The 143,194-nt window shown below is 40.6% G+C and overlaps 8 protein-coding genes across 16 annotated transcripts in view; 4 read left to right on the top strand and 4 right to left on the bottom strand.

Annotated features, from left to right (window-relative positions):
• Window positions 1-8,440, top strand: part of prkar1ab (protein kinase, cAMP-dependent, regulatory, type I, alpha (tissue specific extinguisher 1) b) — a 10,422-nt gene extending 1,982 nt beyond the window's left edge. Inside the window, exons 3-11 of one of the 2 annotated variants that reach the window (XM_034214413.1) lie at window positions 1,590-1,760; window positions 1,864-1,955; window positions 2,038-2,099; window positions 2,330-2,376; window positions 2,471-2,629; window positions 4,644-4,704; window positions 4,909-5,030; window positions 5,640-5,721; window positions 5,913-8,440. In XM_034214413.1, the coding sequence (XP_034070304.1) occupies window positions 1,590-1,760; window positions 1,864-1,955; window positions 2,038-2,099; window positions 2,330-2,376; window positions 2,471-2,629; window positions 4,644-4,704; window positions 4,909-5,030; window positions 5,640-5,721; window positions 5,913-6,085 (969 nt within the window). In that variant the 3' untranslated portion in view covers window positions 6,086-8,440. Of the gene's footprint in view, window positions 1-1,589; window positions 1,761-1,863; window positions 1,956-2,037; window positions 2,100-2,329; window positions 2,377-2,470; window positions 2,630-4,643; window positions 4,705-4,908; window positions 5,031-5,621; window positions 5,722-5,912 lie in introns of both variants that reach the window. The other variant, XM_034214411.1, reaches the window with a different exon arrangement.
• A 1,299-nt stretch (window positions 8,441-9,739) lies between these two features.
• On the bottom strand, window positions 9,740-27,665 carry fam20a (FAM20A golgi associated secretory pathway pseudokinase). The gene is made up of 11 exons (XM_034214407.1): window positions 27,112-27,665; window positions 21,696-21,889; window positions 21,364-21,414; window positions 19,577-19,655; window positions 19,110-19,202; window positions 16,239-16,354; window positions 15,304-15,484; window positions 12,817-12,926; window positions 12,650-12,731; window positions 12,506-12,565; window positions 9,740-11,807 (listed from the first exon to the last, which is right to left on the bottom strand). Exons 1-11 carry the CDS (start codon window positions 27,471-27,473, stop codon window positions 11,537-11,539), a joined length of 1,599 nt encoding a protein of 532 aa, XP_034070298.1. The 5' UTR covers window positions 27,474-27,665; the 3' UTR covers window positions 9,740-11,536.
• Window positions 27,666-33,252: 5,587 nt separating this feature from the next.
• LOC117544829 (WD repeat-containing protein 49) lies at window positions 33,253-55,164 on the bottom strand. Of its 4 annotated transcripts, XM_034214289.1 has the most exons (17): window positions 54,782-55,158; window positions 52,838-53,084; window positions 52,605-52,751; window positions 51,360-51,482; window positions 51,104-51,275; window positions 49,797-49,843; window positions 49,578-49,715; window positions 48,449-48,637; window positions 46,904-47,095; window positions 45,568-46,035; window positions 40,574-40,723; window positions 38,455-38,639; window positions 37,809-37,948; window positions 36,707-36,861; window positions 36,415-36,626; window positions 34,346-34,473; window positions 33,253-33,683 (listed from the first exon to the last, which is right to left on the bottom strand). In XM_034214289.1, the coding sequence occupies exons 1-17, from the start codon at window positions 54,850-54,852 to the stop codon at window positions 33,598-33,600; spliced, it is 2,850 nt and encodes a 949-aa protein (XP_034070180.1). In that variant the 5' UTR covers window positions 54,853-55,158; the 3' UTR covers window positions 33,253-33,597. The 4 variants fall into 4 exon arrangements, 2 of the variants coding, with proteins under 2 accessions (XP_034070180.1, XP_034070181.1); XR_004568727.1 differs by lacking the exon at window positions 33,253-33,683 and having other exon boundaries at window positions 36,415-36,622; window positions 54,782-55,163; XM_034214290.1 differs by lacking the exons at window positions 33,253-33,683; window positions 34,346-34,473 and having other exon boundaries at window positions 36,411-36,626; window positions 54,782-55,162.
• Window positions 55,165-58,517: 3,353 nt separating this feature from the next.
• Window positions 58,518-97,389, top strand: LOC117544868 (myoferlin-like). 5 transcript variants are annotated; one of them, XM_034214351.1, is made up of 55 exons: window positions 58,518-58,888; window positions 59,724-59,779; window positions 60,032-60,123; window positions 75,781-75,889; window positions 75,982-76,075; window positions 76,149-76,300; window positions 76,854-76,982; window positions 77,115-77,177; window positions 77,260-77,310; window positions 77,400-77,430; window positions 78,184-78,299; window positions 78,421-78,547; window positions 78,876-78,979; window positions 79,058-79,126; window positions 79,220-79,263; window positions 80,138-80,220; window positions 80,359-80,397; window positions 80,721-80,845; window positions 81,285-81,398; window positions 81,503-81,680; window positions 81,780-81,904; window positions 82,052-82,161; window positions 82,616-82,808; window positions 82,903-83,058; window positions 83,422-83,553; window positions 83,640-83,803; window positions 84,631-84,745; window positions 85,492-85,594; window positions 87,571-87,713; window positions 88,351-88,521; window positions 88,720-88,807; window positions 88,894-88,971; window positions 89,125-89,306; window positions 89,551-89,709; window positions 89,947-90,048; window positions 90,138-90,299; window positions 90,670-90,835; window positions 90,912-90,982; window positions 91,122-91,178; window positions 92,437-92,448; window positions 92,547-92,645; window positions 92,726-92,854; window positions 93,201-93,356; window positions 93,453-93,544; window positions 93,643-93,813; window positions 93,903-94,051; window positions 94,308-94,447; window positions 94,530-94,618; window positions 94,710-94,805; window positions 95,281-95,422; window positions 95,512-95,611; window positions 95,728-95,921; window positions 96,223-96,332; window positions 96,542-96,689; window positions 96,775-97,389. In XM_034214351.1, the coding sequence occupies exons 1-55, from the start codon at window positions 58,801-58,803 to the stop codon at window positions 96,811-96,813; spliced, it is 6,207 nt and encodes a 2,068-aa protein (XP_034070242.1). In that variant the 5' UTR covers window positions 58,518-58,800; the 3' UTR covers window positions 96,814-97,389. The 5 variants fall into 5 exon arrangements, with proteins under 5 accessions (XP_034070242.1, XP_034070243.1, XP_034070244.1 ...); XM_034214355.1 differs by lacking the exon at window positions 58,518-58,888 and adding an exon at window positions 59,546-59,623; XM_034214352.1 differs by lacking the exon at window positions 80,359-80,397.
• On the bottom strand, window positions 97,389-101,209 carry aarsd1 (alanyl-tRNA synthetase domain containing 1). Its single transcript, XM_034214356.1, has 12 exons — window positions 101,091-101,209; window positions 100,535-100,663; window positions 100,222-100,381; window positions 99,800-99,857; window positions 99,560-99,716; window positions 99,297-99,413; window positions 99,087-99,217; window positions 98,935-99,001; window positions 98,718-98,809; window positions 98,140-98,194; window positions 97,966-98,060; window positions 97,389-97,882 (listed from the first exon to the last, which is right to left on the bottom strand). Exons 1-12 carry the CDS (start codon window positions 101,127-101,129, stop codon window positions 97,756-97,758), a joined length of 1,227 nt encoding a protein of 408 aa, XP_034070247.1. The 5' UTR covers window positions 101,130-101,209; the 3' UTR covers window positions 97,389-97,755.
• Window positions 101,210-102,048: 839 nt separating this feature from the next.
• On the bottom strand, window positions 102,049-103,936 carry ptges3l (prostaglandin E synthase 3 like). Its single transcript, XM_034214357.1, has 7 exons — window positions 103,771-103,936; window positions 103,546-103,659; window positions 103,343-103,409; window positions 103,148-103,246; window positions 102,535-102,624; window positions 102,358-102,417; window positions 102,049-102,264 (listed from the first exon to the last, which is right to left on the bottom strand). The coding sequence occupies exons 1-7, from the start codon at window positions 103,803-103,805 to the stop codon at window positions 102,256-102,258; spliced, it is 474 nt and encodes a 157-aa protein (XP_034070248.1). The 5' UTR covers window positions 103,806-103,936; the 3' UTR covers window positions 102,049-102,255.
• An 18,883-nt stretch (window positions 103,937-122,819) lies between these two features.
• LOC117544863 (oocyte zinc finger protein XlCOF6-like) lies at window positions 122,820-125,839 on the top strand. The gene is made up of 3 exons (XM_034214342.1): window positions 122,820-122,837; window positions 124,259-125,648; window positions 125,715-125,839. Exons 1-3 carry the CDS (start codon window positions 122,820-122,822, stop codon window positions 125,837-125,839), a joined length of 1,533 nt encoding a protein of 510 aa, XP_034070233.1.
• Window positions 125,840-130,646: 4,807 nt separating this feature from the next.
• kat7b (K(lysine) acetyltransferase 7b) lies at window positions 130,647-138,565 on the top strand. Its single transcript, XM_034214845.1, has 14 exons — window positions 130,647-130,868; window positions 132,230-132,380; window positions 132,478-132,726; window positions 132,839-132,921; window positions 133,250-133,333; window positions 133,501-133,599; window positions 133,735-133,845; window positions 134,266-134,457; window positions 135,191-135,280; window positions 135,405-135,545; window positions 135,637-135,730; window positions 136,775-136,921; window positions 137,071-137,177; window positions 137,614-138,565. Exons 1-14 carry the CDS (start codon window positions 130,851-130,853, stop codon window positions 137,713-137,715), a joined length of 1,668 nt encoding a protein of 555 aa, XP_034070736.1. The 5' UTR covers window positions 130,647-130,850; the 3' UTR covers window positions 137,716-138,565.
• Window positions 138,566-143,194: the final 4,629 nt, after the last annotated feature.

Raw genomic sequence — 143,194 nt, 5'->3', positions numbered from 1 at the left:
GTACTTGTGTATATACATTTTTGCTACCCTTCTACTTTTACCCCACTACAGTTCACAGGTAAAGAGTGTACTTTTACTTACATTTATTTAATATCTAGTTACTTTGCAGATTTGGATTAATGAAATATAATCAACACTTAAATAAGAGTTATGTTACACCAGGAATAACACTCACAAGCTACCCTGCAGTAAACAAAGTCATTCAAACTAGCTGCACCTCTACCAGCTTTCATAACACTTTAATGCATCAATAATTATAATCAAAACATATTATATATAATTCTGAAATGTGCCAATGTTCCTAATTAGTATTTTTACTTTTGGTACTTTAAGTATATTTAAATGCTAATACTTTTACTTGAGTAACATATTGATTGCAGGACTTTTACTTGTAACAGAGTATTCCTACACTCTGGTACTTCTACTTTACTTAAGTACAAGATCTGAGTACTTTCTCCCCCCGTCTTTTTCATCATTGGACTGTGGACTCGATGCAAATCATTGTACAGCGAAAGATGAGTATTATACAGTATGTAGGCCTTTTCAAAACAATGACCTACCGTGCAATATATGGACGGGACCATAATCAATTTAGCTGACCTTGATATGGCTCGTTGTGTTCACATGCATGTTTTGTTGATATAAGAATGTGGCCAACATGACGCGAGAATAAACAGCAGGGTTTTCCCGACCATTATAACTCTTGGGAGTTGCGCTGACATTGCACAGTTTTGTTTTCACAGCGACAGTCACTATTAATTATTAAGTTGTCTGTTTAGCTTTTTTATTTATGTATATACCGGGACATGTTTTCATACAATAACAACAATGTTTGAATATCTGTAAGCATTAAAAGCTCATTGAGAGGCTCTACTTGCATAGTTATATACATGTTTCACTTTTTATTTTCACTATGTGTCCAAGTACAGAAATGTGGCTAATAAACTTTGAAATACATGCTTTGGACAATTCTGGGATTTCCCAAAGGTACATAAACACTTGGATAAGGCTCGAAGAAGCTGTGTTCAGAACCCTCTACTAAATTAACTAATATTACAAGTTAAGAAATAACAAGTAAGTGATGCTTTATTCAACATTTTTATTAAGTACAATTAAAACTCAACTGCACATACAGTAATTGAAATTCTATATTACCACCACCATATTTTGCACAAGTGTTTCTAAAGCTACTGCTTGTGTGTTTCTGGCTTGTTTTAATTCAATGTAGGGCTCCAAGAAATGTATTTTGGAAACCTTTGATGGTTGATCATTCTTCCAATCTCTCTTAGACTGTTTCAAATCAAAGGCATTTACGATTGTTATAGTTTTCCTATTTTCCTTTTTAAATATATAATTTTTTGTCGGGTCAGCTATAATGTCTCAGATATATTTAGCTACTCGGTTGGAGAAATGCAAAGGATATTATAACTTAAGAAAATCGTTTTAGTCCGTTTTTCCATGCTATATAACTTTTGTGTATCACTGAATTCCACAAAAATAGATTTTATAAATAATATCCTCACTTAACTTGGATAAACTGTAGCAACTCTATCCTTTGTTGGCTGACCTCCTCCCCTTCTCCCTTGCAGGAGGAGGCCAAGCAGATCCAGAACCAGCAGAAGGCCAGCAGTTCCCGTTCAGACTCTCGTGACGAGGAGGTTTCTCCCCCCATGAACCCGGTGGTGAAGGGCCGCCGGCGGAGAGGAGCCTTCAGCGCGGAGGTCTACACAGAGGAGGACGCAGCCTCTTATGTCAGAAAGGTAGACGTGCAAGCAGCTCACAAAGAGTGTCGCAACACTTTAATCTGCAATCTGATATGATCTGCTCTATGAAGAGTTGCGTGACGTGTCTATTGTTTTTAAGGTCATTCCAAAAGACTACAAAACGATGGCAGCCTTGGCCAAAGCTATTGAAAAGAATGTTCTCTTCTCACACCTGGACGACAATGAGAGGAGGTACCTGTCTTAAAGTTGTTTTGATAAAGCTCTTGAAAGTTTTTGCAACAGCTGGCTTACTCACAAATCTTTTCTTTTTTAGTGACATATTTGATGCCATGTTTCCAGTCACCTACATCGCTGGGGAAACTGTTATTCTGCAGGGTAGGAGGACTTCATCTTGTTGTGATAAGTTGATCAGATCCAGATCATGATACTGTACATATTATTTTTTTCAGAGTCATCTGTCATATTGCTATTGTAGATACTTTTTGTACATTAAAATTATACTTGGCTCTAAAGCAACTTCTGTTAATGTGTTGCCAACTCGGCAATAAATCTGACTCTGATTGATGTCGTTGTGTAATGTTAACGTCCTCTTTGTATGCACACAGGTGATGAAGGAGACAATTTCTATGTAATCGACCAAGGAGAGATGGATGTGAGTGTTGGATCCTCTTCAAAATCAACAGAAAACATTATTTTTGTCACCATTGGGTTTAAATGTCTCTATTTCTATCCTGCTTGTCTGCCAGGTGTATGTGAACAATGAATGGGTGACCAGCATCGGGGAGGGGGGTAGCTTCGGAGAGCTGGCCCTGATCTACGGGACCCCGAGGGCGGCCACCGTGAGAGCCAAGACCAACGTGAAGCTGTGGGGCATCGACAGGGACAGCTACAGGAGAATACTTATGGTGAGGAGGCGCTAAACATACACACCCCACCTACACTCTAGTATGTGGGGTGTGTATGTCACCACTGTATATAGACTGTTGCATACATGTAATATATGGTAGTCCTATTTACTTTAACTTCTTATGTTTGTACAAATATTTGATCTTTTATTGGATTGTTTTTCTTAACTTTTCCTGAATTATTTGTATTGGACATTTTACCTTTGTTTATATACATATTTTTGTCTTATTTTAGCTTTTTATTGCACATCTTACTTGAACTTCTCCTATTTATATACATACTTTTTTTCTATTTTATTTTGGTACATTTCTCTTTAGATTAAACATTTTGTATTCTATTTTCTTAAATGGAGCCACTGCAATAAAGCCAATTCCCGCTAGGATAATTAAAGTATTCGTATTTTGATTCTGTTAAAGGGGAAAGGAAACACCAATTACAGCTATAATATTCCGGGAGTTTATTCATTTTACAATGGATATTGATCGTAATATTTATTGTATATGATATTACTCGCCAAAAGAAAATTAATTATCCGCCGGCCGGGTGGGGAATTCCGGGACCAGGCCGCCGCCATTAGGGGAGTCCCAAATGGTGACGTCACTGGGTGGGTCTTCGCTCCGGGTATCCATACCGGAAGTCAACACAACGTAGCAGATATGGCAGCGATGGAGGAATTTTGCAATGAGATCGACGTTTTGCACGATGAATTTGACTATTCGTCGGGAGATGACATTGATGTGGAAGCATCTACAGTTACCAGGCATCCCATGGCCTATGCTTATGAACCGATTCGGTCGAATACTAGAGTGGCATACGATCCGGAATCCGCCGAAAGTACCGACGGTTCTGAACTCGCCGAGTGGGATACCACCAGTTCCAGTACCGACTCGGTCTCAGTGGTCAGTTGACATATATGTTGTATTATTTTCCAACACCTCATACATCTTGGCAATACCATCCATTGAACACCTAGTCCAGCAATACTAGCCTTTTTAGGGCTGTTTTCGACAGATGAGCGTGTGTATGCCAGTTTAATTAGTTGAGCTATAGAACACCCCCAATTCTCAATTGTACGTCATAATAATAGCTACCATTTAGTTTGGACGCGATTGCGTTAATTAATAAGGTCACACTGTGTCAGGAAATACATGTGTGAGCTAGTAATCTGGTAGTGCTGCAATATTTACCTCTCTCTCGGCAGCTGAAGCAACTCGTTTGGTGGCTCGAACTTCACGTTTGTTGACACTGTCATCGTCTTGCGCGGCCGACGTGCTGGAACGGTCGGTGTTCCCGACTGCATACGTTGAGAAATCGAATATTGTGGGAACAGATCCTGGCTTCAAATCCGATGTTTTGTATTGAACCAGGCATCCAGACTCATCAAACCTCATTTTGTGGACATAATCGTCATTTTAAAGTGTTCACACACGTGCGTACTGATTCAGCGGCGGATCGGACCGTTTCATGGAAATAACCCATGCTTTGAGCAGCTTCTCATCCGTTAGTGGCAGCCTATGGAAATGTACTTCTTCCTTCTTCGTATAAAATCCATTTGTGCAGCCTGGGGCAATACAATAAACTCCTGACGACGACCGTTTTCTTTTAATGTAAACTACTGGTGCATTGCCCGCCATGTTGTTTGTTATTGAGCTTTGGCCCAGGAAGCCGTAGCCACTCAGTGACGTCACTGGGAAAGTCCCGGAGCAATGGAAGCGCCCATGGTCATTAGGCACGTATTTCAAAAAATAAATTTGCGTATCTCGATCGTTTACATTGGAAATAGACTAGATAAATACATTTCCTAATGGGAATATTGTCGCACGGAAAGCAGTTTGAAAAGTGTTTCCATTTCCCTTTAAAGCAAAGAAAGGCCACTGATTTTAAAGCCAGGTTGTAAAATGTTTGTCATTAATGTACTTTTGCCTAGTTGTGGGGCATCTCTCATATTTTTAAATGTGTTATCAAGTTCTTCTATTCATTTTTACACAATAACACAAATATCTTTCTCTTCAGGGAAGCACTTTGAGAAAGAGGAAGATGTACGAGGAATTCCTCAGGAAAGTGTCCATTCTAGGTGGGTTTGTTTTTCAAATCATCCCAAATATTTTAAAATGGAAGCACGTTACATGTGTATGGTGCTGAGATTAAAATAACCTAAAAGAGCATTTAAAAATACATCTCCTTAAAAGCATAACTAATAACAGGTTCAACCTTTTCAAATCTGATGTTTTACAGTGTTGTCATGTCAGCTGACTTCTCTTCTCTCCTTTGTTCACAGAGTCTCTCGACAAATGGGAGCGTCTGACAGTCGCTGATGCCTTGGAGCCCGTCCAGTTTGAGGACGGACAGAAGATTGTTGTGCAGGGAGAGCCTGGAGACGAGTTCTTCATCATCTTAGAAGTACTTACTTCATCACTGACTTACACACATGCCTTTATACATGTCACAGTTTTACCTCTAAACTCTGAGTTCTGTAATTGATTGTTGGCCTAGTTACGTCAGACAGTGTAAGGGATGTTGGATCCTCTTGGGACTCAATGCTGGTTTATATTTTCAGCTCTTTAAAGTATTACCACCTCTATTTGTTATCGACAAATACACGCCCTCTTGTGGTGATATGAAGAGTTGCCTCATCATAAACATGTTTTGATCTTTGAGCCCGAAAGGATTAGTCAATTAATTGATAAGTCAGTCAACTTAAAATGTATAGTTTGTGTAAAATTGTGTTTGTAACAATTTGACAAATGTTGGTTCCAACCACTTAAATATTATAATTTGGGGCTTTTTAAAAGTTTTCTTTGCGTCTTCCAAGTCTAGACATTTTCATTGGTGTGATGCAATATGAAGATGTCACATTTGGTGGAAATTATAACGGGTTGATGTTTTCATTTCAGTGCGAATAGATTGTTGAACTAACAAATAATTATATTTGAAATGGACTTTTCTGAAGAAGATATTCTGATAAATGTGCTCATGTAACTTAAGGTGTAGGCTATGTGTTTTTCTCAGGGTTCTGCAGCTGTGTTGCAGCGTCGCTCAGAGAACGAGGAGTTTGTGGAAGTGGGGAGGTTAGGACCCTCTGACTACTTTGGTAAGCACGAAAGCTTTCATCACAGCAGTCTGTATATGTATTACTATTTATACGTCATTGATATTGTTTTGCGGTACCGTTTTAAATAAAAAAGCAAGGAAACACTTGATTCCTGTCACTAAACACATGACCAAAGTGCACTCTCTTCATGTTATTTGACATTTTGTGTGTGTTTTCTGTGTGTTCTCCAGGTGAGATTGCCCTGCTGATGAACCGCCCCCGCGCTGCCACTGTGGTCGCCCGCGGCCCCCTGAAGTGTGTGAAGCTGGACCGACCTCGCTTCGAGCGCGTCCTGGGTCCCTGCTCGGACATTCTCAAACGAAACATCCAACAGTACAACAGCTTCGTCTCGCTGTCCGTCTGAAGGGTCTCTCCTCCTCCTCCTCCTCCTCCTCCTCCTCCTCCTCCTCCTCCCTCCTCCTCCTCCTCCTCCTCCTCCTCCCCCCTCTACCCTTTCCCCTCTTTTCTCCTTTTAGACCCAGGGTCCACCAATGCAATTTGCTTTTTGTCACTTTCTTCTTCTTCTTTCTGTTTCGGCTTTTATCCCTTTTCGTTTTACACACAGAGATCATTTTGTTTGTTAGCACCCGTCACGCTGAGGTGACTTTCAGCCATTCACCAGCGCTTGTACCAGCTGCTGTACGCTACCTTGTAGGCACAGGTTACATCACACGTTACCTATGTTATATTCGCTGGTTACGCTTTCTTTTTTTGACTTAAACACAAAGCAGGATTGTTAGGAGATCTGAAAGACATTAGGGTCTCAGACTGCTGAGACAGGACAATCAAACTTTACATGGCGCTTTTAGTGAACTTCTTACAGATTTAAGTTGTAGGTTGAACAGAGGACTTATTTTCTCCCCGTTAAAAAGTTTCCTTTTGGACATAATTTAGCCCGATTAGACACAGTGTAGAGAAAAACCTAGAAACTGTATAAAAAAAAAAAAGGCAGGACGAATATGATTGAATTTTATCAGACGTTATTTAGGTTTCAGCTATACCATGATTGGCACGATGAGAAAAGGCTGTTTTGCTTAGTAAGAGAGAGCTTGTATAAATTATAATTTGAATGTGCAGCTACCAGGCGAGTGCCAAATGTGGATTATTGTCACAACGCAACGATGCATAGCCGTGGAAACGCAGTGCGTGCCCTCAATATTTGGAGCTCCAAACAGGAAATAGTTACTGTCCTCTTTATCGGTAGAACGACCATACAAGAACTGCCTTGACTACTCTGAGGAAAAATAATATAATATATAAAAGAAAGCTAAAAAAAAAAAGAAAAAAAAGAGTATTAAGTGTATTTCAGTATTCAATTTTTTTAGTATATACCAAATAACTTGGTCACTCTTCTGCTATGGTTTGTAATCAAAATGTTATCATAGTATAGTTCAAATCGATCATAGTTATATTATTATTATTATTATTATTATTATCATGGACTAAATGATAAACTTATGGTTTGGAGTGATGGTGATCTAAAAAAAAAAACTATGTTTAACTGTCTTTTGTAAACACTTATTTTTCCATAAATTCTATTTTAGGTGTCCAGTGCCACAAAGTAAATAAATGCTTCTTCTTGTCAACCGACAAAAACAGTATGTAATCGTATCGTGTAAAACGTCATGGGTTAAAACTTAAAAAAAAGAATAGATCAAATGGGTTATTCCAGGTTTATTGAAGTGAAGTCTTGAAAAAAACAAGATGGTTTTATGGGTTTTCAGGACATCTGAAGTATTTATGTATGGAAGCGGATGGGCAGAGTGAGCAGATATTTATTTAAAACTAGTGTCATTGCTTATTGCCTATTTGAAAAGGTGGCTGTCTTTTCATCAGAGTAGCTTGTGATCTGTTCTCTATGCTTACTTGGCATGATGTTTTAGGCATCCAGTGATCCGGTATGAATGGAAAGCGTGTATTAAAAAAAAATCCTGCAGCTGCTGCGTGCAGAAGCAGGAACTTTGTCAAATATTTGGTTTGTTACTCCCTAGCTTAACTGCTTCATGACTATTTAGATGGCATATAATGTTTAAGTCTGTTTTTGTTTTTTTAAAAGATCTTTACCAAATCACACAATGTTGACTTCTGGATTATAGGCTTAACTCTTCATTCCTGCCTCACTTGTCTGTTACCAGAAATGACATAGAACCAGTCATGTGTTTCTGTTTTGTCTCATTCAGGGCACTTAAATGCGCTTAAGAATCGAGATGTATGTTGTACGTCCAAAAAAGATTTGATTTTGGTGCCGATTGCAGGGTATAGTCAAGTTAGTGAGAAGAGTTTTTTTGTTAATGGACATGAGTAATATGTAATTTTCTTTACAGTTAAATCAATCATCTGATCCCTATCCTGATCCACAGGAAATGACTCCGTTAGGGGAGCGTGGGTTTGACTCACCTTTTATCAAAATATTGTTTTCTTGTAAATAGCAGCATCATTGGTTTTAGTCCAAAAATGTTTTTAGCCACACTGCAATCGTCCCGGTTTGCCTTAGCTTACCTAACCTGGGCTTACAGTAGTAGTCAGTCACTCCTGCTAGCCCGACCTCCAGTGAGTTTGTTAGGCCTGCAGCGCAGAGAGAGCTGCAGGCGACCAGAGGACCATTCTTTTTCTATTCTACCCTGTATTCAGTTTGACCTCCTGTATGTGCAAATATGTTTATCCTTTTGGTATAGATTGTTCCAGATGGCAGTTTAAGCAATAAAAAAGTAAAAATAATTCAGCTTTGTGTTGTGTTTTCTTCTTTTATGTTTCAACTTTTGTTGTTATATTTCAGGGTTGAAAAACACAGATATGTTAAATCATCAATTTCACAGTCTACACATTACAGTTTTTCTTTTCCTAAGTAAAAGGCCAAAGTTAATTGCGTTAATATATAGGCCTACTTCAATTACTGAGAGTAGAACTACACATTTTACAGCAGCCTATATTAGTATAATGTATACAAAATAATAATAATTGTTGATGCATTTATTTGTTCATTGCTATATTATTGCAACTGGAAAAGTTAGGGCGTATTTCTTATCTGTATTTGGATTATTATTATTTTGTATATTTAACTTTTTCCGTCTGGAGATACTGTCATTGATTAAATGGTACAATAATTTGTCAAATATGATATGAATTGTAAATGTAAAAAGTGGCAAAGCTATCAAATGAATGTAGTGGAATAAAAAGTGAAATATTTGCCTCTTAGTTGTAGTAGAGTTTTAGTTTAAAGTAGAAGAACATCGAAATAAAAGTAAGTTTGTAGGCCTTCAAGTACCTCTAAAATGTTACTTTTATAACTGTGCTTAAGTAGAGACAATTCTTCAGGCTGAACTCTTTTAAAGTATGTAAAACACTGACATTATTAATGTTTTTTACACGGTTTCCCCCAAAACATAAAACACTGGAAATAGATGTATTTTTCGCCTCTGTGAAACAGGTGAGCAGGGCATCATGGTTGCACAGAGATCTGTTTAGTTTATTTCCACTAAAGAGATTCAAAAATACATGTTTAACTCAGATGGGAAGTCTGTTCTGCAACAGTATCGCCGACTACCAGACGTATTACAAAGGTAAGTGTAGTTAGCTAATTGTTTATGTTTGTTAGCTAGTTAGCTTGTAACTGGCAGATGTCCTGACTCGGTGTAACTGGTTATAAAACATACAATACTATGTAATATTTTTTTGTAGATATATAAGAAAGCACAAGGGTATAGTTTACATCCAAAAAAAGCTAACTCTACCTTGTTTGCTTTGAATAATTTACCTAAAACGGCACACTTCATGTTTGTTGTAAAAACTTTACCTATGCTAATGCTAACTCTCGCTCTCTGACAAGTTGACTAACACGTTAATATGGTTGTAGTTCAAGATGCTTCCAGTAAAGTGTTTCCATTAAATGGGTTTTAACTTCTGCTGTCTAAATAATGTATTGTAAAGTCAATCTTAATAATAAGGGTTATGTTGGGTACATTGGCTCTGAAAAGAGATGCAACATGTGATATGTCCACCGGGGGGAGACATGCCACTGCTTAATGTTTAGAAAACAGCAGGACCATTTTTTATTTATTCCTGCACCAAAACATAGTAGAAAAGGTCACTTAATACATACTTTTATAGATACAGTCTATGACTCATACCCACATGTTAAATGTTAACCTTTCTTCCGTTTTCTCATTATTTCTCAACATTCTTCGTCTCGTTAATAATCACATTTTCTTTAAAGAGGATTTTGATCACTTTAGACAACTTAGATTTTTTTCCACATAGTATATTTTCAAATAATGAGAAACATTTATAAATGTAATTATTGCCAATTGTCCTTGGCTCTTGGGAAACTACCAACATCTGCAGCTTTGACATTATTGCTATTAGTTTTTGGAGTTGGAAAAGTTTGGCTAAATTTGCCTTTTCACTTTTGAATCTGTCATTCTACATTTTCAACTGGGGTTTCAAATGTGAATTCCTGTTGCTAGATTTCAGTGAAGATACACTGTGGTTTAAAGGTATTTACCTGTGGTAGAGAGCACTTTTTACGATCTCGACTTATCAGCCTTACTGCCTGCCTTTTTAAGCTGATGTCTGACTTTATTTGGCATTTTTCCAAACGTTAAGATCTCTTAAAAATAGTTGTGGTTGTTCATCTTGTTTTACATCACACACATACCTGGATCATATCAAGTCTGTCGGATAGGAACACATAAAATAATGAAGGCTAAAGCTCAAAATTGGTTACAGATGACAACACATTCTCATATTCATAATAAGAAAATGTTGGCTTAGTTCAGGATTTTCTATCTTGATATATATATGACACATATTTCACATTTACTTAAGGTTAGTCATTACTGTGTCTCAGCCTGTTTTAGTTGACAGTGACGTGTTAAAGCTGTTTAAACCCTCTGATGAGACAGAAGGATTTACAAGTCTGGAAAATGGGGTGGAGGAAACTAAATGACTGTTTTAACGGAAGCACTTTTCTCACACACATACATCTACAGACACACTGTAACTTACAGGTGATCCTTTCTCTTCAAAATAACTTTATTTTAAAATTAGAACAACACAAAGACACCCACACATTCCTCTCTATACCAACAATATTCACCAGCATTAATTTGGCAAACAACTGATCCAGTGCATCGTAGCTCTCTTTTATTAATAGTAGCTCCACTGCTGAATTTGCTGCATGGTAGAATAATCATGCTTTAGCTTAATTTATTTAATAAATAAACTCCATTCCCTGATGCTTCTTTTTGGTTTTTAACATTGGTTTTTAAGGGTGCACTTTTGGGCTTTTTAATATTATATGTTCAATGCATTTGGCATACATGTTGGCAAGGGTGCAAGTTTTTTCTTCCTAAAGCTCAACCTCTTATAATAAGTGTTAAATAAACGGTGTAGTCAAAATACAGACACTCAAAAGCTTAAGGGCTAAACATATCTTCATTGAAACCCTTTTAAAACCGCCATGCTTGATCCCATAGCCATCAGGATTTCAATCTTGATGTACCTGATGTTGTGTTCGTGGACATAACAAAAAGTGAGTCATAAAATGCACCCTTGGGGGAATTTATGACCATTAAAGATACAAAAGGAAATAAAATGCACAACTCCCTCTGTGATAGGAATTTGAGGCCTGCAGTGATTCACGCTCTGAACCTCCTCAACGAGATCCTTCTCTGATAAGCTCAGAAGATTTGAACCCGTCTTCCATTTATGGCTTGTTCCTTAAATCGAAACCATCTGAGCCTTGTTTTGCGTACTTCGCTTCATCATGAAGTCTTCTGCACAGAAACAGCTATGAAGAGGATCATTTCGTCCTGTGCTACCTGTCCTTCTTCATCTCTGTGTTGATCTGAGGTGTCGCTGTGGATTTGACAAAGTCCTTGGTGATCACGTCCTCCTCGCCCAGCCTCCTGACGCAGCGCTGCACCGCTCGGAGGACCTTCTGTAGCCGGCGGTCCAGCGCTGAGAGGTGAGGCTCCGTTAGGACGGGCTGTAGAGAGTCTCCCTTCAGAGACTCCCTCATCACGTCGCTCAGTCTGAACTCTGGTCGGGCCAGGAGCTGCAGACGCACCAGAGTGGAGCGCTTTATCCTGAGGAGAGAAAAGCAAAACTCATTTTCCTTCCAAAACGTCTTTGAAGATAAGATAAGATAAAATGTACTTTATTGGTCCCGATTTGGGAAATGTTTGCGTTGCAGCAGCATAAAAGACAAGGCATTGCACATAAGTAGAAGTTATTAAAAGTAGAAAAATTAAAAAATTACTCTATGTAACAATTCAAATGTATTAATCGCTTTGTTTTGCAATTGGACGGATTCTAACATAAATTAACAAATGAGACCTTTCCAGACTTTCTCTGTTCTATATAACAGCCTGTAGACTTAAGGCGCTTTTGTCAGAGAAATACAAAGAATATATAGTGTATGCACTTTCCCAAGGACATCCTGTTTTTCAGATCAACATAGCAAAATACAGTCTTTAGTCGATAGGCTTATTAAGCAAACACTTTGGACTGATAAGGCTTGTATATTGGTTAGCTTGCGGTTAGGGTTATGACAAGTGGTGTTGATTTTAACCAACAACAATTGTGTAAAGGTACATGGCTAAGGTAAGCAAGCCTTGGTTGCTTTGTAACTTTACAAACTAATTTGGTAATGTTATTCTAAATATGAACCACTAGTGTAATAAAACGCCACTGTTGTGACCATTGCTCGGAGCCCAACAGGATGCAGTTCAGTTAACGGACACTGGTGCTATTAATGACCATCACTTCACATTATTTCACTTACACGCAGCACTGCGATAGTGGAGCCAGGATGGACATCTCATCTTGAGAGTGTTTCCCAAACCTGAGCACAAGATGTGATTAAGATAATGAAACCACAACGGATCATTTTACAATCATTAAATTATCTGTCAGGTTTTAGTCTCACCCTCGTGCATTGTCCAAGTGGAGAAGGAACCCATCGTCCCCAAATTTAGTAAAAATCTCATAATGGTGTCTGTCCATGTTGCCTGTAGCAAAGTTAAAACACAGTAAAGTAAGAGACAGTTAAAGCTTGAGTGCCAAAGTGAAAAGTAGATAAAGTGGATTAAATACTTGTGAGGAAGTCGAAGATGGACATGTCGATGATGTTGAGGAGCCTGTTTCCTGAGTTATATGGATACTGTTGTTTCACTGTGTCACAGTAGAAAGGATTCACTTCCCACCTAAAAAAGAACAGACAATAATATTTGTTTTCAAAAATTCTGATTCAGGAACTGTTTACTGCATTTGAATGTTTTTGTCTAGATGTTTGGAACAATTTCAGAAAACTGCGTCTGCAATTTCCCTGAGTTATTTTTAGATTTGGAGTCATTCTTATAATTATTTAATGATGAGATGTATGGCACAACACAGGATGAGTCAGCTTATTGTTAACCTCAAAGGTTAGTCAAATAGAGCAGTGGTTCCCAACCTTTTTTCCCAAGAGCCCCCCCCAAATGACTCCTGTTGGAAGGGCCGCCCCCCCCTCCCACACACACAGACTCACGGGGGGGGCGCAACAGCGGTAATTAAAGTTTAAAAGTCTCAAAAATGCTACAACTACTGTCACAAACTGGATGAATGTGAAGTATTTTGAGGAGCACTATTGGAGTGACTTTGATGCTTATTGGACTCAGGATTCATTCATTTGGATTCCCGCTGTATGAAGAAATTAAAGGACGCCGCAAGTGGAAACAATTCACAAAGGGATTAAACTGTTTAAAACACATGCTCAAAGTAAGCCGGATTTTGCCGATGTGTTTATGTGGATTCAAAAGTCGTAAATAATCTACAAAATGGAGGAGACCGATCTGATCGGAGCAACTGTGACAAATAATCCAACTGAAACCGGCATGGACAATGGCTATGTTTTAAAAATGCGCTTATCCAGAAAAGCCCGGATTGGACACTTAACGGGCAGAAGAAACATTTATATTAAAGAAAGAATTATACATTTCTGTCTTTTTATGCCTTTAATAGCTACTAACTTGAATTTGTATTCAAATGAATTAATCAATTATTTTGTATATTGTATTGTAATGAAGAGACAAGGCTTTTAGTGACAATCATGTATTGAGTTACAATTATATGTAAAAAAAAAAAAAAGTCTAAATATGATATTTGGCCTCAAATCATCTGAGGCCTGGCGCCCCCCCCCCTGCGATCTTTGGTGCCCCAAGGGGGGCGCGCCCTCCAGGTTGGGAACCATTGAAATAGAGGATGGTGTAGAAAAGAAAGAAACAGTAAAATAGACGAAGCACTCTTCTAACCCTAATTACGAAAGTCTAAAACCAAAGAGATGAACATAAAAACATTTCTGGAAAATCTAGTCTTTTGTTTTTGTACTCCCCCACTTCACAATGATTTATGTTCTGTATTTGAATCTAATTTACTTAAAGGTGGGGTAGGTAAGTTTGAGAAACCGGCTCGAGATACACTTTTTGTTATATTCCATGGAATGCTCTTAACATCCCGATAGCAATGAATATCTGAAGTGCTTTGATAAAAAATCCATACAAAAATGTCATCTGTGGAAGCCGCGGCGCTGTAAAAAGCACGACCAATGATCTGAGCCGGCCCGGCTAAAGTAACTGGATGGCCTACCTGCCTGTCAGCCTCCCACCTGTGCACAAACTTATCTCGTGCCCTGATTGGTCATGTGCGCGTTCGTGTGTGTTGGAGGAGGGGCTCTGTAAGGAAGTGGCAGATTCGTTCCGGTTGTGTATTTTCAAATTCTAGCGCACTCGAGCTGGTTTCTCCAAAATTACCTACCCCACCTTTAATCTCATCTTTGTTTGGTGTTTAAATTGTACTTTTGTAAAGCGACTTTGAGTACTTAAAAGCGCTGTATACATTTTAATGTATTATTATTGTTGTTTTATTCAAAAAATACTAGACTTTACAATGTTACTGGAGGCCACCCACTGTTCCAGCCGCAATGAAGTACTGCCAGTAAGAGACGGTAAATTCCCATCATGCTGTTTTAACTAAAACATGTGGGGAACATATTTTCAACAATAACCTTACTTCATGTATGTATATCATAGGAAGTCAAATCTCCGGTATACAGAGTTCTAGCTACGATACGATAATACTTTAATGGTCAGATCAAGTCTGACATTTTACTTGCATCACAGAAGCTCCATGTGTAACATCAACAGACAAATATCAAGACACAATACATGAAAAACAAACAACAAATTTTTAACATAACACCACAATCACTCAGAGAAAACATGCTGCTCAAAGAGCCTTTAGCGTGCATTTGATCTGGGATCAGCTCTGTTTTGACTGTGAGGATTGACTGGAGCACAAAGGATGCTTCAGTCTGACTTTATTGAATCGTGGGACCCTGTATCTCTGATCAGATGGTAGCAGTTCATATTCGCTGTTCAGAACATGGTTTGGGACCCAGATGATGTTGTTGGACAGCCTCACTAGGTTGTTAGGCTGAGTCATAACGTCTCTGACAGGGTTGACCAACAATCTTTGAGCAGATTTTTAACAGGTGGAGCAGTTTTGATTTGAAAGCTGTTGACAAAAACTTGTACTGGCTCTTACTCTTCTCGTCCGCTGAAGGTGTAGGAGCGAGTCCAGGGGTTGGGGATGGAGATGCGGGGCGCGTTGCTGAGGCTGGGCAGGTACGCCGACAGGGACCCCTCCAGCAGGTCTGGTCCTCCACACACTGCGTACTCTGTCTTACAGACGTACAGGCACTTGGCAAAGAAACACGTGTTGTTGGCTGTTTAGAGAGCAGAATGAAAGGGTGGAATACAAAATGAGCTTCATGTTCACTTAAAATTACATGCTGTTTGATCTGCTTGGCTTTCCCTCTAACTAAAGAACATTAAACCAGAACAAAGAAACAGTCTTAGGTTTATAAAATATATAGGGACACACTGTAGAAACAACATTTTTCCTAAGAAAAACACACATATTTTAGCATGATATTGAGTGTAGCAATGGTTGCTGAAAATGGTCTTAATAAAGTGTAACCCTTGCCAAAAATAAAAACACTTTACGTTTTTAATGTTTTGGCATACACATTTAAAGTGAAAGGAAAGTGGCACGAAATATTTATCAAGATAAACTTTTTGCATTGTCTCACATGTGTTTTTCGAGATCTATTATTATTATTATTAGAGAGGTTAGTAGTGTGACTGACCTTCAGTATAGCGGCCTTATCGACTTAAATTCAAACAAGAAGCAACAGAAAGCAGCTAGCGTGAATCTGTCTAAGGTCTAATCTATCACCTCTAAAGCTCACTAAGTAACATATTATATATTGTTTGTTCAAATCATGGTTAGTTGCATTTTGAATGCCCTGTAAGACTACAACTTGTTCCAGTCTGTATGCTAAGCTGTTAGCTTCATACTTGTGTACAGACATGAGAGTGGTATCAATCTTCTCATCTTATTCTTGGCAATAAAAATGAATTGGCGTATTACCCAAAATGTCAAACTATTCCTTTTAAAAAGACCTGCTGGTTCTTTACCAGGTGAAGTGAAGAACACAGCTCGCAGGTCATCGTTGTGAGTAACTAGCAGAACTTCTCCTGAGACGTTCACCAGCCTGCCAGCTACCGGCGGGACCCTCCGGAAGTCCAGGATCCTGAAAAATAATTGAATGAGAATTACTTAAAGGTCAACTATTATGCAAAATCCACTTTTTCATGTCTCTTCTACATCAACACGTGTCCCCTCTTCTTCATGTCTCTTCTACATCAACACGTGTCCCCTCTTCTTCATGTCTCTTCTACATCAACATGTGTCCCCTCTTCTTCATGTCTCTTCTACATCAACACGTGTCCCCTCTTCTTCATGTCTCTTCTACATCAACACGTGTCCCCTCTTCTTCATGTCTCTTCTACATCAACATGTGTCCCCTCTTCTTCATGTCTCTTCTACAATCAACACGTGTCCCCTCTTCTTCATGTCTCTTCTACATCAACATGTGTCCCCTCTCTTCATGTCTCTTCTACATCAAACACTGTCCCCTCTTCTTCATGTCTCTTCTACATCAACACGTGTCCCCTCTTCTTCATGTCTCTTCTACATCAACATGTGTCCCCTCTTCTTCATGTCTCTTCTACATCAACACGTGTCCCCTCTTCTTCATGTCTCTTCTACATCAACATGTGTCCCCTCTTCTACATCAACATGTGTCCCCTCTTCTTCATGTCTCTTCTACATCAACACGTGTCCCCTCTTCTTCATGTCTCTTCTACATCAACACGTGTCCCCTCTCTGTAAAGACATTCTGAAAGTTTCAGGAAAAAAGATTCTCTCACTTTTTGTCCTGATCTATTTCTATAAAAACCTGTCTGAGAATGAGCTGATTCGATTTTGGCCACTTTATGATGTCATAACGATTTTTTTGGCTTGTGTAACCATTAGCCAATCAGCAACCAAGGTACCCCCCGAAACGGTTTCTCTGCATTTGACCCATCCTAGTGTTAGGAGCAGTGGGCTGCCATTATGTACTGCAGTTTAGGGAACGGTGCCTTGGTCTTTCCAGGACTTGAACTGGTGACCTTCCAGTTGCCAAGCCAAGTCCCTATGGACTTCGCCACCTATAGTGTTCTTTCTAACCAAATGTCTCTCAGAGGGGCGTGGGGAGGGGCTCCTTATTTTCATCTAAAGTAACAGACAGAGAATCAGCACTTTTGAAACAGAGGGGATTATGGGTAATGCTACAATTATCTGTTTGGTGTTTCCAGCCAAACACTTCAGAGACATGTTTGTATATATCTGAGTTCTATAATATATTGATGACACACAGTATAGTAGGGGACCTTTAATAAGGGGGTTCCTGGTTAGTCATGTCAGGAGAATACTATCCTTATCTCTATCTCCTCACCTCGTTTCACAGCAGCCTGCGGTTTATTTTGACTGATTCTTATCAATGAATGAACTCCACTGACAGTCTCTACGCTGTATAATTTAGCTGGCTGTGTTCATACACACTATCAAGAGCTTATACCTCCCCCGAGGGCCCTATTTCAGTCATGTCGCAAACAGTAATCAAACAACAATCAGAGTAGCTCAATGGATGTTTCTCAGATCCTCAGCATTCCCCTACTGCTGATTTCTGGCGATGATTTTAAAGGTTTGGCAGCAAACGCAGACACAACAGAGAGAGACCACGCACTGCCTCGGATTAAAAACACTCCGCCTTAGATTACAAATAGGAAAGGGCAAAGAAATGTGTAGTGTTTGATGTCAGAAACTTCAAATATAATATTTAAAGACTAATAGAGCAGATATACAAGGTAATTATGAAAGTGTTGACGTGGCAACTCTTTTTTGGTTGAAGCGATGACTTATCATTGTGTGTGGCTCCTTAATGATACTGTCTGACTCAGATGACTGTGTTCAGAGTGAATCACCTCCCCTCAGCTAATGTGCAATTACAAAACGATGCGTGTGTTTTCTGGAGTTTGGAGCGTGTGGTTTAAACTGATCAGCTAGTTAGGAAACACTGGGTTGGGCAAACGTCTTGCAATCTTTACTTAAAGTGGGTGGTTTATTTCATGGCAGAAGGAGATGTTATTTTGATATATATAACTTGTTGAAGACCATAAAGGACCACTCGTTTAAGATTACACATCTAATTCCTCTAAAAATACTTAGCGGAATTACAGTGACTTATAGATATATCTCAAAGCCCTGTGAGCAGTACCGACAATAGACACAGTGTCAGCCTGCTTACATATGCTAGGGATGACAATGCTATCATGTGTATGCATGGCAGGTACAATGGTGACCATGTTCCCTATCATAGTGTATTAGCACCCTGACATTAGCTGATTGGCACTAAACACAAAGTATAGCTGGGGTTGATGTGAATGTCATCAGCGTAGTAGTTATTTGGCCACTGAAATGTAGTAGTGACCTTATGATGGCCAAATGTCATAGCAATCCATCCAATACTTAATTAAATATGTCACTAGGCATTTCCATCCTTAGAGCAATGCTGCTAGTATGAATTCACATGTTGATGTATGAATGCTGACATGTGTTTCTCCGTAATCCTAGTTTTAAACTTTGGTATGTTATACTGCTGGAAGCCATTAATAACTCATTTTGACTTGCTTGTTTCCAATCTGTTATTTGGTTTTAAATTTGCGTCACGTATCGTGCCATTAAAATGAAAAGGCCCAAACAAAAACATTTGCTGCACTTCAGCGGGCACCAGAGCCAGAACCAGGGCCAATAAAATGACAGATGTGAAACACAATCTGAAATTACCCCCAGGCGTCAATGCCACATAAATAAACTGAGAGACCAATTAAAACACAGAGATGGTAGTAAAACAGGAAAAACAATTAAGTGGTAAATGAGAGTTACGAGTGACGTCACTGCACCTGTCCAGGTGAAAGGCAGCGATCTCTGCGTTGTGTCTCTGGAGATCAACAAAGTAGAAGAAGTCTTCTGGAGTCTCCTCGTCTCTCTGCTGCCTGACACACACACACACACACACACACACACACACACACACACACACACACACACACACACACACACATACACACACACACACACACACACACACACACAATACACAGACACGCAAGATGTCAGTTAGTATAATTAACACAGGTAAAATTAATTATTAGACGTTGGCTTTATTTACACAATATTATCAAAGGTTTATTATTAACATGATGTTTCAGGTTTAAAATGTTGGCTTATCACAACTTTTCTGACTGAATTGTCCACCTTTTTATTGTGTTTCTGTATTTGGTGTTTTTATGGCTTTAAAAAAAATGAAAGTGTGAGCATGCATGCATTAGTGCACATGTGTGTATTGAGCAGTGCCTCAGGGACTCACCTCATTGGTTTGAACATGGCTTTTCCAAAGTTTTGCATCTTCAGAGCCAGTTTCAGGTGATGTCCGCTGGGCTTCACAACTACAGTAGAGCGGCAGGAAGAGAGACAACATTGACTTTATGTAGAAACTTAAATGATAGCTTGACAAAAGTAAACACTGAGCATCAGAGTCAGTGTTTGGTTTTGAACTGAATTCCCCAGAGGCCATTTTGAACTGGAACACTTTCAAGATCTGCCAGTTCCTTGTGATAAAGTAATTGGGGGTTGGTCACACAGCTTGTGCTCCCTCTCTATGTATGGCTGTATATTATGTCACAGCAGTAGGCCAGACCTACCACACACACACACACACACACACACACACACACACACACACACACACACACACACACACACACACACACATACACACACACACACACACACACACACACACACACACACACACACATACCATGTATACATCACTTCAGGGGACATTACATTGACTTACATGCATTTCCTGGAGACTTATCCTAACCTTAACCATAACCAACACACGCCTAACCCTAACCCTAACCCTTAACCTTACCAAGTCTCACCCTAAAATTAATGATTCCCCTCATGGGGACCTCCAATTTGTCCCCATAAGGGAAGCCAGTCCCCACACGTGACTATGTAAACAGATTTAGGTCCCCACAAGTATAGTAATGCTAGACCACACATACCCCACCCCCCCCCCCCCCACACAACACACACACACACACACACACACACACACACACACACACACAAAATTTAAGCAGACGGATTGTTTTGTTGAGTTTCTCTTTGGCAGTAAACAATGTTTCTGGGGTCAGCCGCTCCACTGTTGGCGAGACCCAGACAGGGCAGAAAGCAGCAAACTGTATACATAAAATATGTTATGGTCTGTATATCAAAAAGCTAGAGCAGAATTTTTACATTTCCACATAAAAAGTATAGTATAGCTTTATGGATATATCGTCCACTCCTACATATAAGCAAAACATCTATTTGTGTTGTTGTTTTGTGTCTCTTCTGGTGGTTTTGAAGTTCTTCTTTGGCCTTTTTCTGGCTCATGTTGTGTCTTTTCAAGGCACTTTTGTGTGTTCTTGGTCATTTTGTGATTCTTTTCACTCATTTTGTGTCTCCTTATGGTCCTTCTACATCTCTACTTAGTTGTTATGTGTCTCTGAGTGATATTTGTAGGTGGCCTGCGTTTTGATCCAAGGCCCACGCCCAATAGCCCCCATCCATTACACATCCATTTGTACCTGTTATCCGAAAGCCTTAATTATCACCTATACTTAGCCAACAGCTCTAGCCAGCAGTACCACTCAATCCACCATATCTGCCAGTGTTTTTGCTCACATCTATTCAAAGTGGATGTGTAAGTTAACCTTATCCATTAACCATCCATTATTCTATCTGCTGCTTTGGCTTGTCTGCTGCTGAGAGGTACAGTAGAAGAAGAAAGCGTAGGTAGCGGCTGGTGTTTAGGTTGACGCCTGGAAACATCGGCTTCCCTCTGAGCGCACCGACATCAAACATTTGCTGTAATTAAGAGCGCTGCCTTTGAACACAACCGAACGCCTGCTTTTTCGCCCCGGAGCAAGTGTCTTACACAGACCAGACAAATCTGGATTTCGATGCCAAACGAATCCTTGCTATCACAAAGCGCAGTGTGTCTGACGGTACCGCCAAGCACAGAGAGAGAAACAAAGAGACACAAACAAAGAGGCTAGTCAGAAATCGAACACAAAGAAGATACAAAAAAAAAAAACATACCTTGGGTACAATCACACGCTCCTTTTAGGGCCTTCTCATCTTGAGTGTAATCTGTAAGAAGTCAAAGTCTGTCAGCTCGTAATTGAGAAGTACAATAGTTACACTTTAACAACAATCATTTATCGCAGCATGGAATTTGACACAGAGCCAGAATATTAGCATCTCCAACAGCTTCTTTAATCTAGCATCCACTAAGTCAGAAAAGTGCAATATTAGGCTACTTTATGGCCCAACACCTAATGGTGGCTCCCAATAACTTGAAGCAATCACCATTCATTTCCCCCAGACTTACAGATGTTTTATAGTAATGTATCCGTCTATCCATCGCTCACCTGCGCTAATGACCGACATCCTCTGCATGTCTTTGAGCAGTTTGGGGATAGCGGGGTCGTTGCGGGAGTACAGAGCGTAGCTGCTTATTCCTGAGTGGAACTTCAGCCAGCTGGCTTCAGGGTCAAAGGTCACTTCATGTTCAGTCAGTGTGATGTTTGACAAAGCCGCTGCCTCGCTGTAGAGATGCATATGTCTGAGGAGTAAGAGAAGGAGCGGACGTTAACTGTAGGACATTAATTCATGTGATGTTACAGCCTTTAATGGGCAGTTTACAAAAATACATGTTTTATGTCTTAGTAAAGCATTAACAAAATCCCTCAAAACCCACCTGTTCAACACTGCATTCAAACTCTGACCACCCCCCCCCCCCCCCATATTTTCATTTTAGAAAAGCGCTATATAAGTGTCATGTATTATTATTATTATTATTATTATTATTAGTGCTATTTATATTTTTTAGATTGTCTGGGTGAGAAAGATGAGCTGTCAATATAATGGAACTACATGCACTTGATTTGTTGTGTGCCAAATACACATTTTGAAAGAGTAAAGAAGATAGTTCACAGACCTTGTGTTTAGCATTTGATGAGGGAACTATTTTACTTCAACCAAACTAGACCCATTAAGTAGGCACTAACCACTCTTGGTGCAATAGCAAGAGAATAGGTCTTGCGTGAAACTGTTCAAAACTAGATTTATTCGATCTATCTGGAATGAGATATTGCTGAGTTTTAAAAAAATATATGTTTTGTACTTTTTGTGTGCCAAGTATTTAAAGGGGATCTATTATGCAAAATGCACTTTTTGATGTCTTCTATACATATATGTGTCTCCGGTGTGTCGGGGAACTCACGCAGCGTCAGAAAATAAAATAAAAATATTTTGATATCAATTTTTTTTTTAAAGCTTTATACCCAAAATCAGCACTTTTGAAACAGGAAGTGAAATAGAGGGATATGAGGCATGGCTAGAATGGGTGATCTGTTTGATATTTTGAGCAAAGCACTTCATAGACATGTTTTTTTATATATTTGTAATATATCTGAGACCTATGCTATTGCCTAAAAATAGCATGATAGGTCCACTTTAAATTACGTTGGAGTAAAGGCAGACATTCTTATTTCCAACACTCGAAAACTCACACCAAAACAATATAGATTGACAAATAGCACTACGGGTAAGTTTGCATTTTGGGGGGGAAATGTCCCTTTAACAGATCAGTTAGAGCAGTGGTTAGGCCCCCCCTTTGGAGAAAAAAAAAAGTCAGGCCCCCCCCAACACAAATAGTCAGGCTCAGTGGCGGCGCCAGAGATTTATTTTGGGGGTACTGTTGGGTAGCTTGACGTTTCATAGAGGGTGCTCAAACATTTAGCGTTTCCCATTAATGTACCGGGCGCTACAGTGGAATGTTCTACTGCAACACTCCCCACGCAAATACACAGTGTGACTGTTACAATGAAGGCTCGATAATCAGCTCACAGCATATAGGTGTAAGCAGGGGTCAAGTGCTATTTTGTATAGGTGGTGTGTAGACCTCACATAGGGGGGTCCGGGGGCAAGCTCCCCCGGGAAGATTTTTAAATATTGAAGTTAAAAGCATCAATCTGGTGCACTTTGAGAGCAAAATGAAGAGATCTACAGTATGGATACATCTCTCAACACAGAACTGTAAACAGATTTACTTTTTCTTTATGGATATTTTACAAATCACTCCCCTTTTAAACTTTATTAATTGTTTAATGTCATATAGTATTTCATACCTGTTTTTAATTTATTCTCTTATTTTTTTATAACTATAATGATTATATAAACGTGTGCCTCGGAAATAATTGTTTACATTAATGGTGACCAAAACGTTTGAGACCCACTGAGATAACACTGAGAACACTCTCCTCCACCTTGTTGTTGAAAAAACTCCTTATATCCGTTAGCGTAGCCCGCTAGCACCAGAAGCTAACATCAACGATCTCCGGTACCGGTGCTCTCTCTCTCTCTCTCTCGCTCTCTCTCTCTCTCTCTCTCTCTCTCTCTCTCTCTCTCTCTCTCTCCCTCTCTCTCTCTCTCTCTCTCGCTCTCTCTCCTCTTCCTCTCCTCTCTCTCTCTCTCTCTCTCTCTCTCTCTCTCTCTCTCTCTCTCTCTCGCACACACACACAAAATGGCTCGTTCCACATACACACAGAGCCGAGCTTGAATGAAACACAGAGACCCGGACGTAATAGTATTGTATCATATTATTTTCAAAATATGATTTTTTTTTTTTATTAATCTTTTTTTTTTTTTTTAATAACCATTTTTCCTCCTGGTCTCATGCCTCTGCGCCCTCCTGGGGGGCGCGCCCCCCACTTTGAGAACCACTGAGTTAGAGAAATGTGTGTTCATCTATTTTGTTGTTGCAGAGGGTTTTGAAAGGCATGTTTTTACATGCCTTTCAAAACAATGACTAAAAACGGGTTCTTGCTTAAACTACATTTCCACGCTTTGAAAAGTAACCCCAGTGCTTAGGAATCTCTTCTTACAACAATTTGGAAAGACCAGAGTCTGAGTGGTAAGGGTGCCAGAAACCCAAGGCAAAGTGCATCCAACAGGTTTTCCAGCAGCTCTTACAAGAATGTGAAATGAAAGAGAATATGAAAACACAGCAATGTTTAATGAAGTTATTATGAACTCTATAACTTTCATTTGTCCCTAAAGCTGCATTCACATATCACATTTTATTAGTTGTCTTATGAGCTCTCTATTTTTTTAACAGCCGCTGTAAACATTTTGAAAGCCTCCTCTTCTCTCTGCTATACTTAAATCCTGAGCAACAATAATCTAAGACCAAAACAAATAGGTTTGTGGGGAGAGCGGCACCACTTTGCCAGAGCTGACCACATTGAGTGGGACAGTCATCTCCAAACCAAAACAAACTTCAGCACACGCTGCATGTGCCGAGATAATAGAGCAAAGAGTGTGGAGTCACTCACAAGATACTAAAGAGGAAGTGGAAAGTGTTATAAAGGGTAACTTCTTGCATATGTGCCAGCCACTCCGGTTTAGCAGGAAACATATTTTTAGCTTGTTTCCTCTTATGCATGCCATGAAAAGCGGTTTTCACAGTTCATTTAAGCAATGGAAAAGCTCTCCTGAGTGTGTTTGATGAGATGCTGTTGCAAGAGATTGCAAGTCTTAAAACAAGCCTTTTGGCGTTGTTTTGTGCACATTTGTAAAGAGAAGCAGCAGAGAGACGATCATTGCTCATATTTCTTCTCATTTTCCATCGTGAGAGCCCAAACTCTGTGTATCTCTGAGGGAGTGCGCGGTGTCTTGGTAGACAGACAGCCTCACAAGCCAAAGACAGCTCCGGCTCCCACAGATTAAGACGGGATTTAGTCGTTTTTAAATCCTTGTTTACCTTAAAGAGAGCGTGCCAGACGCCAGCCTTCAGGATGACATGTTTGTGAGCGTTTTCTGCCACCAGCTCGACATTGGACTTTTATGACGTACAGAGTTGTCTGCACATCCTGATGTGTATCTGTGGGTGCACAGCTGTTATCACGAACACATGCAAAAGTGTGTTTATTTGCCTGGATGTGTGTTTGTGGAGTCAGATGCCAATAAAAATAAGACTTCTTTAAAAGAAGATAAATGTGACAATTTAAAGAGGAATAATTAAATGTGTAGAGCTAGTTGGTTGACAGCTTGGACCTTTTTATAAAAAGCAGAAGCAACAGGGGGAAGAGAAGGAGAAATAATCCGATGAAAAAAGTTGCAATTAAAATATATTTCAAGAATATCTCAAACATTTCAATAAATAGATTATTGTATTTTATTATTATTACATTATTAATTATAATAATTTGACTTTTTGTTCACTTTGATCTGCTATGATTGTATTATTTTATGTTTCCATATTTATTTATTTTATTTATTTATATCTACATATTTGTTGACCTAGTTTTTTCTCTTTATGCTTCCCAAAAACATGTTTACTTTACTATTATACTGGCTTCAAAATGTATCTGCTCATACTCTTTCATACTTTCTTACGGCCCTCCCATGACTCCGTGTATCTGCAGTGGGTTTGGCCGTGATGTCGGTGACCCGGCCCCTCGACCACAGTCAAGCCCCAACGCGTCCCAGAGTGATATCTGTCAGCCTGAATGAACTCCTCTTTCACAATACAGTTGAGTAACACAAGCCGTGTGCACATCATGCACTGTGAACTAAATAAGCAATGTCTAAATATGTGTTAAAGGTCCCCTGTTATACTCAATATATTATAGGTGTCAGATATATACAAAACATGTCTCTGAAGTGTTTGGCTCCAAACACCAAACAGATCATTGCAGCATTACCCATAATCCCCTCTGTTTCAGCCCTGTTTCCAAAGTGCTGATTCTCTGTCTGTTACTTTAGATGAGAATAAGGAGCCCCTCCCCACGCCCCTCTGAGAGACATTTGGTTAGAAAGAACTCAATGGTGCTCTAGGAGGAGATTCAGGTGATAAGGTGGGGGGGTACCTTGGTTGGTGATTGGCTAAAAAAATCGTTATGACATCACAAAGTGGCCAAAATCTGATCAGCTCATTTTCATACAGGTTTTTATATAAATGGATCAGGACAAAAAGTGAGCCAATCTTTGTTCCTGAAGCTTTCAGAATCTCTTTCCACAGAGGGGACACATGTTGATGTAGAAGAGACATGAAGAAGAGGGGACACATGTTGATGTAGAAGAGACATGAAGAAGAGGGGACACATGTTGATGTAGAAGAGACATGAAGAAGAGGGAACACATGTTGATGTAGAAGAGACATGAAGAAGAGGGAACACATGTTGATGTAGAAGAGACATGAAGTAGAGGGGACACATATTGATGTAGAAGAGACATGAAGAAGAGGGGACACATGTTGATGTAGAAGAGACATGAAGAAGAGGGGACACATGTTGATGTAGAAGAGACATGAAGAAGAGGGGACACATGTTGATGTAGAAGAGACATGAAGTAGAGGGGACACATATTGATGTAGAAGAGACATGAAGAAGAGGGGACACATGTTGATGTAGAAGAGACATGAAGTAGAGGGGACACATGCTGATGTAGAAGAGACATGAAGTAGAGGGGACACATATTGATGTAGAAGAGACATGAAGAAGAGGGGACACATGTTGATGTAGAAGAGACATGAAGAAGAGGGGACACATGTTGATGTAGAAGAGACATGAAGTAGAGGGGACACATGTTGATGTAGAAGAGACATGAAGTAGAGGGGGACACATGTTGATGTAGAAGAGACATGAAGAAGAGGGGACACATGTTGATGTAGAAGAGACATGAAGTAGAGGGGACACATGTTGATGTAGAAGAGACATGAAGAAGTGGATTTTGCACAATAGGTGACCTTTTAAAATCAAGAAAATGACAACAGAAACTGACCTTTCCCAGCGTGCCACCTTCCTCCTGTAGTACTCCATCAGCTGCTCCGCCTGCAGCAGCCTCTCCTCCGAACCCAGCACCGGGGTCTTGATGTTGTACAGAGGGTGGGAGAAGAGCCTCTCAAGTTTCGACCCCCCATCATCGGCGGGTTCGGATGTGGTTCCATACAGAGTCCAGTTAGAGAGCTGTGGGGTGGCGAGACCTCCGTGCCTGGGAAGGGTGAAGTTGTCCGAACCGCATGGGCAAAAGTCTCCGGACCCCAGACCCACGCTCCTTAGCTTTGGCAGCAGGACAAAGTAAAGGTCAGCGGAGAAGATGGCAGTGAGGGTCGCGGCTAAGAAGAGACGGTCCCTCCTCATCATTGAAGCAGAGAGTTTAAAATATATAGGAAGCTAAGAAAAGTCCTGATTGTGTGTTGCTCCTCAGAGTGCGAGGCATCACTTGTAATCTCCCACACAGTCAGCCAGGCAGAGAGAGAAACACTCAGAGGTTGGTCCAACTCTGTCTCTTTCTATCTGTGTGTTTCTGTCTGTTGCTTCCAGCTTCACTTCTTCTTTTCCTCCTCCTCCTCCTCCTCCTCCTCCTCCTCCTCCTCCTCCTCCTCCTCCTCCTCCTCCTCCTCCTCCTCCTCCTCCTCCTCCTCCTCCTCCTCCCTTGACAGCGACTGAGTGTGCGTTTGCAGCTGACAGTTAGTCTGTGTCCAGCGACCTGCTGCTCTGAGAGTGTGTGTGAGAGAAGAGAGGGTGAGTCCTCTGTGGGTTTGTATGTGCAGGTGTGTACACAAACATCCAATGACAGGTTAGTAGATTAAGAGTGCAATGAGGGTGTATTAAACACACACTCCGAAGCCCTTGGCAGCAGGAAGAGGTGGAGACTGCACTTCTTCTTGTCACAGCCGATCTGAATGAAACCACGTCCAGCTGGCGTATCTGATGCAATGTGTGTGTGCGGGTCCAAGTCCAGTTTTCATTCAAGTGTGTGTTTGTGTGTCAGGCTGACCCACTTTTCTGGCATGGTGGACTGTGAGTGGGCATGTGTGGATTCAAAGGTGTAAGAGTGTGTGTGACTTGCCTTGACAGACCCAGAAGGCGTGGAGACAAGATTCCCGTCCCCTTGTCATCTTCCAGTCTCGTCTACTTTCACTCCTCCTTCATCGCGACAAATCTCCTCTCCCCCTCCTCCCCCATGCTTTCATCTGATCCCTGCTTCAAAACGTTCATCCTCTTTGCTCTTCTGCCATCTTCTCTCCGCTCTTTCTCTTTCGTGCCTTTTTCGCCACAGACCTGTAGCCTGTTTTGCTCCGGGCAGAAATTGCCAGCTGCACTTTCCTTCCTGCAGCAGTTCCCACAACATAAATCAACATAAACCCTTACAGAGAGACGCACGTTCAGAAAAAGGCAGTACTGAGAGAAAAACGACTAACTCTTGCACAACTTCAAATGAGAGAACACGCAGGGAGAAATAACACCTCCCCTCGTTCACAGACGACCTTCTCTTTGCTCTCCCCCCTCTCTGATTCCTGTGAAAACATACAGTGTATAAATTACGTTCGCTGCTTGTTGGCCATTACGGCTCTAAAAGCCCTAAGCAGCTTTGTTCTGCAGCAATGAAGACCTCTCAGGGCATTTCCCAGCCTGCATCTGCGCTGTTGTTAATGTGGTATTTTGAAACATCTGTCGTCTGTGTGTGTGTGTGTGTGTGTGTGTGTGTGTGTGTGTGTGTGTGTGTGTGTGTGTGTGTGTGTGTGTGTGTGTGTGTGTGTGTGTGTGTGTGTGTGTGTGTGTGTGTGTGTGTGTGTGTGTGTGTGTGTGTGTGTGTGTGTGTGTGTGTGTGTGTGTGTGTGTGTGTGGAGGCAGAACAGCAGCTCTTACAATCTGGCTAAATGGCAGGTTAAAGATTCCTTTCACTGATTTCCAACATCATAGAAGAAGGTAAAACACCCTGAAGAACAACTGCCAGACACTCATGCGTAATTTCGTCTGACAACCACACACACACACACACACACACACACACACACACACACACACACACACACACACACACACACACACACACACACACACACACACACACACACACACACACACACCATGTATACATCACTTCAGGGGACATTACATTGATTAACATGCATTTCCTGGAGACTTATCCTAACCTTAACCATAACCAACACATGCCTAACACTTAACCTTACCCTAATCCTAAACCTAACCAAGTCTCACCCTAAAATGAATGATTCCCCTCATGGGGACCTCCAATTTGTCCCCATATGGGAAGCCAGTCCCCACACGTGACTATGTAAACAGATTTAGGTCCCCACAAGTATAGTAATGCTAGACCACACCCCCCCCCCACACACACACACACACACACACACACACACACACACACACACACACACACACACACACACACACACACACACAGGCTGGGTGATTGCCCCCTGAAATGTATTTGAAGAACACGCCAATAAAAACAAAAAGAGATTGCTTTTGCTGTTCTCATGACTCAAATGTATGATATTAAAATATTTGCCTTTAGACCAGCAGAAGCCATATTTTCCACAGATGGATTTGTTTTCCAATTTAGGTTTCTGTCGATGGTACATGGTCTTTTGAAATTGTATTTTCGAAATGAGTTTTAGGTAAAAAAAATCCTTAAATTGAAGGTCCCGCTGTCACAGGCAAAGCACTGAGAAATGTATGAATGTGTCATCTAGTTTTTTTTATTATATACGTTATCACTGAATTTGTGCTAATTAGCAAAAAACTGGTGATATTTCTGACAATGCGACACATTTCAGTAATGCTTTGTTGTCTTACGCCTGTGTAGTCTATGACTGGCCCTGTTTGTCCCAGCTGTGTCTGTTTGTGTTTAACCCAAAGAAAGCTCGCTTCAAACCCCGAAAAACATCCAGACCAGTGCTTAAAATAACCCCGATTACAGGGATGAGCGGGCAAGCATGCATAGAAGATGCAATATCGAATATGAGAAGAAAGCAAGCGTGAATAGAGCATTGAGTCTTATGCCGACTATTTGTGCAATTCAGTAGAGCTTTGATGATGAGCACAGGGTTTGGTGGAGAAAGATGAGATGGCTCATGTTTTGTTTGGATGACCCAGAAAGTCTCAAATATCAAGAAATGTCACACTGCTGATAAAACCCAACACAATAAGAGTATTGTGAAGCTGCTTTTTCACAAATACAAGGGGAATATGTAGCGATAAAAACAGTTAAAGGTGGGGTATGTAATTTATTTCAGAAACACTTTTTGTTATATTCCATGGAATGCTCTTAACATCCCGATAGCAATGAATACATTAAATGCTTTGACAATGAAGGGGCAGATTTGTTCCAGTTGTGTATTTTCAAATTCTAGCGCACTCGAGCTGCTTTCTCCAAAATTACATACCCAACCTTTAAAGCAGTAGTTCACCAATCTGGGAATTAGCCTACCATTAGCCTAGCATAGTTTATGATTGGCAAAACAGCTAGCTTTGATCTATCAGAATGAAATAAAACATAATGTGCCAGAATATTTATATGTTGTGGGTAATAACTTCACGGTTAACCTCACAATGACAACAGGACTCCAAGGACTGAGTCAAATAGCACAGAGCACAAAGAAAGAAGGCTATCAAGGACTGCTAGTTAGCTCTCAGTTAGCTAAACTGGAAGCAGGCCCGGTTCTACGGGGGTGCTTAAGGGTGCATTGCACCCTCAGTTGAGTCGTTATGCACCCTCATTTGAAAAATGTTTATGTATAATAATAGTAATAATAATAATAAGAATATAGTTGAAATAAAATAAATTGTAATTGTGGTTAAATAACATTGTCTGCTGCATTTATTTGGTCAATTTAAACGGTAAGTAACGTTATTATTATGTCAGGTGCGTGTGACCTGTGCCGCTGCGCGTTCGTCATCTGCAAGGTGCTTATACAGAACATCAGAAAATGGTTAAAACAACCAGCCCTAATCGCCAGCAGTAACACTGCAGGTAATAACAGTTCAGATCATGGGAACATTACATTACCTGCGGCCACTGTCGTGGACACTAAAGCCCGACTCGCCGGCTTTGCCCGCCTCGCCCACGGAGGCGGAGTAGCCGCAGCCGTCTTCGTTGCCCGAAACACCTCGGCAAAACAGAGCCTGCCCAGGTATATTTAAAAAAGTACCCAACTCGCCTGTACAGTGGGGTAAGGCTTTCCAGCTCATGGTTTCAAAACAGAGATTGGCTGGAATATTCATGTAAAAAAGATGTCATCTTCTGCTATGCATGTAGACATTTCGGTCTTAAAAGGAGAGTGATTTGTAAAATATCCATAAAGAAAAAGTCAATCTGTTTACAGTTCTGTTAAATATGGGTGTTGAGATGTATCCATAGATCTCTTCATTTTGCTATCAAAGTGCACCAGATTGATGCTTTTAACTTGAATATAAAAAAAAAAAATCTTCCCGGGGGAGCATGCCCCCGGACCCCCTAGAGGAGGTGAGGACCCCCCTAGAGGGTGTTAGGTCAACCCCCCACTTATAAAAATAGCACTTTACCACTGCACCCTCTCTAATCTCAGATGCACCCTGAGTCATTTTGTTCTGGAACCGGGCCTGGCTGGAAGCAAGGAGTGCTGTCATCCTACAGAAAGAAACCCTCTATTTAACTACATGTCAAGTTGTGTAAGAATGAAACAAACATATTAACAAACCTAATGCAAAAGTGGCAATAGACATGCCTTCTGTCTGCCTTCAGGCCTGTTCTCCAGGGGAAATGAAGGATCGATTCAGGGCACAAAGGAACTGTGTCAACCATTGTTCCATCAAAGCAGAACGAAGGTAGGATTATGTTTCAGTATTGGTAGCCATCACCGGTTACCAAAGAGTATCAATGTTCAGTAAGTTCTTTACAGAATATCCCCAGTGGTTCAATGGGCGGGCAGTGAAACCACCTCAGTAACTAAATGCTCTTCTGTCATGTGTTGTTGATTGTTGCTAGCAGGAAAACGGATAGCACGGATATGATCTGGTTGTCTTTGCAACACGCCGCCAACAATAATACACTTGGAAACACCAGGGAGAAAAAGTTGATGGAAGATTTCCTTTTTATATTCACTTGCCATTTCCAGTCTCTATGCTAAACTAATCGTCTGCTGACTCTCTTTCATTTTGCCTACAAACACAAGGGATTTGAATATTCTCATCTAACTCTCAGCGTAAAAATGACAGGACTATTCACTTTAAAAAAGATGAGGAAGAGATGACTTCTCAGTTTTCAGCCCACATAAATTGGCACATACAGAAATGCACACAATATAAAGGGAGGAGGTTGCAGCAAAGAGAAGAGAGGATTACAAAAGATGGAAAAACCAATTGAAAGATTGAGAGAAATTAAGTTAAAACAAGAAAAAGAGGAGGCGAGGAAGGCATGCATGCAAACCCAGATTTGTCCCATTACAGAATGGCAGTATTCCTCATTTTCTTCTTTTATCCCTCTTTTATTATCCTCTCAAATCAAATTTTCTGGACAACTTTAGCCTGAGCGTGGAGCGCTTCAGCCACAGCTGGGATAAAAAGGAAGTGGCGCTGCGCCCTCACATTCCTCCAGAATTGATCGAGACATTTATAGTTGCTAAATATTATAGCGGGCTGACCAGTATTTTTATCCTGGCTGCTTCTCGATGTCCACAAACCTATACAATTAGGACTCCAATTTTAGAGTATTTACTGTACATACTAAATGGTCTGTCTGTTCATTTTGGAGCTAGAAAGTATGCTTATCTTAGCATAAAACTGGAATCTAAGCGAAACAGCCAGCCTGGCTTTGTCCTAAGGTATCAACATCTAACCATCACCTCGGGGGCTGTTCACCTAGCAATTTCACAGTGATGACTAGAAAATAAATACAGTCGTCTGATACAGTAGACTGGCATATAACCCCTCTTAAAACCATAAATTGCAGTTTTTACACAAACAAGATATGTGTTAATGAGTGGGTTTTGAGACTGTGTTAGCTTTTTCTAATCGGTTTACGGTCCTTTTGCTAAGCTAAGCTAATTGGCTGCAGGCTGTAGCTTCATATTTACCGTACAAACATAAGCAAGGAATACATCCTCTGATCAAAGAAGCAAGAAAGCAAATATCACTTTTTGCGAAATGTCAAACTTTATTTGAGAACATACAGTAGAAGTGCCATAAAAATATAATTATAGATGATTTGTTTGTGCAGTCTGTTAGAACATACAGATAGGTACTTTAGTAGGGAAGGAAAATTACCCCGTAATCCGCAAATCTGTCTAATGCAGGGCCAGAGTCTGACAGGGACAAAAACAGCCAATCAACAGTGATCCGTCACGTCTCCTCATGTGGCACGAAGCTACCGCCTGGCAGAAGTTCTTGCACAGATACTGACACACACATTTGATGGTTGGATGCATTGGTGGATCGAAGCAAAGAAGGCCATTGAGATGGGATTGACAAGTGTTTACACTCATCGGCTGCTGATTGTGTGTTTGCAGGTTACCATGGGTTGCTGAGGAGGCTTGTGGTCATTCTCTGCCAGGCTGGTGGGTGAAGCTACAGTGGATGACAGGAGACAACGTTAGTTAGTGTGTGTGTGTCCCCGTGTGTGTGTCCGTGTGTGTGTGTGAGTGTGTACGTAACTGTTTCTGCCTGGGTGTGGTTGCAGAGAGAGCACAGCTAATCGCTTATTTTGGCAACTTCTGAGTAATGGAGAGACAGTGAAGGGAAAATGTAGGCAATGTTTTTGCACAAACACACACATACGAACCTTGAGCATGCGTGCGCTTAATTCGATTTTTTATAATCTGGCTTTCGTCTCTGGAGCCGAACATTGCCCACATGTTCCCGAGCTGAGAGCTTGACTTCAGAGGAGGAGAATGTGAGGAATGCTCTGACTTTTCTCTCCATAACGCGGAGAAATTGGACATGAAATAATCAGAGTATCAGGTTTAATTAGCTTGGAAGAACCTCCTGACCTGTACATTTACAACTACTTTCTATAGACACACATACTCGTGTAGAGGGATTCTAGCAATAGTGGTAATTACTGGAAAGTGACATTCCCATTGCAGAGCCAAATGGGACTGGATATTTGGGTCAGGGAAAGGACGTGTGTGTGTGTGTGTGTGTGCGTGTGCGTGTGTGTGTGTGTGTGTGTGTGTGTGTGTGCGTGTGCGTGCAGCATTTCTAAACATCTGTTTGCACCGATAGATTACTTTCAGAGTAGCATTCCTCCTGTGATGCTCGATCCCTGAAGGCGTGTCCAGGTACTTGACCTTTGAGCCCCATTTCGTCACTCTCAGTCCTGTCCTCTGTGTCTTCTTTCAGTTTTCTTTGAGCCTTTCTATGAATGTCAACAAAGAGATATCATTATTTGACCTGTCAACACACAGCTGTTTACTGTAGATTGCACAGGTTTCCCAATCTTGTCCGTGACACTGAACTAGAACGGATCAGTGCTCATTGCTGGATCATATTTTTGTCTTGATACCTGTATGAGTGTTGAAGTGTGTTGATTTAAACCAGAACATTTGCTGTTTCCCATTTCTGTGGTTAAACTGGCCCGCACTTGGGTACTCTGTGTTCTGTGTTCTGTGTGTGTGTGTGTGTGTGTGTGTGTGTGTGTGTGTGTGTGTGTGTGTGTGTGTGTGTGTGTGTGGACTTAGTTTCTGGGTAAATAAAACCCTACTGACGGTAATTTCAACATATTACATTTTTCTCTGAATAGCTGTTCAAAAAACATCTGACGGTTTGAGACTTTTGTGGCAAAATGAGTTTAAAACTAAATGTCCTGAGAAAACCTCTCGGGCAATTATTCTTATGTGGAATTCTTTGATGCATTATAAAAATAGGTGGGAGAGTTATAAAACACTTGTGGAAGAGCTACTGCAGAAACATTGAAATGTTTTCTAGTGCTCTTTGGATGGTCGACCAATCAGAAGCCACAGAGAGTAAAAAGAGAAGTTAATGCAAACAACATAATTGCCTCTTAGACCCCAAACCACAAAATGTATATAAGCGTGCTATATAATGTGCTAACTCAGTCTTTCACTTTAGTGCACTGCTTTCATGTCTTGATGTAAGTTATTTCAGAGAGTTCTTTCCTTTATACATCATTTTACCCAAGATGTGACAGAAATACATTCAAGCACACAGCAAAGGGCCTGGGCCAAGCCAGAGTTTATGATCTTTAACCAAACTGGAGTTCCTATTAAAAACTCAAACTCCTGTGGAAACAACAAGGGAACTTTCTTTTGAAGGAAGCACTCACCCATGACATATTCCGTCTATATTAGATTTTGAATTAACCATTCCCTGTTGACATAATTTACTTTGTTGGACTCTCCTGTTGACTCCACCAATTTTATACTAAAATCCCCAAAAAGGCTGCCACGTTTACACTCGTTATCCTCAACATTTGGAATGTATGATTCAATATGCTTCACAAGCAGCATGTTGACTCATTTTACCCTTGTATTTTAAGCATTCATGCCCTCAGACATGGAAGCGTGAAGGCTGAAGCTCAGCCGCTACGGTTAGCAGATGGCTAAACTATTAGCAACAATGGCCAATATTGAAGGTGTTTTTGCTGCAGGATTTTCCTCATCTGAAGGGACATGCACTTGTGTCCAATGGAACACTTTTGTTGTGTGTAATAAAAACGTTATACTCACTTACTTACTTTAATAATATCATTGTGTGATTCTTATTTGCTAATGTTTATCTATATTTACTACTTTCACTTCTTTGCTAAGCTTGGGAAAATTCCTTATTAAGAACATTTGTTGCAGTGTTAGTTACAGTCTATGTGCACCAACAGTGACCTTCAACTCAGGTGAACTGAGAACATCCTGATATGGCCTCTCTACCTCCCTAAACTTCCAGAATGCTCCTTTCATTATCACCAGGCTCAACCGCTCCCTTTCTCCTCTCTCTGTGTTTAAATATGCAACCCAAACTCTACTCTTCGTCTTTTCACTCTGTATGACTGACTGAACTTTCTTGCAAGAAATCAAATACGACAAAGACAGCTGAATGGTTTGATTCTCTATCCAAATTCCCACCACAAGTGTGAATGGTTTTCCATCACAGGCTAGATTTTCAAAAGCTGTACACAGAGGCAAGAGATGCAGAAATCTAGTCTCCTCTCAGACCCAATGCATTTTATGCTTAAATATTATTATGGAACTTTTTCGCCAACGATGCCCAAAAACCAATTTGAATACGATTTGGTACATCTTCACATTATTTCACATGTGAGCTATTACAAGCTCATTAGCCTCACCTTTGATAAGTTTCTGGCTCTGAGATATCCCACATAACCTCCTGTCCGAAGAAACCCACATGATCTCCCTCCTTTGTCCACAGTCCAGCAGAGCCATCACTCGAGGCTGTGAGGACGAACAACCTGCCGGACACCTCGAGGACGTCCACGCTCACTATCGCTCTCTCATGAGCTCTCCATCGCTGCAGCAGAGGAGGCCGCTCACACACTGGCTGTGAGTAAAGAGAACATCTCAGGTAAAGGCGGATTTACCGTACATTACACACTTTTTATTTGATTGACTCCAACTTACACTCTCATCATGTTGGACGTCCAGTCCATAGTCACTGATGTCCCAGATCTGAAGCCAGCCGGTTGTATCTCCAGAGACCAGGATGGTGTTTTGAGGCTGATCTGAGCTCAGGCTCAAAACACGCTCACCAGGCTGCTCTGGAGAATAAAACTGGCCTGAAATCAGAAGGTAAGAAAATGAAATGTTAAATCTAAAGGGTTCTAACTACAGTCTGCTGTTGTTTGTTTTCTTGAAAGTCTACATGGAGGAAGTTGCCTGCAAGTCAATCTAGCTACTCAGGTTTGTGCCAGTTTCAGAAATACAAGGTTCAAGCTGCAAAGGCTTTATTGTCATTTGCACAATAGCTGCAGCTGTTGGCAATGAAAAGTCCAAGGCTTCTCCAGCAGAGCAACAAACAATCCATTTAAGAAGAAAATAAAGACATACAATTGTGAGAGAAAAAGTAAGTTGTGCAAGTTGCTCTGGTAAAAATGTAAAATTAAAATGTAAAATTAAATACGGTACAGTAGAATAAAATACTTCTTATTGTAAATATATATCAAATATGTGGACTGCAAACACTTTACAGAGCTGAGGAGTTTTCAGTTTGTAAGATAATACTATCTTGACTTCAATGACAAATATACTTCTGAGACAAATTACTACCCTTGAATGTTATGTCACACATCTCCCAATTATGTCACACTCTCAAAATCCTCTCTGGAGACACACACACACACACACACACACACACACACACACACACACACACACACACACACACACACACACACACACACACACACACACAACACACACACACACACACACACACACACACCTCTCTCACAGTTCATGAGTCCCCGACCACTAAACACAGACGGGCCCTGGAAAGAAGAATAGTTGAGGGCTGGCAGGAATGGTAGAGGCGGCCGACCACAGTTCAGCCTGACTGCCACTTCTCTGTCTGTTCGTGAATCCATCTCACAGGAGGAGCATTCAACCTGACAGCTGCTTGTCAACTGCTCTGGTGCATCAACCTCTGTCCTGCTGTGAGAGTTGTATTCTAACTTCATGAACTTTTTGCACCTAGATTCATCATACCTCCGTGTTCCCCCCTCACCATAGGTGTGTGTCTGTCCGGTGATGCTCCAGAAGCAGAGACAGCCGGCCTGCGATGACACCAGGACGCCTCGGTTTCTCAACTTCCTGTTGCCGGCTCGGTGCTGCAGGAACAGCAGGCCGTCCACAGGGGGCGCCGCTCTAGATGTGTATAAGCAGAGAAATAAACAAAAGGGCCACAACAATGGACCAGTGATGACGAAGGGCTTTTGACACAAAAAATGTTTCCCCCAGACTAGAGAAGTGAGATTAATGGTTAGAGAAAGAAGATGAAAAAACAAATGTCTGCTACATGATTTGTATTTTTCATGTTTGCCTTTTCTCCTGACCTTTGCTTCATATGGGAGATATTGCATTATGCTACCTTTTGAATGTGATGAAGAGCCCCAACTAGACCCCTATGTAAAGAGGTCACACATTTTTGGAGCCATGTTTGTTTAATCTTTAAGCGTATTTATGTTTTTTTTTAAGCAGCAGAATCATTTCCTCTGATCTGTAGGGAAGTATAAGGTAACATACAATGGAAATGCAAAGTACAAGCACCTCAAACATGTATTTACGTGCAGTTCTTGAGTGATTGCGATCTGCTGCGTTCCACCAGTGACTACAGCTTTTGCTATCTTTACATCACCGTTGTGTTTTCTCACCCTGCCTGTGTGGGTCTCTGCAGGCGGAGCACCGGCCCCTGTGTCTCCAGCCTCCAGATAATGACCTCTCCATCATAGCTTCCTGTGGCGATGACCCCCAGAGGAGAGCACTGACTCACAGCCAGGATGTCAGATTTGTGGACACCGCTGGACTTCCACGACATGTCTGCTCTTACATACAAATCCTATATGTGAGGTAAATATAGACATGTAAATATTAAACACAAGCTAAGCCGCTACGGTTGGCAGACGGTTAAAGTTTTAACACCAATATTGACCTTGTTTTTACTTTTAACTGTCAGAATCTTTGTTTGATAAGTCTGTCTTTCCTGCTTTGAAATGTAGGCAGATGTTTTCCAATGGTGGAATAGCTCATTTTACTGCACGATTTGATTAGGCTTTTCCTTATCTGAAAGGACACACTTGCATGCATGTGTAGAAGAGCCAATAGAACGCCTTTTTCTTGATTGATATTATTGGCTTTTCATCAAAAGCTGTAAACTGAGGCAAAAGGAAGTACTCTTCTCTCAGATGAATTGAATTATATGCTGAAATATTCTGGATCTTCTGCCCAATGATGCCCAAAAAACACCTGCCAACCACAGATTTGAATACAATGTGGTCATGGGTGCACTGGTGTTTCATTTGTGTGCAGTTTTCAGGTTGAAAAAGCTGCAGTTGTTGTTGTTGTGCTAAAATAGAAAAAGTTTCTCAGAAAACAAAAAGTACAATGCTCTCTCCAGGCTTTCACTGTGTGGGTGAACTTGTTGCCTGACATTGTGAAACTCTCTGCACATGGCTTCCCACCGTGTGACAGTTTACAAACGGTCTGAAACAACATCTAATTATTTGTGTTGCCTTGTGGAAAGCAGCTCCATCCTCTCTGCTTTACTGATTTTGTTTACACCTCTGGGCTACAGTGAGCTCAGCTCTTCAAAATGAATCTGGAGGCTCAGCATGGTAAACTTCAGAGGAATACAGCTGCAGATGTCTCGCATGGCACACATGTCTGTAATCTCCCCAGGTGCATGCAGGGTAATTTACAACATAATTCGCTGATATCATTTACTCTTAAAAAAACATTGTAAACCCGCCTCTGCTGAAACATGGAGCTTTACAAAGCGAAACATTATGAGGGAGTGGGGGGAAAACAGCACGGAGAATTTGCTGGAAAAGCTTGAGGACTGAATGTTACTACTGTTCTTAACCGCAGACAGATGTTGCTTAAAGGTGAAGTCAAATGTAACACAAGGATTTGAGGTGCCAAAATATGCACATTCAGACTTCTTTATAACATACAGCGATTCATATGTGTGTTTATACTGGCACTGGCAATGCTTAAACTTTAATTCTTCAAACCAGGGGGTCCGAGCATGTGGTGTTTTAGACATCTTTACTTCCAAGAAAAGACTCAAGAGGTCTGTTTTTAAAGGTATTACAGATTTAACAACATATCTATTGGATTTAATCAAATATTACTTCTACTCTAGGCTGATTTAAAGAACTTAAGCTCAAGCAGTGTTTTAAGACGTTATCAGATTAGTCACTGACAGCTGTTTGTGTGGGATTCATCCTCCACATCTGGGGAAGAACTTGTGGCCGAGCTTAAGTGTGAAGGATAAGACATCTTGATTGAGTCAAGCTTTTTGGTTATTAGGTTATGTGCTTTGTTAATGGATTTAATGCTAGAATTTGCCGTTTCACTTGGCAGTGCAAAGAAGAGCATACTCCCCAGACAACACATCCTCACTCCCAGGTCGGCCTATGTTGACGTTATGTCAAGTCCCCTGTGTCCCAGCAGATAAGTCCCCAGCAGATATGCACGATAAAAATGTAAGAATGTCTGCATTTTTGTTTTATTTTGTTTGTGTCTGGTATTTAGTCCAAAACACACTTACTTCACTTTTGAAATCCAAGCCTCCTTGCAGCAATGGGCCAAAAATAGCAGGAGGAATAAGACTGCCAACAAGCAATATGATGTGTTTCAAATTCATGTCATATTTCTAGATATCTTTCTATATTGTCTTTCATTAAACATATCAGACATAGCAGTGGAACATTTTTCACCCTAGTTTAAAAAGTGGTTGATTATCAAATTGTAATCATCTTTAAATTGTACCTTTGCAGCTGCGACGTCGTACTGAGCGACCCGTCGGCTCCATCCCACAGCCAACAGCTGGTTGTCATGGAGACAGGTCAACCCGGTGACTTCGGAGGTGTCGACGGGCTCCAGTTTGTGCAAGTTCAGGCCGTTAAGTAAGTTCCACACCTGCAAATTAACAAACTCTTTGTATGCTCTTATAATGACTCGTTTCCTTCATTTCATTCCTTTTTTTTAAAAAGTTTTTTTATCAACAAACAGCCAGACAGACAACGCAATAGCAGTTGGCAAACAAGTTAGGATGACAACAGTGTGATTTGAGTCCGACAGGATAAAAAACAAAGACAAAACAAAAAATAAATAAATAAAACAAAAAATGGACTGCGACAGGACAAAAAAACAAAAACAAAGTCAGAATCTAAAGGCTCTGAGTCTAAGTCCATTATTAATACCATAATGCAAAGGTAGAGATCAAATAATGTGTATTAATGGAACAAAAAGACCAAATATATCAAATAAAATAAAAACACAGCACTTGTTGGTCAGTCAGCCGCCCACTAATCACAGTTTAACACCGCAGATCCACCACCCTATTGTACAGAGACATCCGGCATGTCCAGCTCCCGTATATACCTGTAGAAGGGGTTCCACATCTTGTGGAATTTCCCCAAGGAGCCCCTCAGTATGCACCTTATTTTCTCGAGTTTGGCTGAATTTAGGACTTCTTTTAACCACGAGGTGTGTGAAGGGGATGTTGGAGACTTCCACATGAGCAATATCAGGCGTCTGGCTAGTAAGGTAACAAAGGCTATGAAGGCTGTCTCCAGAGAAGAGAGTAGCCATGTGGGTGGGGTTACACCTATGGGTTACACCAAACAGTGCGGTCATGGCATTAGGAGCGACCGGTTTTCCTGTGATTTCTGACAGTGATCTAAAGATGTCGGTCCAATAAGAGTGTAAGACCGGACAAGACCAGAACATGTGTGCGTGACTCGCCGGTGCTTGGCTACATCTGTCACAAGTTGGGTCCACTTCCTTATATATTTTAGAGAGCCTGAGCTTAGTGAAGTGTGTGCGATGTTCTACTTTGCACTGAATCAGTCCATGTCTAGCACAAATAGAAGATTTGTGTACATTAGCAAGGGCTTTTTCTTCTTCTGAAATCTCCTCCCCAAGATCTGTTTCCCAAAGAGATGTAATGGAGTTCAGGGTAACCAAACGAAGAGAATAAATCTGAGCGTAAACACACGTCATCATTCCCTTCAGAGTAGGTAACGGCCTAAGGAGTGTGTCTAGCGGCGAATCAGTTGGGTGATTAGGAAACTGATGAAATCTATTCTTAACAAAACTGCAAATCTGTAGATACCTGAAGAAATGTTGCCTAGGTAGTGCAAATGTATCTGATAACTGTTGGAAAGAGGCAAATGTGTTGTCAACATAAAGGTCTTTGAATGTTTTAATGCCTTGGTTAAACCAAATAGTAAATGCGCCATCTACTAAGGATGGAGGAAAAACATGGTTTGCAGTTAAAGGGGCTAGTGTAGAGTATGTTTGGAGATCAAAGAAACGTCTGAACTGATTCCAAATGTTCAAGGTTGCTTTGACAATTACATTTTTAGTGTAAGCAGAGGAAGGGGTCTTAATGAGAGTGAGCCAATGCTGAAAGAGATACTGGACTACAGGAAGCGAAAAAAGTTTGAGGGAGGAAAATGGGCACACATTGAAATAAATATAGAAATTTGGGGAGTATATTAATCTTTATAGAGTTAATTCGGGCAACCAGAGACAGATTTAACACTGATCAGCGGTCGAAGTCTTCCTGTACGCGGGACAAAAGGGGGGCAAAATTTGCTTTATAAAGATCTTTAAATGTATCGGTCACCTGGATCCCGAGGTAAGTGAAGCTGTGTAGTGCAATTTTAAATGGTAGACTATGTAGAGCAGGGCTATTCAATTGGCGGCCCGCGGGCCAAATCCGGCCCCGGGGTGATCTTTACTGGCCCTTTGAGTATAATGTTAAAAAGTAATCTACTTTTTTTTTTCTTTAAGATATATATTTTTTTGTTTTGGGCCAGAGTGCCTTTATTCCAGAGAGGGTGTTACATTGAGAGATAGAGGGGAAGACATTACCTGAAAACTTCTGCGGGCTCGGGTTTCGAACCCACCTACTGTAGTGACAACTCCTGTCATTGATTGCATCTCTGCGTTAATGATTAGATAATTTCACCTAAATTAAATCAAATTAAATGATGTCGATGGTTGAATTAGCTTCACATGTAGGCCTGCTGAGTTCTGAACTTGCCATTTAGATCTAGAAAGGCCTTGGGGCTATGTTGTTTGATTTCATTAAACACAATATATGCACCCCACTATGCTGTTGTAGTATTTACTGTATCTGAAGCTCTTAATATGATTGCTCATATTTCAAGCCATCTTATTCCCGGCCCCTTGCTTTGGATCATTTTCATCAACCGGCCCCATTCCAAACTAATTGAATAGCCCTGATGTGGAGGGAACTCACGCGCCGCTCTATTTAAAGGGAGCATTTTGCTTTTACTTAAATTGAGTTTATAACCGGATACAGCACCAAATGAGCTTAGGATAGAGAGAGCTGCAGGGACAGACACAGATAAATTAGAGACATAAAGAAGAAGGTCATCCGCGTAAAGAGAAGCTCTCTGTTCTACCCCATTTCTGAAAATACCTCTAATGAGGTAAAGTTCTTTCCAAAGACACATTTCTCCAAGGTATGAAAAAGATACCTCCAGACACGATCAAATGCCTTTTCTGCATCTAAAGATATCACAGCTTCAGGTACAGAATTTGCGGGAGGCTGGTAAATAGTGTTAAAAAGTCGTCTTAAGTTAAAAAATGAATGCCTATTTTTGATGAAGCCGGTTTGATCAGGAGAGATAATGGTTGGTAACACAGTTTCCAAACGTAAAGCGAGCATTTTAGACAGTAATTTAAAATCCACATTTAACAAGCTGATTGGTCGGTAGGAGGAGCATGCAAGGGGATCCTTATTCCTTTTTAAAATGTGCGAAATAGAGGCCTGATTAAGCGTTGGGGGTAAACTAGTAGAATTAAAGGTGGGGTAGGTAAGTTTCAGAAACCGGCTCGAGTGCACTAAAATTTGAAAGTACACAGCCGAAAAGAATCCGCCCCTCCCTTCAGACTTCCTTACAGAGCACCTCCTCCAACACACATGAACGCGCAATGCACGCCCAATGACGGCACGCCCAATGAGGGCACGAGATACATTTGCGTGCACGAGATGGAAGGCTGACAGACAGGGCGGCAATCCAATCCGTTTAGCCGGCCCGGCTAAACGGATTGGATTGCTTAAGATATTCATTGCCATCGGGATGTTAAGAGCATTCCATGGAATATAACAAAAAGTGGAATATAACAAAAAGTGTATCTCGAGCCGGTTTCTGAAACTTACCTACCCCACCTTTAAACGATTCACTAAACATATCTATCAAAACAGGGGCTAATTTCTGTTGAAACTTCTTGTAAAATTCCAGTGGATAACCGTCCGGCCCCGGAGATTTTCCGCCTTGCATCGATGTAATAGCAACAGAGAGTTCAGCAGCAGTTACTGGCTTCTCCAAATCCTCAGTCATATCAGGATGTATCAAAGGGACTTCGAGGGTGGTAAACAAATTGTCCAAATCCTGCGTGTCTGAGCTAGTTTCAGATGTGTATAACGAAGTATAATAGTCTCTAAACTCATCATTAATTATTTGGGGATCGATCGTAATGTCCGAGAATGTTTGGATTCAATCTGGTAAGAGGCAACATTCTGTCGTAATTGATGCGCCAGTAATCTGCCAGCTTTGTCACCCTGTTCGTAATAATTACTTCTAGCCTTAAGAAGAAGTGCAGCAGCCTGGTCTGCGGTCAACGTATTAAATTCCGATTGAAGAATGAGGCGTTCCTTATACACATGTGGAGTTGGTGACACGGAATAGAGGTCATCCAGATGACTCCTGAACCTGGAAATCAATTAGCATTTGCACTTCCTGTTCCCTCGTCACACAGTTAATGTCTTTTGAATGGGTTTTTGGTTAGATTACCAAAAGAGGGTGGGTTGTGAACAGGTGCTTATGAGATTTTAATGTTAGTAAATACTGAGTAAATATAAATAATAGTCAGAAGTTCCTACGCGTCTTAAAATTGTCGGTTGCCCTCAAATGGCTAAATGAGAATACTACTCGTTATCATGCTGAACATTAGCCGCCTTTAGCTTAGTGCAGGTGACAGGAAGTCATCAAGTGATCCTCACCAAATCCAATCAGATTTAATTTATACAGCCCAATGTCACAAAACACTTGTCTTAGTGGGCTTTACAGATCGTCATGTTCTTGGTTTATAGCTTAAAGGTGGGGTAGGTAATTCACTTCAGAAACACTTTTTGTTATAATCCATGGAATGCTCTTAACATCCCGATAGCAATGAATATATTATGCTTTGACAATAAATACATAAAGAAATGTAATCTGTGGAAGCCGTAGCGCTGTAAAAAGCACAACCAATCATTTTAGCGCCTACCTGCCTGTCAGCCTTCCATCTGTGCACAAACTTATCTCGTGCCCTCATTGGTCATGTGCACGTTCGTGTGTGTTGGAGAAGGGGCTCTGTAAGGAAGTGGCAGATTTTTTCCGGTTGTGTATTTTCAAATTCTAGCGCACTCGAGCTGGTTTCTCCAAAATTACATACCCCACCTTGAACGTAAGCTTTCTGTATCCAGCGATTGCATTAATGTTTCAACTAATATACAGGTGTTTATTTATTATGAAGATATTAACTTTCTGAACAAGTGTGAATATCACTTGTGTTTGCCCCAAATCTTATTTTCTAAACTATTCAAAAAAGCCCATATCTTTTAGTCACCCTTGCACTGCTAACATATGGGTTGGCTTACTAAAATATGTCATCACTACCACGTTATTGTATCAAATTCACAGTATTTTTGCACAAACTGATAGTGAAAAGTGGAGTGTAACCTTAATGGTGCCGTTGCGCGCCCCAGTGACCAGTCTTCTGTGGGAGGAGTCTAGTGCCATGCGGGCGATCCCCTCTTCTCCATGAGCGTTTAGGATCTGAAGCCGCCTCCTCCCCGTCTCGACGTCCCACAGAGACACAGACGAGTCTTCATGTCCTGTAGCCACCTGTCTCAAAGTGGGGTTGTACAGAGCACAGGAGAGAGGGGGACCACTTTGAATATTTGGTCCAGGTTCCCTTCCTTCATCGGTCAGCCATCCGCCCCCTCCTCTCCTTCTTTCAGACAGACTGAGCACAGCTAGATAATCTTTGCATGCCACCGCTAAGAGAGGCTGCTCAGTGAGCGGGGGGCTCAGCAACAGGAAGGGGAAGTTTCCGTGTTCTGGGATTCGACCCGGCTGCTGGCAGGGGAACTGCAGGGCGACGCTCTTCAGACACTGATGGCTGGAAATGTCCCAAACCCTCAGCTCCTGACAAAGAAAAAAGACATTAACTAGAAGAAAAATCAATAAAGATGCTTTGTTGTGATATTCAAAACAAAAACCAATACGATTGACATATTGAAAAAAAAGCAATTTAAGTGGTTTTTGAAATATTTGGAAGGCCAGTTTTCTATTTTAAATTCATTTTGTATGACTCATACAGAGGTGTTGCAGATTACCAGTTTTACAGACAAAAACTATTTCATTTTAATTACCAATATGATAATATAGTGTAAATAACATAACGGCTCTTAAATAATTTCTTTATCTTTCCATTCTTACTTTAAAGGTCCCATGTCATGCTTTTCCGGTTATTACCCGTCCCCTTGTGTGTTATGAAGGTTTTTATGCATGTAAACGGTGTGCAGAGTCAAAACCCTCAAAGTACACCATGTAGGGAGTAAAACTCTAACACAGAAAATACCTCCCCAAAACGCCTCGTTGGAGATACGTCATTGTCCATTTGATTCTTCCGGGTACGCATGATGTCATCCGTGGGAGGGGGGGGGGCAAGAGCTGCAACGAGCCGTTTAGTGGAGAGAGTGAATACTGCTGAATACACATACTTTACAGAGATGCTGTATGCGAAACCAATGTGAGTTTGGAAAATTGCACACGCACAGTATAAATCTATTCTAGTAGACCTCAACAATGGAATTATGATCAGTGGAAATGGCCATGACATGGGACCTTTAAGATTCTCTCCCCACCTTCAGTATTTTGAGTGAAATGAAGTTGCCAAAGTTCACTGTAAACAAAGTTAAATGTAAATTTCACTGACATCTTTTCTAGTTCTATAAATATTGTTTTTGTCATTTAACTTGGCTGTGAAAATCTGACATCTAGCAGCACTCACAGCATCTCTGGAGTAGCTGAGGATCTGCCCCACAGGTTGGTAGATTTTAACATCCAGCACGGCGGTGCGGTGACCGAGCAGCGAAGCTACGGGACGCGAGGTGATGAAACGAGTCCACAGTCTGACCGCCCGGTCACAACCTCCGGTCACCATCAGCTGCAGAGACGCGTCGTAGTCAAAACATTTAGCTCCCTGGAACGAGACAGATAGACAGATGTTGCTGTGTTAAAGTTCCCCTATTATACAGTTTTTCATCAATATATTATAGGTGTCAGATATATACAGAACATGTCTCTGAAGTGTTTGGCTCCAAATACCAAACAGATCATTGCAGCATTACCCATAATCCCCTCTGTTTCAGCCCTGTTTCCAAAGTGCTGATTCTCTGTCTGTTACTTTAGATGAAAATAAGGAGCCCCTCCCCACGCCCCTCTGAGAGACATTTGGTTACAAAGAACACAATGGTGCTCTAGGAGGAGATTCAGGTGATAAGGTGGGGGGGTTACCTTGGTTGCTGATTGGCTAATGGTTACACAAGCCAAAACATCGTTATGACATCATAAAGTGGCCAAAATCTGATCAGCTCATTTTCAGACAGGTTTTTATAGAAATGGATCAGGACACAAAGAGAGAGAATCTTTTTTATAGAAACTTTCAGAATGTCTTTACACAGAGGGGACACATGTTGATGTAGAAGAGACATGAAGAAGAGGATTTGAGAGGCAATTAAGACAGTAAACTTTGCCCTTTACTTATAACACTGGGGGATAAATTAGTAAATACAACTGTGGAGATTTCATTGTTAAAAAGTCCAGACAGTTAATTGGAGAATAACATAAGTGTGCTCATAAAAAAACCCAATGTGAATAACAGGAAGCATCCCCACCCAGTGTAATAATGTTTTGTGCTCCAGCATGACTTCTTTCTTCCACAGTCACTGTCTGCCTCTGTTTGGGGGGCAGGAGTCAACCTAAGCAAAAACAAAATAATACTTTTGCCTCTAGATAAAAATAGCTAGGGATAATTCCTTGCATGAGTTATGTACTATTTGGATTTTAGCCAAAATAGGTAATTCGTTGATTTATAAACAATTTGAATGGAGTGCAAGTCAGACTCAACCCCCAGAGTTAGGTCAGGGTCACCCAGACCGGAGTACTGTGACCTCCATATGACCTCAAAACCACATCAAAAGTGGATAACAACCGAAATTATTACACTGCCTTTTGGCTCTTCACATGATATTTCCTCTCACTACTTTTCATAGGGGAATAAATGTCTAGAAATAAACTTAGGATGCAAAAAAACATACTACAATACACCAATAATATACTATAAGTAAAATATTTAGGGATAACATGTACAAAACCTACCATCTAAATGTTAATTTGTGAGCATTACATTTCTAAAAGGCCCATCAAAATGATACGTATTGATATGAACTAATAGGTGAACTAATATGATATGAACTAATAATAATATAATGAAATAATAATAATAATATGAACTAATATGTCATGTATTCCTATTATTAAACATGTCAGTTACCTGCTTAAATGTCCAAATGTAAGGCTCCTGCTTCAGTGTCACGTTCATAAAAACTACAGAGGTGTTGTCACTCTCTGATGACGTCATGACGACGTTGGTGCCGGGCTCGAACATCACTCTGGTGATCGACTCCTGGTGGACGTTGGGGATGTGACGGTAGGACACCATGCTGCTGTGTTCACCGAGGTCCTGTTGTCAAGGTGGATAACAGATGCTTCAAGTAATCATCTCAAAGATTTTGCTTGAAATTATTTCTTTAAAGAGCTTGAAATGAGGCAAAGAAAATGGTGATTATCAACTGAACGCACTGCTGTCTCCCGCTGCAGAGGAATTAAGTAATGAAAGTTTTACTTTTACAAAAACAACATGTAGAAGAGAGTATAGGAATAATGTAGCTTGTTAACACCCACACAGATTTGGGTTGAAATGATTTCTGTAAGGAGCTTAAATGAGGCAAAGATAATGGTGATTGCTCTGATGAAAGCAATTTCATTTGCAGTAATATGAACTGGTTGTCTCTGGTGACATTTCCTTGATAAAGTACAAGCCGTGTTCAGTTATTGAGGTGTTTTTCCATCACCCAGCTGTGGTAAGTACCCCAAATTAAGCAGAATGATGGCAATTGTGCACAAAGGCGTAACGTTTTCTGTTAATAGGGCCGAACAAACAAAGTGTAAAGCTATGTTTTCAGTTAATGAAACATGCAATCCAAAGAAAAAGAGACAAAAACACACCTGCAATTATCGCATGTCACCATAGGTGTTGCCAAAGACACCGAAAGGGACATTCAAGGCTTTTACTGTGATTTGTACATAGCTACAGTGTAGTTATGAGTCTTATCACAATGACAATCTTAGGTCACATGCTCCTCAGACAGTGCCACACAATAAAAACAGATAATAGTGCAAGTAAATAAAATAGAATATAATAGAAATAGTGCAGAATGGTCTATATACAATTAATTGGAATATTGATATGAGTTGCAAACAGATGAATGTTATGGATGTTCTTTCAAACGTGCAGGTGTTCAACACACACATTTTGTGAGTGTGGTTTGTAAAATTGGAGTGTTTTCAACAAGTGTTTTTCTCGTTGCTTTCTGCTGTATTGTACACAGGGCCAATCTTACTGGGAAGAAGATCCTCTGTGGGCCGCTCTCTGTCTTGGAAGGACTCTTGAAAAGACCTTTGGATGGATTCAGGAACCACAGGAGATGGACTCCTCCTTTGTCATCTCCCATGAGCAGCAGAGAGGGTTGCTCTGGAGACTGGGAAGGAAAAACAACACAGGTTCAATTAATGGGTTTATGCATTTAGAGTGAATATATCTCATTAAGGTGCGGTTTTACCTGAGCATCATGCCAGTAACAGAGCGCCGTCGGGACACTTCGAAACCCTTCATATGAGACAAAAAAACACTTAAATACTGATATTTTTGGGCTAAAATGAGTTGTTACATGTTAAATATCAAGTAGAATATAATCCTTTATTGTCATTATACAGGTACAATGAGATGAGTAGAGCTACTCCTTTTTTTAAGGTGCCATCGAACACACAAAAACAAACAAGAGACGTACAACATTCAGGAGGAGACAACATTCTACAGAAAAGGTGGAATCTGGGTGATACAAATCTGCTGAAATATATTCTTTCTAAAAACATCTAAAACCTGTTAAATAGCAATAACTAACTCTTAACTTGATGAATCCACAACAAGTAGAGCTTAAAGTATTTTTTTTTAAAAATGTTATACTTTATACAAAGCTTATTTGTATAGGAATGTCACTGGTGTTACGTGTTACCAGGAAGAAGAGTAGTGACGGTAACACCAGTGACAATTTGGAGAAAACACTACCATTTTAACAAAATGGCTGCCATGTGTCAAACCAAATGGCTTCAGTCAATATCAAAATCGTTTAACTCTTTAACGTTTAACATTTTCCCATTCAAATGTTCACCCCTAGGGCAATGAGTAACACTAATGACAGACTTGAAAGACGCATGTAAAATTTGAAGATAAAATGACACCTTTAACAAACAAAGTAAGAAGTATCTGACTTTCCTTATGTCTTTGTCCACTGCACTGCCTCAAATGATCTCTTGTTACAGGAGACAGAGAAAAGTACATTACTTCAAAAATAAAAGCGTTTTGTGTAGCAGTAACACCAATGACGTAATTTTGGGTGACTGACATTTATTTGATATTATTAATAATCATTTGCCTTTTTTCTTACCATTTCAGTGTTATATTTAATGCTTGTAATGTTATGTAAATATAAATTAGATTTATTTATTGAAAAAAAAATCTTTTAAATGAAAACTATAGGCTCCACTTCCATGTATGATCAAAGTGACAAGGAAGTTCCTTGAACTTGACATTTTAAATAAATTGCAATTTACGTATAAAACCATTTTTTATTTATTTTTTATTTAGTACCATTGCAAAGACAATCTCTATTTATTCAACATATATAATGAATGTGAGTATTAGGTCAACGTCATGTATTTTGGTGTCTGCAAAAGTAAGTGACAGCACTTCCACCTTTTCTGTAGAATGACCCAACAAGCATTCATACGTAAATATGCAGATAAAGTTAAAGTGCAGGAATCTATCGGTTTGAGTAGAAATAAATTAAATATGTTTGAATGTGTATACCAAAAAGGTGGGCGTCCTGAAACACAGCGCCAGTCGAGACATTTATAAAGTGCAAGTCCCTGCAGTCAGTAGCTATGGCAACCGTGTGTACGTTTCCCATATAGACGGCATCAGAGGTCCAGCCCCTGAACCTCCTCGTGCTCGCCACTTCCTCTGTGGGGTCTCCTGCAAGCTAGAGTCAATATAGAACAAGTCTGAGTGTGTTGTAAATGAATGTTGTTGTTTTAAAGTTTGAAAGTACCATGATGTGTCTCACCCCGAGCGTCTTGAGGATGTGGAGGCTGCTGCTCCAGACACTGATCTGACCTCCTTTACTGACACTAATGTAGCGCAGCGGAGGAGGGTGGGAGACGGCGACTAAGCGCACTGTTGGCTCCCGCTGCAGAGGAATTAAGTAATGAAAGTTTTACTATTAGAAAAACAACATGCAGAAGAGAGTATATGGATAATATTGGAAAATGTAGCTCAGAAACACCCACACAGATGCTGCAGTCAACTTTTGGTGCATTACAAATGAAGATGTTTCGGCCTTAGTTGCAGCATTTGCTCTTTTATTCACTATCATTTGTAGAAACTGCTGAATATGTTTGATACTTGTACCAATTTTACTTGTTAAAGGCCAGTCAAGTAACCTGGCACAAATTAATATGTCACAAAAACAATTCAGAAGTCCTCCCTCAGCTGACAGACAAACAGCAAGCTAATGTTTTGCTAACAACCGACTAGAAAACACATGCAGCTGACTCAAAGCAACATCAATTCTTACACAATGCTTGATAGTTTAATACATTATAATTTTTATATAGATTGGCAACCTATCCAGTAACACACCTTCGTCAGATAGCCTATATGCAGTACAGTGTTTTTAAAAAAATGTTTTATTGTACAGGCTACAGTAGTACAGTGTTTTCCTTTTTAAAGAAGTACACAGTAAGAAAGTAAACAGTTGAATTCATGTTTTTTGTAAGGGCCTTTCAAAATTAAAACATCATTACATTACATACATTTAGCTGGCGCTTGGAAAGCGAATAAGTGCATTCGACCAAGAAGATACAAACTACTGTAGAAGAAAACCGAATCATATAAGTACATCAGGTTTCATAGAGCCAAAACATTTCAAGTGCTACTCAACTGGCTTTAGATAAGCCAGTCCTTTGTTAGTATATTGGTGCTTTGTTAGTAATTGCGTATTGCTCAAAGTGGAGTCGAAAGAGATTTGTACATCACAATCTGAAACTATAGGTATCGTCTTCCCCTATTTGAGAAACCCTTTCCCCTGTATTGAGTAATTTAACTTGGTTGGTGTCAGGAACCAAGTAATAAACTAGCTCGTTTCATCTAAGTAAAAAGGAGATTTGTTTTACTTTGCATCTGTTAAAAAGAACGTGACCTTAATGTTGGCGCCCCCATCTGGCCTTCCAGTGTAATTGTTAAATATTGAAGCATCCTAAAAGATGCACCTTCTCTTCTCCCCAGATATCAGTGTCCTGTGGACTTGCACCTTGTTGTGGGAGCAGAGTCTGATCAGCGGCTGTTTGTCCAGCAGAGCGGCTCTGGGGATGGAGGCTCTCTCTCTCTCAGTGAACTCCAGCAGCAGGTAGGAGCACAGCTGCTGCCACCTCACCTGCCCCGAACAGCTGATGTCTACCTGGGAATGAAACAGTTAGACCTGCATTATCATCTGGAAGTCATCCTAAATGATGTCTTTTTGATCAGTATAAGACATTTTTATACCTCACTGAAGAACCTCTCGACCCATGAGTCCTCAACATCTGGACCCACCACAGACCTCATAACCTCCCGAAACTTTTCTAACTTCATTCCCCGCTCTTCATTTCTTCCTCTGCTCCTCACGCTCCGTCCTTTCGGCCTCTCTTCATGTGTCTGTTCCTCAGCTTGTTGACGAGTAAATGCATTTCTCAGGAGCTGCAGGTGTTCGGGGGTCAGTTTCTCTGGAGGACTCACTCCACAGGCTGGATCACTGCGGCAAAATTATAATTTAAAGGTCAAATATTATTTGTCTGGATTTTTTTACTTCATTACTTCTTATCAATGATGGGATGTAACAAATGACATCTACTTAATTATAGTTCACTATAATATACGTTATTTTTTAGATGGGATTCATAATAAAACATGAGTACTTTAAGTACAGGACATTAGGTAAGAATGGAGAAACCAGCTCGAGTGCGCTAGAATTTGAAAGTACGCAGCCGAAAAAAATCTGCCCCTTCCTTCAGACTTCCTTACAGAGCCCCTCCTCCAACACACACGAACGCACACATGACCAATGAGGGCACGAGATAACTTTGTGCACGAGATGGAAGGCTGACAGGCAGGTAGGCCATCCAGTTACTTTAGCCGGCTCAGATGATTGGTCGTGCTTTTTACAGCGCCACGGCTTCCACAGATGAACTGTATTTATGTATTTATGTCAAAGCATTTAATATATTCATTGCTATCGGGATGTTAAGAGCATTCCATGGAATATAACAACAAGTGTTTCTGAAGTGAATTACCTACCCCACCTTTAAAATATACAGAAAATAAGTATATTTCAACAAAATGCAGGACAGTTTTTGTTTTACTTAAGTTAAATATCTAAGCACTTATTCTACCACGTCTTCATGTGTGTGCAGGTGTAGTTGGTTAAACACGTTCAGGACGTAATAATTAGTTAAAGTAAAGCCTCAAAGCCTCACAAAAATGTTCCAAGTTCTTGTTAGTAAGTTATTAAGTTCATGTTAGTAGGTTTGACTGCTTGTTACTGTTATTAAATCAAGTCACTGACAGTCTGACTGTTACTGGCTCCCTGTACAAATGAATGCAGCACTCCCAAGTGGCAGCACTGACAACACACTACTGATCAAAGATATATTTTTAGATATATAAGATATAATCACATTCTAAAGTCTTATATGAACCACACTAAACTGAAGCCTACAATGAGTAAAGAAATGTGTAAATTGAATATAAGGTGTTAATGAGTGCACTTGGTAAATGTTGCAAAATTCGGAATAATTAAGTTTGGGGAGATGTGTTTCTCCCCCCCCCCCCCCCCCCCCCCCCCCCCCCCCCAGCAGCAGCTCCTGTGTGGCCCTGTTGCTCGGGGAGACGACTATACGCATTGTGAGGCTTTTTCCACGTCTACACTCTATACACACTTCTCACTAATGCTAATGACACCGTAAAACAATTAAGTAATAAAAGTGTATTAAGTTTGCTGAAAATGAGTGTTAGAGGCTGTTGAATTGGTGAAGCTGAGAAGAGGGGAAATAAATCTGTCTGAGTGGAGAAACTATGTGAAGCTAAAACATATAAAATGGAAATGTTCAACTTTATAGAAGACTTCTCTTAACTTGTTGTAATGTTATGGAAGGATGGAGACGTGGGCAGTTAAGGGTGAAAGATTGAAACTAGCACACATTTTACAGATTTCTTTTTTGCTTTGAGATCATAAAATGGTGGAAAGTTTGGAGATATTTTTGATATTATTAAGATAAAATATAGAAATGTTATAATATTATTGTGGAATATTACAGATACAGCCTATCAAATACAAATAGGTCAAACAGGCATGTGTGTGTATGCGGTTACAGGATAGAGACATTAAATAAACAGTGATCAGTTACATTTGCTAACATCATATACATAAGAATAAGCCAAATAAAAACTCACCAAAACCTGCTGTGTGTCACTTCTGTCTCATAAAGCTTCCATGGATTTTTGTTTTTCCTCAAGGTGTCCATACTCCCTCTTCAAACTCTTCAAAGCTCCAGATACTGCTCCATCTTTTCCCGTTGAATTTAAGATCAAACTGTAATCTCAATGATCTCCAGAGTCAGATCCTGCAGCTCCCAGAAGTCCTGAGGCCGGTCTGAGATCCTCTCCATGCTCCGGGTCGTCTAAACGCTCAGGGCCTTTGTTTCCATCCCTCCCTCTTGGCTTCTCAAGAAAACCTGATTTGCTCAAACAAAGCTTCTTGTTCTCCGGACAGGCGAGGAATGTCCAGATCCTCGGATCAATAAGCCATCCGTCACAAGAGGCTGACCGCTGCGAGAGGAGAGTCAACACATCGCTGGTGAGAAGACCGAGGGGAGAAGAGAGTTTCCAAAATAACTGGAAGAGTCCGCTGGGGTTAACCGAACCGCCAGACAAGCCCTCAGTGGATTAATCATTTAGAGAAGCAAAGTTAGTCAGTACCCAGGAGAGGTTATATTTGTAGCAAGGACAACGCTGTTCTAAAATTATAATGTCTTTGCACAGATCCTATAATCCACTATATGTTCTGTGAGAATATATTAAGAGTTAAGGGGACACACACCAGAAGAATAGGGTTAAATATTCTTCCATAGTTCTTAGCCTACATAAGGGCTTTCTTTTTTTGTAACGCAAGTTTTCTAAATATGTAAGTTTGAATATGCAAAGGGTGTTTTATGCTTCTGAATATTGGTGAACTTGCATACTTTTTCAAAACAAAACATCTGAACATTGGTTAAGGCACGGTTCAAAAGGTTTGTCTCATTTTGTTGACCTAATAAAGTAAATGCTTTTTACTGATCGAACACTCTGAAAGCCATTTAAAAAGTACATTTTCACCCTTTTTTAAGCAATATATTACTTATAAATCAGGCCAAGAATGATTTATGAACATAAACATGCAAATAAATCAGAACAAATTATAACTTTTGGTGAATTAAGAAATAAATCTGCAGATGCAAATAGTCAAATAAACACCTTATTGTGTACGTTTTGTGTATTATTTCCATAAGTCTGATAGAAAATATATCATAAAGGCAAAATAGACCAAACTCAAAATGAACCAGAGCATATTTGCCTGTAGTGTTTCATTAAAAGCAGTGATCAATGATTGTCTGTCATGTTGTTAGAGCCTCACAGACTTCTATAACTAATGTGTTTTATTTGTTGCCAGGCAACCCACTGCACTTCTTCTCCCCACTTCAATGAGCAGGAGCTGGAGTGGCCTCCCAGTAACTTTAATGAAGAGACCAAAGTCCCAGTGGAGTCTCAACTCTGCTGGGCAAGTCTATGTATCGGCTCTAATATTAGACCCACAGACACCTGCAGTAGGAGGTACTGTAACTGCCTCAAATAGCTATTTAATGTATCCGGTGTAAGAGGCAATGACCAGTAATGGATAGCAGACAAATAATGCCACAGTAATAAAAAAATTAATCTTTTTTCTTTTTTTGCCAAACACATGAAAAATATACAAATTGAGTATACATGTGATAGATTACAAAAAGAAGAATAACAAAAGGTGTACATTAGACTACACAACATAACTGGTTGACTGGGAACAAAGAGATAAGGGCCCTACTACAAAAGGTAGGTGAACAAAAGTTGATAGGAAAATAATTTTGAACACATCAGCATTCATTTAAATATGGTGATAGTAAGCTGAAATATATTTTTGTCATTTTCATTTCAAGATTGATAAAAGCAGAAGTCCAGCCACTATAATCACCAACATGTATTAAACGTAAAACATACACAAATCCCTGCATTTTTTCTATACTGCCAATTAGTAAATTTATCTGACAACGATTTTGATATGACATATTAAAAGAAAGGCAACAGCTGGCTTGAGAAGAACCAATGATATAAAGCAATTAAGGGTAATATTAGCTCATATTCCAGGAGACAATGCATCTGTGGATAGGTAGAAATACGTCACTGCTAATGCACTGCATTTCACAACTTTTAGTTTATAGATTGTTTTTGTTCCACTAAAACCCTTGCACTAGCGATAAGATAGTGTCAAGTCTGGTAAACGTCAAATACACGTGCTAGTACGTGTCACAGTATGGGCATAGATATGTCTCGTAATTATTTGTGTGAACATAAAAATAATTTGTGTGTAAATATGTGATTTGTAAATGTAAAACAACATCCACAAATGCATTTAAAAGATTTGCAAACTCACAAATACATTTGCAAGTGTAAAACGGATCTGCAAATACGCTAAATATGTTCACAAATAAAAAAAAGATCTGTGAATATCTCTTTAACATTTACACCTTTCGATCAGGCATTTGTGAATCCATTTTGTATTTGTGGACCAAAAATGCGCTTGCGGATCTCAAATCTCTGTTCGCGGATCGTCTTTTTACACACACGGAATTTTGAGACATATTTTCCGCCGGTCTCGGCTAAAATCTACTCGTGTCACTCGGTTATTTTCGGAAACCACGTGATGGCCCGCTGTTGACGACATTTCCGCATGATTTCAAAGTAAGAGCATGATGGTTTGTTTAATGCTCTGTTTTTGTATTATAATGAACAGCGGAACGTTAGATGCATTCTTCATCACCATCATCATCATGTTATAGTGATACAGTTAGTTTGTGTTATTGGTTCAATATAGCATATATCGAGCACTTTCGTTGATGTTGAAGTGCAGGCTATACGCCACTTTCGGGTCCCGGGGGAGCAGCTGGCAGCGAAGCAGCCCAGATAAAACTCTTTCTTCATTGTTTGTTGTGTATTCAGTCAAGCGGGTCGAAGTTACAAAGCACTTCACATCTTATTAATCGGCCTAATTGTACCTTACCAGTGCAGTAATAAAGTAATCTGTAGAAAAGCACCGTATTTAGGTCAGGGTTATGGTGATAAAGAATGCATCTAACGTTCCGCTGTTCATTATAATACAAAAACAGAGCATTAAACAAACCATCATGCTCTTACTTTGAAATCATGCAGAAATGTCGTCAACAGCAGGCCATCACGTGGTTTCCGAAAATAACCGAGTGACACGAGTAGATTTTAGCCGAGACCGGCGGAAAATATGTCTCTAAATTCCGTGTGTGTAAAAAGACGATCCGCGAACAGAGATTTGAGATCCGTGAACAGAGATTTGAGATCCGCAAGCGCATTTTTGGTCCACAAATACAAAATGGATTCACAAATGCCTGATCGAAAGGTGTAAATGTTAAAGAGATATTATTCACAGATCTTTTTTTTATTTGTGAACATATTTAGCGTATTTGCAGATCCGTTTTACACTTGCAAATGTATTTGTGAGTTTGCAAATCTTTTAAATGCATTTGTGGATGTTGTTTTACATTTACAAATCACATATTTACACACAAATTATTTTTATGTTCACACAAATAATTATGAGACATATCTATGCCCATACACAGCCACTAGATGGAGCCACATCCAACATATTTAAACACGCTGAGGCATCAAGAAATAGTGCTGGATTTCTTTGAGTGCAAATAACAATACCGAGTACACCAGACCCCCCTAAAAACAAACAGTATTTTCAGCCTCTGCAATTTATTTGATGTGCTCCTCAACTAGTAGGCTATGTTTTTAAAGTCCATAATATAGAACTTTGCAAAATGTAGATCCTTATTTATATAATCTGTTCATTTGAAAGCATGCAGATATATCTAGTAAACGTTCATTGTGTGTACGTGTTAGTGTGTGCCTTCTCCTCTCGGCTGCACGGGGGCAACAGCAGCTCTCCAGCCTCCCTCAGTCTCCCTCGGTTTAATTCCTCCCCCGTGATCCGCCCTTATTTCCCCTTGCTCTCAGATTTGGATATAAACTTCCTCCGCCCTGTCTGCTCAGTGATGGGGCTGTGAGGATGCACGGCAATCCTGAGACTTTTTCTTTTGTTTTCATTCAGATTTAGTCCTTTTTTTTTTATCAACCCGTCTGCAGCCATGTTGCGGGTTAAGGTGGAATCGGCGAAAGGTCTGCCTAAAAAGAAAGTGGGACACCCTGATCCAATCGTCTCTGTGATATTTAAAGGTAAGGCTCAATCTGAAAAGTGTTGACGTTTAATTTGTGTATGGAGACAACACTTGTAGATTAACATTTGGTCTTAAATAAGGATGTAAAGCGTGTAAAGTTTATAGTCGCTCAATTGATTCGACTTTATTCTAGTATGACGTCACTATGGGTTTTTATAGTTGGCTGTTATTTTATAATCCAGTATACATGCAAAAAAACGGATATACAGTAGTGTTATTTTAAGTTTCCCTTTAGTTGTATAATAGCTGGTGGTAAAATAAGCCTATTGCTATTTTAAGTTAAGGAATTAAGTGTCATTGTGGTCATTTGAATGCAGTATAATTAAAGATAAAACACACAAATTGAGCAAGTTGTATTGCATCACTAAAGATTTCCCCCAACATGTCACAGCATTTGTATCCACATAAAGCCCGGCCAAGGTTTGGACCCGCAGTACACATGACAGGACAAGGAATGCTTTGATATAGAGGATAGACATGTTAGAAAATGTTGGGAAATTGGCCTTCAGCTACTGAATGGCATTTCCTCCCTAATGAGGAAACTAAGTTCCTGACAATCAGCCCAATTGCTCTCAGCTGCTTTGTTTACACCCAGATCCTCTTCATCATCAGCCCCAGGTGTGGCAGATTTCCTCCTTCCCTTTAACTGCAGCGCACTGACACAAACAATTTACATAAAGCTTGCAAAGCTAACTCCATTTAGAGAAGGCAATAACTTAACTCAGGCCAACAAGTGGGTAAAATGATTTCTGATGTTCACCTATGTTTCCTTATCTTGAGAAATCATGAACCAATGATTGACCAATTTTTTTCAATATGTGTATTGTTTTCAGATGAGAAGCAGAAAACAAAATCGATTGACAGTGAGCTGAACCCTGTCTGGAACGAGGTAAATCTCTAAAACACACAAACAAACACACACTTGTTATCCATGCTTCACACCTTTACTTAGATTTTACAGCTTTGGCTATTAAGAAAAGCAGGAATAGTTGATATATTACAAGAAATCCCCTCAAATCCCCTTTTTAAATGCATCACATGGTAAAACACTGCGACAAGCTAAGGTCCTACTCTCAGAGATATAATTGTAATTCTTTAAATTAGATATCTAATGTTCTGTATCCCTCATCTTGTCTCACAGGTGCTTGAGTTTGATCTGAAGGGCGTTGCGTTGGACTATAGCGCCTACATAGATGTGATCGTGAAAGACTATGAAACTATTGGAAAAAATAAGTAAGTGTGACACAAACTGCTGAAACTTCCTGTTGGGTTTTGTGCAACCGATGGATCAAAGGGATGAAAGAGGAGGTGTGTGCCTCACCTTTATTGCACCTCAATGTAAACCTCTTCATGTCTGAACGAAGACTGAGGAATAATTCTGTCTGACAGGTTAGCTTACAGTAGCTTTTTCTCTGATTGATAATAATAATAATTAAGATTGTTCTTGTATAGCACTTTTCATACACAGGCAAAGTGCAATATGCACACAACAGAAGAACACATAATATAAGACATTCAATTCAAATGCAAAACATGTTAGCATACTTGCAGCATGTTAACATAATACATTTGATTGAATGGAATACAAGAAAGTTAAATAGGCACAGTGTTTTATCGATATCAGCTTTTTTATTAAGATAAAGCACAAGCATTAAGATGGCCTCTATCTGAAATACCTTTGCTTCAAAGTAAGTATTTGTACGTGACACATTTCCACCCCTGTGTTTAGGGAAGACATTATTATTAACACTGGCACAGTAACGCACAAGCAGAGTAAGTAATGTGTTTTCAGAGCCGCTCTGTGTTTGAGTTATGCTGGATCTCGCGGCCCCTCACACCCAGCCTGCCCTGCTGAGACTTGCTGGTTTGTGTGGGCTGACTGATCCTGATTGGGCAACAATGGATGGATGAATTGCTGTTTGTCTTCTGTGTGTCTTGGATTTGTGTGGTGCTGTGTCACGCTAGGACAGGGAAACTGTTACAGGAAAGAGTAATGTGGCATTAACTCACCAAACTATTGTGATGGTGGTGAAGTTGCAATTCATGCAGTAGGAGTGAACTGATTTAAAGGGGCCCTATGAGGCTCCGTTTCAGGTTCATATCAGTGTGTAGTGTCTCTACTGTGACATGTCTCCATGCTTTAATGTTCAAAAAGCTCTTTATTTTTCTCATACTGCCTGTGCTGCAGCACCTCTTTTCACCCTCTGTCTGAAACCAGAGCCCAGTCTGCTCTGATTGGTTAGCTGGCCGGTTCTGTTGTGATTGGTCAGCGGTTTAGAGATGTCCCGCCCCTTAGCCTATCACGTACAATGTGTTAGACAATAGAAGTGTTCCATAGTGATGTTACTAAAGAAAACGAAGGACTCCAATGGAAGTAAAACTCCAAAAGCACAACAGGGCCCCTTTAAACCTTACATTAGACCATTGCATCCAAATGTTTTAAATAGTAAGCTTTAATACAAGTGTTTAAGATAACTGAGCATACAAATGGTTAAATGAGACTTGGATTATACAGTAAGAGTTGTCTGAGAGTTTGTATAACGGGTGTTTTCAGATAGTTTTGCAGCCCAGTATTTTGTATTCATCATTCACTGTGGAGGAGGCATGAGTGTTCTTTAAAGAATTCAAAGTAACACCAGAGGAGTAATGGGTTTACAAAAAGGTTATTTTGTTGGTGTAGTATCTCTTTAAAACTGTGTGTCGAGACGTGCTGTAATGCAAAAAGTTTCCCCAACACAGTTCAAGGTTGTTATATCCAGAATCACGTATGGGACCAATCTAGACCAACCACAAAGAATGCTTCCTCGACAATTACTGCGATCAAAGTCGTATGAAAACAACACACATGAAAAGTATCTCGCTCTTATGATTGATGTCTTATGTAGTGTATTTCTTCTTCTCCTCTTCCTAAGCTTTACATAGTGTAAGTTCCTTCAGTGTCTGGGACAGCCTTCACTGAGGGGCGGAGCTTCTGTAATGTTCTTCTCCAGCACTCGAGTCCTTGTTAAACGGAGTAAAGTTTTCCACTGGGCTGGCTCCTCTGACACACTCCCTAAAGATCCACACAGTGCTAGCAGAGAAAGGACTTCCCTCTTTGTCAAATAGTTTTCCAGCTGGTGTTGTAGGTAATCCATGTTGTCATGGCTACAAAACGAAGAAGGGGGGGGGGGGGGGGGGGGCAAATCAGTTACTTCTTCTAATTCAATTTTAGAGGGAAATCAGATGATTAGAGGACAAAGTTCCCCCTGTAGCACAGTCCATTATAAGTTTGAGAATCACTTGTCAGTTTAAAAAAATGTTTTTGTCAGTTTCAAAATGTCTCTTTTCCTGACGTTCATATTCTTTAGATATGAAATTACAGTTTTTAGAGATTATTTGAGGAAGTAAAGCCATTTTATAGATGATAAATATACCATCAGGCAATTTAGTAAAACCTCTTCATGGGTCAAATGTGTGGGTAAAATGTAGCATTCAGCTGTTGCAGGTTTCTCTGCTTTAAATCATACTAATCTTAACATTACAATTATTTATTGGAGGAATGCACGGTAAAGGTTTGACGGGCGGCAGACTTTTAGAAGTCATTGCATGGTTAGCTTCGGTCAAAATAAAGTAAATGGCCTCTTAGATATTATCATTACCATCAAAGATGAGTTTTTCTGCACTGGTGCAATAAATAAAAAAGAAACTGGATTAAATCTTTACAGGATATGGTTGGGAAAATGCTGAGTATTGTTTCATTTCCCGTGTTAAAAAAACAGACAAGGGGGTCTCAAATATTTCTGGATTGTATAGCCTTGCAGTGCTGAAACCTCTTGATAAATATGACGACATAGCGATAAAAGGGAGCTGTTACTGCTCATGTTCACACCATTTGCTGCAAGGAATCTGGGTGTGACCCTAGATAACAACCTGTCCTTCACTGCAAACATCGCTGCTACAACCCGTTGCTGCAGATACACTCTTTACAACATCAGGAAGATACGTCCCCAGCTGACTCAGAAAGCGACTCAGGTTCTGGTCCAGGCTCTCGTCATCTCACGCCTAGACTACTGCAACTCCCTCCTGGCTGGTCTACCTGCATGTGCCATCCGACCTCTGCAGCTCATCCAGAATGCAGCGGCTCGTCTGGTCTTCAACCTTCCTAAATTCTCCCACACCACTCCGCTCCCTTCACTGGCTTCCGGTAACTGCTAGAATCCACTTCAAGACACTGGTACTTGCTTACCATGCTGCGAATGGATCTGGCCCTTCCTACATCCAGGACATGGTTAAACCGTACACCCCAGCGCGTGCACTACACTCTGCATCAGCCAAACGACTCGTTGCGCCCTCGCTGCGAGGGGGACCCAAGTTCCCATCGGCGAAAACACGTGGGTTTGCTGTCCTGGCTCCAAGATGGTGGAATGAGCTCCCCATTGACATCAGGACGGCAGATAGCTTGCACATCTTCCGGCGCAAACTGAAAACTCATCTCTTTCGACTCCACTTCGAGCGTTAGAACTATTAACGAAGCACTTTTATACTAATAAAGGACTGGCTTACCTAAAGCCAGTTGAGTAGCACTTGAAATGTTTGGCTCTATGAAACCTGATGTACTTATATGATTCTGTTTTCTTCAAGGTTGTGTCTTCCTGGTCGAATGTACTTATTGTAAGTCGCTTTGGACAAAAGCGTCAGCTAAATGCAATGTAATGTAATGTAATGTAATTTGCACAAACCTCAGTTAAGCTGTATCATCACTCGTCCATCCTAACAGATCGGTGTAAGAAAATGAATTACGACAGGGGAGGATGTTTACTTTATCAACTAAAACCCAGTCGAGGACACTTACTCTATGAAGCTGATTTTGTTTAAAATCTTTCCCCTTTCCTTCTCGGATAGTCTAACGTAGTTATTTGGTTTGATTAAGTGAGGATTCATGATGCCACGAAAAGTAGAAAGACTAAAAGTTGGAACTTTTTGTTAAAGGTCGGGTGGCATGGAGCACTGCTCTCTGTTTTTCCACTGCCTACAAGAGGCTGACAATGGGGAAAAACTGCATCTACTTCCAATAATAACTCCACACACATCATTTCTGTCTGTGGGGAATTGTGATAGTTGGACGCAGGATCTTTTTCAGCTGCAGTAGGATGTTCCTCTGTGACTCACCAGGGCTTGGTGAGAGTCACACTGTCTGTTTAGGTCAGTGTACTTTGTGTTTACAACAAACACAATGCGCAAAGTTATCAGTCTTGGCACATCTTAATGTGTTCACAATACATACGGTGCAGGGCGGTAATGATACCATAACTTTTGGAAGATTCTGGCAAGCATAGTTTTTGATACTCGGCTGAAAAGGAAGTAACAAAATGAAAATATCTGAGAAGGGACTCGTTATTAAGGTCACCTAAGCCAACTGTTTGCTAAGGAAAAACTCCAAGTGGATGAGTCATATCCTACCTGAAGCCACTCTTTGTTTAAAGGGGCCCTATTGTGCTCAGTTTCACGTTTCATAACTGTATTCTTTGCCTCTACTGTGACATGTCTAATGTTCAAAAAGCTCTTTTTTTTTTCTCATACTGCTGCAGCTCCTCTTTTCACCCTCTGTCTGAAACCAGAGCCCAGTCTGCTCTGATTGGATTGGGCTCTGTTGTGATGTCAACCGCGATGTCCCACGCTTTAGCCTACGATGTGTTGGAGTGCTTACCAATAGGTGTGAGTGTTACATAGTGACATCACTACTTCACAGAAGTAAACAAAGGACTACAATCGTGGTGGTTCAGGCAGGGCGGAGTGTGTTTTTACTTAGTTTTATTTGTTGTGATTTTTAGCCTTAGTAGGGCCTCTTTAAGGCTAAATCCTCCAAACAATATTCCTGATGATAACCATTGGAAAACTACACTGTTGTTCCCCCAGTGATAATCGAGGCTACATACCAGGTTTATACAGTCACTGACTCCCCCGGGATTCCCTGGCAGCCTCTTTCCTGTAGCCTTGACTACGAAGCAGGATTCGAGGTTAGCGAGGTGACTTCAGGGTTAACTCTGGTTTTCAGTCCGGAGCTGGTTCACTTCTTACCGGGGTAGATATCATTGTAATTTATGCTGAACTCCCACTCTGCTCCGGGGCATGTTGGAGATAAGAGATCAGCTCAGTGAAAGCACCGCCTGCTGACCAATCAGAGCTCTGTGTGCAGACTTTAAAGCTATCAAGTCATATTACAGGATAGAGGAAACCTATGTTAAACTGGCGTATGAAGGAAAGACGGCTGGCAATTTAAATCGCTGACTATGTGAACATGTACATTAATAGTGTATCACTGCCCATCTTCAGAACGATCTGACTATGCTTACATTTGTTGTAAGCAAGCCTACTTAATCTGCCACATTATAAATGACCAGTATCCTGCAATGCCTCCAGTCCGCAGCACTGTAGACGTGTCGCACTTCTCATTCATATCCCGTCTTATATTTCCTCAGCTTCTCGCATAGGCTACTGTATGCAGAAGTGTTATTATAAACAACACATCAAGTTAACGAAACACTCAAATGTAATTTAAAGTAAGATCAACTTGTGTCTAATTTGGGGCATTGATATTGTAAACCTGCTAATTTGCGCATTCAAACAGTTTTTTACCACCTGTTCGTCCTGCACCTGGCAGTTTTGAAGTCATGGAGGTATACAGTTTGCCTTTATCCTGGAATATGTGTTTGTCATGGATGTACCGTACGTATATTGTCAATTGTGTATGATAATATAGTTTACTCTTCATTCATGAAGTATGACGCTGCGCTGTGTACACTAACCCCACCCCTTTCAGCCAGACAGGGAAACCCTGGCTTGATTTAGCGTCGTAGGACAAGCCAGATAACTCAAAGATATCCAGGATCTGTTGAACTGACTTCATAGTGCAGGCCTCTGATGTAGTTCTGCCAAAAATAATAACTCTCCACCTGTCTCCTCCCAACATCAGTGATATGCAGCTGGCTGAGTAATATATGATTGGATTTTTCATTGGAGTGAAGCACAAATATTATAATTTGTAATGCTTCCATGTTCGCTCACAGTATTTGTTTGTTCTTTGACGTTTCTGATCAATAAAACAACTTTAATTTTCCTTATAGTAGGCGCGTTCAAACGACTTACTATAGCATCAGTGGCGGCGCCAGAGATTTTCTCTTGGGGGTGCTGTGGGGTAGCGTGACGTTTCATAGAGGGTGCTCAAACATTAAGGGTTTCCCATTAATGCACCAGCGCTACAGTTGAATTTTCTACTGCAACACTCCCCACACACACAGTGTACCCGCGACTGTTACAATGAAGGCTCGATAATCAGCTCACGGCATATAGGTGTAAGCAGGGGTAAAGTGCTATTTTTACAAGTGGGAGGTGGACCTCACCTCCTCTAGGAGGGACCTCCATGGATGTATAATAAGAACTGGATACAGCGTGGGAGGCGGGGCCTCATTCATTCCTATGAGAGTTGCTCATTGGTGCATGATGATAAAATGGCCCAACTTTTGAGAGAGTGAAACGTCACAGATTACCCGGCATGCCTGAGAAGTACCCGTATGTGCACTCATGGAGCATGCGCAACTTTAACCAAAATGCTCGTTCACATCAAGCACGTCAATTTGCGTACACGTAACAGCACCGTGCGTTCGTGACAGCATGGTAATGGATTGTTATTATGATGGATTTGATATTAACGAGGCGGCAGTTAGCGGCTAGCTAGTAATTATGCTAATGTGCACATCAATCGTTATGTACTTATATTACGCTGTAACAGGATCTAGTGATATCCAACAGAGCTTCATTTAGCATGAAAGAATTATTGCACTGTATATATGTATGTGTGTGTGTGTGTGTGTGTATGTATGTATGTATGTATATATATATATATATATATATATATATATATATATATATATATACACAGTGCAATAAGCTTCTTAGTGCAATAATAAGCTACAGGGACGTTAATCTAACGTCGGTAATATTAACTTTATTTATTACAACATTTACGGTACAACATTTACATCATACAGCCCATGTAGTATAATATTTTACAAATGATGAATTACAGCAAACATGTGCAATATATCCATTATTACAGCTCCGTGGGATGGCAGTAAGGCGATATGGGTCCGTTGTTATTGTGCTTCCATGGGTAAAGAAAGATAAACGCATGTAGTGCTGAACACGTAACGTGAACGTGCCGGGCGGCGCGGTCCCGTGGGTTAGATGCGCGTTCATAATGCAGAGGGAAATAACTCTCAGAATAACGTTATTAATACATTTTTACAACTTGAGGAACGAATGTTTTTAATAAGGTCTATACAAGTGTTCATACTGGGTTGTTTATTTAGTTTAAAAAAAATGATCCAACGAGTTACAGACCACTCTTTCCCCATGTAAGTCAATGGGAAAAAGTGTTTCCGGGCCCAGCAACCTAACGGAAGTGTAGTACCGCCGTTTGGCCTCTACGAATATTCTCATCAGACTCCGGCGCACTTCCTGGGGGCTTGGGTCCGGGGACATGTTTAACCCTAACCCTAACCCATGTTTAACCCGGGAAGATTTTTTTTAAATATTGAAGTTAAAAGCATCAATCTGGTGCACTTTGAGAGCAACATTAAGAGATCTATGGATATACTGTATCTCTCAACATACATATGAAACAGAACTGTAAACAGATTTTCTATTTTTTTATAGATATTTTACAAATCACTTCCCTTTTTAAAACAAACCGTTTGAGACCCACTGAGATAACTAGACTAACGTTAACTATCTAAACACTGAGAGTCCTTTACTTCAACTGATCTGAGGTTATCTGAGACTCTCCATCTGACAGGAGAGAGTTCTCCCTCCACCTTGTTGTTGAAAAAAGCTCCTTATATCCGTTAGCTTGGCTAGCTAGCACCAGATGCTAATCACAACGATCTCCAGTAGATACCCACCGGTGCGCGAGCTCTCTCTCGCATGCACACAAAATGGCTCGTGCCACACACAGAGCAGAGCTTGAATGAACACAGAGACCCAGAAGTAAGCTACTTGTACTCACCAGGCCTATTATGTGCAGAATCCCTCTCGCTTTCAGGTGGTTTTGATTGAGTGTCCACACGTGGACGTTTAAGGACTAAAAAACGATAATTTTTTCACTTTGCTGTTAGCAAATCATTTGGCGCTCTCGCTAACAGGAAGTCACTCAAGTGTCACAAAGTAATTTAGCCTATGGGTAGGTCAAAAATCGAATGGGTGCTGGCCATTGGCCTAATCATATCACCTGTGTTGGCTTTATGTTTTTGGTAACACATTTGTTTGTTTCACATTTGCATTGATGTAATCTATCATTTTTCTAATTTAATTAGTTTTTTGAAAAAAAACACATATTTATTGGGGGTGCTTAGGGGGTGCTTTGGCAATCCTGGGTGGTGCTTCAGCTCCCCCCTGGCGCCGCCCCTGTATAGGATCAATTGCCTTCTCAAAACAAGGCAGTGGGTTTGATTCTTTGTGTGATGACATTATCCATTCAGGCCAAGTTTGTAGCAACAGGGAAAATAAGACTTAATATTTGGGTGTTATCAAGTTTTGGATGTTTCTGAATTTTGAGTGGTGTCATTGGATCTTGTGTTTCGTAGTGAGTAACTGAATCATGGGGAATTCCTCCCATCAGGAATGCTGCCAAAATAATATTACTCAGCCCTCCCAGAGAATAATTCAGTTTACATCATGCTCTGCATTCCTTCAGCTACATTGTGTTACTATGGACACGATACAATGTTATTTTAAGCAGCCAAAGACAAACGGAACTGCAGGATTATTATTTCTTCAACTCTGCAGTAGCTCAGTTTGTAAGGACTTGTCTTGGGAACTGGAGGAAGCTGGAGAGGTGCCGGTTTGCCTCCTTGTCACTGCAAAAGTGCCCTTTAGCCAGGTTTATAGGTCCTGTTTGTGCAGGTGTATGTTGGACCTGTGTTTTAATGTGTAAAACAACAAAAGAGTAAAAACATTATTTTGTCTGTGATCAATAAAGTTTGTCATCCTCTTTTCAACCATCATGTTTTGGTTAGAAGTTAGTATCTGTATTGCATTTGACAAATAAGTGTTTTTTTAAATTTATAATACACTTTCCATTATACATTTAGTGCACAAACAATAGAAACATCTGTGTTTTAAATATGTTTACTTCTCATGGTTCATTGGCAACAATTGTGCATCTGGACCCGGTGACGACATTACCTATTGACGCAGCAACCACTGTAAGTTATATTCTTGTTTAATTAGACTTCTCTGTTTCATTTATTCGACTCTGTATAATTGTTATTGTAGCTTAAACGGCTAAATCGCTTTTGAGAGATTTTAAATCTCAGATCTGCTCAGGCGAAACCTGCTTCACAGGTCTCAGCACTCAAGCCTGCATTAATATAGGCAGGGCCAGTCTATTGATTGCGTGAAGTACAACCGCGTGACTCAGTAATTTACCTTAAAAAGCATTTAAATACCGCATTTAAAATCTGATGAACTCGGTGTGCATCTGGACCCGGTGACGACATTACCTATTGACGCAGCAACCACTGCAAGTTATATTCTGGTTTAATTAGACTTCTCTGTTTCATTTATTCGACTCTGTATAATTGTTATTGTAGCTTAAACGGCTAAATCGCTTTTGAGAGATTTTAAATCTCAGATCTGCTCAGGCGAAACCTGCTTCACAGGTCTCAGCACTCAAGCCTGCATTAATATAGGCAGGGCCAGTCTATTGATTGCGTGAAGTACAACCGCGTGACTCAGTAATTGTTTACCTTAAAAAGCATTTAAATACCGCATTTAAAATCTGATGAACTCAGTGTGCATCTGGACCCGGTGACGACATTACCTATTGATGCAGCAACCACTGTAAGTTATATTCTTGTTTAATTAGACTTCTCTGTTTCATTTATTCGACTCTGTATAATTGTTATTGTAGCTTAAACGGCTAAATCGCTTTTGAGAGATTTTAAATCTCAGATCTGCTCAGGCGAAACCTGCTTCACAGGTCTCAGCACTCAAGCCTGCATTATTATAGGCAGGGCCAGTCCATTGATTGCGTGAAGTACAACCGCGTGACTCAGTAATTTACCTTAAAAAGCATTTAAATACCGCATTTAAAATCTGATGAACTCGGTGTGCATCTGGACCCGGTGACGACATTACCTATTGACGCAGCAACCACTGCAAGTTATATTCTTGTTTAATTAGACTTCTCTGTTTCATTTATTCGACTCTGTATAATTGTTATTGTAGCTTAAACGGCTAAATCGCTTTTGAGAGATTTTAAATCTCAGATCTGCTCAGGCGAAACCTGCTTCACAGGTCTCAGCACTCAAGCCTGCATTAATATAGGCAGGGCCAGTCTATTGATTGCGTGAAGTACAACCGCGTGACTCAGTAATTTTTTACCTTAAAAAGCATTTAAATACCGCATTTAAAATCTGATGAACTCAGTGTGCATCTGGACCCGGTGACGACATTACCTATTGACGCAGCAACCACTGCAAGTTATATTCTTGTTTAATTAGACTTCTCAGTTTCATTTATTCGACTCTGTATATTTGTTATTGTAGCTTAAAACGGCTAAATCGCTTTTGAGAGATTTTAAATCTCAGATCTGCTCAGGCGAAACCTGCTTCACAGGTCTCAGCACTCAAGCCTGCATTAATATAGGCAGGGCCAGTCTATTGATTGCGTGAAGTACAACCGCGTGACTCAGTAATTTTTTACCTTAAAAAGCATTTAAATACCGCATTTAAAATCTGATGAACTCAGTGTGCATCTGGACCCGGTGACGACATTACCTATTGACGCAGCAACCACTGCAAGTTATATTCTTGTTTAATTAGACTTCTCAGTTTCATTTATTCGACTCTGTATAATTGTTATTGTAGCTTAAACGGCTAAATCGCTTTTGAGAGACAGCACTCAAGCCTGCATTAATATAGGCAGGGCCAGTCTATTGATTGCGTGAAGTACAACCGCGTGACTCAGTAATTTTTTACCTTAAAAAGCATTTAAATACCGCATTTAAAATCTGATGAACTCAGTGTGCATCTGGACCCGGTGACGACATTACCTATTGACGCAGCAACCACTGTAAGTTATATTCTTGTTTAATTAGACTTCTCTGTTTCATTTATTCGACTCTGTATAATTGTTATTGTAGCTTAAACGGCTCAATCGCTTTTGAGAGATTTTAAATCTCAGATCTGCTCAGGCGAAACCTGCTTCACAGGTCTCAGCACTCAAGCCTGCATTAATATAGGCAGGGCCAGTCTATTGTCGCCCATCAGCTGTAGATAGTTAACTAATTAGAGGGGCGTGCCCCTACAGCTGTGAGAACTGAGCAATCAGGCGTCCATTTTAGGTAGCTCTTTCCTTGAGCGTCAGCTTCAGCGTCAGACAGCCGAAGACTGACAAAGACATTGGAGTCCTACGGGAGTAAGACTGACAAAGACATTGGAGTCCTACGGGAGTCCTACGGGAGTCCCTACGGGAGTCCTACGGGAGTCCTACGGGAGTCCTACGGGAGTCCTACGGGAGTCCTACGGGAGACGAGTCCTACGGGAGTCCTACGGGAGTCCTACGGGAGTCCTACGGGAGTCCTACGGGAGTCCTACGGGAGTCCTACGGGAGTCCTACGGGAGTCACGAGGGAGGCAAAGAGGAGGCAAATCCTACTCTGATTGAGCTGGTGTCTTATTTCTCTTTTCTTTAGTTTTCTAGCCCCTCATGCTATAATCATGTGTATTTTCTCCATTCCTGTTCATGTGTCTTCTCGCAATTATCATTGGCCCCGTGTATCTCCTAATCGATATAACCGGCCTGCTCTCGTCTATCCCACGTGCTCCACTGAGATCCAACATCTAGTTTCTGGTGGCCTGTGGAATTGCCAGTCAGCTGTTCCTAAGGCTGACTTCATCTCTGGCTACGCCTCCCTGCAGTCTCTGGATTTCCTTGCTCTCACTGAGACCTGGATTACTCCATCCAACACATCCACCCCAGCAGCTCTCTCCACTGCATATTCCTTCTCCCATACACCCAGACCCACTGGCAGAGGAGGTGGCACTGGTCTCCTGCTCTCTCCCAAATGGAGCTTTTCCCTCTTCAAGCTACCTAATTTCACTCCTTCCACCTTTGAATTCCATGCCGTCACAGTAACCCATCCTATACATTTAACCATTGTTGTTCTCTACCGTCCACCAGGCGCCTTGGGGGACTTCTTGGAGGAATTAGATAATCTCCTCTCACACATCCCTGAAACTGGCCCTCCCGCTGTACTTCTCGGAGACTTCAACCTCCAGACGGGGAAGATAGACGAACTAACATCTCTGTTAACCGCCTTTGCTTTCTCACTGTCTCCGTCCCCACCGACTCATAAAGCTGGCAATGTCCTTGATCTCATATTCTCAAGGAACTGCGCTACTTCTAACCTCTCTGTAAACCCGCTCCACACATCCGATCACTTCTTCATTTCATTCTCTCTACCCCTTTCCAAACATAACAAACGAATCTCTTCTCATCCTGCACTTGTCCGCCGTAACCTTCGCTCCCTCTCCCCCTCTACCTTTGCCTCGTCGGTGCTCTCAGCCCTCCCTTCCTCTGACTCGTTCCAACTCCTGCCACCAAACTCTGCTGCAGAAACTCTCCTCTCTACTCTCTCATCCTCTCTGGACTCTCTCTGTCCTCTCACATCTCGGCAGGCTCGTCAGTCCCCTCCTGCTCCCTGGCTAAATGATGCACTGCGTGCTAATAGAACCGTCCTTAGGGCAGCAGAGCGGAAACGGTGGAAATCCAAACACCGTGACGACCTCATAACCTATCAGGCTCTCCTCTCCTCTTTCTCTGCTTCGATCTCTCAGGGAAAAAGCACTTTCTTTCAAGATAAGATCCAATCTTCCTATTCCAATCCTAAAAAACTATTTTCCATCTTCTCCACCCTCTTGGACCCTCCAAAAGCCCCTCCCCCTCCTCACTTCTGTCAAGCGACTTTGTTACCCACTTTGAAAAAAAGGTTGATGATATTCGCTCTTCTTTTTCTGACTCACCTATACTCACCGCTGGGTCACCAGACCCTCCTTTCACCCACACACTGACCTCCTTTTCCCCTCTCTCTCCAAGTGAGGTTCTTACCCTCATTACTTCTGCCCGCCCTACCACCTGTCCTCTGGACCCTATCCCTTCAAACCTCCTTCAGACTATCGCTCCTGATATTCTACCGTTTCTCACCCATTTCATCAACACTTCTCTAACTTCTGGTCACTTTCCAAACAGTCTCAAGGAGGCAAGAGTAAACCCTCTCCTAAAGAAACCGACTCTCAACCCGTCTGATGTTATAAACTACAGGCCTGTCTCTCTCCTCCCGTTCCTGTCTAAATCACTTGAACGCGCTGTCTTTAAACAACTCTCCTGTTATCTCAATCAGAACAACCTTCTGGATCCGCACCAGTCTGGTTTCAAGGCAGGTCACTCCACAGAAACTGCTCTCACTGCACACTGCCAAAGCAGCATCCCTCTCCTCTGTCATCATCCTGTTGGACCTGTCTGCTGCATTCGACACGGTGAATCATCAGATCCTCCTTCGCACTCTCCAAAAACATGGAGTTTCAGGCTTTGCTCTTTCCCTCCTCACCTCATACCTGAAAGACCGTACCTACAGGGTGACATGGAGAGGGTCTGAGTCCGACCCTTGTCAATTAACTACAGGGGTCCCTCAGGGCTCTGTTCTTGGTCCCCTCCTCTTCTCCCTGTACACAAACTCGCTCGGATCAGTCATTAGCCCGCATGGTTTTTCTTACCACTGCTACGCTGACGACACCCAATTAATTCTGTCCTTTCCCCGCTCAGAGACCCAGGTTGTTGCACGCATCTCTGCTTGTCTAGCTGACATCTCTCAGTGGATGTCTGCTCATCACCTCAAGCTCAACCTTGACAAGACTGAGCTGCTCTACCTCCCGGGAAAAGATTGTCCCACTCTTGACCTAACAATCAACATCGGCACCTCAGTTGTTTCCCCGACTCAGACTGCAAGGAATCTGGGTGTGACCCTAGATAACAACCTGTCCTTCACTGCAAACATCGCTGCTACAACCCGTTGCTGCAAATACACGCTTTACAACATCAGGAAGATACGTCCACAGCTGACACAGAAAGCGACTCAGGCTCTCGTCATCTCACGCCTAGACTACTGCAACTCCCTCCTGGCTGGTCTACCTGCATGTGCCATCCAACCTCTGCAGCTCATCCAGAATGCAGCGGCTCGTCTGGTCTTCAACCTTCCTACATTTTCCCACACCACTCCGCTCCTCCGCTCCCTTCACTGGCTTCCGGTAACTGCTAGAATCCACTTCAAGACACTGGTACTTGCTTACCATGCTGCGAATGGATCTGGCCCTTCCTACATCCAGGACATGGTTAAACCGTACACCCCAGCGCGTGCACTACGCTCTGCATCAGCCAAACGACTCGCTGCGCCCTCGCTGCGAGGGGGACCCAAGTTCCCATCTGCAAAAACACGTGGGTTTGCTGTCCTGGCTCCAAGATGGTGGAATGAGCTCCCCATTGACATCAGGACGGCAGATAGCTTGCACATCTTCCGGCGCAAACTGAAAACTCATCTCTTTCGACTCCACTTCGAGCGATAGAACTATTAACGAAGCACTTTTATACTAATAAAGGACTGGCTTACCTAAAGCCAGTTGAGTAGCACTTGAAATGTTTGGCTCTATGAAACCTGATGTACTTATATGATTCTGTTTTCTTCAAGGTTGTGTCTTCCTGGTCGAATGTACTTATTGTAAGTCGCTTTGGACAAAAGCGTCAGCTAAATGCAATGTAATGTAATGTAACAATTGAGATTTCCCAAAAATATTCTCAGAGCTAATTAAATGCTGTTCACATATTTAGATGGATCATACAAATAAACACTCATTGGGCGGTGTTGTTTTTGGCTGCAGACCAAAACAGACGCAGCGATTAACCACAGCAACTACAAACAGTCTGAGGACAAGTTTTCATGACACTTCATCAGAAAGGCTACTATATTTGTACAGCAAGAGTTCAGTATTGGACAGTTCTCACAAAGACACTTTACCACATTAAGTTTCAGTATATATTATCTTTTTAAATATGGAGTTAACGGAGGAATGCATTACAGTTCAAACCTGAAGTCTGTCAGTGATTCACATCCTTTTCTTGACAACCGTTTGATTCATTAGATTATCTTCCACTTAAATGTTAATGATTATTCAATTTCTATTTATAATTAAAGTGTTTTGAGTAGGATAATGGATAATGTTTTTCTACCAGGAAGTCCCTGTGATTTTAAGCCGTCTTTTTCACAATACCCTAATATTATTTGATGACTGGTGAATAAAAAGTTGGATAGTTTGAACGTCTTAAAAATAAGTGCATTCAGCCATTAAGAAACAAACTAACAAGCAAGAATCCTGCAGATACATTTCACATAAATTAAGCCTTTGTTTGAACAAAAACAGTTGAGTTTTCAGTCTGTTCTGTTATAGCTAGTCTTTTAAAAGGAATAATTGGTTGATGTCAGTCCTCTTGTCACAGATGACTGACAGGTAGCTGGTGTTGACAGTACGCCGGCTCACGGGGTGCGTTTGTTTGTCAGAACAGGCAGGGTTTGTTAGCTTTGGGTGGTGACCTGAGTACAGCGTTTCATCTCTGTTCAGTATGTAACCTGATATCACGTATGTTGGCTGACTTGAACTGCAGCCATGAATTTTCCCGTGATGAATCAGGAAATCAGAAGTGCAGAATTGTCATCCAAGTCACATGTTATACGCATTTTATACTGAATTCTGACAGTGGATTCAAATTAAAAAATATTCCCCTGTTGTGTTTTTCCCAACAGATTCATTGGGTCAACCAAAATCGCTCTGAAAGATCTCTCATCAGGTCAAATGAGATCACTTCCATCCAAAAATGTTCCTCTGGTCAATGAAAGTGGACAGGGTATTGGTGTAAGTGCTTTATAAAAATATAAGAAACGGAAGAGCTTTTTTGTTATAAAGAAATGAATGTAATCACAGACGATCCAATCATTTCCTTCCAGGCTTCGATCGACCTTGTGATTGGCTACGATCCTCCAGCAAATTTTGCCCCAAACCCCAATGACTCTCAGGAAGGAGACTCCACAGTGGATGCTGGTATGTTATTCTTGGTCTAGTAAATGTTTACACTTAATTTGAGGAATGCCAAATCTTTTTTTCTACTAATAAGGTGGTGGTGGAGGGGATGAGACTCAACCTGATGGGGGCCAGGGTGGCTCAGCAGGGGGCCCCTCGTCCCCCGGTCAGTCCGTTAACATGCGACAGAAGATTGCCAGATCGCAAAATCGCCACCGACTGGTCAATAAACCTCAGGACTTCCAGGTCAGTTTCAACAAAGACCAATAAACGGTTTAACACGCAGATCAAGAAGAGAAGGGTGTGGGTGTTAGAAAACCCAACAATAAGCAAATTAATGCAAAATGTGTACATTTATCATAACTTTTTAGCATTATTAAAAGAAAAATACCGATTGCAAGAACAAAAATACAGTTTGACCCCTATACATGGATTTATTTTTCTTTAAACTCGCATTTAGGTGGTTTCAGGATACCATAACAGTCATTTTTGGGGAGTTTAGGTTTTCCCCAGGTTATGTATCTGTACTTCTACTATAAATGTACAATCTTTAAGACTCTAGACTTTGTTTTCTTAGGAGCTGTGTCTTGTTTTTTGGATCTCATGGCTTGTGATTTTTACAGGAATGTTGAAACAGACTTATTTTGTAATATTGTTACCTCTTTCTGCAAAAGGAATTTACAGTTATTTATTTAATTGAACATCTTTGAGATTATTCCTTTTGGTCAGAATCAGTTGCTCTAATGAGTTGTATTTTCATTTTCTCCACAATGATGATGTGATATTTTGTCTCCTTCAGATTCGCATAAGAATCATCGAAGCCCGTCAGCTGTCCGGTAACAACATCAAACCGGTGGTGAAGGTTAGCGTGTGCGATCAGACCCACAGGACGAGGATCAAGAGGGGAAACAACCCCTTCTTTGACGAGGTAATTTAAAAGGAAATAGAAAAGTGTTTGGCCTTGCAGTTATCACTTTTTCAAAGCTAGGTTGTTGACTCTAAATGTTTTATCTTTATCTGTGCTTATCTATATTAAAACTCATCACTTTTCTCATCACAGATGTTCTTCTACAATGTCCACATGCTACCATTGGATCTCTTTGATAAGCACATCAGCTTAAGGGTCAGTAAACATGGTGATTTTAAATTCCTAAAGATGTTTCGATATGTACAAAAATATAAAATGTGACTACTTTTCTCTTCAGGTCTATAACTCATATTCACTGAGGGCTGACAGTCTCATGGGAGAATTCAAGGTACCTGGTTTCCTTTCGTCTTACCATTTAAATGTTAATAAAATAATGCGGTTAATGTCTGGCTGATCTGGTTTTGTTCTCACACACAGCTGGATGTCGGTTATGTTTACGATGAACCAGGTGAGTTTGTCACAAACCACAGATTTGTGTGTCATTTACATTCGCTCAGAGGATGCTGTTGTCTGGCTTGTGGATGTCAGAATGTGAAAAGATAATCATCTCAGCTGGAAGTAAACCTATTGGTCGTGTGTGTGTATATCTGTCTCTCTGTCCAAAGCTTATTTGCATACCCCCAGGACCCATTAGCTTAGCATATTTTCTACACATTTATAACTTTATGGCCAAGAACCTACTGTGATTCACATTTTGAAAAACATATTTTATTGCCTAGTTCTTTCCGTCACTGACTCCTCACTCCTCTTAACCCACCAAAAGGGGCCTCAAGTAATCAACAATCGCTTAAGTTAGCAACAGACATTTGCGTCAATCTGCAGAGCTAAAAACAAGCCTCACGTAGTCAGTTGCAGTTCACATTTTGGCCTTTTTTGTTGCTTAAAAACGAACATCCAAAGAAGAGTTTGGTCTCGTTTTGAACCAGAGGAATCGGCAAATTGTAATTCCATACTTGATATGTTTTAAACCCCCAAAGGTGGTTATGATACAGGGTGATAAAGTTGTTATCTTTGCCACCATTTTGAGCTGAGAGGGACAATTGAGTGAGATTCAACTCTTCTTTGGGAGTTAGTCTTATTGAGTCCTTTTGTATAATGTTAATGTTAAGAGGGGAATATGTTTAGGATCAAGGTGTAAAGTGAAGGTGCTTTTCATCTACCTTCATGGGGTTAATCTGTGTGTGTGTGTGACCTGTTGCAGCGCACTGTGTTCTGAGGAAGTGGCTTCTGTTGAACGACCCAGATGACTCGAACTCGGGGTCTAAAGGTTACCTGAAAGTCAGCCTCTTCGTGGTCGGGGCTGGAGACGAGCCTCCGGTACGACTACAGCTCTCAGATGACTGAGTCGCTTCCTCTTTCCTCATGTAAATACAGTGGCCGTGCGTCCTTGTTCTGTTTCATGAACTCCTTTCTGTTCTTCCTATGTGACACGATGCAGGTGGAAAAGAGGGATTCAAATGACGATCAGGACGACATTGAGAGTAATCTGCTGCTGCCGGCTGGTGTGACTCTGCGATGGGCCACCCTGTCCCTGAAGGTGTTCAGAGCTGAGGATGTCCCCCAGAGTAAGACTTATTTCAGATTTGTGACAAAGCACTTCAAAATGAAGCGTTGTGGTTCCCGAACAAAAAACAAACACCTTTTGTCTAATTTTCCACACTTTTTCTTGTCAATTGATTTCATCTTGGAATATCCAAGTTTGTTTCCCGTAAATATACAAGTTGTATATTTTTTTCAAAAATATTAGGCTACAGTATTCCACTGGTTCTGCAATTTTTTTTTCGAACCTACAATGACCCTAATATACCTTTTTCATAGTAAACAAGATTCAACTATACTGTTAAAAAATAGTGATTTAATTTAGAAGTGTTTTCCAATGTTTTCTCATTTCAGTGGATGATGCATTCGTCCAGACCATGAAAGAGATATTTGGAGGAGATGAAAACAAGAAAAACCTGGTGGATCCTTTCTTAGAGGCTCGCTTTGCTGGACTAAAGGTTTCTGTCTCTTTTTAACTCGATACAACATTGATTTGTGTCACATGAGAGAAGCTAATGTGTCCTTTCTGTCTCCAGCTGTGCACCAAGATCATCGAGAAGAATGCAAACCCAGAGTGGAACCAAGTGCTGAACCTCCAAGTCAAGGTAACATGTTCTCCACCAAGCACAGAAATAAGAAAGTAATAGATTATGAATAGATGTTGGTTTATTTGAACCTGCTTCTTATGTTTTCTGTAGTTCCCCTCCATGTGTGAACGCGTCAAACTGACAGTATTTGATTGGTAAGTCAAACCATTTTTGTTTTCAAGATTGTAGCCCGTGTGATTTTTGTTCTTGGGGTTGAGAAAGTGCACCACAATATTTCTGCAGTGTGGTCAGCTGTGTATTTCCATGCAGCATTACCAACCACATAATAATAATAATAATAATAATATATTAATTTTATATAGCGCTTTTCTGGACCCAAAGACGCTTTACATTTGGGAGGGGGGGTATACAAACAAAACAAAAAACAGAGACAAAGCCAAAAAGAAACAAAACGCAACAGAAAAGCAGTCAGGAGGAAGTTGATTAAGAGAATAATGTCTGACTCAGTCTCTGCAGGCCGCTCCCTTCCCCTCAGTAAATGCTCTGGGATCCTGTTGGCTCATTTTCATTATTGTTCGCTTCTGAGCGGAGCGATAACTCGGGTCCAGGAAGGGTGAAGGGTACTAAGTGCAAGAGGAAATGTTAGAAAAACTCTGTGCCCCTGCAGAAAGTGTTGAAAAGTCGGATCCCAGAGCCAATAAACACATGTTGAAACCATTTTTTCTATTCCACATACTTCTTATATAGCTAGAGAAAAAGCAAGAGCATTGCAATACCCCTACATTGTGGATTGTGCATGTTCTTTAACATTTCATCACGAGTGCAGTTTAATATACAGTATATATGGGGGGTGTGTGGCGCAGTGGATAGAGCCTTGGTGTTGGGATCAGGGGTCAGGTTCAAACCCCACTGCAGTCAGCATGTCGTTGTGTCAAGCAGGAAGTGGGCAAGACACTTCACCCCAAAATTGCTCCTGTATTGAGTATGTATGTCGCTTTGGATAAAAAAGCGTCTAACAAATGACATGTAATGTATACATTAATATACATTTGCCGTGTGTGATTGCAGGGATCGTATAACAGGAAATGACGCAATCGGCACCACATACCTGAACCTGTCCAAGATAGCCTCTTCTGGTGGAGAGATAGAAGGTATGATATAAGGGTTTAAAATATAAATGAATGTTTGCTCGACGAATCGCCTCATTTGTCTGGGTCTTTTGTGAAAGATAATTGTAATTGTTTTAACATGTAAATGGTACTTGAATTGTCCTTTTTCTCCTGGAATAGAGGAACATGCGGGAAGTGGGGAAATACCGTCATACGAAGGTTCAACTGTGCTCTTTATTGTTCAGTGTTGCATGAGATGTAACGAGTTAAAGCATGTTGTGCGCGCTAATCTGCTGATTAAGTCAAAGTCTGTGCGTGCCGTGCACATTGCTACTGAGGCTGCGCCATGCTCTGTTTTAATGTTTGTAGAAAGATTTGTTTAACTGTGTTGTTGTCTGCCACCTGCTTACTAAGCGTCCACTTTTTCCAACCCAAACCTTTGCACCACCAACGTCTGGAATGCAGCCATACTAACATTAAAGCTTTGCTGAGCTTTAGCCTAATTATGAAGAGGTGCTAAGTCCATCTTCATGTCTCCTCAGCTAACACAGGGCAGTCTGAGGTGGGTTTCCTTCCCGTCTTCGGGCCGTGCTACGTCAACCTGTACGGCAGCCCGAGAGAGTTCAGCGGCTTACCAGACCCCTACGAGGATCTCAACTATGGAAAGGTAGGGAACATTTGACATTTTTAAGACTAGTATTCACAATTCTAACCTTTTCTCTAAGTATATCCATATCCCACAATCGAAAGGCACATTTTATACTTATTTAGGTCTTAATGTGTGCATATGTATAAATGTGTTTATTCGGGATTGTGGGAAACGGTATTTCGTACACACAAACTGAAAGATTGACAATAAAGTTGACTTTGACTTTGATCCTGCATCCCCTTTTCCTGTCCATCAAGGAGGTTATTTTTTTTAAGTTTAGCTTGTTTGTTCGCAGCATTAGGAAAATGGACTGTCTTAGTGGAATAGTTTAGCAAGGGCTAAAAAAAAACATAAAACTTTGAGGCAGATCAGAATCAAAGTGATGCAAAACAACTTGGTATAGGTCTGCACTGTCCATGTTCCATTCTAGTTGAAGTTGAAGAAAATGTCTTTGCAGGGCGAAGGAGTGGCGTACAGGGGCAGGATCCTGGTGGAGCTGTCCACTAAACTGGAGGAGAAAGCGGACAAAACGGTAGACAGCATCCACAGCGACGACATCCTGGTGGTGCAGGTACTGTGACTCTTCATCCTCTGCGTGATACCTGACAGAATGTTGTTGATTTAAAACCATTTTTAACTTCTCCTTCCCTTTTTCTGTTGTCTTCCCCTTATCAGAAGTACCAGCGGAGGAGGAAGTACAGTCTGTGCGCGGTCTTCCACAGCGCCTCCATGATACAGGAACCAGGAGAGCCAATCCAGTTTGAGGTCAGCATCGGTAACTACGGCAACAAATTGGACACCACCTGCAAACCGCTGGCCTCCACCACTCAGTATAGCTGTGCAGTGTTTGATGGTAAGTAAGGTAGCCATGTGATAAATTATCCTAAATGCATGTTAAATGTGCTGTCCTGGCAAGAGGATCTTTTTTAATTGGTGTGTTATTATCTCCAAGGTAACCACTACTATTACCTGCCCTGGGCGGACACTAAGCCGGTGGTTGTGGTTCTCTCTTTCTGGGAGGACGTCAGCCACCGCCTGGACGCTGTCAACATCATCCTCTACATCACTCACCGCCTGGTAACACTGCTTTATCCTCTGTCATCCACATTAGCCCGGAGTTATGATTTATTGTAGGCCATTATAGCATACTGTAGTGAACTAATGTTTGGGACGTGTGTGAACATGTGAGAGTGTAATCCTCAACTTATTCTGCTGTTGTTGCAGGAATCCAACCTGGAGCTGTTTAAAACCGCCATCCTGGCTAAAGTCTCCGACGACAAACTCGTAGAGGTGTGGCTGAAGTTGCTCAATCAGCTGATTGAAGACCTGGAAAGGTAAACAGTGGAATGGGTTTAAGACAAAGATCATGTCTGTTGTCTGTGGGTCATTTTAATGTTATGAAATGTCAGATGAGCCCAAGAGAGACAGAGAAAGGAAGTCAAAAAACAAATGAAACAATAAGGGTTTACTGGTTCATTACTTAGTATAACTTAGTAACTTAATATTGATTGCACCTTTTTGCTTAATTTAAATGTATTTAAATGATGTTATTTCTGTATGTAGTGCCTGAAAAAGCTTTGGCTTAATTGAAGCTAATGTTGTTCCTTGGCTGTTCTGAATTTGAAACCTCAAGTTGATTGCATACATTGTAAGTCACTAAATGACATGTAATGTGTACACTCAGTCTGTGTCTTATTTCAACTAATATTAAATATAAATGACAATAATGGGACTTAATTCATAACTAGGACAAATATTTTTCCCATTTTTGTCTCTGCTCTCCTCCAGTCTCACGACACCGGAGCTAGAGGGCCGCTCCAACCTGACCTCTCTGGACTTCCAAATCAAGAAGCTGCGCGACAGCACTTTGAAAACAATCAAGAAGGGAGCCAGATGCATGTTGGAGGAGGCGAGGGAGATCGCTGACACTCTGCCTGACTTAGTGTCCTGGGCGGGAAAACTCCAACAGCTGGCTGATGAGGTAAACTGAGACTTTAGACAAAGGGAGACCTCAAATCAAATTTCTCAAATGTGCCTTTCATTGACTCTGCATTTGTTCACGTGTTCTCGTCCAGCCTCAGAACAGCATGCCGGATGTGATCATCTGGATGTTACGGGGGGAGAAGAGAGTGGCTTACAGCCGAATGCCCGCTCACCAATTCCTCTACTCCACATACAGTGAGCAGGCTTGCGGGCAGCACTGTGGAAAAACAAAGACCGTCTTCTTGAAGGTACACATCTACAGACCAAAAAAGTCGAACTGGATGTAGTAATACATTCTATTAGATTGTGTCTGAACAGATTTAAGTGTCTGTCGGCTAAATAAATAATTTGAAACCTAAGGGTATCAGAAATACTTTATTGATCCCCAGGAATAAATTGGAATAGAATACTAGTCAAACTGTACAGTCAAAAATAATTGAATGCTGTTGAATTATTGTACACAATTGTTGTACTGCTAAGTTATTAAAGCAAAGTTAAATATATTTACAAGTAGTTGGGTTATAGTTGCATCTGCCGACTAAAAGGCTCTGCACTAGAATTATTTTCTCTGAAATCATAATTTGATTGATTTTCTTGTTTGTTTCCTTCAGTATCCCATGGACAAGAACAAGGGGCTGAAGGTGCCAGTTCAGATCCGGGTGAACATGTGGCTCGGTCTCTCTGCGCACGAGAAGAAGTTCAACTCCTTCTCTGAGGGAACCTTCAGCGTGTTTGCAGAGCTGGTAAATCCCTGCTAAATTAAAAGTAATTGTGTATTTCAGCCGTCTGTCAGCTTCTAAAACTAAGCATGTCCGTGTTTGCCTTGCAGTATGAGAACCAGGCGGCGGTGTTTGGGAATTGGGGGACCACGGGACTAGTGGGGCGATACAAGTTCTCAGACGTTACGGGCAAACTGAAGCTGAAACAAGAACACTTCATGCCCCAGAGAGGATGGGAGTGGGAAGACGACTGGTTCATCGACCCAGAGAAAGCGTGAGTATCACTGTAGACATCTATCTTTCTGTGAAATACCAAGACAAACAGACCAAGGGAATACCTTGTGATTTGTTCTTTCAGAATACCATCTAGTTACATATAGGGGGAGTTAATCTTAATGTAATTGAAGTTGCACTGCTGATTATAGTGGTTGAATGTGTCTTTCCACTGAAGGCACACATTAGGTGGACCTAACTGGAGGAAGTGGGTCTGCTCTGTTTACATTCCTCCCATGCATTAGACCATGATGTAATGTCAAAGCCTGTGCCAGGAAGCTATTTACACCTTATCTACAAATCTCCAATCTTGGCTTAGATTTATATTTATAATTGTTTATTTTTCCATGCTAACGTCATAAGTACATTTCTGTGATCAAGTACCTCACAAGCACTGACTGTTGTATTTCCGCGATGTACAGATATGTGTCAATAAAGGAAAAAGGCTGAATAAAACTAATGCAGATTAATTCATAAAACGCATTAGAAGAGATCTTGTTTTATTTTATCTAACAGTTTGCAGTCATCTGCTTTATCATAAGTGCACTACTACAATATATGGACAGTAACAAGAGGAATGCACACTTTTAAAACTTCAATTTCATGTGTGGCCAACAGTTGGGTTACTCCCAACTTGTAAACACAGTCTCTGTCAGAACCTATGGTCAGAACATGCAAACCCTTTCTTTCTCAGGCTGCACTTCACTTTGCAAAATTTGAGGTTGCATTGGTGTCTTTTCTGGCGCTGCCATGAGAGGGTGCCATAGTTCACACATATGTCCGTTTGTAAAGGATGGTACAGTACTTATGTCTGCCTTTGTGTTTCAGTCTCCTAACAGAGGCAGATGCAGGACACACTGATTTCATGGACGAGGTGTTTCAGAATGAGACTCGCTTCCCCGGTAGAGAGTGGAAGGAAGCCTCGGAGCCCTTCACAGATGTGGTGAGAACAACATGCTCACATGCAAATAGTGTTCAGGGAGGCTTAAAATATAACACAAGCACAGTTCATGTTACCCCTTCCCTGTGACACACAACTACAGAAACCCGTAGAGGCAAGAGGGGAGAACTAACATTTCTAAATCTGATCCAAATAGTGTTCAGGACTTAAAGGTGGGGTAGGTAATCTACTTCAGGAACACTTTTTGTTATATTCCATGGAATGCTCTTAACATCCCGATAGCAATGAATGCATGAAATGCTTTGACAATAAATACATAAAAAAATGTCATCTGTGGAAGCCGTGGCGCTGTAAAAAGCACGACCAATCATCTGAGCCGGCCCGGCTAAAATAACTGGATGGCCTACCTGCCTGTCAGCCTTCTGTGTGTTGGAGGAGGGGCTCTGTAAGGAAGTCTGTTCCGGTTGTGTACTTTCAAATTCTAGTTTACACGAGCTGGTTTCTCCATTCGTATCTACCCTACCTTTTAAGGGGCGGTGGAAATAAAATAAGGTTTTGCTTTTCCCTAAAAAGATTTTCTTCTGTAAATGGATAGAAAGAAGTTTAGCCAGGTAAAAAAATGTTACTTGGGAAATCCTGAAAAATAACGATCTTGGAACATTTTACATGGTATCGGACAGACTTCTTTTACCCCCAAGAAGAGTAATATCTGACCTTTTGTAGGTCGGCCAAAACACATGAAGAATATGACCAAACGATCAAATGAGCTGAGGTTTTTTGTTGCACAGAATGGAGAGAAGAGCCGTAACCCCGGAGAGTTCGACTGTCCTACAGGTTGGACGTGGGAGGACGAGTGGTCTGTGGACGACAACAGAGCCGTGGATGATCAAGGTGCAAACATTTATCTTAACCCTTTAACTGCTGGACCAAGAAAAAAGCTATGGAAAAATTCTTTGTTTTTATGAGCCTCTACCAAATGGTCGAGCTGGCCTTCTATGGTAAAAGTACATTTTCAACAATCATCATATACAGTACAGTATTTGTATGCATCAAACTCAAATAAAACACAAACTCAAATACATTTGTTTCTTTTATGGAAAATGGGCAATATATACAACCAGATATATTCATAAAAGACAATAAATTATAATTGTAAAAAAAATAAAATGGAAAAAAGTAATGTAAAGTGTTTTTCATGATAAAAAAAGACTTGCTCATCTTACTGCTGAATTGGCCTAACAGGAAACCACTGGCCTAACAGCAAATGTCTATATCCTGTGTTGGCCTAACTTGCTCATCTGTGTGCAATTTTGGGCTGAATGCCATGCATGAAAGGTGCTATATAAATTATTATCACTCTTTCACTCTGAGACTCATAAGGCAGTACTAGATTTAGTAATATTACCATGAATCTAGCCATTTATTTACCATATTTTATTGGAAAACATCTCTGAAACTCTGAAAAAGTCATATTGCTAGCTTACCATAAAAGGCCAATTCGACCGATTGGTTGAGCATATTTTCCAAAAAATAATTACACCCTTGTTAAAACTTTTTTTGTGCATCAAGTTATCTAAATATGTTCAGTCAGTGCCCTGCCACTAACATATGTCAAAAAGGATATGATTACCTTACAAAAGTTGACCAAAAAGAGTGATTTTTAGCATTGCCAACTTTCTCAGTTGAAGCTAGCTGAAGGGCATTCTGTTTGAACCACAGTGACATCTAGAGGTTGTTTTGTGCATAACATGTCAACCAAAGGGTAGAGCTGGCTGAATCAGATGGAGTTCAACTTTTTTTTTTCAACAAGATATCAAGACGCAAAATGTGCTCTACCAAATGGTGGTGCTGGCAGTTAAAGGGTTAAAGGGCCCATGTAATGCTTTTCCGGTTATCACCCGTCCCCTTGTGTGTTATGAAGGTTTGTCTGCATGTAAACGGTCTGCAAAGTCACAAACCCTCAAAGTACACCCTGTAGCGAGTAAAACTCTAACACAGAAAAGACCTGTCTATGCTGCCCCAGAACGCCTCGTTGGAGATTTCTCTTTTTCCATTGTATTCTTCCTGGGTACAGTGACGTGCCCATGCCGAAATGGACCCATTGGTCCAAATGGACCAATCCGTGGAGCCGTTGCGTTCCTCACACACACTCAATCTTTTCTCCGCTGCAGCTCCGCCGATTTCTCCTCCCTGAGACGGTGGGACGCGGCGAGGCTGTGAGTCGGTGTGTGAGCACACACACTAACTCCCAGCCAGGCTGCGTGTGTGTGTGTGTGTTCGCGCTGGTTTCGCTGTGTCTCGCAGACGGCCACTGGGCTCATAGGGGGGGGGGGGCAGGAGCTCTAACAAGCCGTTTAGGACAGAGAGTGAATACACATACTATACAGAGATGCTGTATGAGAAACCAATGTGAGTTTGGACAATTGCATGATATAAATCTATTTTAGTAGACCTCAACAATGGAATTATAATCAGTAGAAATGGCCATGACATGGGACTTTTAAATCCTAACTTGATAGATAAGACTTTATTTATCCCGAAGGCAATTGCTGTGCCAGTTACAAAATATAATAAACACAGCAGCATAATAGTAAAACTGCACACACAAATTTCAGTAAAAAGAGCACTTAAATTGTGTTCTTTCAGCTGTTTAGAGTCATACAGTCATTCACACAGGCAGCATTGGCTCAAAACGACTACATTGTGATGCATGTTTTTATAAATGTTTCCTTTTTTCCCAGGGCTCTGACTTACTCCTTGCTAGCTCATACTGATAATCATAAAATTGAACTCACCTGGTGAAATGTAAACCATGTGTTCTTGTTTCGAAACAATAATGAATCCATTTGGTTGTGTGCGCTCCACAGGATGGGAGTATGGAGTCACTATTCCCCCAGCTGACCAGCCTAAGTCCTGGGTCTCTGCGGAGAAAGTTTACCACGTCCACCGCAGGAGACGACTTTTCCGACCTCGCAAGAGAGAAGCGCATCCTGCAGGAGGCCCTGTGCAGGTCAGCATAGGACAGTGCTTTGCATCTAATTGTTCGGAAAATATCACTCGTCACCGGCTTGACTTTCAGTAATCAGGATACATGTATTTATTATCCTCTCAAGAATGGAAGTAGTCATCACACACAGAGCATTTGGTACAACTAGTTCCTGAACAGTGTCCTTCACATGCTGATATATAAGTGTTACAGTCACAAGATGGAGGAATACCGGTTCAAAGCAGTATTCTATGCTTAGTTCAGATTAGCTAAGGCCCGCGTAGGCAATAAACATGCCAGTCATATGTCATCTCCATAGAGGCTGAATCATCATGTTAATCACATAGCTATCGTATGTCTAGAACAGTCCTGACGCTCTTCTATGTAATGATACATCCTGTTACGTACGCAGCTACGTAGGGCCTTTGTCATCATGTGCTGCTCTGATATTGGAAGAGTACATTCAGTATTTTCTCAACATTAATGTAGCATCATTTATTAAAGGAAGCTAATTGTGCACATTCTGATCATGTGACAAAGATGGATTGAGACTAATATCCAAGTGTCTTTTTTTCCATACTTTCTAATGCAAAAAAAAAAAGCATTGCTAATGATTGCAGTCAGATTTACAATAAAAACCGCTGTTTGTCTGTGCTCACAGAAGAGGGACCAAGGTGACCCTGAGGGCTGGGAATTCTCCTCTCTGATTGGCTGGAAGTTCCACAGGAACGAGCGTTCCTCCGATACCTTCCGGCGAAGGCGCTGGAGGCGGAAAATGGGACCAGAGGACCGTCTGGGAGCGTCCGCCATCTTCCAACTGGAGGGGGCACTAGTGAGTAAAAGGATAATAAATGTTTTATTCTGATTTGGAGATCTTTCACAAAGGTCGTTTGAATATGCCACTAATATCAGAAGGAACACAGTAGCCATCCACATGAGTCAGAGAGAACTAGTTTGCATAAAAACATGAACCGGATCTGAGTCAACAAATATTTACCTATGTATTAAATAACTTTTGCTTTCTCTGCAGGGCGTGGATACCGAGGAAAAGGACTCCAAGTCAGACGGCACCAAGCTGTTTGGTGCTAACACGCCCACTGTGTCCTGCTGCTTTGACAGTGAGCTTTGCATATAATATCACATATGAATAATCATGCACAAACAAACATGTAAATATATTCAACTGAATGTTTTGTTCCCGCAGAGTCACACTTGTACCATCTCCGTGTCTACGTCTATCAGGCTCAGAACTTGGCATCTATGGACAAAGATAGTTTTTCTGGTAAAATCCTACTTTAAATTTGATTAAATTATGACTTTCCAATATGGATTTAAAGTGCTAAATCAATAATAAGATGAGTCTTAATGCAAAAATAGCTGCTAATGATGGATGTGAAAGGTGACTCTTTAACCATGCATGTTTTTTCCTTTGCAGATCCGTATGCACACGTCTCCTTCCTGCACTTCAGTAAGACAACAGAGAAGCTGAAGGCAACCCTGAACCCGACCTGGGACCAGACTCTGATCTTCAGCGATGTGGAGATTTACGGAGACCCGCAGAACATCACTCAGTGCCCCCCCGATGTGGTTCTGGAGTTCTACGACAACGACCAAGTGGTAAGTTGTTTTATAAATACATTGTTAATGCGAGTGATTTTTCTAGAAAAGGCGACGTTCAAATTAAATTCACAGTGGTGAACAATTGGTTCCTATTGTCCAACACATGTCAATGCAGCATACGTCTAACTGTGGATAATTACAGATAATTGCTATCGGGGAAAACAAAGTGAGACTTATTTCGCCATAGAAACTATAATGTGTGAAAACAAATAAGCACTTTGACATGTGATGTTCTCCACAGGGGAAAGATGAGCTGCTCGGACGCAGTGTTTGCACTCCGATGGTGAAGCTGAACGCCAGCATCGACCAGACTCCCAGACTGCTGTGGTACCCCATCATCCAGAAAGGTCAAAAGGCAGGCGAGGCCCTGCTGGCTGCAGAACTCATCCTTAAAGACAAGGTTTGTCCAGAAAGTTGTGGAGAAATTACAACTTTACCGTATTTAAAACACAACTGTGTGTAGGATTGTTGTTTGACATTAAAGTAGAGTTAAAAAAAGGTTTTTAAGTGTTGAAATTATCTGTTTCTGCTATAATTGGTCAGATCTCCTTGGTAAAATAGATATATGATGCCAATGGGATAATCCTGCTTAAGAAAGGCTTTACACAAAAAATAATCCACACTCTTCTGTCTTTAGTCGGGCGAGTCAGACCTTCCTCTGCTTCCCTCAAAAAGATCGGAGAACATCTACATGGTTCCTCAGGGCATCCGGCCCGTGGTGCAGCTCACGGCTGTCGAGGTAACACACAACCTTTAGACAGTCACTCTGAGCTGAGGTACATCATTAGACTAAAATCTTACATTACTTATGTGTGTCTCTGTGTTTAGATCCTGGTATGGGGCCTGAGGAACATGAAGTCGTACCAGCTGGCCTCCATTTCCTCCCCCAGCCTGGTGGTGGAGTGCGGGGGGGAGAGGGTGGAGTCGGTCGTCATCAAGAACATGAAGAAGAGCCCCAACTTCCCGGGATCTGTCCTCTTCATCAAAGTGGTAATTGCACGTTTTAAGCATTTTTGGTCATTCCTGGGATCACATTATGAATCAGAAATATTTTGGCTGAATTTTCATGAAGTTTTCAAACTGTCCCGTGCCTTTTTCATAATACTATTTTTTATTTTTTCGAACATTCCTCAACATTAGACATATGGCCGATTACAAAAATAATGCTAAAAAATTTAATAAAAAGTGTCCAGTTACTAGAAATCAGTTTAAAGTGCAGACCAAGAATATAATTACATTTGCAAATTAACAAATTCAACAAAAATACAATAAAAGCACATCCCCAACAGAGCAGAGTACAGCTTACAATTCTCCAAATAGATTAACCATATACAATACTATTTCTAAACTTCCCATCCAGCTCCTTCCAAAGGAGGAGATGTACACCCCGCCCATCGTGCTGAAGGTGATCGACCACCGTCCGTTCGGCAGGACTCCGGTGGTCGGGCAGTGCACCATCACCAGCTTGGAGCAGTTCAGATGTGACCCGTACGTCATCACTGCAGAGGGAGCCATGTCTAACAAAAGTAAGGAGGTATCCAGCAAACAAATACAATTGAGACTGAAAGACTTGTTCTAATGTTGTTCTCTCACTATTTCCAGTGACTCTGATGGCTTCTCCTTCCGGTCATCTCGCTATTAACATGGAGACCAGACCACTGCTGGAAACTCAGGTAAACTCGACCCCTGTACAACAACATATTCCTCGTGTTGTTTGTTTCTAGTTTCTGTAATTTATTTCCTTTTTGTCACTAAAAAGTACATAATTTGACTCTAGTCAAATTTGACGAACTTGATTACTCTGGCTTACAGTTCATGTACAGCATGTCATCTGCTGTCAACAAAATGGCTTCCCCTACATCCCATTTTGTATGTATTGTTACTTATTAGAGCTTTCTAAATTCACACGGCTGGGCACCAATGAAACTGTAAGGCTGAGATCACTTAATCTGCACGAAAGGTGGCTCATAACATCACAATTAATTAATCTACCTGAGAATTGTCACAAATGCTGGAATTGCAATTAATTTGTCACTAATTGAATGAGCACATTTAATAATTGTTTCACAGCAGGGGCGTAACATGTACTGTATGGGCCATGGAGCAAATAAAATTACCAGGCGTTGCATAGAAGTTACTAACGTTATTTAAGGTTAGAAGTACAGTTTCCAATGTTATACTTCAAGTAAACGTTTGACAATTTTGGGAAGTGTGCATATTTAATTTTCTGCGGAGAGTTAAATGGGAAAACAAATGTTGTCTCTAATGAAATATAAAGCTACTGCAAGTATCCGGTTAATTTAGCAAAACATAATTTAAAGCTTATGCCAATGGGCCAAACAAAACTTGTTCTCATAGACTTACGTCGGGAAAGAGACGTCTATTAATCAGCAGATTCACTCAATAGCCCTTATTTAAATCTTTATGTTTAAAAAATGATACAACTGTAACTCCGATCACCATGGATGTAGAAAATCTACTTTACGGTTAATGTTTTAATGAGTGAGCTTTACAGAAACAAGCTATCTGTTTTCAGTGTGTAGGCTAAGTGTATCTAACTAAGCTACCTGTTTTCAGTCTTTCACTAAGCGAAGTAGCTACCTGTTTTCAGTCTTTCACTAAGCGAAGTAGCTACCTGTTTTCAGTCTTTCACTAAGCGAAGTAGCTACCTGTTTTCAGTCTTTCACTAAGCGAAGTAGCTACCTGTTTTCAGTCTTTAAGCTAACTAGCGAGCAGTTGTCACTATTTCTGCTAAATCAATTTAGCAGACGAGTATGCGAGTAGGCGAGTGATATCAATCTTCACATCTAACTCCTGGAGGGAAAAAAAGCAAATAAGCAAATCAATATATATTCCATGGTGCCTGTTTGCCAGAAAAGAGACTATGGCCATATTGCACTTTACTGCCCTTTGTTACGCCCTTGTTTTTGAGATTTTCCTTCAATCGTGAAATTGCAAAGGGGATCTCCTTATCAACCTTTTCTTCACTGTTTTTCTGTCTTGTCAATAATTGTAGCCTACTGTATGTGATGTTTGTATTTGTATTTGTCATTTATGTTATGTTGTATCTGCGTGTTTTTTGTGACTTGTCCTGTTTTGTGTCACCTCGCGTCCTCTTTCTCCACAGCTTGTAGAGAAGGTGAGAGTAAAAAAAAAAGAATATACCTGAGATTTTAAATTCTTATACCACATGCATACAACTATATCAAATTTAACATTGTGAATTTCAATATTTAGGAAAAAGAGACAGTCGACTGGTGGTGTAAATTATACGCTTCAACTGGAGACCAGCAGAAATGTGGCCCGTACCTCAAAAAAGGATACGACATGCTCAAAGTAAGTCTGCTTTTTTTCTTCTTCCCACACCATCTACTTTAAATGTTGAAAATGACTTAAATGTGTCTGTGTTTCCTCAGGTGTTTGACTGCGAGCTGGAGGACGTCCCAGAGTTCAAAGGGCTGACTGACTTCTGCTGCACCTTCAAACTACTGCGGGGCAAAAATGACAATGGGGATGATGACCCCAGTGTGGTTGGAGAGTTTAAGGTAGTTTGACAGAACTCAGAACACTAACACTTCATAACATCTATCAAATATTTAGCAAAACATTGTTTAATTTATTTCCTGTTGGACAGAAAAAATATATAACTTGTGAATGGAGTTGAATCTCGTCGGCTCTGAACCAAGCCCAGTTCCTGAAGATGTAGTTCGATTGATTTTAAATGGGCTTGTATGAGGTGCTTGTCCATAGTTGGTGTAAAAGATGTACGTTTACAGGTCCCCAGTAGGGAGAAGGAATAACAGCAAGCCACCAACAAAAAGTCCTCATAAAACTTCCCTTCGAACATCGAATCCATCCCTTTTTTAAGTGTGTGTGTTCTTGTACCTGCAGGGTTCATTCAAGGTGTACCCTCTGTCAGATGACCCTGGTGTTCCCCCCCCGCCCCGTCAGTTCAGAGAGTTGCCAGAGAGCGGACCTCAGGAGTGTCTGGTCCGGATTTACGTGGTCCAGGCCATCGACCTGCAGCCCAAAGACAATAATGGCAGGGTGAGAAAAATATCCTAAATACCAGGAATAAAGGAAGCATATTTTGTGGCCCAGTTGGAAACTTCTGCTTGAACTTGTGTCCTGTGTCCGGCTCAGTGTGATCCGTACATAAAGATTTCTCTGGGAAAGGACACGATTGACGACAGAGACCATTACTTACCCAACACCACCACCCCTGTGTTTGGAAGGTAAATTGACAGATTTAAACAAAGACTACAGATCATTTTCCTTTTTTTAAAGGGTAAACCCAGGGCACCCTCTCAAACAATCCCTTTGTTTTGTTCAGGATGTTTGAGACGACGTGTTTCCTGCCCCAGGATAAAGACCTGAAAATCTCCGTCTATGACTACGATATGCTGACCCGTGACGAGAAGGTCGGCGAGACCGTGATTGACCTGGAGAACCGCTTCCTGTCCCGATATAACTCCTATTGCGGCCTGCCACAAACCTACTGCATGTAAGGAAACGCCTCACAGGGGGGACATTTAGAAAAATAACCTAAAAACCTACAATTGGATCCTTACTTTATATCTGTTTGCGTCTCAGTTCTGGTATCAACAAGTGGCGGGACCAGATGAAGCCGTCTCTGATTCTGGAGAACCTGGCTCGGATGAAGGGCCTGTCCAAACCCAGGACCGAAGACAACGGCACATCACTCGCCTTCAATGGAAGAGAATACACGCTGGCTGAGTTTGGTAATGTCAATGGTCTTAAATATAATATAATAATAGTTCAAACAAGTGCCAATATAACCAATGAAATTGTATTTTTTGTTATGTTATCAATCAATTATTAATGAAAAATAATTCTGGCACATTTATTAGTTTATCCATTTAACATATTTTTTTTGTTGAGGGTTGAATCTTTGTTTCCTTTTTCCTGCATCTAATTTGACTAAGTATAATAAAACATAAGCCTAATAAAGCCGTAACATTCATTTTTCACATCCAGAGGACACCAAGGAGATCCACGAGCACTTGGGTCCCCCCCGAGAGCGCCTCTGTCTGCACGTGCTCAGAAAACAGGGACTGGTCCCCGAACACGTGGAGACCCGGACCCTCTACAGCACCTTCCAGCCCAACATCTCCCAGGTCAGAGGTCACAGCTAAAACCTACATGTGCACATTCACCCTGATGCAGCTATTTTGTAAAACTGTTTGTGTGTTCATTCAGGGAAAGCTCCAGATGTGGGTGGATGTTTTCCCGAAAAGCATCGGACCCCCTGGACCCCCCTTTGACGTCACGCCGCGCAAGCCTAAGAAGTGAGGACTTCTCTTAAACCTTTGGTGCTTCGTCCCTGGTCCCATTGAAATGCCACTGAGTTATTTATACTTACTGTGTTTGTGTGTTCAGGTACTTCCTGCGTGCGGTCGTCTGGAACACCACAGACGTGACTTTAGACGAGGCCAGCATCACAGGAGAGCACATGAGTGACATCTATGTCAAAGGGTAGGACTATTCAAATAAAATGTATGGCAGTCAGATATTTTTATATAAATTATATTTGACTTTATTGAGTGCATTGGTGACATTAAAACTAGTTGAAGGGTTCTATTGCTGCTTTCATGCCTTCATTTTGTTCACATTTTCAGTGTTTTTTTAAAAATGTTTTTCATTTTGTTACATTGTGAGTTTTCAACACTATTACAGTAAAAACACCTGATATTAATATAAGCATACACTGTACATATATTTATTGAAAGAATGATAACAAAACACTCATTATTAGAAATAAATCCACCAAACGGGGTCGTTTACTTTACAAAAGAAAAATATACAATACTGGATTATTCAGAACTTGCTTCAGTGCTAAAACAGATTTTTATAGATTTTATTTTTAATTCTTTGAATGCAAAGCTGTAAAGGAGGAATTACCAGGGATCTGTTGAACAGTAAATGTTCACTCCGTTTGTTTCCTCTGCAGCTGGATGGCGGGCATGGAGGATGAGAAGCAGAAGACGGACGTCCACTACCGCTCTCTGGACGGAGACGGAAACTTCAACTGGAGGTTCATCTTTGAGTTTGAGTATCTGCCGGCCGAACAACTCTGCCTCGTGTCCAAGAAGGTGAGGCTGATCTGAACTGACAATCAATTGACCTAGACTTATAAAAAAAAGGGCAATTTTAGTAAAATATAGTTTTCATTATTCACCAGGAGCGCTTCTGGAGTCTTGACAAAACAGAGTTCAGGATTCCCCCCAAGCTGATCGTTCAGATATGGGATAACGACAAATTCTCATTGGACGATTACCTGGGTGAGACACATTTTGAAGATCAACAAAGAAAACTTTATGTGTTTCGAGTCTTTCATTTACCTGCAGACCACCTTTACAAAACCTGACCATCATAGTGTAACACTCTGTGATCTCAGGCACGCTGGAGGTGGATCTGCGTAACCTGGTGCCTCCTGCGAAGACTCCAAATAAATGCTCTCTGAAGATGATGGAGGATCTGCAAATGGGATCTCCAGTCAAGAAGGAGAACGAGAAGTGTCTGTTCTCCCAGCAGTCCGTCAGAGGCTGGTGGCCCTGCTCCATCGAACAGGACGGAGAGAGGGTCCTGGGTGTAAGTGGGAATTAAAAGTACACCTAGAGATGGATGTACTCATTTTTTGGAGGAAATAACAGAACCCTAACGGGGTCGGATGGGCAGCAAATGTGGCATAAGATAAAGACCTCTTGTAGGCAATTCTCATCAAGGACACTGTTGGCTTGCATGCTTAAGTTTTAGCCCCAAATGTTGCGCTTCATATATACAACTCCTAAATAAAAAGTTTATATGTTGCCTTTAGAAGCTCGATGAATAGATTTGAACATTCAGAAAGTGTCGGAGATCCTCATTGTCATTATGTCGGTTGTGCTTACAGGGCAAAGTGGAGATGACTCTGGAGATCGTAGGTGAAGCAGAAGTAGATGAAAAACCTGCAGGAAAAGGCCGGGACGACCCCAACATGAACCCAAAACTGGACCCTCCCAAGTAAGACCCCACCCTGTGAAACAAACCCTTTTTTTTTACACTTGGCAGATTAAATCTAAATAAACTCCTTGTTTTGCTACCTAAAAGATGGAAATGTGTAGTTTTGCAGGTCAAATAAACATATTCATTGTCATTTATTCTCCACTTTATTACCCATTGTTTTACCTCCTCTTGTTGTTAGACTAATAATTATTATTTTATCTCATCAGACGCCCAGAAACATCCTTCTTTTGGTTCACAAACCCATGTAAGACCATGAAGTTCATCGTGTGGCGAAGGTTCAGGTGCCTCTTCATCGGACTCATCATCCTCATCTTAGTGCTGCTCTTCCTCGGCATCCTGTTGTACTCCTTACCGGTAAGAATCCACGAGAGCACAAGGAGGGTCTTTATGATTTATTCTTGAGAGAAGCTGTGATTTTAAATTATTTTTATTTTTCCAGAACTATATCGCAATGAAGTTGGTGAAACCTTCGCAATAACCCGACAAGGAGGCGGAGAAATGGAACTGGAAAACTGTCTAGAGGACGTTCACGTTACGGCCAAACCACTGTCAATATATTTGTATTGCCTATAGTATTTTATAAAGGTCTAAATGGGGAAGGGGTGCTTGCACATTTGCACTGTTATCTTATCATGAACACTTTGACAGACGGGAGCAATAACTAATGTATCCAGATCCACACACTGGGAAAACAGAAGCCCCTGTATCATTTAATGCAATACAACTGTCCTAATTTAACTTTATTTTGTTAATGTGTAAAAGATTCACTTATCGGATTTTAGATTGATTAAATGGTTGTGTTGTAGGGTGTCACTACTCGTATGTTAATGGTGTGATCAAATACATATATAATAACTGTTAAAAAAGGTAGGAGTTATTAGGACTGTTGTTTTTATTGCATTACTCTATACAAGGGTTTCTATTTTCTGCCTACTTAAATGCCAAAAACAATGTAAGACTTAAGTTACCAACAGCATAAAAGTGTCTGTATTTTGTACATTACATTTTCACTGGTCTTTTAAATTAAAGTTATTAAAAATGATGTTCAAACAGTGTTGGTTTTTGTTTTATCAGTCGGTAGAAATGCATTTTTAATGTTGCAAGCGGCTGTAAACACCACTTGCAAGCAGGGTTTCTGAAATAAGACTCAACACAAAGTCACAGATAAGGTTTAACGAAGAGTTTCAAACAGTTCAAACTGTAAATGGCATTTAACATTCAAATATAAATGGACCATTTTTCATGGACCATACAGAGGTCCATGAAATTCAAATTTTCAAAGAAATTATCCAATTTCTTGGTTTGTGTAATGACACTAACATTTAGTGTTTACCACAAAAATCAGGTAAGCTATTCTTAATGGCTTCTAAAAGTAGTATTCATAAAAAAATATGTATTTGTTGTTAAATCATTGCTGGGTTTATTCTTCCTGTTTGCATTGCTGCTCCAGGAAAGCTTCCACCTCCCCTCTGCGTGCCAGGCTGTTAGCTTTTCCTTGGAAACGTCCATTTTTTCCTGCCCCCTTCCCTTGGAGCATCTCCAGCACCCTGGAGAGCACAGGAAATTAATATCTCACCCGCAAACAACTTTTTTTAAAGCAATGGCTACATAATGTGGTGTCGTCTCTTACCGCGGGCCCATCTCGGCCACTCGCTCACTGGGTCCAGCCAGTAGGAACAGACCCGGGCCTTTCTCCTCTCCAACAGTCAGGAAAACCAAAGTTCCCTAAAAGCAGACAAAATCAGGCTTAACAAAAAAGACAGCTCAGATGTTGAAGTGAACAGGTAGAGGATTAGAAACTTACCTCAGTGGTTAACTCATTGGCAATGATGCTCATGAATTCATTGTCACCCTCTTTTCTGTAGGAAGAAAGCGAAGTGTTTTTTCTGACATGCAAAATCAATGTATGTACTTTAAATGCTGATCTAGAAACAAGCTTCCCCTGAGAGGCAAGTAAGACAAAAAAGGTTATCCATTTTCCAAAATCTTAACTTGTTTGTGGGCGACGACAACAGACTCTTTATCTAACATTTCTGGCAGTTGGACATTTCTTTGTCAGCATTATTTTAGGTGTTTTCCTTTTAGTTATCTTCAATTTGGCAAGTGCATCTACTGTCATGTCTTTCTTTTGGCTAGAAATGTATTTTAACAGCTGCTAATCTGCTGCTTTTATTCCTAGTCAGCACGTGGGGTACTAGTGCATTTGATTTCAGCCTCTTGTGGCCAAAATAAGTATTACAGAAACCACTTAATAAAGGACAACTGAAAACATGCCAAAACATTTTAAAGCTTTTAAAGATCTGACTTGAAAGTTGATCATTACATTTTCCCCTGACTTCCGTTAACTAGCCCTTCAACTTGAACACGTGTATTGTCTCTTACTTGTGCAAGCTGAAGAAGTTCCCTCTCTGGGGGTCGTTCTTAAAGTTCTGAGTGATGACGACAGCCATGTCTCGAAGCAAGCTCAGGTTAGTCTGCACACACAATTTGAATGACTGTTAGGGAGTCCATGTGCAATGTGTTGGAGTGAACATACTGTATGTTACATATATACAGAGCTTGTCAAAATGGAAAGATGTCATGTAAATGGGTCTCTTACTTTCAGTAGTAGCTTCACAGACTTCTGCAACTTGTCAACAGCCTCTACGTGCTCATCAGGTCCAGTCCTGTAGAACAAACACAATCATTTTGTCACTTAGACTTTGTGAATAACTTTAACTCACATATACTATTTAGATAATTCCCACTTACTTCAGGAGAGACACCAACGATCGCTCTGTGCTGTAGCTTTTCTCAGCATACTTCAACACCCGGTTTCCTGTCAGGAAGATCAGGTTGGTTTTGTTTTTCTTTCCCTTCTCAGTTCCCAGCAGCTTTATTATCTAAAATTGAGATTTAGAGAAATGTTAGGATTAGGAACAAATCAGATTAGGAACATCTTGAGTGCATGTGGAGTTGAACCTGTAAGTGACTGAGGTTGGACACATGGGTTCCACAGCACATGTTAGCATCGACGCCCTCGATATCAATGATCCGAATCGGCCCTGCGTGATCGTCTGGCAGCCCCCGACTCTTCACCTAGTCAACACACACAACTTGTGTAACAAATTATCCATGTTACATTTATTTCTTTAGATAGATGCTGTTGAAACCATATCTTAAACTCAAGTTAATCACACAGTTTAAAGACTGTATTTTAGCACCACTAATCTCCGTGTTTGCACCTTTTCCACAGCGGGATCATCTATAGAGAGCAGCTGAACAGTGACGGGGGTATGGACTCTGATCTTCTCGTTGACGGCCTCCTCCAGGGCCTGCAGCTGGGCAGGCTTCACCGAGGGAGTGTCCAGCTCTATGGTGCTTCTCTGACGCCCCAGTTCCCTGTAGAAAACACAGAGAAAAAAAGAGGTAAAACGACAAGCTTTTAACGTTACAAAGAAGTAATCTGTGCAGAGGTTATGTACCAGGACGTGGTCTTGTATCCAAACATGTTTTCTGCCAAAGCTGTGATCACATGTTGACCTGAGAGTAAGGAAGAAAACTAACTTAGAAAAGTGCAATAAAAATGTATAATCAGTAATGCATTTTTATTTCAATCTGGCAAACGGATTAACTCCAGTCTTGTGCTAGACAAAGACATTCTTAGAAAACAAACGCTTACAATTACCAATCAATTAGTGGGTTTCATTTATGAGTTTATCCACAAGAATTATACAAAAGCACTACTTTTAATACAATTTTTAACAGAGATGTGCTTCTGAATGTCTTGGAAATAAGTAATTCAGCGTGAAAAAGCATAAAAAAAATGAAATATAAGATGACAAAAAGACTGATTAGTTGACTTAAAGTGGGCAGCCTTTTGTTATTACCCACCATTATTACTCACCTGAGTGTTGCTGCATGTGGTCAAACCTCCTCTCCCAGTCCACCTTCACCTGCACCTCCTGCCCCTCCTCCAGAGGAGAGCCCACAAAGTGCACGGCGTCGGCCCCCTGCCTCGTCACCCTCACCACCGGGACGTCTCCAATCAGACCGTGGTCATCTGGCTGAAGCAGGACAACACAAAGCATGGACATTATCAAAAAGATATCAAGTAAAATGGCTTTTTAGTGACTTTTATTGAACATTTAGGATTTGCAGTAAACACTGATAGAAGTACCTTGATGGAGACATTTAATTAGTATGATTTTATAGCTTACCTGTCCTCCTCCTTCAGGAAACAAGATGGTGTCTTGGAGTTTGATATTGAAGCCTTTAAGAGTTTCTTTCTTTCCATTCACTTCATGCTTGAGCTCAGCTGGGCAGCAGGACACTACAGAGGTAACAAACTAATAGGAAAGAAAAACGTATAGAATTCCCTTTATTACATATTGTATAGTCTTTTTTATAAAACTAAATGGAGACTAAAAGCACCTGTGTGCATGTTAGGTATGAGACACTGGGTAATTTCTAAGGTAACTATGAATGAAATTTGAAAACTCAATGCGTTTGGTTAACAACATGACTGTAAGTGGCTAGCTAGAAATATACATAATGCAACTTTTCTTATAGGTTGTCACAGCATTATATAACATGTCAAATACCATACCTAATGTATAATTGTATTGTGTTGACAGTGTTTGCTCCTGCATCAACTGTAACGTTAGCTAGCTACCATATGCTAACCACGTCTGCAGAGCATGAATGTAAAAGGTGGTGTTTTGCAGGCTGTAAATGAGTTACACGCTGATAAATTGTATTTCAAAAGTGCCATACCTCTTTCATATAGCAGTCTCGTTGACATTGAAAAGCCATGCTGGAGTGTTTTTGAGGAAAAGCTCCACCTGAAACACGAGTAAGTTCCGTCGGCTACAACTGTCAGCAGGACTACGGGTAGCAGCGTGGTCTAAACTCCATAAACCGCCTTTTACTGGCTTCGACTTTTACCTTTTTTTAATGACACAATCTTTAATATATTCATCAAAATATTTTTTTTAAATGTCGAGGTTGAAGACCTATTCATTTTCAGTACTCTCCCATCTTATTTCTAGGTGTTGCCGGCAATGGGGTTGTGTATTATAACAACCTTATAATAAAAACACAATATATAAATTATGTTTCATGTTCTGGAATCTGTGCATCATTACCTTTCACAAACAGTTTTTTAGAAGACTGAGATATGATAATAAGCATTTCAAATATGTTTGTTGAAATGAAATGCAACTATACATAACAATACAAACATAAGAAGGCATCTGTGTCAATGTTGAGGGTTAATTTGCAGGCTTTACCAAGAATGAACAAATAATAAATGAAGCTGCTTTACTGTCATCTTCTGGCAAACACACATTTTCTCCAGTATTACGGCAGTGGCTCAGTAGGGGCTTGGACTGTGAGCCGTAGGGTCGCCGGTTCAAGTCCCCGACCAGACCTAAATATGGAGTGTGGGGACTTCTACTTGGATAGGTCCCAGTTCACCTCCTGCCCTGCCGTGGTGCCCTTGAGCACTCCCATTGCTCCCCGGGCGCTGTACAATAGCTGCCCACTGCTCCTGGTACTAGACTCCTGGTAGGATGGGTTAAAAGCAGAGAACACATTTCACTGTGTGTTGTATGCTCTGCATGTGTGACCAATAAAGAGGGTTTCATCCCTCCAAATTCTATTCTATCTACTATTAACTTTAAATAAAGGCTATTACCCCATGCATCATATCATAATGAATTTTCAAACCAAGGTTGATTCACTTGTTTTTATTCAAATTACCAATATGTCAGGAAACAGTGGACAATAAAATACCATTAAATAATCCCATAGAAAACATCAATTACATAAAAACAGTATTTTTGGATGAGTATATCAAATCATCCACAAACTTCAGCAAATAGCACTGTCTTCAGTGTCCTATCAAGTTACCGTGGCCTTCAACACAGGTGACGTTTACTCAGTCAGACTGTAGAGGAAGAGAGAAGAAAGTCAACATTAAAAATAGAGGAATGAATTCACATTTATTTGTAGGAAAACCTTCCTAAACTACTTCACTTACATCAAGATCGTCCATATCTGGTGCTTCTCCTTTGTTCTTGGAAGACATTTCTTTGATCATCTGAAAAGAAAAAGAGAAAACTCAAATCCTCACACAGGCACCTAAGAAAACTCTGAGAAAGAATATAGAAAAGTTCATTGAATCAGTTGATCTACTGGACAAATGTCATTTACTCACATCCGCGTACATATCGAACTCTTCCTTTCCATCTTCTACTTCATTCTCCCAGTCCCTCCAGTTATCAAAGTCCACGGAAATCCAGCTGGGCTGCAACAAAGATGGAGAAACAACACACTTTAAAATGTTGCAGCTAACGTAACAGCAGCTTGTTTCCAACGGTTTTTGGGGGGTGTCTGTAATTCATGCCGTCTAACTCAGTATAGTGTAAATGTCTTAAGTAAGTCAAGGCAATGTTTCCTGTGTGTCAAAAGTGTGTCGACCTCACGTTGTTTCACTTGTTTTTACATAGAACAGGAGAGGACTTTGATAATACAGCACTATCAGTGAAAATGTTCAAATAAAGCCAAGTAGTTTATAATGAGTATAAAAGAGGTCAAAGGAAACATCAGACATTGTTTTGATCTTACTCGTTATTAAAAATCCCCCTTTTCCCAATGTTTATCCCCCTTTTCCATTTAGAGTCAAAGAATACAAGTTATGTTTCTCCATTGACTGATATAGTTGATAATGATCAATTATATACAACACACACACACACACACACACACACACACACACACACACACACACACACACACACACACACACACACACACACACACACACTTACCCTAGCCTCATCCTTCTGGAGATGAGGCCATGAATAATCAGGCTTAAGCTTCCTGAGCAAGATATGGATGCTGCGGTCATAGACTCTTTCTCTGGAGTCCTGTTAATGTGTCGGAAAGATAAAATCACAGCTATATTTAACATTGCACTGATTGTTTAACAAAGAACATAAATCATGGCGAAATGTATTACTTACATTAATTTGAATGTTTTCATAGAAGGGCAGCACGTTGTAGAAGACATCATCTGTGTCGTTTTTGCAGCTGTTGTAAAGACAGGACAGGGCAACAGATTAGTACAGAAACATCACAGTTTACCACATGTTCTCAAGAGACACACAAAGAGACCAATTCATATAACTAACAGAGAAACAATACACCTACATTTTTTCAAACTTACTATAAAATCATTTTGTCTGGCTGGATATCCACCTGGACATCTTTAGGTTTATGAACAATGAATTTGACGGTGACGTATTTCTTTCTGTCATACCAAATCGCACGTGCTGGCTGGCTGTAAGGAACAAAGAGAAACTTTTATAGTTGTGACTCAAAAATACAAAAATATTATAATTAGTAAAGGAAGCATTTGTTGGTCACGACTCAAAGAGACGACAGCACTTACCTCTCCTCTGGTCTCACAATTGTAATCTTGTTCATTGTTATTCTTGCGTAGTATTAAAACGGAAACTAATTTTGTGATCCCTTTGACTGCCTGAAAGTAAAAAGCATGTGGCTGGTTTGTCCTGTGTGCTCTAATGCAGTGGCCAGGCCCTGTAGCCTATATCTAAATATAGAGCAGTGAGTATCAGCTGCTGGGGGAGATGCCAGACCCTTCCCCTGCCCTTATTGGTCCGTGGAACTTTCCGGAAAACAGATGCCTTTTCTTGGTTCTCCCAATTCTTCTGGCTTCCTGTGTGTCAAAGAATATATTTCAAAAATACTGCTGCTGGTTTATAAAGCACTGAATGGTTTAGGCCCAAAATACATTTCTGACCTCCTGCTAAATTATGAACCATCCAGATCTCTCAGGTCTTCAGGGACTGGTCAGCTTTCTGTCCCCAGAGTCAGAACTAAACATGGAGAAGCAGCGTTCAGTTATTATGCTCCAAATATCTGGAACAAACTCCCAGAAACCTGCAGGTCCGCTGCAACTCTTACTACTTTTAAATCCAGACTAAAGACTTTTCTTTTTGTCGCTGCTTTCAATTGAACTATTCATATCTTAGACTGCACTGTAACTTTTATCCATGTACTTTTTCTTTTAATGTTTAATTGAACTATTCATATCTTAGACTGCACTGAAACTTTTATCCATGTATTTTTTCTTTTAATGTTTATTTTATTAGCTTTTCTTTTTAATGACTGATTTTAAATGCCTTTTTCTTAATGTCTTTCATTTTTTGTAAAGCACTTTGAATTGCCTTGTGTTGAAAAGTGCTATATAAATAAACTTGCCTTGCCTTGCCCCCCACCAACAACTGGGGGCTGAGAGGGTGAGGTGGGGGCAGGGAGACACAAAACAGAGACAACAAATGGAGCACCTGAAAAACTAAACAGCTTCTGGGATCATAGAAGTCAATACACACTAAAAACTACTTAAGACTATTTTTTTTATTTTCTGCTATTATAATACGATAAAAAAACGAAGTCACTGTGGAGTAGAAGTTTAAACAACTTTGGAGGAAGTGTTATCATCTTATAGATCGTGTAGTGTAGACTCTTCACAAAACAATGGACCACTAAGTTAAGTTAAATAGTGTGGGCCGGATCAGAGATACTTTCATGTGTTTCTTGCCATGATTTTGATATGGTGTTAGGATTTTCTTTAAAAAAGGCTAGTCAGATTTAGTGGTTTAGAGTGTTTAGTGATAGCTTATAAACTTAAAATCCAGAAGCAAATTTGGTTATGTAGCTTGGTTGAAAGCATTAAGAAAAAATAACAAGAAATAAAATAAATTCGTCATCTTGATGTTTGGTGGCAGTTTTTAATGGTATTATTTTTGTAATATATAGCTTTTTAAAGCTGCATTTATTTTAAAAAAGGCCAAAACTAAAGCACAACAAGATATGTCTCTATTATTTGTCAGATGTGCAAGTGTCTAACTGGATGGACTCCATCTGTCTTTGAGCTTTGTGGTAGTGATTGTTTTGTCAAATGAATGGTCTCAAGGTTAACATTTAGAAAAACACAAAATGTTTATTTTAATTCCTGAAGTTGGCTAATAAGTAATATGGTAATCTATGTTATTGCAGATGGCTGAACTTCAGGTTGTTGATAACACAAGCAGCAGAATGACTTCATCAGCAGAGGTAAGTTACTTTAACTTTTAAAAGTGAAAATCCTGGTTAAATAATTATTCATATTTGAGTGAAAACAATGACATTCTGTTTAAAGTTTAGCCGCCTAGAGTCCTGTTGATTTAAGTTTAAAGAATTGTTTACATGGTTGCATTTGAGTCTAAACAATGAAGAATTAAAAAAGCATTCGTTATACTGAGTGAATCATATTGGTTGCTAGGAAACATCTGGCAAAATCAATCAAAAATGTAAACAGGAAGTCACCTGTAGCAAATAGTGAGTGCTAAAGCTACAGTAGCATACAAGGAGATGTTAACATCTGATCAATCACATTTACTCAGAGGTGGGAGAAGTACTCAGATCTTGTACTTGAGACAAAAAACGTAAATAGGTAACATCATAGCATACCAGTGGCGAACCGTCAGGGCCTTCAAGGTATTCAGAGAATACCCTGGAACACTCAGATAAAACAAACAAAAAATTGATTTAATTATATAAATAAAATGTATATAAAATGAATAAATGAGAATGGTATCTGTGTTGTTGATCTGTAATATTAGTGTTGAGTTGATTTGTTTGTCCTTCTCGGACCATGCACTACGCATTTCAGTGGTTTTGTGTTAGAAAAGAAAGCAACCAATCAGATGTTGTTCTGGGTCTCTGGGTAGAATATCCTTCAACCAAGGTATTCTATATCCTTGATCGAATGCCCTGGCCGTTGCACTGAATGAGAGCGTACGTTTGGACTGACAGTTTGATCAACCAATCATATATTGATTTGTAGCCAATGGGCGTGTTCTTCCAGAGTTCCCCTCGGTTCCAGGGTACTCTAGAAGGCCCGCTAGTTAACTGGCTCGAGACAGAGGATAGATGAATGCGACGAAGCAATTCATGCCGTTTTATTGTTTTTAACGTTGAAATATGCAACAGGTGAAGATGAAGTTGTTGCGGAATTGTTGTGAGTACCCTTTTCAAGACGACAATTCAGTGAAAAGACGGACATTATAATGCAGCGGGGGGAGGGGGGCGGCGGGTGGGTGTGTCTACAGAAGGTCCAGTTGTGATAGCCACGGTTCGCCACTGTAGCATACACTGTTCCGATAACCAACGCACATCTTACCGGCCATTGTCCATTCACATCCGACATGCACAGCGGATCCGCCGTGATATAGATCAAAACAAAAAGCAAAGAAGCCGGCTGTGTTTGTATTAAAGTCCAGAGTCTATAACGTGGTGTGGGATCAACAAATGAAGCAGTAGGCTCGCAAGTTAGTCTGATCAGCCAAACAATGATAAACAACTATACGTCCCCAGATGAGTCCAGGGTCAGACAAAAACAAATAAAAAGAAGCCTGCAGAAATAATCCAAAACTCTGTAAGAGATCCCAGTCCACGCAAAGCAGTGTGCATTTAGTCCAAAACAGCGACGCTATATAGTCCAACAAGTTCCAAAAGACCGCTATTCGCCGTCAGACAAGCACCCAGGTCCCAGGTCCCCGCCGGTTGGTGCATCCTGCACTCCTGGTAGGGAGACGATGAAGTCTTCGGCATGTCCCGGGAATGAAATGTCTTAACTTGACCAGCTCCCTTGACTTTCAGTGTAGCGGGGTAAAGGAGGAAAAATTCCACCCAGCGTTTCCGCCAGGGGGGCGTCTTGCCGTCATTTGACGCCCTTATTCAGCTTGGGACGCCCTGAACTCGAGCCGAGGGCGTCCAAAAATATAAATAATTCGAGAGAGATCGAGAGCTTTTATCGCTTGAAATGACGAAAAGGAAAAAGGACAAGGACATCCCTCTGTTGGATGGGCAAAGGAGTCTGGTGGGATTCTTTTCGGAGTATTGAAGATCGTTTCCCTGACATCGAAGGTGCCTGCTACAGGACAACACGGAACGTGTGCGATTTGGACGCGATGAGCGGGGTGGTTTTAGTGGAGCACGCGCGTGAGCGGCGAGCGCCAGAGCCTGGCAGCGGCGAAACTGAGGCTCCGCGGTAAACTGTGGTAACATGAAGTGCCGTTTGGGAGCCGAAACAGCCGGGGCTTTAAGAGAGCCGAGCCAAATGATCCGGCTCACTAACGTAAAAAGACAGTATCTATAAGGGACGGCTCAAGTCAATATTCAAGCTTTTCAAATTCAAGAATTGTTCACCACATCTAACCGTATCTTGCCCATCTCTGCCTTAACAGTGCCGATGCTTTCACTCAGTACCATCAAGTCCGTTTGGATAGAAGTCAATTTCCCCTCCGTCTCCCTCCCCATCTGTTGAAGTTGGTCGAAGCGCGAATCCAGATAGCCTCGTTGCTTCTCAAACGCTGTGTTGGCTAACGCCTCCATGTCAGACTTCCCCCTCATCTCAGGACCCTTTTTAGGCGGCGACTTTTTGCTCGATTTAGACATTGCCTTCGATCAAGCACTCAGAGGCTAAAATATATATATTTTTTAATTGTCTTAACGGTATAAATTTACAGAATTAGCATCACTGGGTTGAGCGAGTTTAACCTATGCTGCCATCTTGTCCAGCTGATCACGTGACTCCGAGGCTGACTTCTGTGCTTCCATCATAAAAATTTACAAATGTATACAAAAACAATCTGAGTCCCTGTGTGTACTGCAACGCGGCCTTTGAAAAATAATAATAATAATTACAAAGAAAAATCACTTTTCCAAAAGAGAAAATGTCCCAGTGGGAGGTGCTCTGACTCACTGCATCAGGGCATTTTTGAGTGATTGTAGTTTTGGTTTAAGGGACTTATGGCCAAGTGAGAGCATCACCCTTTGAATAAATTCAAAAGTGTTCTTAAGTTGTTGAGGGTATTGCAAATTTAGGGCGTAGATGAGTCCAAAAAGTAGGCACATGGCATCTGGGGGAGAATTGATGCCGTCCATCACCATTTTCCCTTCCAATATGATGGCGATTGCTGACGGTGCAAGGTGGAGTGAGTCAGGTGAAGCCAGGCTGTCTTCAGGGATGACTGTAAGTATCCCGATGAAGCTGTTGGAGATGTCCAGGTCATCACAATGCTATAACATAGGCAACAGTAAAATTACAACCACAATAACATTTTAAATGCAGTTTACCTTGGCCTGCTGAAGGCCCACTTTTGGCCAGTATCATAACAAAAGCTAAACTATATTTATGTAACACAAGGGACAGGATAAAATAGATTGGGCATCCTGTTGCGTAGAATTTTTAAATAATGATGAAAAAAAGACTACTTACAAAGCAAGTCTTGAAGAAGTCATTGTTTTCATCACCCAGGATGACAGGAAGGCCTCGGAGGACTGCTGTTCGCTTGCCATTAACATCTGTACCCTGAAATATATTGAAACACCGATTACTCATAAGTGGTCAAGAATAATTTGTTAACAGAAAACAAAAAATTATGTTATTTGTATATGAAAAAACGTACCGCTGGTGCCACCTGTTGCATGTTTTAAGCGATAGTGCTTCAATAGCTGAGCCCTCTTTTCAGAAGAAAATATGCAGTACTTCCACTGCCAATGCATGTTTTCTGTCTCTGAAAAACAATACCTACACACAAAAAATATAAAAACACAATAAGTTAAACTGCATTCAAACTATACAGGGTTTCTGCACAAATTCTGAAATCAAATTTCATGCATTTCCAGACCATGACAAAATATAGAATAACACTTTACCAAACTAATAATGCAAATAAGGCCTGCAACTATGTTAGAAATAATTTACTCAGCATTTATTGGAAATGTTTTTTAATATCGTCTTGTGTTATTTTACAATGTTTGAAAATATACAATCCGCCCATATATCAAATCAATATCAAATCAAGTTTTATTTATATAGCACATTTATAAACGATTTTTGGTCGAGCCAAAGTACATATTGTGATGAAAACTTCTGTGTTGCAATGTTGAGGCGGAATGAAGGAGTCTTTTAGCCACAGCACTTAGAGTTTATTTAAGAGTACATTTAATACAGCCGGGGAGATTACTTCGTTTCACACATCTCTGTGCTCTACCAAGCCATCTCTGACACAAAGAAGACACAGCACGCCCCAACATGAGAGGAGGCGGAACTATCAGAAGCCCGCGTTTTACCTAATCAATAGCAGATGTGAGACAATAATCTGTTTGTCTCGCAAAATGCATGGAGGCAGGAACCCTTCCCCCACAGGAAAGAGGGAGAAGCTTTTGACCTGTGACCTCAACTTACAGAGAGCATCTTTGACTTTAATACAAAGCATGTTTGCAATATCACAGATTCTAAGGAAAGATAAGAAACTCTATAATCAAGATCAGATTAAAATATTCTCTTACAGTTTCACTCTTTTTATCAATCTATTGATAACCAATTAACATTAGTCTAAGAATATTTCAGTCAATACTTAAATCAATAAGCATCTTCAGAGTTGGGTGGGCTCAGATACATCAATTACATCAAAAGTAAAACAAGATTGAAAACACTTCAATCACCATGATTGAACACAGTCAATCATAATAAAAAAACAACCCACTCTGCGGTAACGAGTCATATTTCTGAACCAAATGCCCTAAATTAAGCCGTTAGTCCCATCTGACTGACCCAAGGGTTGGTGCTGGTGTGACCGGGAGGCTTCCAGGTGTTCAAAGCAGATGTCAAGCTTTCAGTTCATGGCTTGGTGGGGGGAGTGGCCCACGTGAGACAGTATTGTTCAGTTTGAGGAGCGTCATTGTCTCTGGGATCAGGGAATGGTGTCCATTCTCGGACCAGACCATCAATGTCATTTCATGTAGAGCAGCCATAGCATCTCTGTGACTGCACTCAGCCGGACTGTAGCAGGGCAGAACTGGGTGACTCTTAGGCCCCCGGCCAAAACGGCTAAACGCATAGGATTAACGCAAACGCAATCGCAAACAAGCTTCCGTCCACAGGCAATAGTTATCCGGATAGTGTCTGCCCACACGAGACCGCTCCGTTTAGCTCCAACCGCTGGAGAAGCTGCAGTACATATGCAGGAGCCTGTACGTGGCGCTGTAACTTCCTCCACAAAAGCAGCGAAGAAGCATGGTTGTCATGGTTGCCCTTCTGTTTATTCTCCACGGTGGGGGCCGAGGGAACCGGGCAGAGTTTTTCGCCAGTCAACGTGTATTAAAGTTTAAATCTTCCGACAAAATTATAAAAGTGCCGGTCAAAGGTCTTCTTTGTTATTTATTGAGCTTTAAAACAAATGAATAATGACTCTATATAATATAATAATAAAAATACACGGAGCCTCTCTTTTTCCTCCCTCTCTTTGGACAGCGCCATTGTCTGTTTCATGCAGCAGCTGATCCAGTAATGAGCACCCGGCCGACAGTAAAAATAAACATATTTATAACTAGTTTAGGTAGTTTGAGAGGTGTCTCCGTCCTGTCAGATTAGACTTCACTCGCGTTTATGTCCATATCGAGAGAAAGATAAATAATCTGAATTCAGTGTGCAGTTTACTTTGACGCGGGGGTGAGCAGCAGAGGTGGGGAGAGGCGGGGCTATTGCGCAATCATTATCAGAAAATGATCGCTGAAGCTGCAGTACATATCCACAAAAGCAGCGAGTAAGATCCCCCCGGATGTGTAAGTCTGCTGTAGATGTTGCACAAAGAACTGTAGCATGGTCAGTAGCGTCCGGAGCACGATAGCAACTCTGCGATCCGCCATTGTTGTTGTTGTTGGTGGCGAAACACATTAGCAATGGCGCGGGGTACGCGGAGGTGAGCAGCAGAGGTGGGGAGAGGCGGGGCTATTGTGCAATCATTATCAGAAAATGATCGTATAGGGCGCACACACGGAGCTGTTTGACCCCCCAGAGCGTTGCGTATGCCGTTCTATCCACCTTGGGACCCGTTATCGTTTCCTCAGTCGTTTAGTGCCGTATGCGGTCGTCCTCGTGTGGCCGAATGGTCTATATGACACTAAACAGTAACGCAAACGGCCGTTTTCGTCCTCGTGTGGCCGGGGCATTAGTGAAGCTGTCCAAAGCCATTAGACAAAATGGAACCACGTGCTAGCTAAAGGGACACAGGGTCATCAATGTCTCTCTTTACCATTTGCCTAATCATAAACAAATTAGTGGGAAAAATGTGGAACACTAATCCATCATGTGGAATGTTGAGGTAATTTAAATAAGTACTTATGGGTCGAAATAATTAACATTACCTTTGGAACTAAAGTCAGTTAAAATTGGACATGCACGGATCAGGATCTAATCAATACACCATTTTCCCAGCTCTGTGATGAAAATGATAACAAGCAGGGATGCAAACGTGTCCCCTGTCGGTGAAATTCGCCGTTTTGAATACAAAATAGGTCGTTTTTTATGATTCATGTAGATCTGCAATAAAAATATTATTGGGGTATGGGCAGGGTTGCCAACTTTGGGTACCTGGCTGGAGTGAGATTTTGATATCATGGGTTTAATTACACACATGCGCACGAAGTGACTGCTATCGTGTCAGTAGCGGGACCTTAGCATATATTTAGGATATATATATAATATATATACAAATACACAATATTGGACACAGACTATAAAAGGCACACAGTTTCATTCACTAATGAAAGTCAAACACATGTTTGTTTCCACTGTTTTATTGTGTGCCTGTCGCGATAAGCAATTAATTGACTTATCGGCTCCCGAGTATTTGTGTTGGGTAATCTATGGTAGGGCTAACCCATACAGTGGTGGGGCTCAAATCAGTATTTGAAATACGATAATAATAATAATCGGCCCGATAATTATCGGTCCGATATTAGGGATTATGACGTCATCCCGATAAACCCGATACCAGTATTAATAGCCCCGATAATATACAATATATTTTTTGGGTAAAAAAAAAGAAAAAATACTGCGGTGTGGGTGGATTGGGATGAGGGGCGCTTGTTTTTCACTCGGCTCCTCCCGTTTTGCCAGTACTGTGGTATTAGTGGTTTAGGAAGAGGGGAGTTTTTCACAAATCCAGCGCTCCCTAACTCATGCCTGGCTGTGACGTAAATGGAGAGGCGAAGTCACGCCCATCTACTTCCGGTCCATGGGACCCCGGAAGCGAAAAATTATACATTGAATTCAATGGAGAGAGAAAACGTATCTTTTGATCCCGTTTGAATTGTGCCACGAACTACACATATGATGTTTGTCCATCTTAAACAATCATTTCCATGTCAAAAAAGTCACATTTTGTCGTAAAACTGTTGAAATATAAGACTATGAAAAATACGCGACTACAAATCCCAAATCCCATTCTGGGTCGCGTAAGTGATGTCACAGGCAATAATGCTCCAAGTGGTTGGTTCACTTTTACAAGATGCCTGTGTGCTTTGTACCAGGTTGTAATCACAAAAGTGATCATACCACTTGCTCGTTCTATTGCTTCCCGTCTGATGAAAGGACCAGGAGCCGCTGGATCAGACATATCAGGTAATATCATAGGTAATATACATGTTGTGCATGGAACATAGTCAAGTTAGCTACCTAGCTAGTAGCGACGAGTAGCGAGCACGTTAGTTAGCATTACATTACTTAGCCTTGTCATTTTTAGTAGCCTTACCATGAAGTTATTATTTTATTACATGAAGTAAACCAAAATGTTAAACAGTAACCAAACATGATGGTAAGTATTTCGTGAAACTTTTGAAGAGTAGCCTACTGCGCCCTCCACCGGGTGCTAAGGAAGCAGTTCAGGGAGAGTCGAAGGCAGGCATGGAGCTTTGCATGACATTCTTCTGGACGTGTTTCATTGTGATGACAATCTGTTTGTTGGAAAGACAGTCGTTGTGTGCTTATTGAGAGAAAATTGTTAGAAGAGATAATTATTCAAAGTGTTGTTACTTTAAAGTGTTGTTACTGACCTTTTTCTCTTTTATTTTCTTTACCTCACCTGTAACTGCTGAGACGTTGAGGAACATGCACACTGACCTGCTCTGGCAACCTGATTTCCACTGTACGTAATAGTATTTGGTTATGGTATATTATTTATATACATCAAAGGCACAATGCACCCCCCAGAGACACACATGTATTGAGTGTGATATTTTGCATAGGTCATGTGAAATCATCTTTACATACTAGAAAACTGTAGGAGCGGCAACTTGTTTTGAAATTGAATTTTTAATATCCGATAATAAAGTTGATCTGTTTTCTTTATTCTTCTCTCTTCCCAGCTCCATCCATCACCATTCTCTGTTCCTGCAGGTCCTGCTTGCTAATCAATGCTCATATTTTTTTACACAATTACAAATAAAGTCATTGTATTGTATGACATGAAGTTGTGCTTCATTCGGAGTCAATAATAAATTCATTCTGCCTTCAACTGCGCAATGATTGTGGACTGCACCGACATCCATGTAGCTGCCCCCCAGTAAGATGAACCAAGCAAAGAGGGTCACCATCATGCCCAAGGACATCCAGCTGGCCCGCCGCATCCGCGGAGAGAGGGCTTAGACTGACCTGAGACCAGCACACCCAAACACAACGGCTCTTTTAAGAGCCACCTACAGTTTCAAAGAGTTGCAATCCTACGTTATTATAATGATTAAACTGGTTAATGTATCACTTAGTTTACTGAACCGTGATGAATGAAAGAAATTAGTGAGGTAGTGGTTTACTGAAGTTACAAAGACATTAATATATGAGTAACAGGTCAGTGTAAACACAAGCTTCTGTCAATTATGGATCATTCAAACTATTTATATAAAAATATGTAATAAAGTTCTAAAACAAGTATTCGGTATATTCCTTGATAGTTTTTGGAGAAGGTTGTTTTTAAGTTTACTAAAATCTATCGTTTCAACTGTTTCACTTTATAAAAAGGGAACAGGTGAGTAGAGCATCATTGAGTTTCTTATTCTGTCAGTAAATTATCCAAATGAATGTTTTTCATTATTTTAGTCAACCCTAAACAAATTGATTGTACCTACCTTTTAATGATGACCTTACATGGTCGGCAAAGTTAAATTAACTTCAGAAAATCAAATCTGTTCTGAGAAAAAACTAATAAATGTTTAAAGATAGGAACTTGCCATCCCACTGAAAAACAGTCCGTAGAGATTTAAAGGCGTAGTTGTAGTTCAGTCCAACGTTTCATTTGGATTCATTTGACAACAGTCAACTATTTTCATAAAGAATATATTTTTTTTTCAAAGTCAACTTTATTGTCAATCTTACTCAGTTTGAGAGATCAAAAAGACGTTTAAATAAAATAATACAATTTACAGATATGTATACAAATATATATATCCTATATACACCATCATGTATAATGATGGTGTATGATGTAGAAGGAAGTGTGGTAGATAACAAGTAAATATAGAGTTACATACAGATCCATGTTACAGCAAAAGATGGAATAACTAAGAAGCACGCAGTATAATAATAATTACATGCAACAATTAAATAACTGCTCAGCATCTCCACCACAATCCCAATCTGCTGTGTCCCGTTTTCCTCCCCCCTTCATAACACCCCATCACACATACGAAACACAACGCAGAGTCCGAGGGTGTTAAGATTATGTTTATTGAAATGTCCTCCTCTCTACTGGCCAACACAGGGAGCATATGCTGGGTGTAGAATTTTTCCAGGAGGAGGAGATTTCCATGCCATGCAGGGTCTTTGGGGATGGGGATGATGATCGCCTCCTTCGTGGTCCACACAACAAAGTAGCAGAGACTCCGGTCTGTGATATGCAGCTGCCCTTGGACTGGTGCCAGTATGGGTGATTCTCCTTGAGAATATATGACCCACCCTCCTCACGAAGACAGAAGGATGGTAACTGGACTGCCTCCGCGATGGTCATGTTCCTCTGGCTGTGTGGACACTTCACCTCCAGTAGGGCAGATGGCTGCACAAGTCCATCGGGTGATGCTCCCAACACACCCGACTCACTCACAAAGAGACCAGACTCGAACACTGTCACCCGATAGGCCTGCACAAAAGCCTTCACCCCTTCGGCCTCGTTTACAACCCCCCAGTTGACAGTTGGCGATGTCTCTGGCCAGTGGGTTGTATGTCTCCTCTCGCTGTTGGTAAAGTTGAGACACCGGCTGGACTACTTTTTAAGTGCCAGGCTTCCTCCACTGGCACTCAACATCTGTGGAGCTGATCTGCCACATGGCAAATATTGCCAATGCTGCAGCGTGGCTGCATTTGTACATCTCCTGTGCACAATCACAGACAGCGCTCTGCATCGCGCCATCGTCTCCCATGCAGATCTGTAAAAATAAAGTAAATACCATTTGTTAGCATGCTATAATAGATTGAATGAGCAATAATACAAGGATGGTCCGGATCTGGGGGTGGGAGGGTTTATTTTTCCATAGTTTTGTCCTCTTGTCTGTTGTTATTGTTTGTTTTTTCTGTATTTTTTGTAATTTGTGTTGTATTGGTTGTGATTGTACATTGTATTTTTCTAAATGTGTATGAATACATTTTTGAAAAACATTTGATCAACAATACAAAAGGATTTGGTCAGGATCTAGACTCAGTGTGTAGTTTATTAATTAATCAATGCTCTCTACATTAGGAAAACACATACCGGTGTACCAGAGGGAGTCACACACAGCTGTGCCTAGATAACCAAAATCCTTGAATCTACACACAGCAAATAAACTCAAATGACACAATGAGAAAAAGGATATCACACATACAGTATAGTCGATATACAACTGGCCGCTTCAATCTGAAGAGCAACTAAAACAAAACACGGGAGTGTACCTTGTTCTTGTGAACACTAATGTTATCCACAGCATACACAGAGACCACGGATTTCTTAAGGAGAAAACTAGTTACTAAAACAAAACACGTTAGTGTACCTTGTTAGCTAATGTTAGCTAGCTGACATTAACGTTACACATTGCACTCATATTACTCACCGGTCCCGCTGCTCTTACAGAACCGACTAACTCCCCTTTCATATAGGTACAGCTCTCAACGTGCCCAGACTTGTAGTGATGTTCACCTTGTTTTATACTTTTCACCTCATTCTGAAAGAAACAGGTGAAATTTGCTAACGTGACGGCCGTCTTTGTGATGGTGACGCGTATTGTGCGAGACCAGAGACCTGTAGTTCACTGAGCGGTTTCACACAACAAAATGTGTAACTTCACAGTTTTACGACACATTTTTATTTTTTTGACTTGCAAAATGTTCTTTTAAATTGACAAACATCATATGTATCATTCGTGGCACAATTCAAACGGGATCAAAAGATAACCTTTCTCTCTCCATTGACTTCAATGTATAATTTTCCGCTTCCGGGGTCCCATGGAGGCTTTCGGAAAGGGAGGGACTTCGCCTCTCTATGGTGTGCGGCCGTGAAGCCAGGACAGTAAACAAACATGTCGTCGGTGGTATGGGCGTTGGAGCTATGTGCAACTCAAGGCATATGCTCGAACCGGAGCTGCCTGGACGCTGCAATCATGTTGCGCACTATCCCTGCTGAGTGTGCTGACTTTTCGTACAATGTCCCACTGTCTGGCTTCCTGCATAAAGTCAAGTACTCGGCGCAGTTGTGGTGAAATGTCGCTCCTCCGTTAGTCGCTCCTCCGTTAGCGCAGCTAGCTAGCACCAGATGCTAACAACAACAATGCACGTAAGGTCTCTCTCTCGCTTGCTCGGGCCACACATACACACACCCTCCCGGTCCTCCAGATGGCCAGTCGGTGCCTGCCGGTGAGCGTGGAAGTGTGGTCTGCCACAAGCGGGCGGCAGGAGCGGGGCTGTCAGCATCAGCTTGTAGATGGTATTTGAAACTCGATGCGCTCTGAAACTACGGGGCGGCCAAGGGAAAAAAATACACATGCGTTAATCGCGTTAAAATAATTAGTGGTGTAAAAAATGTTTTGGTATCGGTCTTGAGAAGCAGGAAGTTATCGGTATCGGTTTCAAAAAAACAATATCGTGCTGTCAAGTTAACGCGTTAACGCAAAAAAAAATTAACGCCATTAATTATTTTAACGCGATTAACGCATGTGTATTTTTTTTCCTCGGACGCCTCGTAGTTTCAGAGCGCATCGAGTTTAAAATACCATCTACAAGCTGATGCTGACAGCCCGCTCCTGCCGCCCGCTTGTGGCAGACGACACTTCCACGCTCACCGGCAGGCACCGACTGGCCATCTGGAGGACCGGGAGGGTGTGTGTATGTGTGGCCCGAGCGAGCGAGAGAGAGACCTTACGTGCATTGTTGTTGTTAGCATCTGGTGCTAGCTAGCTGCGCTAACGGATATGGAGCTGTTTAAATGAAAACAGAGGAGCGACATTTCGCCACAACTGCGCGGAGCACTTGACTTTATGCAGGAAGCCAGACAGTGGGACATTGTACGAAAAGTCAGCACACTCAGTGCGCAACATGATTGCAGCGTCCAGGCAGCTCCCGTTCGAGCATATGCCTTGAGTTGCACATAGCTCCAACGATCCCACACACACTCTCTCACACACACACACACACACACACACACCATTTGTATTGTATTATTGTATGAGAGAGGTTCCAGGTTGAATTGAGGCGAATATTTGTAATGTTCAGAGGTTGTTGTGTTTAATATTCATGAGAATATTTGTCATTGTTCAAATGATAATAAACATTAGCATAAAGCATATTTGTCCACTCATATGTTGATAAGAGTATTAAAAACTTGAAAAATATTCCTCTAAGGTACATTTAGAACAATCATGCGATTAATCGCGATTAAATATTTTAATCGACTGACAGCCCTAATATATATATATATATATATGTTATTTATGATATCGGACAAGTAGATCTTTCAATTGACTTGTCCGGAGGACAAGTGACGTTTTTCGCCCTCATTTATTGACAAATTATTGATACATTCAGTTTACAAAAGGCAGAAGTCATTCGCAAATTGTCCGTGTCCGCCATTGTTCGTTTAGAAATTTTAGTTTCGGTTCTGCTTGTCGATTCCTAAGGAAATGCATCTCGCCGCTTTCTGTACGGGCAGTGTGAGAAAAAGTTTTTAGAGAGTACTTGTCCATGGACAAGTGAGTTTGGCAATTTACTTGTCCGAATACATTTTTCACTTGTCCAGAATGGACAAAAATTGGGGCCACTGGAATCTTCTTCTTCGTCATCGTATTTTACATTTTCCCACGGTTTTTACGACACCGCTAACGTGAGTGAGCGGTAAGATTTTACTGCATCACACATAGGGTTGGATATCGTTTGGATTTTAACGATTCTGGTTCTGCTTTTCGATTCCGGTTATTTTCGGTTCTCAATTCCGGTTCTTTGAGAGGGTAAAAATAAGTCAAACTGGGAGAAAAATATATTTATGAAAAGATTAAGTCAAATCTGTATTCCTATTTACAAATCACTTCATACTGTTGAATTTCTTACGGTTATTGAATACAATTATATAGAAATAATCTCTGCATTGTTAGTTCTAAGTGGTGCAGTTTGAGAATGTACAATTGGCCCAGTCTCCTCTGATGTTACACTGCAACCTGCCTGTGAGACAAAGTCCAACCACACATGTCCAACACATAGGACATAACCTAATAATAATAATAATGCATTATATTTATAGCCTATAGGCCTAGCGCTTTTCTACAACTCAAATACGCTTACACATGTCCTGCAATACACATGCTGCAGCTGCTCACTGTTTGTAAAAGTAAATAAATAGTATTTTCATTTCAATAATGTACTTTCTATACCCTGCTTCATAAACAATACTGACATCCCTGTGCTCCTCCGAGTCTGGGGGTCCGGGGATGTGAGGACAGCGCGAGGACACAGACAGGGAGGTTGCTTTACTTCATAAAGGAAATGGTGGTCAATATTAACAACACAGGAGCTAAAACGCTTAATAACCTTCATTATGTGTTAGAGAAAGAACAGAAGAAAGTTTGACAAAGATGAGGCTGTTAATCGGGCAGCGGATCTGCTGTGTGTAGAAAGAGAGAGAGAGAGACGCTGCACCGTGCAGCGATCAGCTGATACGGAGCATAGAGAGAGCTGCAGTCCCGGTACCAGACAATTGTTATTCGTTCCTACTCGGAACTGTGTTTTGCTTCCCAACCCTGCCACTGTGCTACACTTCCCGCCCCGCCTAACTGTACAGAAAGCGGCGAGATGCATTTCCTTAGGAATCGACAAGCAGAACCGAAACTAACACTTCTAAACGAACAATGGCGGACACGTACAATTTGCGAATGAGTTCTGCCTTTTGTAAACTGAATGTATCAATAATTTGTCAATAAATCAGGCCGAAAAACGTCACTTGTCCGCCGGACAAGTCAATTGAAAGATCTACTTGTCCGATATTGTAAATAACACGTCCCGGACGGTGGGACGTGTACTTTTTCGCATACTGACGGGACCATGGATGTATAATAAGAACGACGTGTAGCACAGTGGCAGGAAGCAAAACTCGGTTTCGAGTAAGAACAAATAACAATTATCCGGTACCGGGATTAATAAGAGTTGTGAGGACAGGAGGCGAGGCCGAGCCCCGCGGACTGCAGCTCTCTCTCTATGCTCCGTATCAGCTGATCACTGCACGGTGCAGCTCAGTGTCTCTCTCTCTCTCTTTCTACACACAGCGGATCCGCTGCCCGTTTAACAGCCTCATCTCTGTCAAACTTTCTTCTGTTCTTTCTCTAACAAGTAATGAAGGTTATTAAGCGTTTTAGCTCCTGTGTTGTTAATATTGACCACCATTTCCTTTATGAAGTAAAGCAGCCTCCCTGTCTGTGTCCTCGCGCTGTCCTCACATCCCCGGACCCCCAGACTCGGAGGAGCACAGGGATGTCAGTATTGTTTATGAAGCAGGGTATAGAAAGTACATTATTGAAATGAAAATACTATTTATTTACTTTTACAAACAGTGAGCAGCTGCAGCATGTGTATTGCAGGACATGTGTAAGCGTGCAAGCATCTTTGAGTTGTAGAAAAGCGCTAGGCCTATAGGCTATAAATATAATGTATTATTATTATTATTATTAGGCCTATGTGTTGGACATGTGTGGTTGGACTGTGTCTCACAGGCAGGTTGCAGTGTAACATCAGAGGAGACTGGGCCAATTGTACATTCTCAAACTGCACCACTTAGAACTAACTAAACAATGCAGAGATTATTTCTATATAATTTTATTCAATAACCGTAACGAAATTCAACAGTATGAAGTGATTTGTAAATAGGAATACAGATTTGACTTAATGTTTTCATAAATATATTTTTCTCCCAGTTTGTCATGGGACTTATTATTACCCTCTCAAAGAACCGGAATCGAGAACCGAAAATAACCGGAATCGAAAGGCATAACCGGAATCGTTCAAATCCAAACGATACCCAACCCTATGTGTGATGCAGTAAAATCTTACCGCTCACTTACGTTAGCGGTGTCGTAAAAAACGTGGGGAAATGTAAAATATGATGGCGAAGAAGAAAATTCCAGAATGTACCCATGCTTCTCTGGTGGGAGGGACTAGTCGCAGGGAAACGAGGCAAGTGAGGGACGCAAGGAATCCGAAGTGAGAAGGGCCCATACACACACAAATGCACACACTCACAGTCAGAGACAAGAGCGGAGAAAAGGGGGAGAACAACAAAGTGTAAAAAGTCAAACAACTCTGCATTATAGCCCCGATCTCTGCTGTTGGTCAAGTCCTGGGCGTAATTTCCCCATGTTCACTGTTCAAAATCCCGTTTGTGTCCCACACACTTTCAAATTAGTTTATCATTATTTGTTTAGGCTCGTCACGGAGGAGCAGGACACACAGCTATGGAGGTTATTCCCTATCTTTATTCAAGAGCGTGGTATTTAAATTTGAGAGCATACTTTATGTATTTCCCTCAAACACTGTCCTCACACTCAAATAGTGCCTGCTTGCACTTAGATGTGCTCTGCTTGTGCTCAAACTGTACGCTTGCACTCAGATATATTGCTGCTTACATATTTTTTCTGCTCTCAGATTTATTCTGTGCGCGCTCGAAACTTTTGTGCAACAATCCTGTCAAAATCCCTCAACCAATAGGAGGCCAGGTGTCCTTGCGGGTGCGTTCGCTTTACTTATTACAGCGTCCCGTAAGGGCGGTTACTCTTTGGTTTATAAACTCCAGCCCTCCACGGCTTTATAACATAGCATGTACTTCACTTGTTTGATTACAGCGAAGTGAAGTACATGTTATGTTATAAAGCCGTGCTTAACAGGCTAAAGTGACAACAATAGCAACGCCTAAAATGGCGGTAGAGGAGAGTGGAGCAGTGGCTAATGTGTGCTAACAGGGAATGAAGCAGTTGCTAAATGTGTCAACCGTTAACGAACATGCTGCTTTTGCTTTTACACAAGTTTTCTTCAAATACATTTGTTTTACCGGAATTAATTCCCCGGCATATGCCTACATGACGGGCTAACTTTCTTAGCTTTAACGATAGCTCTTACTAAAGAGGATGACTCATTACAAAAAATAACGGTAGCTAACCCTAAATGATTTGGGCTAACTTCCCAACTCTGTAGCGCACAATATTGTTTGTTAAAACCATAGACTGTATTTATAAAGGTTCAAACTTACCTTCTCATGTCCTTAACCATTTTAATGTTCTTCTAATGTTGTGCTTGATAGACTCCTTGGAATTGAGCAGTTCTGCAAGATTGTTAACCTTAGACTCTTGACAATGCTTTCTTCCCGCTTCGTTCCATGACCTATGACGTCTCTGTGGCAAACTGCGCATGTGTAGTCACTAAGCCTTCCGTCGAGTTTCTCCGAGTGGTCTCCACGTGTGTGTTCATTCAAGCGGACGATAACTTATCTCACAAGAAAGTCGTTTTGAGTTAAGTTAACAAATAATGTTGATGTCACTATTTTGTGTACTTTCATCAACCGGCACGAGTTATTGAAACTACGTTCACACATCAACGGTAAGAAAAACAGCGTTTCTGCAGCTATGTGATGTTTACGGGAGCTATTGTTTGGATGGCAGAGGGAGATTTATTTTACTCTTTAAAACTTATTTTGATATTTAATGAAAATACAGTTTGTTGTTCTGCATGTTACTGGGACTGAAATGTATGACCTGCTTTCTCTGCACAAGACTGACTTATTGCCTTCATTTATATTTGCGATATATGGCTTTACCTCATTTTAAAGCTGCATTTATTTAAAAAAGGCCCAAACTAAAGCACAACAAGATATTTCTCTATTATTTGTCAGATGTGCAAGTGTCTAACTGGATGGACTCCATCTGTCTTTGAGCTTTGTGGTAGTGATTTTTTTATCAAATGAATGGTCTCAAGGTTAACATTTAGAAAAACACAAAATGTTTATTTTAATTCCTGAAGTTGGCTAATAAGTAATATGGTAATCTATGTTATTGCAGATGGCTGAACTTCAGGTTGTTGATAACACAAGCAGCAGAATGACTTCATCAGCAGAGGTAAGTTACTTTAACTTTTTTAAGTGAAAATCCTGGTTAAATAATTATTCATATTTGAGTGAAAACAATGACATTCTGTTTAAAGTTTAGCAGTCTAGAGTCCTGTTGATTTAAGTTTTCAGAATTGTTTACTTGTTTATTTGAGTCTAAACAATGAAGAATTAAAAAAGCATTCGTTATACTGAGTGAATCATATTGGTTGCTAGGAAACATCTGGCAAAATCAATCAAAAATGTAAACAGGAAGTCACCTGTAGCAAATAGTGAGTGCTAAAGCTACAGTAGCATACAAGGAGATGGTAACATCTGATCAATCACATTTACTCAGAGGTGGGAGAAGTACTCAGATATTGTACTTGAGTAGAAGTACCAGAGTGTAGGAACACTCTTACAGTAAAAGTCCTGCATTCAAAATGTTCCTCAAGTAAAAGTAGAAAAGTATTCTCATCAAAATATAGTTAAAGTAGCGACAGTAAAAGTAGTCATTGTGCAGATTGGTCTATTTCAGAATAATATATATGATATATTTTATAATGATTGATCATTAAAGTGTTATCAAAGCTGGTAAAGGTGCAGCTAGTTTGAATGACTTTGTATACTGCAGGGTAGCTTGTGAATTTACTCCAGGTCGAACTAAAGTCTGATTTAAGACTTGATTATATTTCACATCATTCATCCAGATCTGGAGAGTAACTAAAGGTATTAAATACATGTAGTGGAGTACAGGTACACCATTTACCTTTGAACTGTAGTTGAGTAGAAGTACAAAGTACATGTAACATGGAAATACTCAAGTAAAGTACAGGTACCTCAAAATTGTACTTAAGTACAGTACCTGAGTAAATGTACTTCCTACCTCTGAATTTACTGATATAATGTGATCATTTAATTTTCATTATTTTCAAATTCACAGTGTAGATATTTGAATAGCTAGTGATACCTGGATACTATAACTAATTTATAAAACAATGAAACGAGTTTGTGCGCTTCAACCCTTTTAGTTTTTTGTATTTAGCTATACATAACTCTAACCTTATAACAGATAAAGTATGCAATATTCCATCATGATATTGGTTGGAAAAAACACATTTTGATTTTGCATGTTTTGAATAATATTAAAAAAAATGTGTCTGTGAGAGCCAACCCCTTTGTATTTATTTAAAAATAACAACAAATCAATCTGAATCAAACAACCAATCAGTGCGTCTTTGTGCAGAAGTTGTATCAAGTTAATGGGTATTTATACTTCTTCCTTTATTCAGCGGTATTTTAGGCCACAACGAGTCAGAATGCATTCTCTGGTTTCATTAAAAACCTTACTTTACTTCTGTCACGTCCATTTTTAAATTGCATCAAGACATTTATATGTGTCCTAATACACTTGTGTCACTTTCTCTGTTGATTTGTTTTTTTGTTTTATAGGAAGAGACCTGCAAAAACCCAGATAGACTTTATGATGAGGGGGATAAGAGTATCCTCGGAGAACAGCTGGATCAACATCAGTCTACAGCCACAATAGGAAAACCACACACCTGTGACCAGTGTGAGAAGAGTTTCTGGAGTTCAGGGATATTGAAGCGCCACAAACGTACCCACAGTGGAGAGAAGCCTTTCACCTGTGATCGGTGTAGGAAGAGCTTTAGCCGGTCAGGCGTTTTGAAGATGCACCTGCGAACCCACACTGGAGAAAAACCCTACTCCTGTGACCTCTGTGAGAAGAGCTTTAACCAGTCAGGCGATTTGAAGATGCACCTGCGAACCCACACTGGAGAAAAACCCTACTCCTGTGACCAGTGTGGGAAGAGCTTTAGCCAGTCAGGCGATTTGAAGATTCACAAGCGAACCCACACTGGAGAAAAACCTTTCACCTGTGACCAGTGTGAGAAAGGTTATACCAGGTCAAGCTATTTGACGATTCACAAGCGAACCCACACTGGAGAAAAACCTTTCACCTGTGACCAGTGTGAGAAGAGCTTTAGCCAATCAGGCAATTTGAAGATTCACAAGCGAACCCACACTGGAGAAAAACCTTTCACCTGTGACCAGTGTGAGAAAGGTTATACCAGGTTAAGCTATTTGACGATTCACAAGCGAACCCACACTGGAGAAAAACCTTTCTCCTGTGACCAGTGTGAGAAGAGCTTTAGCCAGTCAGGCGATTTGAAGATTCACAAGCAAACCCACACTGGAGAAAAACCTTTCACCTGTGACCAGTGTGAGAAGAGCTTTAGCCAGTCAGGCGATTTGAAGATTCACAAGCGAACCCACACTGGAGAAAAACCTTTCACCTGTGACCAGTGTGAGAAAGGTTATACCAGGTCAAGCTATTTGACGATTCACAAGCGAACCCACACTGGAGAAAAACCTTTCACCTGTGACCAGTGTGAGAAGAGCTTTAGCCAGTCAGGCGATTTGAAGATTCACAAGCAAACCCACACTGGAGAAAAACCTTTCACCTGTGACCAGTGTGAGAAAGGTTATACCGGGTCAAGCTATTTGACGATTCACAAGCGAACCCACACTGGAGAAAAACCTTTCACCTGTGACCAGTGTGAGAAGAGCTTTAGCCAGTCAGGCAATTTGAAGATTCACAAGCGAACCCACACTGGAGAAAAACCTTTCACCTGTGACCAGTGTGAGAAAGGTTATACCAGGTTAAGCTGTTTGACGATTCACAAGCGAACCCACACTGGAGAAAAACCTTTCTCCTGTGACCAGTGTGAGAAGAGCTTTAGCCAGTCAGGCGATTTGAAGATTCACAAGCGAACCCACACTGGAGAAAAACCTTTCACCTGTGACCAGTGTGAGAAGAGTTTCAGGGACTCATTCTCATTGAAGCGCCACCAGATACACCACTCCTTTGACCGGTGGAACAAAGAGTTCAGGAACTCACATAGTGTGAAGCTCCACCAGCCTACCCACAGAGGAGAAAAACCTGACGTCTGTGCTCACTGTGAGAAGAGTTTCAGAGAACCAGACCACATGGGAGAAAACCTTCACTAGTGCACTGAGACTGTTCAGAAAGAGTGAGGTGGACTGTTTGACACAACTCGCTGTTAAAAGATGTTGTGTGGATTTAGAAAGTTGTTCAAATGTTCTCAATAATATTAAAATGCATGCACTTAAGTTGTCAACTTGTATTTTTTTCCACAGCAAAAACACACACAAAGCTCCCTAAAGAACAAGGCACCACAGTAAAAATGTTATAAATATGTGGTAATTTAACAACAAGCTAAAGCCTACTGATTTCTAAAAGTGTGCATAGAGCCTTTTTAGTGTCATATATAGAACCATAAACTATTACCGTTGCTGACTGTACTCATTCAGGCCATTTTACCATCAGAAAGAGGTTCCACAGGGGTCTATCCTTGGTCCATTCATGTTTACATTACATGTTACATGTTACATAACTCTTTCCAGTAGCCACACTTTCTCCTTCGACCCCTTCTCTGTTGGGGAGGTTTGTAAGGCTCTAAAGGGCCTAGAGCGCAATAAATCAGCAGGCCCAGATGATCTACCCCCTTATTTCTTACGTCTAGCTGCAGATATTATAGCCGAACCAGTGTGTCAAGTTTTTAATCTTTCTATAACAAACAATGTCATTCCAGATGTTTGGAAAACTGCAAATGTTCTCCCCTTATTGAAAGGTGGTGATCCCATGGTGATGAATAATTATAGACCAATTTCCAAGCTCTTTATGTTAGCTAAAGTACTTGAAAGGCTGGTGAATGATCAAATCAAAGAATATTTAAGCTTGAACAACAATCTCCTCACATTGACAGACTGCACAGTGATTTACCTGTCCGGTAGAGAGTAGGACATGAACGCTGCCACGCCAAAACATTTGTGTCACCACGCCAGGCTACAGCCACCATGGAGAAGCGGAAATGGGAGAGACCCGGGTTGCGTTCCGATAATCCAAAAATCAGCTCCTAAGTTCTAACCCTATCTCCTATTCCTTGACCTCTGAGTGAAACGTCACGGGGTTAAGGGATAGTGGATAGGAGAATTCAAAAGGATTTAGGAGAAGAGACTGCGGTACTTCAGAGAATCCGACAGCACTTTCACTATCCGACGTGTTTATGATGCTCCAGCGGACGTCATGAATGTGCGTCTGCTGCTGTGGGGAAACTACAGTTTTCTATACAGCGGACTACAACATGGATGTATAATAAGAACGAGGGACTACTGTAAACTCATCTAGAGACTCTGCACCGTGCTCTGATGCTGTTGCTTTATGCTTTATGAACGTGGACAACAGAGAAACATATTCTTCATGACCAAAGTTGGAATTGAAATAAAAAAGGAAAGTGAAATGTATGCTCGTCACCCTCTCCCTCCGGTCCACATTAATACAAATGATCCCAATACGTATGATTGTATGAACTATGAAAAGATCTTAAAATCAATACAAATGTATTTATTATAAACGTTAGTCCTTAACATCTATCATTGTGTATATCACCATTCAAACATCTTTTAAAAGTTGAACAAACTCCACACAGCTCAGTAAAGACTGTTAAATGTTGACTTTATTTGATAATTTCAGTAAAAACTAACGTTCATATTTCTCTTTTTGATTATAATACTGATGAACGTTCAGAAAAAAGCACTTTGGCAACTTACCACATACGTTTTAAAATGCTTAATAAGCACCGTAACTTTCATGATATCATTTCTCCGTCATAATCGGTTGTTTCCGTGAACGGCCGACTGAGTGACGGCAAATGCTGCGGCTGCAATGCATTGTGGGGCAGCATTTTCTCCTCTCCTTTCGGTTAGGGAGGTCCAGTGGTTCCTAAGCTAAAGGAGGTTATAAAGGAAGTTTGAAACCTCCTTTCCTTTCATTTGGAGAATTGGAACGGCACTTATCATGGCTGCCAGTGACGTACTAAACGGGTAATTTCACTCCGTTAAGAAGGTTCCTAAGCTAAATGGACTATTGGAATGCAACCCTTGTTTGGCACCTCAGTTTAAATAGCCAGTGCGCACAATTGGTGCGCTGGAACCAGGGGCCTCATTTATAACGCCGTGCGTAGGATTCACGTGGGAAGGTTGCTTACGTAGTAGAAATCCAAAAAATAGGTACAGAAATGTTCCGACATTTTCAGATTCACCAAACATTGCGTACCCGCGAGGAAAGTGCGTACAGCACTTCCTACGCCGGTTTCCCTTTATAAATCACAATCGACTCGAAATGCGGTGCAGCTTTTGCGGGCTTCACGTAACGCCCATATTTGCCTATAAATAGTCAAAGAAACGCCCATTCATTCATTCATTTTGACAATGATTTTGACTGACTTTATGAAGAAGATAGCAGGAAATTACGACAGAACAGCTAAAAAAGACATCTCACACCGTGTCAGATTTTGGTTATTTTGGGGAGGTCGAGATAAATCATATTGTTTGGTGGATGCCGTTTGAACCAGAGTAGCAGCATGGAGGTCGCATCGTCACCAAAATAAATAAATAAGTGGTCCGAAAAAGGTTCATGACAAAACTGGATAATATATCGATTTCAAACCATGTCAGTGGGCTGCAGCATAAATTATTTTGAATCAGTTGATTGTTACTATTAATGATCTGGACATGCAGAAGAGGCTAAAATGAACACAAAACATTGTCAACATTCATTTTCCATGTCTCTCTCCTTTCCATAACCTGCACCCTCTCTTCCATCTTCTTTACTCTCTCTGTCTTCTTCCTGTTCATTACTCTCTCTGTCCTCTACTCTTTCTCTTTGTTCAATATCTCCCTCATTGTTCACTTTTTGCTCCTCCTCACTTGTCGCTCCTGCCAGTGAATTAAAAGCAATTCAGCAATTTAGTTCATTTCACTTGTTTGTTTGCATTTTTTTTAAATTTAAATCTGTTTTGTTTGATTCTCAAAAGAGAACAAAGATGTAAGCAAATTGTGTTTTATACAATTGTATGTTATGACATCCTAACTTCAATAGATGTATGTTGTTTTAAAATTATGCCTATTGTCTATATTGTAAATGAAGACTAAGTTATAGATAGATGGAGATGGATAGATGGGGTTATTAAGCCTACATTCTTTTGTGTGACTGTAAAATAAACTCAAGTTTTATTTATATAGCACTTTTTTTTGGTTGAGCCAAAGTGATATACATTACACTTTACAATAAAAACACTTAGCAAATACAACAGCACAAATACCTGCAGTTCCTCCCTGATTTCCATCTCTCTCTCTCTCTCTCTCTCTCTCTCTCTCTCTCTCTCTCTCTCTCTCTCTCTCTCTCTCTCTCTCTCGTCTCTTCCTTACCAAAGCTGAGCTTCGACTGACGTAGTCTTTTCATTATATCTATCCAGGACATGGTTAAACCGTACACCCCAGTGCGTGCACTACGCTCTGCATCAGCCAAACGACTCGCTGCACCCTCGCTGCGAGGGGGACCCAAGTTCCCATCAGCAAAAACACGTGGGTTTGCTATCCTGGCTCCAAGATGGTGGAATGAGCTCCCCATTGACATCAGGACAGCAGAAAGCTTACACACCTTCCGGCGCAGACTGAAAACTCATCTCTTTCGACTCCACTTCGAGCGATATCATTATTAACAAAGCACTTATATACTTATAAAGGACTGGCTTATCTAAAGCCAGTTGAGTAGCACTTGAAATGTTTGGCTCTATGAAACCTGATGTACTTATATGATTCTGTTTTCTTCAAGGTTGTGTCTTCTTGGTCGAATGTACTTATTGTAAGTCGCTTTGGATAAAAGCGTCAGCTAAATGCGATGTAATGTAATATCTGAGTCAGTGTAAAAAGAAAACAATACAATGTTATATCTTCAATGTTTTACTCAAATTGAAATGAAAGAAAAGCATTACAACGTTTGTTAAAAGGTAATCCTTCTGACATTGGATGAATGTAATTAACTTTAGCTCTCTAGAGTTTATTCACGCAATTTAAACCAAAGTATAGCCTATAGCTGCAAAATAAGTTAGTGTGCATATTGTCGGACGTCCACTGACTAACGTAGTGCGTTCACACCTATAGTTCACACAGGATCTGCTGGTCATGATGTCCTGATGAACAGAAACACAAGCAGCCCACTGGACTCAGATCTCTATACCTCATCACTCCTCCGCTGCTCCGATACAAGTCCGGGGGCCTTTCTTATTTCCCCAATTTCCCCTCCTCGAATCCTCGGTACTCCGGTAGTGACCCGGAAATGTTTTTTGGCACGCTGGAGGAGCTATAATCGAGGATACACTGATGGGTCCTCCACGGGTGTGACGCACGGCCGGACTTATCTCAGCCAATGACAGCTCTGCATGCATTCCCTGGATATTATTTTATTAACTGCTTTCATCGCTTTCAAACCTTGTGGAGGGGGCCACACCTTGCGGAGGGGGGCCTCATCTGCGCAATTAGGGTGGCGCGGCACGGTTTCGCCGCTGCGAGGCTCCACTAGCACTCATCAAATAACTGTGCGTGGGGCCTCAAATTGGCCCCTGGGCCCTTCATTATTCTTGGAAATACTTCATCTGCAATATCTTTTTGGGCCGTAAATCAATATACTTATGTTATTATAATGTAATTTTAAGTTTGCACATCTTTATTTATCATTTTTTCAAAAATGTACATCTCTTCAGTTCAAACCCTGAACGCATACCTGAGTGGACATATAACAATCTCTTTGAAAAAACTAGATTAAAAAAAAAATAAGTTCAAATAAAAAATGTCATGCCCCAAGAGCAATAATAACACTTGGTAAAAAAATCCTGACTGAGGCTTTCATAATTTACACTATTACCATGGAAACTACCGGAACGTGTCGCCCCCTGCCGGTGCGGCGGATCAACCTCAGCACCGGAAATGCAAGCCTCCGTTCTGTCTATGGCGCGATAGACCCAACGCTGTGTACATACAAACTTCTGCCTGGAAACAAATCAATAAAGAGTTTCCTTTCATCCCCATATCTTAAGTTTGGGATATTTTGCCAATTGACACTACAAACTCACGGGAAATATTGCTCATCAGGTGGAAAATGCCACGTAGACGACAGGTAAGAGGGATATTAGCATTATTAGCATTAGCTTAGCTAGTTCTCATTATTCGACCATTTAAAATGCTAAAACAGCAAACGTTAAGTACACATTCAGTTCATCAAACTGATTTAACCAACATTTTGATTTCGAACTGTATTTTTTGTCGTATTTGTCTTTTGTCAACATGTTCAGTTTACTTCAAAGGAAGCTAAATGTAAAGAATATCCTACTTTTAAATATTGTTATCTGTAATTTGGCCCTTCATAGTGTTTATTTGTCAGACAGATTTGTATCTTTCACGGTCATCTTGTATATATTTTAACCTTTTTTAGTTCTGTTTTGTTTTCCATTTTTGTTTATATTTTTGCTTCAGTCCGGATGCTCCACCATATTCCAATCAATTATTCCCCCATTTTAAATGCCAAACCAACACACGTTTTGTTCACATTAAGTTAGTCAAACAGCTTTTACCAAACTCATTGCATTTCAACTCTATTAGTTGTTATGTTTTGCTTTTGTCAACATGTTTAGTTAACTTTAAAGGAAGATAACTGAAGGTACACTTTGATGGACGGCAACAAATAGCTAAACCATAGCTAAAACTTTACTTTGGGTATTTTCTTAATAAAACGATGCTTTATTTTGGTTAGATCACGGCCGAATTTACCATAAGACAACAATAACTCGTATTATATAAATAATATGTGTATAGTCAGAGAAAGGGAAGCTCTAGTGAGCACTACATCCTAAAAATGCACGATTTGCTCCAGCAGTTTGGTGCCACAGTCTATTAGCCGTTGGAGAGAACTAAGCTAACATGACACGTAAAGCTAACAACAATGCTAGGTTTCTGGAGTGCTAACCAGGCTATGTTGTGTCGTGTAGCCGCTACTATTACCAGCAAATTGTACATTATTTGACTAGTTGTAATAAGAAAACGTGTCAAATGCCATTTGTAGTAGAATATAATAATTAGTCGGCCGCAAACGTTAGTAACAGCTGTTTAGCCTAAAGCAAGACCAGCTAGCAGCGAGCTAGCACCTGTTTGTGGGCTCCTTTTAAAAGAAAAGACAATATTTACACAAAATATAATCATTTGAGAAAGTGAGTTCAGTTAACTATGACATGTACGTTATTCAAAGTGGATGCTGTGCTGATTTATAAAGAGGTGGTGTGGAGCAGAAATGTAAAACATGTTTGCTGGATTTAACAAACTGGATTCTTACAAAAATGGGTCAAACCTTTAACGGCAATTTCTACACATACATCCCGTTTTCCTATATTTTAAAATAATATTTTGTATTAAGAAACAACAAATGTTTTGTCCATGATGTTATACCATGTAAAGGATGCCTCTCATTGTATCCTCCCCTGATAGAGACATATGGTTGGAAGTGGGTCAGATGGAACTGAAGACTCTGACTCCTCCGCTGAAAGAGAACAGACCAATAGTTCAGAAAGCGACGGAAACCTTTCCAAGAGACAGCGCCTCACCCGAGCCTCTACTCGCCTTAGCCAAAGCTCTCAAGGTTGGCCAACATCCTTTTAAATACAATATACAATTTTAACAGTATACTTCATCATAGCTGTTTTCTTTACGTCTTGTTTTCACTCCTTTTGCTTTAGACACTCCAGACTTGAAGCGAGCTGCAGACCATGATGAATCCCCACCGTTGACGCCCACAGGAAATGCCCCCTCTTCTGAATCGGAGCTGGACATCTCCAGCCCCAACGCCTCACATGATGAGAACCAGGCCAAAGATCAGGCCAGCCGAGACTCGGATAAAGACCTCTCCCATCGACCCAAGCGCCGCCGCTGTCACGAGACATACAACTTCAACATGAAATGCCCCACGCCAGGATGCAATTCACTCGGTAAAATCCCTGCCCTTTTAAAAAGTGTAAACAAGGTTATTCCGTGACATCATGTACTATCATAATGTCATTTTATTAATTGAAATATATTTCCTTTTCTCAATGTATCCAGGTCACCTCACAGGGAAACATGAGCGTCATTTTGCTGTGTCAGGTTGTCCTCTTTACCACAATCTCTCTGCTGATGAATGCAAGGTGAGATGACGATATGTTATTGCAGTTGCTTGTTTACTATCATAAGCTATAGATAAAGTTGGCCAACACTTGTCTTGGTATAATGTGTATGTTGTATTTCTGTTAGCTATGGTTTCCTTGGCTGGCCAATTTTTTCTGTTTTCTTTTTTTTTTACTTGATAAAAAAACAGCATTGTTTTACTGTGTTTTACATTTGATTTTTATGGTAGTTAGACTTATGGTTAATAACAAACAGTTAACCGAGCATTAACTTCCAATACATTGATAAGGCTTAGCAAAACACAAGAAGCTATTTCACACAAGAGATTAATCTTACTCTTCATTACAGGTGAAAGCTATCAGCCGCGAGAAACAAGAGGATGAGCTGAAGGGGCAGGAAGAAAACAACTCGCGTCATGCTACTCGCCACCAGGTAGCCTCTTTTTGCTATGATTAGCATTAGCATTAATCACGTTTTCTTCTACATGTATCATATGAATGTTCTTCTTGATTGTTTGCAGAGATAACAAATTACACATTGAGTTGTTATTGTGCACATTTTGTATTACCATGAAAGGAAATGTATTTCTATCTTTTCAGACACCAACATCCAAACAGAGCAAATACAAGGAGCAGGTGGCTGAGATGAGGAAGGGCCGAAACTCTGGCCTTCAGAAAGAGCAGAAAGAAAAACACATGGTACATTGCTGGCTCTCAAACATGCCGTTTCTCACTTTGACTCTCACTCCATGTGGCTCTTTCACACCTGCTGGGCTATTTATATGTTTGATATATATCATTTGATCTTTATTCATTTTAATGTCTGGTCCACAGGAACACCGACAGACACACAGCAACACCAGAGAGCCTCTGCTGGAGAACATCACCAGTGAATATGACCTGGAGCTCTTCAGAAAAGCCCAGGCCCGCGCATCTGAAGATCTGGTAAGGGGCTGTTTTATATTACCATTATTATCTATTAAATAACTGTATTCAGGTTTCCTGCTCGGTATGGGAAACTAGGGAATCGGATTTTTAGTTATTCTCAGGTCTGGATAAGCATGGAAAAGTATTTGGTTTCCCAGACTGCTGTGGGTAAATGCAATTTTTCAGAGGGCTGGGTTTACAATTCCACAAATGAAGCCTGGTTCGCTAAGGATTTCAAATGGGCAAAGAGAGCTAATTACAAACCATATGCAAAATAACTCTAGTCTTGTAACAGTATCCCTTGAACTTAGATTCACAAATATGGTATTTTTTTTAAAGAAGTCTATAAATGTGTGACATTTTGAAATGGAAACTATGTGTGTATCACAACTGTTGATGCTAAGATCAGCAGTAACACCTTCTCTATCCCTCCTGCAGGAGAAGCTGCGTATCCAGGGTCAGATCACGGAGGGCAGCAACATGATAAAGACCATCCTGTTCGGCCGCTACGAGCTGGACACCTGGTACCACTCCCCGTATCCCGAGGAGTACGCACGCCTGGGCCGCCTCTACGTCTGCGAATTCTGCCTCAAGTACATGAAGAGCCAGACCATTCTCAGGAGACACATGGTGAGGGTCAATTAATGTTTCACTGCCATGGTGATTTCCACTGGATGTTTGATTCTGTTGTGTCTTTAGGACATATATCATATGTCTTAATAGATGACCGACTCATTTATAGTTCATATTAATACAACAGGGTTCCTACGGTCATTAAAAACCTGGAAAAGTCATGGAAATTCAAAATACTAATTCCAGGCCCTGGAAAAGTTATGGAAAACAATATTTTTCCCAAGGTTTTTGGAAAAGTCATGGAAATGTAACTAAAGTTGCATAAAACATAATTTATATTTGATCTAATCGACGAAATAGTAATACTATAATGATAATAAATACTGTATCGTAATGAAACGTAAAATGGCATTTAACTGACGAGGTATTTTGCTGGTGAGAGATTTTAGTTGCTTTAGCCTGTAGAAGCTAGTAAGCCTACTATTGGATTTGTTTTAGATAGGCACGACATGTTTCAGACCTTATTTTCCTGTTCCATGTTCAAATAAACCATTTTCAGTGAGAGTCATTTTTTTGGTCATGGAAAAGTCATTGAAAATCATTGGTGAACCCTGATACAAGTAAAACAGCTTCACATGAATTGGATCGTCTATAATTTAGAATTTCTATTTAATGTATCATCATGCTTTATTTAACACTGGATTATGTATTTTATATATAATGTCTGTGTTTATAATATCTAAGTCTTAGGAAATGATGCTAATGTGTGTTTTATTATGTGTCCTTTCAGGCCAAGTGTGTGTGGAAGCATCCTCCAGGAGACGAGGTGTACAGAAAAGGAGGAATATCTGTGTTTGAAGTCGATGGCAAAAAGAATAAGGTAGGACTTTAAAATCTTCATTCCCTCTGGTAGTATAGAAACTTGAAGACTGGTTACACACACACCTGAAAAGCAAGCACTTCAGACAGTGATTTAATACTAATTAGTAGCTTTTCCTCCTCAGATCTACTGCCAGAACCTGTGTTTACTTGCCAAACTGTTCTTGGACCACAAAACGCTTTACTACGATGTGGAGCCGTTTCTCTTCTACGTCATGACCGAAGCCGACAACACCGGCTGCCATCTGGTGGGATACTTTTCCAAAGTAAGTGTGAAAATAAGATTTATTCTGTGTGAACAAAATGTTTTATATATTTTTGTACACATTACCAACTGGAATGTTTTTGTATCACCAGGAGAAGAACTCATTCCTGAACTACAACGTCTCCTGTATCCTGACGATGCCACAGTACATGAGGCAGGGCTTTGGAAAGATGCTCATCGACTTCAGTAAGCATCCACTGATTTAATTCAAGTGCACCAAAACAAATTAAACTAAAAGATTAAGGCGTTTAAAGGAAAAAAGTACATCCTCTTAAATTACATTTTGCTTAATTCATAGAATGTAGAATATTTGTAATATAGCCTTTGAGTAATATTTATCCAGGGCTGTGCATAAACTTGTATGAGACTGTTTTGTTGTGATTTTATGGGATTTATGTGTTTTCAAAAAGAAAATGTTTTCTACGCGTTTATCATGCTTCAAGCATAGTTGCAGATAAAGATTGTTGGGGGATAATTTGCCCTGCATGTCCTCCTTCGCCCTCTGACGCAGCTGACCAACCTTGAGCAGCCGCTATCTCCCATAAGGAGGGGCTGCCCTAGCATATTGTTGATGTTGTCAGTTGATGACCGGGCAACTCTCTGTCAGAGATAGTTATTGTTGTGGGACACCTGGAACACATCCTTCTCGGGGTGGAGATGACCCCGAGCCATAAGCGACAACAACTGTGATTGAGGCGTGTGGCGCAGTGGATTTCAGCCTTGGTGTTCGGATCAGGGGGTCACAGGTTCAAACCCCACTGCAGTCAGCATGTCGTTGTGTTCCTTGGCAAGACACTTCACCCCAAAGTCGCTTTGGATAAAAAGCGTCTAACAAGTAACATGTAATGTGATTCAGTGTCCTCAGCTGTTTAGTCTATCTATTGAAGAATGTTGATTATTACACTCTGAACTAGTTAAAACCTGGAGCTACAGGAGGGGTCTTCAGAATTGATTGTGGCATCTCAACCGTGTGGTCAAACCGTGGCCCGTGACATGTCTTGTGAATTCTCCGGCCGAAGCTCCAAATAAACCGTCAGTGTTTGCCATCAAAGCTCCAGCTCTCCTCGTGTCTCTCTGAGTCCTGACTCCAATTGCTTCAGAAGTTTCCCCCACAGAGATCAGAAGTCATCACTTGCATACAGCCTTATTATTATGGTCTATTTTCAAACTGCTAGTCTTCTTTACATAAATGCAAACGGCTGCTCTTCCTGACTCTCCTCCTTCTTTCAGGCTACCTGCTGTCTAAAGTGGAGGAGAGGGTGGGCTCACCTGAGAGACCCCTGTCTGACCTGGGCCTCATCAGTTACCGTAGTTACTGGAAGGAAGTGTTGCTCAGATACATGTACAACTTCCAGGGCAAAGAGATCTCCATCAAAGGTGAGTGAAAACACAGAAGTCAAACAATACCACTTTACTGCTGTGAGGATAATGAACACTCTGTTTGTAGGTTGTGAAAGATCTATAACCACAGGAAGAGACAAAGTACACACACATGATTTTCACCGTTGTAATATTTATTGATGCAGAGATCAGTCAGGAGACGGCAGTGAATCCGGTGGACATTGTGAGCACGCTGCAGTCTCTCCAGATGCTGAAGTATTGGAAAGGAAAGCACTTGGTGTTGAAGCGACAGGTAAGATGTCGGCCCGTTGACCCTTTATATTTTAGTTTATTATCTCTCGTTAAGGAGCCCGATAATGCTTTTTGGGGTTGTCCCTTTCCTCTAGGTTTTTGTGCATGGTAATGATCTGCAAAGGCTTAAATCCCAAAAATAAATTCTAAATGTTAAAACCTATATCATGTTGGGACAACTCTCATATCTGGCTGAAAAGTTCAATCTTAAAATCAACATTTTCTTCCAGTCAAACAAATATTTTAAAAGGAAAGACGGGAGTCTAACCTTTATCTGTTTTGAAATATTCAGTAAATATTGTCCCCTAAATTACAAGACACTGCTATTAAAGTGATCACAAATATTTGATATCTAATGTTTTCCCCCCTATTAAATTCATTTCATTTGAATCCGTATATATTTGACAGCCCAGTTGTTCCTTTCCTCCCCCTCTCAGGACCTGATAGATGAGTGGAGAGCGAAGGAGATCAAGCGAGGCAACAGCAACAAAACCATCGACCCCAGCTCTCTGAAGTGGACCCCCCCCAAAGGGACATGAGCACTAAAGACCCTCTGGCTACGGAATGAATTCACCTCCAGCCTCACCAGCCACAAGTAGCCTCGACCTCCAAACTGTCAATAAAGACCAGTGGTCATCCTTTCATGTTACTTTGTTTTTTAAACTTTTTAACTTTAGATTTGAAGCACCCTACGTTCCAAATTCAATCAACTAACTACAACAGAGAATGTCCTTTCCTGTTTCTTTTTACAACTGCGTACATCTAAGCTTTGAATGTTAATGATAAATGATCCGGTGTGACGTGAATGTTTTTGCTTTTCTCATGCAAAAAAAAATGTATTTACCAGCGTTTACAGGCTGTTATTTTTTTATTTCATTCAGGAAATGTGCATTTAAAGATGGTTTCTGTTTGGGATTAATACAATAAGTGTCGGCATGATTTGAAAACGTCAGCGGAGTGTGAGACGTATCGTGACTCTTCTTTGGTTGATGTAAAATTGTATAGATCATTATAACGTACACTTATTTCTTAAAGCTCCATCAATACAAGATGTGGACCCATTCCTCCGATGAACCTGCCAAATAATGGAAAAAATGAATTATAGATATTTTTAATTTGCTCAGAATAAAAAGAAAATGGCGCCACTGCAAGAATGCACATAGAAATAAGACACCTCAGGTTTTTATACGATCATACCTTGCTTGCGTGGTTTCTCTGAGACATCGAAGGCTGTGGTTGCAGGAAATATTCTTTTTAAAGACTCTGTAATAAAACATCTTCATTTCAGTGGGACAGTATTTGCCTTGTACTTTGAATCTAGCTGTTACATGTGTATTAGCAATTTGATATTTTTAATATCAATAAAGCTGCTTTGATATTTTGAAATGAGCTACACTTTGTTTTGTTGGAGTTTTCTTTGCTCACCGCCACTGGAAACGCTTCTTCCCATCAGACCCACAAACGCCTCTCCTTTGTTTCCTGTCAGTGTGAGGAGGAAGAGACTCAATTTACAATGACCCATTTCATGTTAGAGATATAATAATGCTGTCACAACAAACAACCTGAAAGTGACATCAAGCTACTTACGTCTATTTACTTTAAAAGGCTTCTTTGGATCTGAGGAATAGTTAAAAAAAAAAAGAAAAGATTATCAATGTTTTTTATAATCATGTTTTCATATTTTAAAGCATAAACGATGTACAGATAGTGTGCTCTAAATACCTCACCTTAATTTGTATTAATTAATTTGCATATTGTATATAGAATACTATATTTATTTATCTTTTTTAGTAGTAGATTGTTCTATTATAGAGTACACTAACTTGTTTTGTATATTATTTATGTATATTTTATATTATGCATTCTTTAGATACTCAATACTGCTCAGATGTATACATTTACTGTTACTATATAATTTGTATTCTATTTATTTCTTGTTTTATTCTATGTATGCCTTTTTAACACGCTGCTGTGACAGAACAATGTCCTCATTTGGGATCATTAAATCAGTATATCTTAATTAATCTAATTTCCACAGACATATGCACTCTCTATAGAGAAAAGAAAATATGTAATATGTGTTTAAATAAGAGATGAGTAGAGAGGCCACCTGAGCGTTTCCCCATGAGTCCGTGGAAGCGCAGAGCTTTGGATTTTTTCATCAGACTGATCAGACTTTCCTCCAGAGACTCATCCTACCAGAAACATTTATTATTGCAGAAAAATAATTAAAGAGCGGACTGGATACATATTTTTGGTTTGTAAAAAATCCCCAAATTATCATTAACCACAGAGCATTCAATCAGACATTTAAAAAAAAATAATATATTTGATTATCTCTCTCTGCCCAAAACGGACGCTCACCTGCCAGTCTGGAGATAATTCTCTCTCCTCTCCCTCACTGGAGGACAGCGCCTGATAGGTCTTCAGCAGAGCACAAAAAGTCACAACAACCAGCCATAGCTTCCAGTTTTCCATTTCTCAGTCAGGAAGAAATGTTTTTGGTCCCGTAAATCTTCAATCAAAACAGCTGTTTTTCTTCTTTAGCTGAAAAGACAGATACAGTGTAATTCTGATCGCCCTATCTGTATTCAGGGTGCATTTATACCTCTACCCCATGCTGTTAGACCCCTCCCCTCCAACCATTTTGATGCACATTGCATGTAGACACTTCTGGGTTTGCTTTATTAGATCATAATGTCTCTTTACAATTCAAGTTTTCAGTATTTTGCAGCCATTTAACCTTCAATATTTGGTGAATAAAATGTTTTTTCAAATGTATTTTCTCCGTTGTTTCACAGTTGGTATAAGATGTCTTCCAAAGATTTACAAGCTGTGTACAATTATCAGAAAACCCCACAATAATATTAAAGTTTTAATATTTGCTTTTGATATTGTCATCTTTCATTTCCATTTTTATTGGACATCTGTTCTGCTGTTGGTCTATTTGTATCCTTATGATGTGCAGATGCTTCTTTGATATCACTGATGAGGGCAGGACATGCAGCGCTTTGACCGACGCTCTGCAAATATCACGACCTGCTTTGAAGAGAGAGCTTTATTGGACGGCAAATTGACCTGGCAGCGAGTTCTGGAAGTATCCAATTACACAACAACGCAGATGTGACCTCTGACCTGAGATATTTATTGAATTATAAAGATTTAGGATGGAAATGCTGAAGGTTGAAGAATAGTATAAGGGCCATGCAACAAATACTTTGTTCCGTATTTCAAGAATAAAAAAAAAGATTTAAAAAAAGTGTAACTGTCAGTAGGCAATTATTGCATTAGTCAGAAAGGGGGACGTTTTAGATTGATTGAGAATTAAATTAAAATGTTGTGAAAAGTTTAAACACTTTTCAAGAAAATTTGAAATGTCGAGAATAAATATTGAACTTTTAAAGGGGCCTTATTATGCTAAATGTCAGTTTCATATCAGTATGTAGTGTCTCTACTGTGACATGTCTCCATGTTTTAATGTTCAAAAAGCTCTTTATTTTTCTCATACTGCCTGTGCTGCAGCACCTCTTTTCATATTCAAAGTTAAACAGTGTTTTGACTTTATTCTTGGTTGTTCAACTTTATTTTTTGAAATGCTAAACTCAACAAATAAACATTACTCCTCTTGTTTTCTCTCCTTTAGGCCTTATGTTCCGAAGAGTGATTGTAACACAAAAGGTCAGAAGTCAAGCAGAAGAAGATGGAACAAGGTCTCATTATGTAAAAATGAACGGTTGACCTTTCAAATGCAATGAAGTTAGTGTGAAATGTCCTGCACATAATAATCTGATATACGTCAATACTTGTAGTTTTTAATCCTCATTCTAACATTAATTTTCCATCTCCTGCGATGATTACGCTGTTACCAAACCTTGATCTTTACTAACTTAGCCATACAAATGCTCTTCTCTAATGAAAGGTGAGCTCTTTTTCCAACAGTGGCCATAGACATTTCTGGAGAGGCAATTACTTGACAATGTGCTGTAAGGACACCCACTTGAAACAAAGCTGACACACACAGCAAATGCTTTGATCCACGCACAGGTGCTTCTAAGAGCAACAAAAAGCCCGGGACAATTAGCCCTGAAAGGCAATTACACCTGAAAAGCTCCTCGTGTTCACATGGTGTAACCCACAGCTAACATGGAGAGCTGAATCAAAGAAATGAGAGGCAGGGCATTTGCATGTGAAATGGTTGAGTCACAAAGAGCTCCTGTAATGACAGAACACCGCGTTCCCATCAGACGCAGGGAGGCTGTTCTGCAGGACCGTTTGGGTCTGCAATGCTCACTGAGTCTGAGACATTTCACCTTCAAATGTGTGACTCCTTTAGTGTTGTGTTGAAGACATTAAATTACATTTCTGCTGATGCAAAACAAGTGTAATCATGTCCAGGGGTCGTCTTTAGAAAGCTTCAAATCACCTTAACATGTATGTCAAATATGTTACCTTAATTGCTCTGGATCACCTACTTGAAGTTGCATCATGGGATATGTAATGTGCCGACCTTGTTTCTGTAAGGACTGAGTATATAAGAGAATCACCTTAATGCATCTTGATAGCATTCACAGTTTATAAAAATGAACAGTGGTCTATTGGTAGCTACTAGGGGTGTAACGGTTCACAAACATTTCGGTTCGGTACGTACCTCGGTTTTTTGGTCACGGTTCGGTTCGGTACGTTTTCGGTACAGCAGAATTTTTTTTCACAGAACAAAACATATATATATATATTTTTTAAATTATTATTAAACTGTGAATAATGTATTCACTCAAATAAATACAAAATAAAATAAACATTAAGGTGCAACATTTCGATGAACTGAAATAATCTGTATTTGAACTTTACTGTAGGCTACTAGTACTCACAAAACATAAACTATTAGTTTTGGGTTTTTAATTATTATTAAACTGTGAATATTCACTCAAATAAATACAAAATATAATAAAATAAACATTAAGGTGCAGCTTTTCGATGAACTGAAATAATCTGTATTTGAACTGTACTGTACTAGTACCTAAGCAGCCAGTTTGACATTATGACTTGCTTGTCATTGTATTTTCATGTTTTTTTTAAAGAAAAATTAACTTGTCCACATTGCTTGCCGAAAGGGCAGATCTGCTGGCACTAACAATGTCTCCTGCTGTGGAGAACACCCTCTCGCTAGGGACAGAGGTAGCAGATACAGCCAGGTAGCGCTTTGCTAACATGGCAACATAAGGATATTTGGCGTTTGTAATAGCTTTGGCTCGGTCTGATTTTTTTGCGAGTGGTGGAGGCTTAAATGCTAGCGGGAGTTGGGTTTGCACTTCAGTCTTTTTTCTTTTGGTACCGGTGATATTCACGTTCGGGTGATGCCTTTTCAAATGAGTGTGCAAGTTTGATGTATTGTCAGCCGCGTAACCAATATTAATTGAACAATGCCGACAAACAGCTTTGGTTCGGTCCACCTGTCTTTGTCCTTCATCCTTGTACGTAACTGCGAAACCAAAATGTTCCCAAACCGGAGACTTCAATGATGCTGGAGGATTTTCGAGCTCAACTTTATCTGCGTTCGCCATTAATTTTCGACAGTTCCTCAAATTACTGACTACATTTGAACGCATCCCTCTGACCAGCTCTCATAGTATGCCTCTCATCCAATGAAATGACTTGCTCGCTCTATGACGCGTTGAACCCAATGTGACCAAATTACTCTGAATGCTGCGACGCAGCACCTGAGATTACTTCCAAAAAGTTGTTCACGTTCTCAATTTTTTACGTTTAACGTTATATTCGTTCGGTACACTTCGGTACACACCTGTACCGAACCGAAGGGCCCGTACCGAATAATTTCGGTACGGGTACGTGTACCGTTACACCCCTAGTAGCTACATATCCATATAGACAACTTCATACGTTTTCTTAGTCGTTTTTATTGAACAAAATAAATAAACAGCCAACATCTTATTCCCTGTTGAATTCTTAATTCAGTCAAAAGCAGCTTGTGGTTGTGTGGTTAGACTATGATTTATTTAG

Source organism: Gymnodraco acuticeps, unplaced genomic scaffold (assembly GCF_902827175.1).
Source record: "Gymnodraco acuticeps unplaced genomic scaffold, fGymAcu1.1, whole genome shotgun sequence".
Taxonomy (NCBI): Eukaryota; Metazoa; Chordata; class Actinopteri; order Perciformes; family Bathydraconidae; genus Gymnodraco; species Gymnodraco acuticeps.
This window is presented reverse-complemented; position numbering and strand designations above follow the sequence as displayed.

Excerpts from the sequence above, each read along its gene's own strand:
- fam20a (XM_034214407.1), bottom strand. The coding sequence starts at position 27,473 with ATGATGAGGAGGGACCGTCTCTTCTTAGCCGCGACCCTCACTGCCATC. Across the intron at positions 12,927-15,303 it reads ACCTTCAGCGGACGAGAAGA|GTGGGAAGTGAATCCTTTCT; the intron begins GTAAGAGCCAGT and ends GTTCTTTTTTAG. Across the intron at positions 12,732-12,816 it reads CATCTTCGACTTCCTCACAA|GCAACATGGACAGACACCAT; the intron begins GTATTTAATCCA and ends ACTTTGCTACAG.
- LOC117544829 (XM_034214289.1), bottom strand. The coding sequence starts at position 54,852 with ATGGACACCTTGAGGAAAAACAAAAATCCATGGAAGCTTTATGAGACA. Across the intron at positions 46,036-46,903 it reads TCAGCTACTCCAGAGATGCT|GAGCTGAGGGTTTGGGACAT; the intron begins GTGAGTGCTGCT and ends TTTCTTTGTCAG. Across the intron at positions 38,640-40,573 it reads ACGACGTCGCAGCTGCAAAG|GATTTGTATGTAAGAGCAGA; the intron begins GTACAATTTAAA and ends CCTCACATATAG.
- LOC117544868 (XM_034214351.1), top strand. The coding sequence starts at position 58,801 with ATGTTGCGGGTTAAGGTGGAATCGGCGAAAGGTCTGCCTAAAAAGAAA. Across the intron at positions 94,619-94,709 it reads ACGCCGCGCAAGCCTAAGAA|GTACTTCCTGCGTGCGGTCG; the intron begins GTGAGGACTTCT and ends TTGTGTGTTCAG. Across the intron at positions 94,806-95,280 it reads AGTGACATCTATGTCAAAGG|CTGGATGGCGGGCATGGAGG; the intron begins GTAGGACTATTC and ends TTTCCTCTGCAG.
- aarsd1 (XM_034214356.1), bottom strand. The coding sequence starts at position 101,129 with ATGGCTTTTCAATGTCAACGAGACTGCTATATGAAAGAG. Across the intron at positions 99,218-99,296 it reads CCAACCTCAGTCACTTACAG|ATAATAAAGCTGCTGGGAAC; the intron begins GTTCAACTCCAC and ends TCTCAATTTTAG. Across the intron at positions 98,061-98,139 it reads CCAATGAGTTAACCACTGAG|GGAACTTTGGTTTTCCTGAC; the intron begins GTAAGTTTCTAA and ends GTCTGCTTTTAG.
- ptges3l (XM_034214357.1), bottom strand. The coding sequence starts at position 103,805 with ATGAACAAGATTACAATTGTGAGACCAGAGGAGAG. Across the intron at positions 103,410-103,545 it reads CCAGACAAAATGATTTTATA|CTGCAAAAACGACACAGATG; the intron begins GTAAGTTTGAAA and ends TCTTTACAACAG. Across the intron at positions 102,418-102,534 it reads AGTTCGATATGTACGCGGAT|ATGATCAAAGAAATGTCTTC; the intron begins GTGAGTAAATGA and ends TTTTCTTTTCAG.
- LOC117544863 (XM_034214342.1), top strand. Across the intron at positions 125,649-125,714 it reads CTGTGACCAGTGTGAGAAGA|AGTTCAGGAACTCACATAGT; the intron begins GTTTCAGGGACT and ends GGTGGAACAAAG.
- kat7b (XM_034214845.1), top strand. Across the intron at positions 135,281-135,404 it reads TCGATGGCAAAAAGAATAAG|ATCTACTGCCAGAACCTGTG; the intron begins GTAGGACTTTAA and ends TTTCCTCCTCAG. Across the intron at positions 135,731-136,774 it reads AAAGATGCTCATCGACTTCA|GCTACCTGCTGTCTAAAGTG; the intron begins GTAAGCATCCAC and ends TCCTTCTTTCAG.